Raw genomic sequence first — 144179 nt, forward strand, 5'->3', positions numbered from 1 at the left:
TGGAAGGGAAGTCCTACTGCTTGCAGAGCAAGCTGGGCAGAGATGGGGAACTGGGTGGCAGGGCTGCAAGGCGTCCCTGCCTGGGTCGCCTCTGCCGGACCCACATCTCTGGGCAGCCCTACACCCAGATCACACAATGCACCTGCTTTCACTCCCTTTGCTCCAATCCAACGTTATCCGGAAAATCTGCTTCTCTTGACCCGTGCAGCATGTGGGTGGAAGGTAAACGGAAGCGTTCTATGGAAAAACTATATTTAGTAACAGAAAGCAACAGTGCTGCTTCTGTGTTCAAAAATGTTGGCTCCAAATGGCAGAGGAATGATTGTTTCCACTTAAAGTGATTGATATGTCTACACACACTTGAGAGATAGAATTTCATTACCTATTCTTTCTGCGGGGACTGACTGACTACAGTTTCAAAGGAAATAGTGAGCACATTCGTGTAAAAGAGTACCATTTTCTTCCATGAAATGGAAGGGGAGGGGGGCTGTAGACCAAAACATTGTGGAAAAAATTATGTTAAATAAACAGAACAAAGATAGAGAAAGAGTGAAGAAACTACTATCACAGAAGAATGTTCAGTACATGCAGTAATTAGGTTTTTACCTTTCGGTTCAATGACAGTAAATACTTCTAGCAATTCACCTGCAGCAGTATTTATTTTTAAATTACCTGTAATGATTAAGCAGAGGGGAAAAATAAGGATTACAAAAGGCAACCTAACAAAAATCAATTTATTCCATAATAATACTTAAGAATTAATGCTTCCACTTTGTGCGGCATTTGAAGACTTGGAAACTCAAGTTATCCAGTATCTTACAGCTGATTTTTAGAAGTGAAAATTAAGAAACCCAATCTCTAATTTGGGGTCAAACATAAGGGAAAACAACTTAATGAGCTCTTAAAATGGTAATGTTCTTTTATAAAATAAGAAATCCTTCTGCAACCTAAAAATCTGTTTTCTCTCAAATATTTTTCTCTAATGCTGTTTGGTTACCTCCTAAAGCCATTATTTCCAGCAGAGTCACAGAAATCCTCAGCTGCGTAGGCGGTCCCAGTAAATTTAGCAGCCAAGCCACATTTTGACATGTTAAGAATAGGCGTCCATAAATCTTCTCCAGCTTCTCCTGAGAAGATTAAATCTTTCTTTTCAAGAATTTGCTAAATTTCAGGAAATGCTGTAATGTAACAAATGACTTGTAGACAAGGCTGAAGAAAGAGTAGAAGATAATGGAATCCCTTTGTTCAAGAGCTGAAGCAGAAGCTGAGGAAAACTTCTGGAAGTTCTACTTTAGCTACTAGGAAAGACAGAGGAGCTGGGGCAAAAATGAAATCAATGTGTTTGCAGTCACTCTTGGACATGTGAGCAGGGGCATGTTGTAACCCCTCTACTGTTAAAAGGTTTCTGTTTCAGGACCAGTCTCTTAAAAACAGAGATGCCCTATGATAAGCTTCCAATTAAAGAGACCTTTACAGAGTCCAAATTTCACTGTTCTTTCTCACACATAGACCGGCAGGAGGATACAGGACCATTTACTTTGTCCCCCAAGTCTACTTCAAGTGTATTTTCTGACCGTCCTCTAAATAGTAAGGGCTCCTTGTACTGAGTGATATAGGGAGAAGGCTTTAGCTGCTTCATATGTGTCTCAGTTTCAGCTGCCATAACAGATTAGGTAGATGGGTGGCTTCAAAACAACAAAAATTTGAGCCTGAAATCAGGGTACTGGCAGGAGAGGATTCTGATGAGAGTCCATTTCCAGGACGCTGACTTCTCATTGTATTTTCACATGATGGCATGAAGCTAGCATTCTCTCAGCAGTCTCTTGTTAAGTCTTCTTTATAAGGGCACTGATCCCACTCACAAGGGTTTCACCCTCGTGGCCTAATCACCTCCCAAAGGCCCCACCTTCCATAATAGCATAACTTTGGGGGTTAGGAGTTCAACACACAAATTTTGAGGGGACACAAACATTTAGTCAGTAACAGTATGTATGAGAAACCTAGACTGTCTAGCATAAGCAGATGAGGAATTTCCTTTACTGAAGGATAACCAGATGGATAAGAGAACTGATGACAGGCTTGAATGGGCTCTGGGGAGGTGAGATCTAAAATTGCTCCAAGGGAGCCAAATGGAGGGGCTTTCTCACCAGCACTTCCAACTGAGGTAACTCTGCCTCAACTATTTTCCATGCTTGTGTCACTTTCCTCTGATACTTCTAAATGCCAAGGAAATACAGTCTAATTGGCTTAATATGAATCATGGGCTCATCTAGTGGCTAAGGATGAAGTTGAGGAAGGCGCAGATGATCCCAGTAAGATGATTCTGGTTTCAAAAGTTAATTTTCATCTCTCTTATTAGCCTTTGATCCTCTCCCCTGTAACTTACTTTTCCTAAAATAGGTTGCCTTTATAACTCACAGAAACTTAACTTGTACTCTATTCAATTAGACAAGTAGAGAAGAAAAAGTCTGGGAAAAAGTGGGGGGATGTTCCAGCAGGTTCCTAGATTGACCCTATCTACCATGTGAAATTTTCTCTACTAGAGAGATCCATGCACATTAAAAACATATATCTAGACATAGTTCCGTAGCCACTGAAAGACTCCAAAACCACATGGTTATACTTCTCTTGCACCTTGAGTTCCTATGTTCTGACTACCTTAAAACGTAGTCTTGCTATTTGAGATCATTCTGTTGCCAAGATGTCTATTTAACTGCAATCTATTGGTACTACTCTTTGCTAAAAGTCCCCCAAAGTGTGGTTATGTTGTGACCCTCAGCATCTGCAGTTTCAAGATTAATTTTTCAGGATATCACTTTGGACAATAAATGCTTTTTCTCCTCTCCAGGAACCTCCAACCCCATATGCCAAGTCTGACTCATAAAAAAAGGACCTGTAACCTGAGGAATTAGGTTTTGAGAAAATAGATTTTCACCTAAGGAAAAATATATATCTCAGTTCTACTAGTCTCTGACCTCCTTATTTATCTGTACATCCCAAGAACACTGAATGTCCATTGAATAAATAACTGGATAACTGAGGTAGTAAATGGATAAACATTTACTCATATCTGGCTGTCAACTCAAGTTCATCCAGAAATATTTAGAGAAAAAAATTTAGGGATTATCTCATCAAACCCTGGCATTTATTATAAGCTTGGGCATAGAGGCCTGGGAAAGGAAAATAACTTTTCCAAGATCTAGGTCTAATTAATTGCTGGGCAGAATAGCGAGGTGAGATGCTCTGACTTTAAATCTAGGACTTTTGTCCCTATCACATATGGATAATTCAGGGTAAGTTATTAAAGCATAGGATCATCCAGGTATGTGTGTTTTTTAATAGACACACTTGTAGACTGAAAACCAGGTGGTGTTAGAAACTACAGAGACAGTCCTTGAGGTTGGGGTTTGGACTAGAGACTGCTAAACTACTGTCTTAGCCTTGTAGATGGTCAGAACAAGAAGATCCATTTGTACAGAAGGGAAAAGCTCTTTGCTACCCTCCATCCTGCCCATAAGCTTCACTGTTCCGGCCCCAGAGTGATAAGTAGTATTTCCTAGGAGTGCCATTATAATGACAACCTCTTATGAACGAGTTTGGCAATGGCATAGAACCCTAGAGTGACTTTCAGGGGAGGAAGACAACCTTCTTCTTGCAGCTTTTGCCTCCAAGTTTTACTCCACTTGGATGTGATATGCTGCCTGTTTCTAAGTTGTAAGAATGAATGCACGGAGACCAGAGATCCAGCCCAGCAGTGGCCTCTGAAGTGCGCTGGCTCGCCCTCACGGTGGGGCAAAGTCTCATAGTCTCTACCTACCCTGTCTCTCCTGGATTAAAATATCTTCTCTGGGCCCATCACATTTTAGCAGCTATAGACTTTTCAATTTAGGTTATATGTTGATGACTCACCACGATCTGTCTCAGGACTGGACCTCATTCTTATGCTACAGACTCATATATAATATATCTTAATAGACTTCTCTAACTGTGTGTCTCACAGACAACACAAGCTCAACCAGTATAAAATGGAATACTTTTTATATCCTGCTTCCAAGCCAGAAATCTGGGCTTCACCCTAGAATCCTCCTTCAACCTCATCAACCACATCCAGTTTGGTCTTAGTCACACTGATTCCAGCTCTAAAATATTTCTCCAGGTTGCCACCACCTCCCTACCTTGCCTTGATTGCCTGCCGTGTTTCCTGGTGCAATGTCTTCTTAGCTGGCCTCCTTGTGTCTCATCTTGCCTCTCTCCAGCCCATCTTCCACCTGCAGTAAAACCCTTCTAAGATGTATGTCTGATCTAGACACTCTCTGGCCTCTCTACTGCCCCACCATGTTGGCAGGGCAGTTCCTACCACATCGGCAGGGTAGTTTGGTTCTTCCATGCTTTTCCATCCTGGGCTGATGGATCTTGCATCTCCCCACTCTTCTCAGGGCCTTCCATAAGCAACCTTCTGGAACAATAATGTACCATTCCATCTGGAACAAACTACATGGCGTTCCACTCCTCAGGACGCACCTACTCCATGCTCTTTCAACTCTGTCTTTTTATATGCAGACTTCCCACGGCCTGGAATGACCACCTGAACTCTGCCTGCCTCTGTCCCCATATGGCTTAAGTATCACTTTCTTCTGAGGGTTGCTGGGGGGAGAGAGGGTAGGGATTGGGTGGCTGGGTTATGGACATTGGGGAAGGTATGTGCTATAGTGAGTGCTGTGAAATATGTAAGCCTGATGATTCACAGACCTGTACCCCTGGGGCAAATAATATATTATATATCAATAAAAATAATTAATTAAAAAAATAAAAGTATCACTTTCTCTGTTGTTTTTTTCCAATTCCTCTAGCAGTATTTCTTAGTCACAGTGCTAATTATGCTACACTGCCATTCTTGCTACTGGTATCATTTATTTCTTTTTTCCCAATGACTAGCACAATGCCTGGTGCATACTAGTATTCAAATAATTGTTTATGTAATAGTGGATGGCTTAGGTTAAACTTGTTACCATCCCAAACAATATGCATTTAGCTGCAAGGAATTTTTGAAATGATGCTCTAATCTAAAAGCTTGGAGTTGTCACTTGGAGAAAGCAAGAGGAAATATTTTGAGCCTGGAAGTAGTTTGGGCAGTATGCAAGTTCTTATAGGCCAGAGACTGTCAATGAAACCCATCCTCCTATCACTCTTCCCTAGAAATCCTATACCAGAGACCAAGATTAATGATAAACACTACCTCTTGTCAACCAAAACTAAGTACTTGCAGTGCTTCTGCTGCTTGGCTTTGAAGTTGATGGTACTGGGTCTCTACCCTGTAAGGCCATGCATTGTGCTGGGGCAGCAGCTGCACTCCTCAGCTTCATTCTATGCATGAGTTAACTGTAGGGTACATTATCTGAGATTAACTAGGATCATATATAGAACAAATGGAATGCCACCAAGGGGCTGGCAAACCTACGGAGGAGTCAGGCCATCAGCTCAACTTGAGTTCAGAATCCTCAAAAAGTGAACATATTTGGTTTAAAGGGTGGGATCCCATGGCAGGTTTTACCTATGAGGTGGTTTCTTCAGAGTTCAGTCCTGGCATGAGTAAGACAAAACGCTCTTCTGAAAGGAGGTTGGTTGAAAACCAGCTCTAGTTCCGGAACGTTTCTCTGCCCAGTGATTGACCTACTCTCTTCTTCCTTTCAAACTACCCAAAATGAGTTGAGTAATTTTTTTTTCACTTCGACTAAATTTTCATGAGCAATGTGGGATATAATTTTTATCAGTTACTTAATGGAGGGAAAAAAAAAAAAAAACTGTTCCCCTCCTCTGACCCTTTTTTGAATTAATCATGTTGTACTGGTCTGAGATCACAAAATCTACTAAGCACCAACAGGCAACATGAGCGTTAGCCGTCAGATTTGTGATGAGGAAGGGTTATTTTGAATCCTAAACCAACCTTTTTATCTTCACCAAACTCCAGGAGGGTTAGAAATCATATCTGTTTAACTGTTTTATTTATAGTAACCACAATGCTCTGGGCAAATGAAACGTTAAAAATTCATTTTGGAGATTATATCTTGTTTTCATTTTAGAGCATAAGAGCAAAAAAAAAAAAATCTTGTTTTAAAATGCCTAGCTTACTACTGGCTTAATAATATCCACTATTTTTACATCAGCTCCAAATTAAGAAAAATGAAGAGCCAGATTATAATTATGTACACTACACATGAAGTGTTGTGTAATGCCTCCAGAAAGCACAGCCCTGTGATCTTAACTGCCAATATGGAGAAAATGAAATGCCTATGAACCTCAAGTCAGAATAGTTGAGGAGTTGCTCGGATATTCTTTGTTCTTATATTCACCTTGGAACACTGGAGTCTGGTTAAAAAAAAAAAAAAAGACATATTCCTCAAAGAATTTTCATCAGGCCTACAATTTAGAAAATATTTTCAAGGCAATTTTCAGTACAACCTTTTGATACAAGAAACAATTCTAAACCCATTCTCGGCCCATGCAGTGAAAGTATGTCACCACCATTTGAGCCTGAACTGGAAGGATCATTTTAAATCTAATCCCTTCTTTGTCATTGAAACAGTTGTACAAAGCTCTCTTTCTCTTTCCTCATCTGCTAAATGAGATCATCTTCACCCACTTAAGACATCTTGATGAAGTGTTATGGCTTTTAAGGAAATTTAAATATAGGAAATATATTTTTAAGAATGCTCTGAGAGTGATTTTATGTTTTCTACCTAAAGATGTAAAAATGATATTTAATTTTAGATTTGCGTTTCCTTCAAAAAAGTATTCATTTCCCAAAATAGTATTTGCTGCTTCGAGTGGTGAGGTTATGGATGATTTAGTCCCTCTAGATTCTAAACTCTGTAATATTTTGTTGTCTTTAGAATTAAAATGGCTTTTAAAGGTGAAAAGCAGCAAAGAGTCTATGCAACACATGTATATTGACATCTTTTCTAAAGCAGGCTCTGAAATAAAGTTATAAGGAATAATGAGTGGGAGAGAGAACAGACCAGTAAAGAGATGATGAGTACAGAAGGAGGAAAGTATTAGAAGTATAGAGACAGAGGGATAGGCTGTTGGAGAGGAAGAAAAGACTAAACAGGATTATTGCAAATTTCAGATGACAGGCAATTCTTTTGTTTAACATGAGCTGCAGTTCTACCTTCAACAGCATTGTGATTAAAAGAGTTAATTTTTCTCATGAGGGAAAATCTTTTCCTCCCAGGAAGAGTTAACCTGACTTCCCAGATGGACCTCATTCCTAGGAATGAATCTCAAGGAACCGTTCTCAACAATGGTCGTTTCTTCCCCGAATAAACACAGCTGTTTCGTGTCTACAGCCTTTCGTTTCATGCTCATCTTTGTCTAACTCCCTTCCACGGCAGGCACTGCAGCACCAGAGCAGGAATATGACTTTCAGCTCTATCTGCCTTCCCATCTACCTTTCTGTTACTAAGCTTCAAAGAGAGGTCTAATTTCAGACCTACGGTGTGTTCAAACCTGTAGTTCCAGATAAGGATTCTCCCTCTTATATAATGCATTTTAAAATGAGAGCAAAAAGCCCACATCGGTGTTGGCTTTCCACTGTTCAGCGTTGAGTATTCTCGAAGCCTTAAAATTGAAGAAGGAGCACAGGGTTTGTGCGCTGTAGTAATTAGTGCTCGCGGCAGTAAGGCTGGTAGCAGTGTTGATGAAAAGAAACCGTAATTTCTGTTCAACTCCTGAGGGTCTCCTTTCTGAAAGGAAGACTTGCTATGTTTCTTTTTAAGGCTTGGATCAAATAGCTTAGGCAGACGCTGCGACAATACCATTTGCAGGAAAGGAACCTATGGTATGACTCACTCACCCACTAAAATGACGCCCTATACACCTACTTGTTCCCTGCCTTTACTTGCGGAGTCCTCTGAGTCAAAGCATTTGAAAATCAGTCTGCATGTCAAATCCCCATAAAAACCTACTTGCAGACGTCTCCCCTGTTCAACCTTGTCCATTTCACCTTCCTCACCATAGGCAGAGTTATTAACAATTTAGTGATTATTTATTAACAAGGTCTACCTGCCTACATGTAACAGAAAACTCATTTTTCTTCCCTCCAAGTTAACATAGGTAATGTGACTTGCTTCACTCTCCATCATCCCACTCCCTAAACTCTGAGAGAAGTTTCCCCAGCTCTCAGAATCTTAACAAATCCTCCAGTTCACCCCAACTTTTCTCCCGGAGGGCATCTGCCACGGAAGAGACAAACTTGCAGACCAAGGTCAGCAAACCCTCTTTTGCAGCTTTTACTCCCTCATCCAAAATCACCTGATTTCATTTGCCTTTGAGAGTGCTCGGAAAATTCTAGATCGAATGGAGGTAAATTACTTTGAAAGAATTAAATTGGGTGCTCATACTCCAAGCGAATACTGCAAATAATAAGTGTGCTGGCTGCCACGTAGTAGGTTTGCTGAATGGATACTTGATCAAATTGCAGAGCTAATGTCTGGGATTATCTGGTTCGTACATTATTTTATTCTGGAAAGTTTTATTGAACGTGGTGGCAGGCATAGATGCAATGTGCTGTGCACTATGACCTTGAATCCATCATCCTGCTTCCAAACTGAAGAGTAGTTTGGTCATTTTAGATAGATGGAAATTTATATTACAGACATACTTCATCTTGCAAAGTATGTCTGATTCTAAAAAAAAGGATAAAAATGTCCTTTTATTTTGTAATGCTAGACACATTTTTAAATCAGAGAGAAACCAACTCCTTAAAATTATCCAAGAAATAAGTTAACTCAAAATCCCATTTATATGAGGAGACTGAAGCCCAAACATATATTTTATCTAAGGTAAAGAGAGTAGTTGCAGAATAACCACCCCCACTCTTTTTTTTGACATGAGGTCAAAGGGTAGTTACAATACAATTACTCTTGCTCTCTCCTCTCAATATTAGACAATCTCTGTGAATCCTTTTTTCTTACTCATACTTTTCTAATTAATCAAACAACTCCTTATATTTGTCATATGTTATTTAGGAATGTTTTCATAATTTCAGGTTTTCATTGATTCCACTGGTCTAAAATGGGAATATACCTGCCTTTCCACAAATCCCTGGGAATTCTTTCCAAGAAAAAATTCTAGATTTTCAACCATTATCGTTAGGAGGCTTTTTCCTCATGCATTACTTGGTTCTAAACATATTTCACTGTGTCTTTCAGCAGAGGTGAAAACTAATAGGAAACCGTAATTTATTGAATGAAAACAGTTCATTTATTTGAGGACAATTAACTAACCCCTTTTTAGTATTCTATTTTTCCAGTTAATTTATCTCAATTACCTTGCTTCTTTATGAGATAACTTGTTGATACATTTTTGACCCTGAGCGAATGCTTATTAAATGGGATTAATATATTAGCATTATTTCTCTTTATCAAATATTTCCAAGATATTTTTTCCATGAATATTGACAAAGAATGAGAGAATAGGGCATTCACTGTCCGTTGTGTATCAGCAACCTACCAGTGATGTTTGCATACTTAACTCTCACGATATTGCTCTGAAAATGCTTCCAGAATCTTTAAATTATAAAGGTATTCTGAACATTTTTCAATACAATTTTTCAGTTTGCTATTCACAATTGCTCTAAAAAAAATTTTTTTTTTAAAACATGAGGACAGCGGGGTCCAGCAAGGTCCAATAGCTTGTCCAATGTCACATAGTTAATGAGAGGTAGGGACAAGATACAAATCCAAGTCTGAAAATAATAAAGCCCATTATATTTCCAACACAATGCTCTGACTCACAGGCAAATGAGCCAGATAGAGCCTCTCAGGGGATGAGATTTGGAGTCTGGAAAGGTTAAAAGACGTTTAGGAAAGGACCACTTTCAAGCCATGGAGAGCCAGGTGCCATTCCTGCGTTCTGGACTTGAGGTCTGGCTGGAGTATATGCTTTAAGCCCAACCCTCTATAGGGAATCATGCTTTCCCATCTGTGCATGAGAGCTTAGCACTCAGGAAAGGTTCCAGATTGACATCTGGCAATTTAAAGTTCCCCTAGAGTTATATAGGATGAGAATCTGGCTTATATTTTCTTTTCCCTACATAGCAGCTCATAATGATTCGTCTGTCACTGGCTGTTAAAGTGGTTGGCAGTCCTGGTGCATGCAGGAAGTCAGGGTGACAGAGCCAGGATGTCTCAGTGGTTAAGGATGTGAGTAGAGGGCCCGAGCGCAGTCTCTGCTTCCAGCTCTTGCTCTGGGCAGTCACTTAACTTCTCTCTGCCCAGTCCTCCCATCTGTAAAATGGAAAGAGAAATACTGATGAACTTCTCAGGGAGGCTATGAGGCAGAATCCATGCACAATTAACAAGTAGTATTTGGGATATAGAAAGGGTAATGGAAAAGTGGAAAAGCATTTCAGCGTAGGCTCATTTGGTAAAAGTGTGATTAAAATTTTTACTATTTGGCAATCCTGGTGCAGCAAACCTTCAATATAGCATTGGCTGTTATATGTAGCCAGCCTTTTAGGAACTACTGAAGCAATAACTGCCCTGCGAAAATTTTGTAGGGTAATAATGGAAATACGTCAAATGAAAAATGTGTATTAGGTGCTCCATTCCCCAACCTTTCAGCAGGCTTCTTGAGGTCATATTCTGTGTCTTCTTCATGGTTTGCATGTCCCATGTGTACTTTAGAGCCTTGTACCAAAGAAACCATCAGTTGAGAGTCAGTAATCATGATATGGTTCAAGGCCAAGAGAAGCTATAATGAAAGGTCCCTGGGACTTAACTTTAATTTTTAGGTGAACTGGCTAATGGCTTTGATTTTCCTTGTGTTACTTGGACATACTTCTCAAGTACCAAATTATTAAGAGCTTCCTTATTCTACTTTCCAATTTCTCTGGGCTCTCTAGAAATGCAATTTGTTGCACAGGTATATGGCTTGGGCATACATCTAGTACAGATTTACTTTGCCCTCAAACTCATGGGAAAGTGACCATACATACCCATTTAAACCTGGGTGGAGTCCTCCTTACAGCTTTGTTTCTCCCATCCATTTGAAGAATGAGATTCGCTTTTGGAAAGACGTGGTTTTTACGCACGTGACTCTTTTTTTTTTTTTTTTTCTTTTTAAAAAGAAAAAACAATAATGAGGGGAAAACATGTAAAGGCTTTTCAAGAAACCCTGTCATGGCCCAGAAACGTATTATGGAGTACTTTGCTCTGGAGTGGGGTGAGGGGCAAACCACCCGCATACGCACATAGACAGTCCCATCAGACCTTCAGAATCAGAATCCTCATTCTGACAAGAGCCCCAGGAAATCTGTATGCACATTAAGAGAAGAGGTGGCTTAACACCTAGGTTTTAGAATAATTAGAAAAGGCTAAGATTACAGTTAAAAGCCAAGTACATTTGCAGTTAGAAGTTGGTGTTGGGTTCCACCATTTCTCACATAGAAAAAATTGTCCATTCTCACTCTCCAAGAAATTGTGAGGAGCCAGAAACCTAATGAGGCACGAAGACTGAATCTCCCTCCTCCTGTGCAGTTATGAAGACCAGCCCCCCTTCCCCATCTCCTTGTTTCTGCGTTGATACTTGAAAGTTTCTCCATCCAAACCTGATGCTACTCTCCCTTCTTTTCTGGGTAAATAACAGGTCAGTGTGTCTCCTTAGCCTTCAGTACACTCTTCTGTCTCACTTGCACCAAACTGACAATTCTCTGAAGAGCTCAGACTAGTTTTCTTTATAAATAACCCTGAGTCCTTTAGACTTGTCATAAGAGGAGGGAGAAAGAAGCAATGAAACTCCCTAACTAGCTTACTTTGGCTCCTGGATGCCAAGGCAGATGTTACAAATGACACAACATCTCTGCTCAGGGCCTCAGTGTGGAAATTACTCAGCAGAGCAGACATGGGCCTTTCTGTTTTACTGCCAGTTATGAGCTTGTGAATAGCACACCACACTGCCCTGATTAGTGGATGTTTTCACTCCCTCCTCATAATCACAGGGACTGGAGCAGAATGATAAGAAGGGCTTCCATGATACAGTTGGTGGTGTAGGGCCGCCCTCTCTCCTCTCCTCTTTTGTTGTGCTTTTCTTAATGCAGACAACACTGAAGTATGATTTTTTGGTTTTGACCGACTCACCTGAGCCATAAGAAGCTACACATTTCCCTTATCACTGTCCTGACTGAGGCTTGAAAACACCCGTGGGAGAGCTTCAATGTTAGTGCACAGCTGTTGGGTTATACCATTCCCCGCTGCCTACCAGGAAATGTTGATTCTCCCATTGTACTGTAATGAATAATCACCTTAATTCTTATTAGAGGTTTATCTTCAGACCTTGCCTAACTTTTCTGAAAAGACAGAGGGAATTTGTCTGTTGATTAAGAGTCCAGTCAGTATTGCTAAAGGATTTCTTCTGGGGAGCTCATCCAAGACTTCAACTCTGTCCTTTTTTCTTTTGAGAATGCAGGCAAGGGCGGATGAGTGAGCAAGAGAGGATGTCTGGGCTGGCGCTCATAGTGCTCAGGTGTGTATGACTCATTTTCTTTGTATCCCAGTGGTACACAGTTCTGACTCTCACCTTCCTTTACTTACTGAAGGGCATAGAAGGAAAACAAGTGGCAAGTGGCTGCATTTAAGTTCTGATAAGAGGGCACAGATGCTGTTTGGTAATGGAAAATTTAGCCAGGCTGTGTATGTATTGAGCTACCTCTTCCACAGTCTCAGACTATTTCCTTTACGATAATGAGCATCTATGTGATCTTAAACATACCACAGATCACAAATGGGATCTTTTAATATGTAAATCTCTCTAAAAGCAAAAATAGTACTTGAGTTGTTTACAATGATAAAGACTTGCTTTAAACAGGAGAAGAAAATTGCTTTCATCTTGATTTGTTAACTGTGATCAATTGGTAGAAGTGTTTGGAGTCCTGTGTTGAGAAGAATATTGAAGCAACCTCAGGGCTCAATGGAAAAAAAAAAAAAAAAAAAAAACATGATAAATTACATAAAAGGGAATAGAAGCATTTGTACTACATGCTTTCTCTATACCATTCATACATATTCTAACTATAATTCATTGCTGTTTGAAAAGAAAAGAAAATCCTCTAATAGCTGAGAGAGGGCTAGTTCAGATCAACTCATAGGTGCTTTCTTATTTCAAAATGGAGGATTTACTGGATATACCAAAGCAGCTTACCTGGATAAATGTGACCAGCCTGTCCTAACTATACTATACAGTTCAAACAGATTAGGGAATACCTAGTATTTAGAATATTATGTACTATTCTTTTTGATTCTGTTCTCATATCTCTCTGGATTTGATGCTGCATAGCTTGGGTTATAACTCAGGCTAAAACCGCTTGACTATGGGCCAGTCCCTCAATTTCTCTGAGCTCTGGTTTCTTCCTCTGAAGGCTGATGGAAAAAACACACGAGAAAAAGATATGTCAATAATGTCACAGTAGGAGTCACCGGACATGAAGAGCTTCAAAGGACTTGTAAAATGGGAAAGGGGAAAATAAGAATAGAATTCACATGAGTATATATCGTAGATAACTGAATAAATGGCAGTTATATTTGAATCCTACTAGTCTCCTTATAAAATAGATATACTTCAATGTTAAAATATATGGGAAGGCAAACAATTAGTTGCAGAATGGATACAGAATATTTAAAAAGAATATGGGCATTTATGTGTGAGCTAAGTGCCTCTAATGATGGGAACAGACTCACATAAATATTACTCTTTAATATTTTAAGTAAATATGTGATTCTCTGGATCACACAGACTTGATATGGTATATCTTCTCTTTCAATGTGTAGTGACATAGCTTCTCCTCTAGTTCATAGTCAACAGAACATGTCTGTATGTACATGTACGTGACAGGATAAATTGGCAGTGACTGGGGTAAAGTGAAAGATCATCTGCAAAGCAGACAACTAGGAAGGCCAGGGCAATGGATGTGGTTAAGTTTATTCAAACAAACTAAGACAAAATGCAAATGATGAAAACTTCAAAATGGGTGTTTTTCAAATAGGTAATAGGTACTTTAAGATAACTGAAACCTAACTGTGGTTGGGAGAGGTTGGTAGAGTCATCTGGTCGAGCATAAGCACGGTAATTTTCCACACACTGTTCCTGCTGGTGGATCATCTCAGATGTCCTGGGCTTTGACCCCTGGGCAATGTCTCCTCCTGGTACATGACTTTTCTCACTTCCATAAAAGAGTTTGAAGGACAATCCTTTTCACCACTTACCAACTTGTGATCTAGGGCAAGTACCTTAAACTCTCTGTACCTCACATCCTTCATTCATAAAATGAAAATAATGATCATATATTATAGTACAGTCACATTCTGGTGAGGTTTGAGTGAAATACATGTAAAACTAAAAAAATCTGTGGCGCAAAAATGTTAGCTACTGTATTCATGTTAACACCACCATTAATTTCAACCTGAACACCTCCATTGATGAACATTTGACTCATCTTGTACAGATGGTAGAAAACCAGTGGTGGGGAACTTCCCTGTCCTATTGTACAATAGGGTAGAATTGTACAAGTAAGGATATTAGAAGTCACCATTTCTTCTAACAAGAAAAAACCTGGACAGACTGAAACATCAACTTTTCTTGGATCCATAGGAGAGGTCAAGACACAGGCCCAAAGATTGAAGAGGCAGATAGGCAAATACAGGTTGTCATGGAGCAGAGACTCATCACAGAAACTGTAGCAAGAACCAGGGGCTGAAGTAGGAAAATCTGGACTGTAATTGACAAATTGCTGGAAGCTTAGTGTGGATAATTCAGAGTTTAAAACTGCAGGGTGACCTGTCATTAATGTACCCCTACAGTTTTGTATTTTACCACTAGAACCTTGACTAGGTTCCCACAGTAAATATCAGAGAAAATTTCTCTCCTGCTCCCAGCAGAGTGGGGGGAAAAGGAACGATTTTACAATAGGCTAGAAGAGTCTGTTCTTTCTTAAAAAGCCTGCCCTTAGGGAAACTAGTTAACTGGCCCTAATTTTCATGGGTTTTACCAGAGTCTCATTGATCTGGGGGAGGAGAAACATTCAACTCCAGGTACCTCTATTCATCCTGCCCCACCTAAGTGGGGAGGGGGAAAAAAAAAAAAAACAACTAAAAAACCCTTGCAAAATTCATAGTCCAGAGGTATAGTTTCCCAAAAGGAACTGTGGGAAGAATTGCTGTCTCTTTAATGGTAGAACAGCAAAGTGGCCAAATGTCCTAGCTATTATATTCTTCCACACACTTAAAGTAAAAGAAAAAAAAAAAGCAAAAATTAGTAAATTTATTACATCTCAACCTATGAATACACTTCTGTTTAAACCCACAATTATATGGTCAATGAATCTTTGACAAAGAAGGAAAGAATATCCATGAGAAAAAGACAGTATCTTCAACAAACAGTGTTGAGAAAACTTGCAGCAACATGCAAAAGGATGAAACTGGACCACTTGCTCTCACCATACACAAAAATAAACTCAAAATGGATTATTAAAGACCCAAATGTGAGACCTGAAACCATAAAAATCCTAGAAGAGACGCACAGGCAATAATCTCTCTGACATTGGCTGAAGCAACATTTTCCTAGATATGTCTCCTGAGACAAGGCAAATAAAAGTAAAAATAAACTATTGGGACTAAATCAAAATAAAAGGCTTCTGCACAGTGAAATAAACAATCAATAAAACTAAAAGGCAACCTACTGAATGGGGTAAGATATTATACAACTCAACACCCCGAAAATGGATAACCTAATTAAACAATGGACAGAAGAAATGAACAGACATTTTTATCCAGAGAAGACATACAGATGTCTAATAGATACATGAAAAGGTGCTCAACATCACTCATCCTCAGAAGATATTACCTCAGACCTCTCAGAGTGGCTAAAATAAAAAAACACAAGCAACAACAAGTGTGGGTGAAGATGTGGAGAAAAAGGAATCCTTGTGCACTGTTGGTTGGAATGTAAATTGGTACACCCACTGTGGAAAACAGTATGGAGGTTCCTCAAAAAATTAAAAGTAGAACTACACTGTGGTCCAGGAATTTTACTACTGGGTATTTTCCCAAAAAATACAAAAACACTAACTGAAACAGATACATGCACTCTTGTGTTTGTTGCAGTATTATTTACAATAACCAAATTTTGGAAGCCCCCGTGTGTCCATCAACAGATGAATGGATAAAGAAAATGTAGAATAGGAATATTATTCAGCCAAAGGAAAGAATGAAATCTTGCCATTTGCAACAACATGGATAGAGCTAGAGGGCATTATGCTAAGCACAATAAGTCAGTTAGAGAAAGACAAATATCATATCATCACACTCATATGTGGAATTGAAGCAATAAAATAAATGAGCAAGGGAAAACAAGAGTGAGAGAGGCAAACCAAGAAACAGACTCTTAACTATAGAGAACAAACTGATGGTTACCAGAGGAGAGGTGTGTTGGGGGGGATGGAAGGAATAGGGGATGGGGATTAAAGAGTATACTTTTCATGATGAAAAAAAAAATAAAATGGAAATAAAAGAATGCACATCTGTTGAATATTTGTGTCATGAAATGAGAAATGTGAAAAATAACTTTACTGCATATAAAAATGCCATGGTTGCCTCAAAAAAAAGCATGGATATAGTTTTTGTTTGAGTTGCAAGCTGAACTAGCCACCTTTTTCACGGAATACTTTTTTTTTTTTTTACATTTCAAAGAATGTCTGACAGACACTATGGTTACCAGACTTATATATTTCGTACTCATTTTTCTAAAATGAACAAAGTGAGTTTGTTTCTTTAAGGAAAACAACCTACAGCATTTGTTACAGGCTATGGAGTCCATGCTTTTATGTAATAATTACAATTGTGGAAAGATTTTGTCTGCCCTCATGAACTTGGCAGGTTCCCAAAACACTGAGACTTTCCTGATGAGGCTAGTGGTGAAATTAACAAGTGTAATACTATTGTTCAATGTTGTATAATAAAAATGTATCAACATTTGGAAAGTCTGTGTAATGAAAAAATAAGATTTCACAAATAATAAATGCTATGCATGGGTATAAGGTGCACACAAAGTATAAGATAGATTAGATTAATGAAGTTTAAGGTAACAGAATACAAAAGGTTCATCAACGTGGTTTCAGATTCCCCATTATAACTAACCTAATAAACAGCCACTTGTTGTATTTCAGTGTAGCATCAAAGAGCAGTATCCACAAATATATGAAAGGTTATCTAAATACTCTTCTCGTGTCCAATTACATGTTTATTTGAGGCCAAATTTTCTTCATATGTTTTAACAAAAGCAACATATTGCATCAAATTGAATGAAGATGTGTTGTGAGAATTCAAAGGTCTTCTGTTAAGTTAGACACTGGAATGCACAGAAATGCAAATAAAGGTCAATCTTCTCAACCTTTTTGTTTTGGAAAATACTGATTTTCAAATTAATTCATTAATTGAACTCATTAATTGAATATATCTTATATTGAGTATGATTGTTATTTTATATGAGTAAGTAAATATCTTTAAATATTTCTCATTATTCATTTCTAATTCAGTAAATAGTGATAGATATAACTCACATGGACAGAAGTGCTTTGGTGCCCTCAATGATTTTTAAAAATAAAAAGGGCTTCTGGGAGAAAGAAATTTGGAAAGCATTAGCTATACTTTAGGTTAATACTTCTCAAAATATATTCTTCAGCAAAATTTTTCATAAACATCTCATTTTCTTTTTTTTTTTTTTTAGATTTTATTTATGTATTTGATAGAGATATAGCAAGAGAGGGAACACAAACAGGAGGAGTGGGAGAGAGAGAAGCAGGCTTCCCTAAGCAGGGAGCCCAGTGCAGGACTCAATCCCAGGACTCTGGGATCATGACCTAAGCTGAGGGCAGACGCTTAACAACTGAGCCACCCAGGCACCTCTCGATTTTTTTTTAAAAATTTAAATTATCCAACCCAGGATTCACTAGATCAGAATCACTAGATGGGGCCAGTAAATCTGAATATCAAATAATGTCTGCCGATGCATCTTATGTATAACAAAGTATGCTATCTTGTAGTATCAACAGGAGAATCTCCATACTTTTAAGACACAGCAATTGATTTAACAATAATCTCAGCTCACTGTAAGTACTCTTCTCTCAACCTCTCTACTTTGTAAACTCACTTCTTTCACATAGGTAAACGGTAAATTTTATTTTATCACAGCTGGTATGCAACAGTCTGCTCTCAAAAGCTGGATTTTAATCTTTTCTTCTTCACTCAGTGTATACCCTCACTGTGCCTACATATAATATCCCTGCATCTATGAATACTCCCAGAAGTGATGTAGCCTGGGACAAAAAAGGGGAAGACCTAGGAGGAACTGGTAACCAGGTCTTTAGGGTGATTATTTTCTTTGGAATATGCTGGCCAAATTATTGATACTGCTCTGGGTGGATGAATTTGGTTATGTAGAGTGAAAATAACTAGATTTTTCTTTTCTGTGAAAATATTTTTTATTGTGATGAAAATACAGAAAACAACATTTACTATTTTAACCATTTTCAAGCGTACAGTTGCATCAAAGTGATAGGTATGAAGACTTCCCTCCAAAGGGAAATGCACAGTTAAATCCTTTTTAGAAGTGAAGAATTCAATAAAATCTCTTATTTCCCATACTAAGTACTAAACTTAAAGCTCCAGACTTTCAATTGTCCAGAAGCATTATGGATTATATGTTTCAATATATTAGTCCATTATGTATTTTATTATTTTTGGCTAGGGAGGACCGTATTGTGTCCCTAGGCAAGTCCTAGAACTTTAGTTATAAATCCAGATTTAAAATGGATCTCAAAAGCAAACTAATTTATCTACCCATCTGACAGTTGGATCTAGCCATGAGAACTCACCAACCACAGAGGCAGCATATTTCCTCTTTAGACTTCCCAGTTCAATAAATAAATAAATAAATAAATAAATAAAGTTATAGTACACGAAAATCTTACCTCCATAACTTCAAAACATCAGCCTTAATTTCACCTCTGAAGATATAATGAAGAGAACTGCCATGTTTTCCCTCGGTCTTTCTCCAGGCTCAATATCACTAGCTCTGTCAGACGTTCATCATGGAATAGCATTTAATGCCTTTAGCATTCTCCTCACATCTCTGAAATAAACTTTAGTTTGTCTGAGTCTCTTTCCCAGGAGATTCTGTATCAAGAGGTATAAATGACTCTTAAGATCAGAGAGGTGAGCTTATAAGAAGATGTCTGACCAGCTAGATTACAGCCAAATAGCACTTTCTTCATTCAGAATACCATGATTATATGAAAGCAACCTGAGGCTTTGTGTGTTCTTTTATCAGACACAATACATGGCAAGCTCATATTAGTGTTATTATTATAAAAATCTATAAAAACAATATTCACATCTTTCCCAAGCTGTTCTTTCACAGCTGTTGCTAATTTTTTTTCTTTAAATCTAAGTTCAGGCACTTGCATTTCTATTAAATTTTGTTGGCTTTAGCTATTGTCCCAAGATGTTAGTATCTTTTTGGAATCTGATTCTACTGCACAATATATTTTCCATTTCTTATAGCATATATCATTTGCAAAATAGATAATTATGCATTTGATATTCTTATCCAAGCAACTGACAAAATCTGTCAGCAGGACAGGGCAACTGAAATGGAATTCTTTTATACTTCATTGAAATCGTCTTCCAAATTGATGGAGATTATGGCAATCTACATACCTAAGATTCAATCAGATTTTGTTTCTCCATTTTATCTGTAAAATATTATGGACACTTTTATCAAATGCCTTGATCAGGCTAGTTGATATTTCTGGGGTTTATTTGTCCCCAGCAATTTAATAGAAATTTAAAATATATCACCTTTCAGGAGCTGGGTAAGTATTTATGAAATAAGGTCAACTGGATGCTTTAAGTTTCTTGGAGGAAAATGGGATATATACCTATGATTATTAAGAATAACAAAATAATTTACTTGGGAGAATCTTAGTCCTTCTGTAACCATTCTCCTCTACTGGGTAAATGACTACCTAAGACAAGGAGACTAAGCTAATACAACTCTGAAACTCCCATTGTGATGAGCAGATTTTGAACTTGAGGGGTTTTTTTTGTTTTGGTTTTTGTGGGTTTTTTTTTTTTTTTTTGAGATAAAGAACATTTCTTTTTTGTAAAAAAAAGAAAAGACAATGAGGAGCAACTCTTCATTATTTTCTTATTCGTCCTTCACTTATCCTTTATGCACACTTAGATCAATTGTTGCTAGTACGTTTTCTTGGAAGGAGAAACAAACAAACAAACAAACAAACAGAAAAGACCTGATTTTCAGGCTCAAGTGACTCATCTAGTTATAAAGACTGGGAGAGCAGGCCTTATAGCCGAGAGCTTGACAGATCCTTTAACTACTGGAGTGTGCTCTGGATTTGAAGGCCGAAGTTCTTACGTTTTTCCTGGTCCACTTAACTGCATCATCTAAACTTGATAAAAATGACCTTACAATGGCAGTCATTTTCTTGAAAATATTAGGATGTGCTGGAAAGCTACTGAGAATAGAAGGAAGCGAGCACTTAATGGGCTGGACGATTACAAAGACTATGCATTGGTTGAGGGGGGAGTGCTCTGCTGTACAGAATCTGAATCAATTATAAACAAACTCCCTCCTTCCAGGTCTAGGAGCCCAGAAACCCCTTCACACCAGACTAAGGATGCCAGGAAAAATCAATAAGCTATTGAATTGAGTTCTCTGGGGGAGAACACAGTGTATTTTGTAATTTCAAAATAGCTCTTTTATTAGAGAGCTGAAGAGGGCATAGCAGACATTACATTTCTATGAAATATAAGCCAGGCAACATTCAGATCTGTTTTAAAATTAATAGAGCTTCAATCTTTTTTATTTTGTCAATAGACTGAGTTGTGATGCCTGCTAACTCTGTCTTCATTCTGATTTAGTAAGCATTTATTAAGAACAGTTTTATATTTCTCTAACTGCATCACCAAAGCCTCTCTCTTTCCCCTGGACATTAAATTAAGTATAAAATGAATTGCAGCAAAGCTAAATAAATAGATCCTTAATTTTCCCAAGCAACATACATATATATATAAAAATAAACGTTATGGTGTTGGGCTTTGGGACTAGAGAAAAGGTGGTTTGTGTGTAGGTTTAGTTATCAAAATCCACAGCATATAGGCTGACAGCTTTTGAAATACATAAACTGTTTCTCTCTCTCTCCTGTTTCCATAGCAACAGAGTGCACAAAGCCTTAGTTTTTGCACATAGAGAGAAAAAAAATTGGGAATGGAGTCTGGAATTGTCTGGAACAAAAGAAAAATGTAGCAAATGGAAAATTAAGCATCTCTAGTCCTTCAGAGCCTCATACTTGCTCATGGTCCCTTGATGTTATTATTCACAATATGCGTTGAAATGCAGTGTTGAGGTAGCTTTGAAGAGTTTGGTAGGGACCTGAGAGCTGAGAGCACCTCTGCCTCACTCCTGCAAGCCAGGAGCCTGCTCCGATAACTCATTGCCACCTGTGCCTTGGATGTTTCATTATGACACCCTCCTTCACGACATTCTCATGGGAGTTGTGTTGATCAGCTTTTGTCTCCTAACCAGATTTCAGGTGGAATGTTAAGATCTCTCCATTTTCTGTGTTCTCCCTCAGTTCATTAACTTGAAAAGGCCAGCAACAAGGCACTAAATTCAACTAATAATAGAAGGATGTGACATATCTTTTAAGGAAGAGCGTCACAAGCAAGGCATGGAGACCAACAGAGCAAACAAACCCTAAGGGGTACCTTACGTAGGTTGGAAGGTCTGCATCAGCCTTGAATGGGTACATCTCATTTATTGCCACAGATCTGTGTGCTTGTTCCATGGTTTCCTTCAAAGGGGTTCATTGCCATTTCTCTGAGTTTACCTTAGATTTTACCTCCCACAGAATGATGATCTTGGCTAGATGCATATATGTAAAATAAAACCAATACAATAAATATTTAATCAAACTTCCTTCCTTCAGGTATAAGAAAAAAGTCCAATAAGGAATACTAGTTTTCTTTAATAAAAAATGGAGCATTTTTTTTTACTTTATAATAAAAGAAATGAAACTTAAAGAACCTGTTATAAATGGAAATGAGCATTGCCCAATTCCTAATATTTCCTTTTGGCCTGGGGCCCTGAAAGTGTTGTACTTCACTCATATACCCTGTACCAACTAGCTGATAGTTACTTTAGTAATGACAAATATGTATCATAGTCTTCCATGCTACCCCACTTTAATGACCAAAAACATCTATTGGTACCTGTCCAGTCGCAGACAAGTTCTGAATGGTACAGCAAGGTCCTCAAGATGAGGTATTTGAATTGTTTTTACTTAATTACTCCTGGAGCAAGAAGTGAATTGCTAGTCCTTCCTGGAAAAAAAAAATGCATATAACACTGCAATCAGGAAATTTAATGGATGCTACCGTGGCTCTTGGCACTCTGTACAGCGTTCTCATAGGGATTTTTCTAAATGGAGAACATGTCCTAAATATATAATGACATGATGAACTGGATTAGCTCAGATGAAGTCATTACTGTCTATTTGTAAATAATAAACCTTTTAAAGAAGCATATGAATGAAAACATATTTAACCAATAGACAACAATGGCTCCTAAGGGGCTTTTTGGTTTGATTGGGAAAATAAATAAAACATGCTTTTTAAAATTGCCAAAACATATATTGACCTGCTAGACCACAAGGAAAGTTACTAGGTTCAGAAAACTTATATTTAAAAACAAACAAAGAAAAAAATAAACCTGAATACAAATCCTCTTTAAGCAGCAGCTCTTGGGAAAGGAGCTTTAGAAGTCTGCAAATTTTATAATCCTGAAAACATGTTATCTTTTGACTTGCTGAATGGATATTTTTGCTAGAGATGGGCATAATCTATAGCAGTCTGTCCTCAAACAGTCAATGTTCTTCTCTGGCACTTCTTGCTGTTTCTCTTGCCATAAGTTAACATGAGCCGACAAAGAACTCCTACCCTCCCCCCAACCTCTCACTTTTCAATTCTTGAAATAATGTTTTATCTCCGGTACTGAAAGAAAGACCAAAGGACCCCTCCTTGTGAGTTGATGTTGTCCCTACACCCAGCTACACACCTGGCCCTCCTTCTTTGAAGCATTTAGAAGAGGTGAGACTCAGAGTTCACAGGCTTGGTTTTTTTGGAGTCTCTCAGACTAAACGTGGTCCTGTGGCACTATCTATTAACCTGACGGTAGGCTGTCGTGAACTTGCTCCTGCGAGGATGAGGTTAAGTCTAAAATTCTAGTGACTTTCATTCCAGACCCCACCTTGTCATGTCATGGCTGACTCTGGGTACAGCCTTCTCATTTCTGGCTATATGAATATCATCTCTTCTTGTTAGCCATCCTACAATGTTTAAACACCTTCTCCGTTTCTTTAGCTCTCACATCATACCTTCTAAAATCTTGTCTGACTTTTCTTTGTATTCTTTAGTGATTTTAAAATTGCTCATCTGCACAGACCCATATTATTCTTTTATTGTCATGATGTGCTCACTCCATTCTTCTTTTCCCATTCTTTTTAACCTCTCTCACATCCTCAGGAAAGTGGCTAGAAATTACTTGTGCTGAAAATCCAGAAGGTAATACTGCACTGTGGGCTCATTTGCATGCAAGTCGGTGGAGAAATCTGAAAACTGTGTTATGTTTCTCTCTGATTTTCACCACTGGATATCTCATTCTCCTATAGACTTCCCTTGGTATTTTCTCTTTCTTTCTTTATTCCTATTTCAGTACGTTCTCGTAAAGCAGTCCTTGAGCCTCCTGAAAAATTTAGCTGCTCCTAAAAGTCCCTCACACTTACTTCTTACTAAGTCGTACTAAGATTCACTAATGTAGTTCTTGTGCTTCTGAATCTGCTTTTCATGGAATGTTTTCATGGAGGCTAATGTTTGTGTGTGTGTGTTTTTCCAGTGGTTTTTCAATGCTTTATGATGTGTGTAGACATAGATTTCTTTGGATTTATACTGATTGATGTTTGTTGGGCTCTCCTGAAATTCAGATTTATATATATAACCAAACGTGTGAAGTTTTCAGTTATTATCTATTCAAATATTTTTTAAGCACTGTACTCCTTCTCTAAGATTCTAATGACACAAATGTTGGGCCTTTTATATTGTCCCAGAGATCCTAAGTCTTGGCTTATATTTTTTAAATCTTTTTTTCTCTGTGTTGTTAAGACAGGAGAATACCTATTAATCATTCAAGCTCACTCAAGTTGAGATTTAAGTTTATTTTTAATTTGTTGTTGAGCTCATCCAGTGAGATTTTATTGTATTTTCAGTTCTATGACTTCCATTTGACTCTTCTATACATCTCCTACTTCTTTGAAAAAGAAAAGCTTTGTTTTTCTATTCATTTCAAGAATGTTTGTCATTGTTTATTGAAACATTTGTATAATAACTAATTCAAAGTGTTTGTCAGATAATTCTAACATCTGTGTCTTCTTGGCATTGACATTGTTTGTTTTTTTCCCATTAGAGTTAAGGTTTTCCTTGTTTCTACATATCTTGAATAATCATATTGGATAGTGTCCTGGACATTTTGAATATTATGAGACTCTGGCCCTGTTTAAATTTTATGGAAAACACTAATATTTTTGTTTTAGTGGGTAATATGGTTAGGTTCAGTCTCTAGGTTCCAACCATTTTCACTTCAGTGGGCCATGGTTCCCATGGCAGCTCAGTGTTCAAAGCCTTTGCAGTGTTATTCAGATTTGTCCTGCCTGTGTACCACTGTGGGTAGTGATCTATCTGTGGGTTCAGTTTTCAAACTCTTTGTTATACTGATTGGATCCATACTTGTACAACTTTAATGAACCCAGGTGTTCATCAACAACTTTATGGAATAGCTTTCTTGAGGTTCTCCTTCTCTGCCATCTCTCTGTGACTCTCCTGTTCCCTAGGGCTCCCCTTTCTGGTCCTCTAGGCAGAAACCTGACTGAACGGGGAGCCAAAAGACAGAAGACAGAGAGCACCAAAAAGCAATAAAAGTTCATCTCAATTTTCAGGATCACAACTCTTGTCAACTGGAGAGGGAGGTTCCTTCCTTTCTTTTGGTTTCTGTGGCCTTCCCTTACATTACAGACGAGGTGGAATGTGCTTATTTCTCCATCATTTTGTGGGCATGGGGAATCCCCAAACAGCAAGACCACAGAACTCTATAGAGTTCTGTATAAAGTTCCATATGGAGTTCTGTATAGCATATGAAGTTCAGAACTGTATAGAGTTACACTTTCCCCTCTCTGTGCATTTGAATCTCAGATGTATTATGTCTATCTACATCCTCACATTGAGTTCTAACCTCATATTTTCAATCACCTGATGAATATTTCTATCTGGGCACCTGTTTCCTTCACATACAACACATAGAATACAGATCTGGCATCTTCCCTAAAACAGCTCTTCCTAACTTCACTGTTTTGGTCTGGAGCATGATCAGTTGGCTTCTGTTCACAAAACTGTAAATTAGCTTTGATTTATATTCCCTCAATTTGCAAATATAACTAGTCTTCAGCTACTATCAATTCTTTTTTTGGCCTTTTTAAAAGTTTGCTTGTTTATTTCCATCCTCTCAATATTAGTCTAAGCCCTTAATATCTCAACTCAAGATAATAGTGATAGACATTATTACTAATATTACTACTACTTCTGTTGCTCACTACCACCACCACCACCACCACCACCACCACCACCACCACCACCATCATTCATTGGATTTCTATTACAAATCTTTTCAACAGACCCTGGGTATATGCCCTAATCACAGTCCTAAAAAGTAGGATTTGATGTTCTCAAGTCACAGACAGGTAAACTGTTATTTCATGCCTGACTAAGTGGAGAGTGAGAGCTAAAACTCAACCCAAGTTACACTCAATATGTACCCCCCCATATCATATTGCAAAAAACCCATTCAGAGACCTGGAGGAAGCTTCTTTCTTTGAACAAAGGTACTGTCTGCTTCTTAAAACAGTGTAGTATGCTCATGGCCTCCACCAGCCCAATGGGGTTCCTTTTCTAATTCACGAAAAGTTATATTTAGCTGGTAGTAGATTAAATTTAAGAAAGGAAAGGAAGAACTTCAGGGCAATAAAAGTAGTACAGTTATAGAGATAGGTTTGGAATTCTGGTCTCTCTGTCTCTTGTATGAACTCCCTAGACCCAGTTTCCCATAAAACTTACTGGAACATCAGCATAAGAATAATCTTCCTAAATTATGGCTTTAATTGTGTACTTTGCTGCTTAAAGACCTTCATGACTTCCCATGACCTATAAGATGAAGAGAGAATACTTGGCCTAAAACTTGATTTGATGTCATCAAAACTGTCTCACTTTTTTTCCTAGCCTGTCCAGGGTTATAATCCAAAAAGAAGAATCCAAATTTCCCAGATGTGGCATGATTTTGTTTGTTTGCTGCCTTTGATTTTATTATTTTCTGTATCAGAAAGTCTTCTCCCTCCATTCTTGTATACTCCAGCTGTCCCACTCATTCTTCAGCCTACTTTTACTACAATCATCCCATCATTGCCTCACCAGAAGTGATGCTCTCTGGTCATCTAGTAAATTTTGTGTATGTGCATTTCTTTTATGGTTACATCATTGCAATCACACTACAGTATCTACGACTATATGGTATTAGCTCATTCTTGGGAGATCCAAATTAAGGTTGCATCCATATTCATCATTGAATCACTATCATGCCCAGGAGAGTATCAGATATATAGAGATGTCAATAAATTTCTCTTGAACAGTATGCTTTATTAAAACTAAACTAGAATTTCAGAAAGTGGAGCAAAGGTAGTACAAGGGCCCTGAAAATGCCACCTTGTGAATTTTAAAGAACAGTAGTTGAACCGCATTTTTTCATAAGTTGTTGTAGACTTAATAAAACCCCAGAACTAGGCATTATTTTATGATGTTGTTTTTTTCAATTGTGAGAATGGGAATAGGTAGACAGGTTCCTAGAAGTGATACTGCTAAGGTCAAAAATATTAATATATATTTAAAGCATTTGACATTCTACTATATACTAAGGCTCTTCTGTTTCACAAAATTTGCTCTGAAGTACCGCTGCTTTGTGTTTACTGTTGAATTAAAAATGTAAAAGTGCAAGTGTTCTGACTCCATGTTCCATGATACTGATATGGTTTATTTAATTAGGAGTACCCGATTTTTTGCCATTTAAGATCATGCAAAGGTTATTATGATACTAATTCTGTAATAAACATTTTGATATATATACTATGTTTTTAAGATTTATTTATTTATTAGAAAGAAAGAGAGAATATGCACCCAAGTGCGGGGAGAGGCAGAGGGAGAGGGAGAGAGAGAGAGAGAATCCTCAAGCAGACTCCCTGCTGAGTGCGGATCCCAAGGTGGGGCTCAATCCCAGGACCTTGAGATCATGACCTGAGCTGAAATCAAGTCAGACACTTAACTGACTGAGCCACACAGGAGCCCATATATAAACTATTTTTTGAACCACACCTTTTTTAATTTCCTAAGGTAGTTTCCTAGAAGTGAAGTTACTAAGTCTAACAAACACTTTCTGAAAGCCCTTAACACATACTTCCAAAATGCTCTGTAGAAACTGAGTATCAATTTCTACTCTCCCTAGCAGGATATCATAGTGCCTGTTGCATTGCCCCTTCCCCATCACTAAGCATTGTACTGAAGAAAAAACCTTTCCAGTATAACAAGTTTATTAATCCTGTTATTCAGTTACATCTAAAAATGAGGATGAAGTCTCTTTCAAACACTCATTGCCCATGTTTTTCCTAAACTTTGATCCTCTGATATTAATAAATGGTAGACAAAACCCATTTTTTTTTTCTGACAGTAGATTTTGGTTCTCATAGACCAGTTAGAAGAGGCCCTTTAATAATATATTAATAACTAACATTAATAGAAGTGAGGGTTCCTGGAGGTGAGGGGGTGGGAGGGATGGAATGGCTGGGGGATGGACACTGGAGAGGGTCTGTGCTATGGTGAGTGCTGTGAATTGTGTAAGATTGATGAATCACAGACCTGTACCTCTGAAACAAATAATACATTCTATGTTAACAAAAAAAGAACAATAACTAATGTTAATCATATTGCACTTTGTAAGTTATGAAACACTTCAATGGATTATATAATTTGATTTTTCAACAATTCTAGGAACAGCCAAAGTAAGACAATTCTCATCTATAGGCAAGGGCACTCAAAAAAATTTGTTTGGGTTGTTAAGTTATAGAGCCACATCAGGGCATTTGTACCTACCTAAAAGTACACATCTTGGACATAGACTCAAATCCAGATCTTATGACCTTAGGCTAGCATCCTTCTTTTAGGCTATGGCAACACCTGTCCTCAACCCCAGGGGAGCAGCATGGGCATCACCTGGGAGCTTTTCAGAGCTGTAACCTCTCTGGCCCAGGAGCTGTCTATGCACACTGGTGTCTGGGAAATGGTGTGTCAGGCCATGCTGAGAGCACCTCTGCAGTCAACTGTGGAAAAACAGACGGTATTTGTATGTAAGAGCAACAAGGAGGAAGTAAAATTAAGTCTGAACATTTTTCAAACAATTTATAAAATAGTGATGGAACATTAAAGGAATAACATTTTTGTCTTAATTGTTTTAAAGAAGAAAATTTTAGAGTAAAAAGACTTCCATAGTGCCTACTAAGTAGATTTTTTTCTCCAGAAAAACATAGGCATTAATCAAGAGCTATGCCTACACTTTGAAATGTTGGTAAGTCTGTATGAAATATTTTTCTTCCCACGCATAGGAATTACTAGTGGATATTTCCTTCAAAATGCAAAGGTAACTTTGCTAGGCTCACACGGTAAGCTCCACCTGACCCTAAAGACATACACAGAACACCTGCAACCTGCTCTCTCCAGTTTCACCACCAGTAATACAGACTTTGGCTTAATGATTTACCAGTTATTAATAAAAGCAATCCTAGGGGGAGGACATATTGCATCTTATCAGTCAAGAAAGGAGGAGTTCTATTTGAGAACCTGCTATGAAGTGTTTGAGTGATGTTGAACAATTCAGCTAACATGTCAGGTTCCCTTTCCTTATGATAAATAGTAGTGGGTAGATGAAGTTATAATAAGGGCATTTCTGAACCCAATAGGCTGTTATTTTTTCTTCTAAAAAAAGTGAGCATCCAAGATGACTGGGACTGTGATGGAAGAGATGAAGTAGCCAGTGGGGAAAAGAAATAGAAATGCAAGGCATGGATGAAAAAGATAAATTTTGTTTGAGTTATAATTTTGCCTAGAACCAGACCTCAGTTATAGGCAATAGGTTATAATTTGTCATCACGCAGGGCACTAAACTTGATTGTGAAGCTTGTCACTATTACAGATGGTCATTTTCGGAGTCTTACTTTAATGTCCATTTGATGTTTCTCCAAATATAGAAATTAGTGGGTACTCGCATTTCATACAGAAATGTTGCATTTTGTTGTTGTTGTTGTTCTTGATAGACATTATTTGATTAAATGTGTTCTTTCTAGCACTCAGCCAGAGTGCTTCATATTCTTGCATTCTGTGCCTACGAATCTAACTAACATGTCTCAAGAGGCCTGAGCACAGGAATTTCTTGTCAGTAAAACAATGCCTCATGCGATTCTGGTAGATTTATAGCTGCACAGTCCCCTGGTCAAATTTGGCTTATTGCTCTGAATCCATTTTTGTAATAATGATGCTGGTAATGCCACAATATATTATTTTAATAGGATAACATATTGAACTCTAATTTCTAAGGAATAAATATGTTATTCAGCCTTGGCATCAACTAGTATATTAGGCCCAAAAGAAGTGGAAACTAAAAAGATGTCTCACTAGGATTATGTGGAAAAGTAGATAAGAGATGGTTGGATTATTACGTATTTGTAATATTTACATTGAATAACTGCTCACTTTTCATTTTTGATTTCCGTAGTATTAGAGTCATTGGCTTTAGAATTTATGTTCAGCAAACCGTAATGGATCAGAACAGGAGTGAGAATAACTATGGGATCTAACATGCTGGATAAACCTTCTCTGTGTTTAGAAAACTTCCTCTTTAGAGTAAACAGATGTGTAATATGTGCCAAGAACTATAGTCATGAGATGCACAAATGTTCTGACAACTCTCCTTGTAAACTTTGTCTAGTAAACCTTTCTAGGCAAAATTCATCCGAACAAAAACTATTGTCAAATACTCTGATAGGTCTTAGACTTTATCTCTTTTATGGGATGAGTCTGCAAAGCTAGAATGAAGAGGGGTTGTGTATGTGTGTGCAAGTTGGGTGTGTTATCATTTCTAATTATAATTTGAGTAAAATGCCATCAAGCAAATGGTACTCCCTGGCTAATCATCATATTTTTGAAAGGGCATTGCCTTTGAAAAGGTATTTGAACTTACTCTGTCTTTGATATGATTAAAATGTGTAGAATACAGCATGCCCTTCATATGATTTTACTCCATCTAAAGTTATATTCTACTTATTAAAATCCATGAGTGCAAACCTCTGTATTCACAATGTTTTTAAAATTTTAGAAATCAAAGAAAATTTAAAGAACAACAACTGTCTTACCAAATATTGCTCTCAATCTTTGTATAACTCAGACATGATCTTTTCTCCATTTGAGATGCCTTTAATAACAACAAAAACAAGTTAACACAAAATGAAATCTTACAAAAAGAGAAATTGGTATAGCCTCTATTTTCATGTTTCTTCAGATGAAAAAGTTGTAAATTTATTGATGGTTTTTTCTCTCTGTAGATATAGAAATTTTGCCAAGAATGAGGAAATATGTTACAGAGCTTGTGACGTATCTTTGTCTTCTTTTAATTGTTTAGAGAAACACCATTATATTCACCCAGAAAGGAAAATTAAATCAACTAAACTCAGTAAATACAAGGTTATCTCAGTAAATATAATTCAGTAAAAATTCAGTAAATATTCGGTTCAGTAAAATGCGTGGGTATCATTCCCCCATGTCCTTGGGGGTATTTTCAGGCCCCTACTTTAGAGTACCTTTCTTCTATCTCTGCTCTGTGTCCTTCCCTCCTTGCCCAGCCATTATTCTCAATTAGCAGTAGCTATGGGCAGTCATTATCTATCGAACCCATTTAGAAACTTGGCCACAGACTTCATCAACTCCAACCTTTCAAGGATACTGAATTGGCTGGCAAGAAGCACGGCCTTTGCATAAACAATCCAGGTTTGCTCCCGAGTATCACATTTTCAGTTCTAACCAATTTTCTTCTTTTCTCTGGGACTGAGCACCTGATTAGAGCTGTTCTTTTTGCTAATTCAGCTCTCTGGATAATAAATATTTTATCTTATCAATAAACATGAATTTCTGTGATCCAAAGATATTTAGATCCTTAATTAGATAGTACATCTAAATTGGTTAATCAGAGTGTTTTCTGGCAGTTTCTGAGTCAAAGTTACACTTCATCTCTGGTTAGCCTTTGTAAGATTCAAGCTGAACAACTTAAAATTCTTAGTTCAAGCTACTTACAATCTGTGTTAATCAAAATGCTGTAATTAAATTGGGCATGGACTTATTCTGTAACCTTACCCACTTTGCATTTAAGTTGTCTCTACATGAATGTTTGACACTAGTACAGTCTTTAAATATTAATGCATAGGGAAAAAAAAAAGAAGATGAAAGGAACAGTTGGAGCCAAGAGAAAGTAAAAGATAGCAAGGGGCAATTGTAATAAAAAAACATAAGAAAGTTCAGAGAATACGCAAAGAAAAAATAAACTTGTCAGAGCAGTTAGTTACCAGCATAAAGTCGCACAAATTATGCACAATTGAAAGCTCTAAGGAGTGAGTAGCCATAACAAGCTTTTGTGCAATGAAGATTAGAATCTCTGTGAAACAGTTCCCTGTGTGTTTTTTCCCCTCTGCTTTTGAATTTTACTTGGAAATGGTTGCAAAGCTACAACAGGTTAAAAACGAAACAAAGCAAAACAAATGGAAAAAAAAAAACCATATATTTTTCCCCCATTTGTGAACAGGAGAACAAAACACACCTGAAATTCTGGCTTTGTACCTCTAACATCAGACTCCCTGTGATTCTGGTATAAAACAGTATAGGACCAAACAACATCACAAAATAATGTGTATTTGTGCTCCACACACAATGGAAGACTTCTTTGCATAATCTGCGGAAGTTTCAAGTGGGTGGGTGGACTGCCAAATACTTTGGCTTTTCCTGTGACAGAGGAAGAAGGAGAGCGTATGAAACCAAATGCATAGCTGGAGTCTCTCCTTGCACCAGATAGAGAAGTCGTATTTGTTGAGACACTGCACTGTTGAGATTTGAGAAGAGAGTATGCCCTCAATTTCACTGCACTATGCTAGTGTTCATTCAGCTGATGAAGTCCTCAACTCAAAGGGCAACATCCACTTTGTTCTAAGTTCCTGCTGGAATGGAAAAGCTGACAAGGGAAAACTTACACAAAGGATATTGTGCTGTTAAAGTTTGTTCAAAGCCACACTTGTCAGATCTCTTTGAAATGAAATTGAAAAGGAAAAACCAATTTTCTTTGAGGACAAAGTTCATCTCATTTGGTGTGCTGCACCTGTCTAATTTTCTTCTCCGAGAAAGAAATCTTGACTACGAAAATTTGAAAAAATAGTTTATACCAGTACAGGTATGTATCATAAGGTTTAATTCAGACGAGTGTTACATTCTGAGAAAATAAATATAAGTGAATTACTGCCTGTTTGAAGCTGTGATAAATACCTAGGTTGGCTGAAATTATTAGACACGTTATTCTGTCTCCAAAATGTCTCTGAAGGGCAACAGTCTGAACTATCTGGAAATGAGAGCTCTCTAATGTTTTCCTTTGTTAGTGATGTGTAGATGCACGGTATGATGCAAAGTACATTATCAAACTGAAAACCAAGACAGATCCCTCAAAGGTGTTCAGGTAAATATCTCACATGCTTCCAAATTTGGGGGGGAGAAAAAAGCAACATCTATTTTTAGGGTAGCATGTTTATGAATATTAAAATTCACAATTGATCTTTTAAATGCCGCCAAATAAGTCTGTACCAACAGCAAACAAGAAGACTTTTCCCGTTTGAAGTTAATAATTTCCTATACCTAGAAATGTTATGTGTTTGTAGATCGACACAAAATAAAATACAGAATAAAGTGACTCTGTCATTTAAACTGGAAAGAAATATAGCTATGACCTCAGAGAAGGACTTAGGTTCAAGATAGAAAAATGTTATTTTAGTCAAGGGAGGGTGGGGCAGGAGGGAAGAAAAACACACCTATAGAGAGTAATCCTTTCCCATCTCGTCTCCTATTGGTCTTTGTCTCTTCTTTTTCTGTCAGCTTTGCTTATTCAATATGACCAATGTGATAGGCTACATGTTTAAAAAATAAATCCCATATATTGAAAATAAATGTATGATTAAAAATGAAGGAGAATTTGAAAGTGGGAAGGAAAGGAAAATTATGTCTTATCTGTTAGATCATGGGAAACAGATGATGTTGGCTATTGCCAAATCCTACTCAGAAATTTGTATTCCCTAGCTTCCTTCTTTGTGAATGTTTTCCATTTGGAGCTACATTGCCGATGCCTTTTTATTTGCTCTGTGTCCAAATGTGGATCCAGCTGGATTCCTGTGATTTTGTTTTTATTCTGTTTGTATCTCTCTAGAAGACTGTTACACATATCCACACCCTTTATGTAAAATTTAATACCTTTTAAATACGGTGTTCAACATGACCTTGAAAAACAAAGACCCGCCAGTGAAACTTTTGGACAGGAGCTACCTTCCTTTCCTAATCAAAACTCAAACAAACAATGTCCTGATAATCAAAGGAGAATCTTCTTAGAGTAGAAATTATTCAATTAAATGAAAAGCAAGCTTACTGATTTTAGTTCCTCTTTTGTTTAATTCTTATTTCCTATGTGCACCGTCTGTTATAGAGTAAATGTGTTTCAGTTTAGTGAAAACATCTTCAGAAATTTACCATTCCTCTTATGGCTTAAAAGTTGCATGTTATTTGTATTCAGTATTTGTCAGAAGCATAATTTATCATGTGCTTGTGTATGAATTAATCCTGCGTGGTATTGCCTTCAAAATCCACGAGTCAAAAGGGAGCGTCTTCTGGAGAACTGCATCTTTACTTCACACAAGATGGACTTCCCTCAGTGCCTACTCATACGCTCAATAAATATTTGCTGAATGAATGAAGGTGTGTGGATTTCTCTCTTGCCCTTGAACCTCACTCCTTTGGTTTTCCCTCTCTGATGCCCAGGGCACTAAAGTCATGTCATAGGAAAGAGTGTTATTTCCTCCACAGTTCACCTACTAATTAGATACTTCTCTTCCTGGCCCATCTTCCCCCAGGGATTGTGTAATGAACCACATGCTCTTCCTAGACTCTAATCCTTCCCCTATTCTGGGATACTGTCAATAGTCTAGGTGCTTGCTTCACTAATGAGTTTTTTCTTTGTAGTTTTTACATCTTTTTAGTGGGCATTAAAGGATTTCCAGCAGAAAGTGAACCAGTAGAAGCCGCACTGTATTTCATGTTTTCTATGATGGAGCCGGTCACCACTATGTCTGCATCCTATCCTCTTCCTCCTGTGAAAGCTTATGACATGGAATCAAAGCATAGGCCCACATTTATTGCATACAGCATCAAAACATTGGTACAAAGGCCATTCTCCTGCCAAAACTCCTGTATGCAACCACTCCTTCAACAGATATTCCTAGCCCCTACTGGGGGTTTAATACAGTTCTATGAGAACCACAAAGAGGAATAAACAAAATAGCCCCTACCTTTAAAAGCAAACAGGATTTTGTGTTTTCTAGAGGACTTCCACATTAATTATCTCATCTGATTTCCTACAACAGCCAGGAGAGGGAAGGAGGATAATTATTACTATACACATTTTCCAAATGAGAAACCGTAGCCTGGAAATTGAAGTCACCCTACTGGTTATGCCAGGACCTCAATAAAACACCTAGGGGTTTGATTATACCATTTAATAACTCTCTCTTTCTACATCATAGAGAACCAAGCATTTTCAGTGGTGAATTGCCTCTCAGGCTGCACAAGAATATTTATTCCAAATTTTCCTTCCTTTTAGAATGTAAGGCAGGCCAATAATTAAAAGTACTTTGGACCTAAATGGAACCATTCAGTTCCCAAGGCTTGCAGTTTCTAAACTGGCCATGCTTCAAAGCACAATGTATTACTTGAGGATCAGCAATAACAATTCTCAAGGCTGTGGAGTTCGGAAGACAGCTCTGGAGTTCAGAAGACAGCTGTGGAGTTCGGAAGACAGCTCTGATACACATTCCCTCCTTTGCTTTCCCACTTCCATTGTCCCAGCCCAGGTCATTAGCTGCTTGCTTCAATAACCTTTTACGTCGATGGTCTGTCTTTCAGTCTCCCCTCCCACACACCTATCCATTTGCATTCTGTTGCCAGGTAAATCTTCCTAGAGTACAATTATGTTCCAGTAATCAAGCTTCTCAGAGACATAGATGGCTACTATGTTTATGGCTTCTATGACTGAATTAAGTCCCCCCTCTGAGCTGACCACAACTTCCCTTTCCATCCTGCACTTAACCGACAAGGAAAATACATCACTTACTTCTCCTGTACATACTCCTCCTTTTCCTACTATAGTGGGGTCTTTCTTGCCATTCCTTCTGCCTGGAATATTTACTTTCTTCCAGACCCTTCACTAACTCTTTCAACATAAATAACACTGAAGTCTTATTATAAGCCTTCCCCTGTGGCTCCAACTAGGGATAAATACAGTTCACTTTACGCACACAAAATTTCTCTGTAGTCTCTTCCCAGGAACTTATGAAACAACACAGGTGTTATGGGCAGACAGGCAGATGGACCTGGGTTTAATCCTGACCCGGTCCAATTTGGGCAAATTATTTAATTTCGCAAAGCATCCATTTCCTTATCTGGAAAACCATTGCTTGTTTGTGTGTGTGTGTGTGTGTGTCTGTGTGTGTATGAATATTAGTGATTACCTATACAGATGCTTTGGGTCAATCCTCAGAATATAGTAAGAGTCAGTAAATGGCAACATTTATGTTTAGATTCAGTTTTGCATTATAGTTCTGTCTGTACATATTATGTAAATGCCCATATGTTGTCTACTTTCTGAGAAGACTGAGACTATAATTTTATTTTTGTTTTTTTTTTTCATCTTTATAAACACATAGGTCTTGATACACACACACAAATTTTCTTCATGGTGACATTATCACCACTGTGCACCTACTTAATCATGACAGAATTATGGACAACATCCACATTTGCCAATCATGTGTCCTGAGTAACCCTAGCAATGCCATGAATATACTGTTTTTTTCAGTTTCAGAATAAGAAAACAGTAGGCTCAGTTTATGAGTCTTCTAATTATAACTTCTTAGTTAAAATTTGGTCATGTAAGAAATTTAAGAGAGCTTAAATGTAATTAATATAGCCCAGGAAGTCAACCACTTAGTGTTGCAGCCTATAAAAAAAATGGATCAGGGTTAGAAAGTTATGTGCTATATTTCTTCAGGGTATCACTAGGTCGGTTTTTATGTCATCTAGGCTATGCCAACCACGGAGAGCATGAAGTGGTAAACCACAAAGGTTGTAAAGTTGACTGCACCCAAAGTAAATTGGAACAAGTTCCATCACAAATGTGCCCTTTGTTGGACTGGAAAGAAATGGAATGTCATGTAGACTTATGGAGGAGATTAGGTGATGTAATTGTAACCCTTTTTGTGAAAGAACTAAGAGAATACCAGTAATAATAATAATAATAATAATAGTAATAAATGGTGCCATTAAAAGAATATTGTTATTATTGCTTTCTTCTTAGCTTTAGAGTTGATATATCTAACAGAAAAAAAGTTAGTGGTCTATCAGAATAAAATGCTTAATAAATAATAGTGCAGTATATGGCACTATTTTTTAAGTGACAATAAGTGTTTTATAATGTGGTAAAGATAAAAAGTTCCAATATTTAGTGGGCACTCTGCCTTCAGAATTTTTTTTTTACAAGCACGTAAATAAGAAGTAACTAAACTTTCCTATCTGAGGATGAGATTTCACAGGTAAAAACTTCTTAAATATTTACAATCTCTCATTTCATGTTTTATTCTCAAATGAAACATTCTCAAAAATATTCTCATGTTTTTCATTTTCAAATACTTATGGATCAATCTACCTGCAGTGTGAGTAGAATGGAGGTATAAATCTAGAGGCAGAAATGCTCATTAGGAAGCTATTGTGGCAATTCAAATGAGAAGTATCGGTGGTCAAATTTGTGCAAGGGGCAGTGAATAGGATGTAAGTACAGAGTATCCTGGCCATTTGATTTTACCTCAAGCCTCAAGGAGTCTCAAATTTAGGCTGCTATTTTATGTTAGCCTTCCAAATTTGTGCAGAGAATCAGTGCCTCATGAAAAACTGTATAACTAAACTGGAATTATTTTAGTACTCTTGTTCTAATCCTAGAGAAATAGGTGAGTGATAGAATATATCAAAGAGTGAGGGGCCTCAAATTGTCTGCATTTCCTGGGACACTAACACTTACATATGCCTACAATTAAAGCTACAGAGACAAAGAGAGACTAAAGATTTATTCAAGTAGGAAAATCAAGGGGAGTTGATACCTCATGGACATGGGACAGAGAGGGAAAAAGCATAGTCTAAAAATTCACCAAGTTGCTGGCTTGGGCAACCAGGTGGATGATGGTACCATTTATTGAGATGAAGAACAGAGGAGGAAGCAATGATTTTGGAGTTAATAAAGATTCCTTTTTTTTAAGATTTTATTTTATTTTATTTGACAGAGAGAGATCACAGGTAGGTAGAGAGGCTGGCAGAGAGAGAGAGAGGGAAGCAGGCTCCCTGCTGAGCAGAGAGCCTGATGTGGGACTCGATCCCAGGACTCTGAGATCATGACCTGAGCCGAAGGCAGCGGCTTAACCCACTGAGCCACCCAGGCGCCCCGGAGTTGATAAAGATTTTAAATTAACTTTTGGACATGTTAAGTTTGAAGTAGAGCAGGAAAATGCACATGTCCTGAAAGCAGTTATGCTTTTTAGTCTGAAATTCAAGAAGGAGTTTTTACTGGATTAGGAGTCATCAGCATATAATGGTAAATGGGATTTCCCAGAGGGGTATTACATAACTCACCAAGAGGACAGAACCCTCAGTAAAATAAACATTTGATTTTCAGGTAGAAAAATGGATGTCTCTAAAAGGAACAACCAGGGATGTGGGGAATACCATGCCAGTAAAGTCAAAAAAAGTCTTTCAAAAAGGAGGCCAGCAACAGTGTTAAATGTTGAGATTTCAAGTAAATTAAGTTCTATGAAGTTTCCATTTGTTTTACTTAAAGAAAAAAAAAGTATGGATGGCTTTAGCTTAAAAAACTTTAGTGGTGTGATGGGTCTGCAGGCCAGCTTTCTGTATAATGCAAAGCATCTCATTAAATTTAATTTTCCATAATTAAGAAGTTTGACCTTACAGGGGAGGATAAAGGACCGAATGTTTTACAAGCTTTACAATTTCTTCTGTTTCCAGTATATTTTATGTTCTTTTATTTGTTGTTTTCACTGATATAGGAGTGGCTGGCTTGCACTGGCAAATAATGTTTCTTTTCTTTTTTTACACAAATGGCTGACACATTAACTTGGCATGGTTATGGTTCTGGGATTTTATACAAGGTGACCAGGAGAAAAAAAAGTTTTTACACTAACTCCTGTCTTTACCAATTAGGATTAAGAAAATCAAAACCCTTGTATTTCCCTTCTTTTTGCTATACTATACTCAGCAAATCTAGTCATTGGAATTAGCCTTCACACACCTATGGGCAATGAAGAGATTCTTTAAGAGATTTCGACATTAAGGGTCATAGATATTTTATTACCTTCAGAAAATAAACAAATAGAAAAAAATGTCAGCAATGAAAATTGTAATGGTTTTAATTAGAATTTTTCAGTTTTTCAAAATATGTTAGAAGAGATTTTGGAAAATACTAGTGTACCATCTTTCACCTTTATAGAAACTTTAATGAGTCTGGATATTGAATTATAAGCGATATGCTGTTTGAAGGGAAAAAATGTTTTCTTCTTCAGAGGATAAAGTGGGTTCTTTCTTATCAATATGAAACACTGTATAAAATTAAATTTTCAATTCTCAGGGTCTATAAGCGACAATTAGAATTACATGAAGTACTTTAGAAACTGCTTACTTTTTTACAACATGAATAAAATATTATTCTGGAGACCAAATGTTTGGCCACTGACCTCATTATAGTAATACCATATAAAGAAAAACTACTTTTGGATGTCAGCTATCACAATAAAAATATTTAGTTTCTGTATAGGACTTTAAAACTTAGGAAGAACTTAGAGACTTGATATCTTGTGTAAGCCTCAGGATGATCTTATGAATTAGTCAAGGCAAATAAAATTGCTGTCAACTAATAGAAAAGGAGGCTGAAGTTACATGTTATTGTGCAGCTTGTCCAATTGCACTGGTTTTAGTAAGCAATGAGGTTGGACTGGGATTCAGGTCTCCAAATTCCTAAACCAGTATTTTCCACTAGACATCAATAGTACACATTAAACACTCTGTTAGGACCAGTGAAAGAAAAACTTTCTTCTTGAGGTGTTTATGACTGGGTTGGAAAGATCAGACACTTAGACATGCCACATATGCTTCATTCTACAAACATCTGACTTAACTGGTGTCATGGTTTGTAATGCTTCTTCCCTCCCCCCCACCTTAGGTTTTATTTATTTGTTTATTTTTTTGAGAGAGAGAAAATAAGAGAGAGAGCATGAGAGGGGCAGAGGGGCAGAGGGGCAGAGGGAGAAGCAGACTCCCTGCAGAGCAGGGAGCCCGATACGGGGACTTGATCCGGGGACTCCAGGATCATGACCTAAGCTAAAGGCAGTCACTTAATCAACTGAACCACCCAAGGACCCCAGTAACATCTCTTCTTTAGATAAGCCATAAGTAATGGCTCCTATGATGGTTCATTTTATGTTTCAATTTAATTGAGTTGGGATACCCAGATAGCTGGTAAAACATGATTTTGGGATAAGTCTATGACAATATCTCTGGGGGAGATTAACATTTAGATTGGGTAGTGAAGACTAAGTAAAGCAGATGGCTTTCACCAGTGTGGGTAGGCACCACCGAATCCACTAAGGGCTTGAATAGAACAAAAATGTGGAGAAGGGTGAATGTGCTCTTTCTGCTTGAGTTGAGAAACCCATCTCCCCCTCCACACACACCTTAGACATCAATTTCTCTGGTTCTCAGTCCTTCAGACTGAGGGTGAATTCTACTGACAATTTTCCTGGGTCTCCAGCTTGCAGACAGCAGATCGTGGGCTATCTCAGCATCCATGATCACGTGAGCCAATTCCTATAATAAATCTCCTCTTGCAGCTATCTATCTGTCTACCTATCATCATAATCTATCCATTTTATTGGTTCTGTTTCTCTAGAGAACTCTAATATAGTTCCCACTTCTAAATACTTCTTGTCTTTCACTTCCAAACATTTCTTCAAAACAAAACAAAACAAAAGGAAGGATTCAGGCATCATGAATCAGATTATCTGAATCTCACTGTATCTGAAAACATATATCCTCTGCAAGAAGAAATCAAAATATGGATTTATGATATCAAATGGGGAACTGAATCAGGGTGAGTGTGTGTGCGTGCACGTGTGTGTGTTCCCAAAACCAGAATATTTGAAAATGTGAAAATGTGATTTTTCAATGTATTTGAAAATGTGAAAAATAAACCTCATTCAATTGACTGTTATTGTTGTTGTTTATCTACTAATCTATGATGAGCATGGTGCTTCTTTATCCAATCTAGAAACATCTTGTCATATTATAAAATTTGTATTTATTGACAGCTTAATCCAAATAGTATTCAGAATGACGTGACCATAGGATCATGTCTTAAGCTTATTCATGCTAACCATGTTTTAATAAGGCTTATCTCTTAATTAAATAGTAGATTATTGACTTGTGAGGAAGGTGAGATATGAGAAAAGTACAAGGGGGAAATAAAACATGACTCAGCTAGAGATGCAGAGAAGGTAACTGTAACAGAGTGCAGAGAACAAACAAAGTACAGAGACTGGTCACTAAGTGAGAGAATGCCTCATGGAGAAAGTAGGATAAAATTTGTATCAACACATGAATAGGGTTTACTTAAACAAAGGTGAAGAGGGAAAGCATTCCAGTTATACAGAAGTGGATGAATAAATCTTGACACAATGGAATACATATCCTATGTGGGAGGTCAGCTGTAGAACCCTGTGTAGAGGAAAACCCAACAATAATAAACATTTTGAGGGGCGCCTGGGTGGCTCAGTGGGTTAAGCCGCTGCCTTCGGCTCAGGTCATGATCTCAGGGTCCTGGGATCGAGCTCCGCATCGGGCTCTCTGCTCAGCGGGGAGCCTGCTTCCTCCTCTCTCTCTCTGCCTGCCTCTCTGCCTACTTGTAATCTCTCTCTGTCAAATAAATAAATAAAATCTTAAAAAAAAATGTATAAAATAAAAAAAAATAAAAAAATAAACATTTTGATAAAAATTATTTGAGCATTTGTAATTATTTGTAGCATGACAGAGCTTTAGAAACATCTTTATAGACCCTCACAAAACCATGTGAATAGGGATTACTATCCCTTTTTTTTATAGGTATGTGTTTTTCCTAGGAAGTAAGCAAGAACCTGAGAGGTTCAATAAACTAATCAGTACCCTGTTCTAAGTGGGATGAGGATTTGCATACAAGTCCAGGTGAACTCATAGTCTAGTTCAGGTCTTCCTGCTCTATAATGTTGCCTCCCCCATGACACAAAAAGAGTGCCCTGAGCTACCCCAGAATTTCAGCAACTCTAGCCCCACAATTCAGAACCAGTAATATATTAACACAAAAGCAGAATATAGCTCAGGATTAATTCCCTTTTTCTTTTGCTAAATGGGGCTTCAGTGTAAAGAGAAAGACTAGGAATGTAGATTACTTACACATTGGACCAATGTAAGTGTAATTCCAAGTGTACTTGGGCCATCAGAAAACAAATTAGGATCAGAGTTAATAATACCACAATTCTATCAAGGTATAAACCCTTTTGGTTTACCCGGAATTACCTCACTCCCACACTGCAGAGGGCCCTTGATATGGTCGCCCAGTGAAATGCCAAGAGACCAGTCACCCTGAACCTCATCAACCTTCAGCATTCCCAATCTGCTACACACACTAGATGTCTACATTAGTCGTTTTTCAGGTTTTTCTGTTTCCAGACTTCATAAAAGAAGAATTTGCAAATAAGTTTTTATCATCATTAACAATACTATCGCTAAAGGGCATATGTGAAGTTTTATGATGGTTTAGCACATTAATATTTTACAATCAGGCTTTAACATGCTTTTATCTTTTTTACACAAGATTAATATCCTGCCTGAATTAGTTTTATTACATGCATTTTCAATTTTCACTAAGCTGATTTTCCTGCACTAGAATTTAAGATTTTTTTTCTTACAACTTTTTTCTTTCTCATTTGTAGGATTTAATATGTTTTATCCATCTTAATTTTTTTTTCCCACAGTATTGCAAGGATTTTCCTGTTGTCCTGCCATTTGCAATGTGGTTCTACTAGCTAATCACACCATTTGGTGTTAAATCTTTCATTCTATACAACATTTATGGTTTTGTTCTCTCTGAAGCCTGTACAATTACTGTCATGTCTGCAAGTATAGGCAAGAATATGGATTTAGTAAATAACTGACTAATTTGACTTTCAAACAGGTTAATTCAGTATCCCATTTTTACTTTAGGGCAGATCAGACCTTTTGGTGGAAGAGTACCAAAATTGATACACTGCATCATAGTTGGAACTATCTTAAAATACTAAAAAATATTTTTTAAAGATTTGTTTTATTTTATTTGTTTATTTGATACAGAGAGGGGGGAAGAGAAAGAGAGAGCAAGCACACAAGCAACGGGAGGAGCAGAGGGAGAAGGAAAAGCAGGCTCCAGGGAGCCTAATGTTCGGCTTGATCCCAGTATGCTGGGATCATGACCTGAGCTGAAGGCAGATGCTTAACAGACAGGCCACCCAAGTACGCCACTAAGCAACAATTTTAGAATTTAAAAAATCATTAAAATTTGAAATTAGTGCTTCTCATTCTTTTTTTTTTTTTTTTTTTTTTAAAGATTTTATTTATTTATTTGACAGAAATCACAAGTAGATGGAGAGGCAGGCAGAGAGAGAGAGAGGGAAGCAGGCTCCCTGCTGAGCAGAGAGCCCGATGCGGGCCTCGATCCCAGGACCCTGAGATCATGACCTGAGCCGAAGGCAGCGGCTTAACCCACTGAGCCACCCAGGCACCCCAGTGCTTCTCATTCTAAAGTCCTATTTGGGCGATCTGACATCTCCCTCTTATCCATTTCAGTGAATAAGAGTGTAGACATAGCTTCTCAGTCTGTTCTACACTCTGCACATCAGAATGTGGAAATCATGTCTAGGGGTCCCAAATGGGACCAAAAATCTACTCTTGGTTGAATCCTCACTTAGTCTGGACAGAAACTAAGGATAATAGACAAGATAAGAAGATTCAGCAAGAGTCAAATAACAGTGGCAGAAAAAGACACCTATAATAACATGATTATAGCAATATGGATACAAAGTTGATCTTGAAAAAAATCAACCAGTACGTTCATGCCTATCTTGTTTTCAGTAGTTGCTATGCTCTTCCCTTAAACCGACCTCTGAAGCAATGCATCACAAAATATACCCTTCCCCTAAAACCTTCCGACTCCTCTCCTAGTATTACTGGGTCACCTGCTCTGTGGCTGGAGAGACAATATAATTAATATTCATGGTTAAAGTTTAATGCTTGATTATCACATCACACCCCCCAAAGGGAAATTACTGCATAAAGAGAATTCTCAATATCTTGATTCAAAGAATTAAGTCTTCATCATTTTTTGTTGTCCAGTAAAGTAACTTTGACAAAGAATAAGAGTCATTTCAGATGACAAATTATGCACATGTAGACAAAGGGGTGAGTGAGGGTATAGGTCAGTTCCATACACAGTGTTTCCTATCATCATCTCTGTTTGTTCTTTTTTTTCCCCCTAGCAATTAATTTACTAATTGGCCTTAGGTTAAACTTAGTTAATCCCCCCCCCCACCTTTTTTTTCTGGAGCTGTTCAAGCAGAACAGCAAGAGAACTAGGATTCCAGCCAGCAAAATCCTCACTCCTCAAATCCACTCTTCCCACTGGCTAATCCTAAAGCAAAACAGGAAACTGGTCCATACAGTCTAGGTTGAGAAGAATCTGTATACTATAGGAATCACTTTCATTATACTCCCCCCATCCAAGGAGAAAGGATGACAACCAGAAGCAGAATAATTTAATTGGCTGGAAAATCTGGGCTAACAATGTTCTCCATGAAATGAAGCAAAAAATTATACTAAAACAATATCATAGAATAATTGTAGTTTAAAAATCTACTTTCAGATAAGATATCAGTATTTTGCATGAACAACATGCCATAGGTTGGATTTGTGAAGACACACTTAAAAGAGAAAATTTACTTGTGGAAAGCCAAATACTTCTGGAGATGGAGTTGATAAGAATCAAGCCCTAAGATTTTCTCTCAGATAGAGGAAGCAGGATCATCTATCTGAGTTATACAAAACAGAAACCTTTGTTCTTTTCATGAAGCAGGAAAGGGAAGTCCCCTATGGCAGTGGGTGTGTGTGTTAGCGGTTTCTTGCACGCTAGAGAAATGAATGCCATTTTCATGAGGGATAGAATAACTGCTTTCTGAACCCCATTAGGATAGCTGGATGTTTCTTGATGCATACTAACTACTTTGCTCACAAACAAGATGGTGGATGAGAGGCATAATTAATATGATGTGGATGGAGTGGAAACACTGTGGGGAGTTTTGAATTGTGGCAATGCAGATAAGGTAACTCCTAAGTGCCAATTCAATTACTATTAGAATTCATCTGCCACTCTCCACTCCACTTCATATTTAATTATTTCAATAAAGAAGTGTGAGTGATTTTTATCATTTCCATCCAATTCCCCAATGCACTTATTTCTTCCCTGGACACATTCATTCTACCGTATTCTTGGCTGCCTTAGTGTATAGATTTGGAAAACAAACTCAAAAGACCAGAAAGCTGAGGATAGGTGGTATCAGATGTCTTTTCCCTATAGATTTAAAAAAAAAAATGTTTTACCAATTGTGGTTACTTCTTTCAAAATGTAACTTTAACTGGGTAAAGCAGTCTGGGTTTTTATTTCCCAGCTTTGTCTAGAGTTCTGTGCATTTGCATTTTAGAAAGCCAGCCTTTGCTTAGCAAAGGTTTCTCCAAGCTTCTGTTTTGAACATGGTGTATTAATTTTAGGCACCTCCATTTTATATTTTGCGTGAAAAAGAAAAAATAAGAAATCAAACATTCAAAGGCATCTTACCTCTTAAAGTCTACCCAGATGACCTGCTTATTCTCAGATTCCCCATGATATGAGCAGGTGCAGAAATGCTCAATCTCATGTTCACAAACCCATCCATGACAAACAAGGAGTTAGTCCCTGTCGCTAAAGAGCTCCCCATCTGAGGGCATTGGGACCTGGAGGTCAAGGTGAAGGTATGTATGGTCCTATTCCATATTTTTTAACTACCTGTAATCCTCATGGAGTTTTTAGTTTTCAAAATGGCCTCCTCTCTGAATTCTTGGTCTATGAAATCAGCAACTAAACTGTTTTAACTTTGCAACCTGTTCCACAGAACATTAGGAAAATAGAGCCTCTTCTAACTCCTAGACTCGAAAGCCAGCAATAACACGACCAGTTTTCATGAGCACTGACCCCCTGTTAAACGTCAAATGAGGAATCAGGTTCAAAGTCTTGAGAGAAAGGATCCAAAAGTGCCTCATCACCTAAAGCTGAAACTGCCACTGACATTGTACAAATCAGGGTGATTATTCTGGATACCCTTTGAGTTGCTAGAGTAGTTGGTGGGAGGAAAATGAATTTGCTTTCCAGGGTCCAGGGTCAGACTACCTAGGCCCAAATCTTGGCTCCTCCACTTACTGAGGGTGTAAATGTGCATTAAATGAGCTAAGGGTTAAGACTCTAAAATACACCAAAGCAAACAGAACAGTAACTGCATTAAGTAAGTGCTAACTAAGCATTGACTACCATTATTGCTTACAAGATTTGCCTTTTGGTGACTTGTTTTTCCTTCCTGAGCAGCTCTCTGTGCTCAATTAATTCTATGAAATCCACTGAAGGTAGGGTAGGTGAGCACAGAATGGATATATCTTGCATGTAACTTTCTACCTGCTGTAGTTTATCCTGCCTAGTCTTCATTCATTGCTCTGATTAGAAACAAAAACATGAAAGAAACAGGAATGTCTTCAAGATTTCTATATAAGAGGTGCTTCGGAACCAAATCCAGTTGGAGGAGAGGAGGTAGAGGAATCATATTGACACTTTATATACAAATATGTTTTTACTTGGTATGTTAATTTGGGGTCACTGAGGGGACACAGATGGAAACTACAGGGAGCTAAAATTCTTCCAGTTCAATCAGCCTCTGGTGTTGCCAAGAGTAGGAATGAAGATGAATACAAAGAGATGTGGAAAGAGACATACAACAGCGCTTCAGTATTGCTATTTCTTCTGAGAAATAATGAAATATGACAAACTGTCCTAAAATCTCAGAAATGTTTGAGTCCTCTTCTATTTTTTTCCTGGACTCCTACAAACCCTCTTTTGCCTCTCCTCTCCCTAAAGAGGCCTTGTAAGGAATGAAAACCCACAGTGGATCTAGCCCTGTCTTGGTCATACTTAACTTTCCCAGGTGAGATGGGATTCCACAAAAAGTCCTGCTGGCAACCAGAATTTCTGTCTTACTGGTTAGGGCTGTTTACCCAGTCCTGGTATGAACATGCAACAGTTAAAACGAGTCTTTGACTTAGCACCTTTTAAGATGACAAAAAGAGGGTTGTTTGAGTGGCTTCGTTGGTTACACCTCTGACTCTTGATCTCAACTCAGGTCTTAATCTCGGGGTCATGAGTTCAAGCTCTGCATGGGGCTCCACAAAAAAAGATGACAAAAAGAATCTCCCCAAAATCACTTAATTATTAATCTTAAAAAAAAAAAGTGTGGAGACTCCAACAGACATACCTAAAGAAAACCAAATCTGAAAGATACATCGTGTATTCTTAACTGAAAGTCCAAATTCTTCAGAGGAAGGAAATGATAACTTTTAAATGATATGACTAAGAAAATAATGGTCCAAACCAAGTCATCTTTTCTATAACATACACACTTTTGTCTTCCTACATGATGAGCTGGCCTGATCTACATTTGTTTCTTTGTGGCTAAGGTCATCAATGCAAGGTCTGAATCTTTGCTAAGGCATTTATGAAAGTAAATTACGTTTAAAAGTTATCATTTCTTTCCTCTGAAGAATTTAGAATTTCAGTTAAGAATACACTATGTATCTTTCAGATTTGGTTTTCTTTAGGTATGCCTGTTGGAGTCTCCACACTTTTTTTTTTTTTTTAAGATTAATAATTAAGTGATTTCGGGGAGATTCTTTTTGTCATCTTTTTTTGTGGAGCCCCATGCAGAGCTTGAACTCATGACCCCGAGATTAAGACCTGAGTTGAGATCAAGAGTCAGAGGTGTAACCAACGAAGCCACTCAAACAACAACCCTCTTTTTGTCATCTTAAAATGTGCTAAGTCGAAGACTCTTTTGACTGTTGCTTGTTCATACCAGGATTGGGTAAACAGCCCTAACCAGTAAAATAGTTTTAAGACCTGAATAATTAACAGTTGATTTCTATGAACACTTTTCTTCCATTCCTTAAACTCAGAAAGACTGTGTTTCATGTGATGCTCTAAGACTGAATGCACATTTTCCATATATTCATCCTATCTTTCTTCACAACAAAACTATGTATGTCTTAAGGACAGGGACTCTATTGACTTTTTACCATCATTTCTTTCATAGTCTCTGACATATAGGGCTTACTAAGAATGTGGTCAATGAATGAATGAATAAAAACAATTGCAGATTTCCAATTTTCAATATGCTTTTCCTCATAGCCTGCTGCAGATGAATCAGAAGAGCCTTCTCCAGTTTGTATCCCAGACTTCTTTCTCAAGATGCCTTTTGAACTAATTTGGCCTAAGATTCCCCAGCTACTATTGGTTTCTCTCTATTAAAAGGCACCTGACAATATTCCAAAGAAGAAAACACTACATCCTCATTCTGGAAGGAAGAAACTTGATCAAAATCAGAAGATCTGCTTCTTCCCAGAGAGGCTATACAATGCTGGCACAGTGATCAAACAGGGAAAATTTCCTAAAATACTTTCCGGTAACGAGCCACTAAAACTGTCTCAAATGACTGATAAAGGAATGAAAGTTTTAAAATCCTCACCCATGCATCAATCCTGCATTTTAGAGTGTCCCATTTTATTGTACTGATTAATCATATGCTCAGAGGAAGTTGGCAAAAGCTATCAAAAGCCAACCAGTATAACTGGAATGCCAACTTCACAAAATAATCAGGGTCTGGTGGGATGTGTCATAAAATATGCCAAGATGGGTCATTCTAATGCACTCTTGAAAGAATTATACATATTCATCCTCCTCGTTTAGCACCTGAATGACAACAAGCAGGTGAAAGCATCAGAACCAATGTATCAAGCCAGACAGTTGCCATTATGAACAAAACATAAAGAGAGAGTGACGGTGCTGAAAAATGGTAAGAGTCTTCTACTCAGACCTTGCAGCACTGCTCTCTTTTGATAGGGAAATGAAGCTTGCTGGGAGAGAGAGAGAGCTATCTCTTATTGTCATTGCGGCTTACAGTTTATGGGAAATTTACATGAAATATACATTTCTTAATAGAATTCACCATAACTTTTTAGTTTGTTTGTTTTACTGACATTGTGAGGGTAGAAAAACTGCCAGTAAGAACTAAATGCTTTCCTTAAATATCTAAGATCATCTCTGGGCAATGGAGGGCTCTATTAATCACTAATGAACTCCTAAATGCCACCTTCAGCTGAAATAATGATAGGTAAAATTATACCATGACACACTGACTGATGAAAAACAGCCCCCTTACCAAGTTTCCTAGTGTGTTATTGGATTGCAAGGCACTGTTTTAAAGGAATAAAATAAATAGCTTACAGGCCCTAGTGAAATCACTTGTATTTCACTGTGTATGTACTTATACATACAGGTTGTGTTGTATGTGTGTGTTTTAGCACAATTTTACAAAGACTTATCTATAATCCTTCAAGCCACTGTCACTAACGTCTACCTCCGCTCTCGCCATGTCTCAATGAAGAGAGCCCTCTTTTCTGTAATTAAAGCAACACCACATATAACTATAACTATGTAAAATCACAGATAAGCTAAGCAAAAAATAATTACTCAAACTCTGGAAAGCATAATATTTTCACAGGCCTCCAAGTGTTCTTTTAATTGCTCTACATAGCTTTTGGGATTGGACTGATTGAGAGAGATTCCAGCTCACCATTATGACTTCTGTACTACAAAATGTACAGTGAAAGAGTGGGGGTTGCCCCTTTGAGCTGAGTTTGAAAATGTTGCTCCCACACCTTAACAGAGTTCTAGTGTCTAAACGTTAGGGAGAATGCTCTAGACTAGCTGTGCATGACCAGACCTCCTGCCCCTGGCCAGTTTTGATTTAAGAAGACTTCACTCAGACTGCTGAAGGTACTGCACCTCATGTATTTGACTTCTAGGATTCTGGTATCTCTTCTTGGCTCTTTTAGGAATGCTACTTGGCCATGGACCCCCAACATCTCTCTACCTAAGACCTGGACTTGGAATTCAACTATGTCCCTTCAGACTCTTCTGTTTTGACCTAGCTAAGGTCCAGCATGGATGTCAGACACCAGACTTAAGGAGAAAACACTAACACTACACTGATAATCAAAGCAAAGAAACAAACAGCAGGCTCATTTGGAAAGCCTGTCTGACATGATCACTGCACTACAATGGAGAAAGTTCTCAAAGGAAGAAATCTGTGTGCTACAGAGACTAGAAAAAGCTCTTTGGATATATTTAACTTCAGTCATTTATCTATTAATTAATTATCTATGTGTTTATTTATTTATCTTTTGCTTTCAGGATTTATTGTCTAACTACTTTGTACCTAAAGCTAATCATTTTCTTCCCCTCTTACTATTAATTTGAAGGTATTTAGAGAAGCTGCAGTACAAGACTCTGAAGTTAGAACCATTGCCTATAAACCATCTGGGCTACTTGGTTACTCCCTGCATTTCTCAGTAGCACCCCCCTCTTTTTTCTGCCTGCTTTTCTAGTTATTATGGCTCCTTTGAAATAACATCTAATTTTGAAAATACAGGTATCATAAAACTACATTGCCAGCTGTCTAAGTTGAGACATCTTACCTCCTTGGAAAGGAAAATAACTCATGCAAAACTCCCTTCCTTGGTCCACTGCAAAGCTGTAGAGGATTATAAGACAGGATTTTCCTCTAAACCCTTCACAAGAGGTATAGGGACAAGCACTACATGAATGAGGAAAGCTTTATCATGGCACTTACTAACTCTATCAGTCTCCTATTGAGGTTCAAACCAACTTAGTAACTCATTCTTTCTTCTGGGCAGTCCATAATTGTGTAGCAGGTGCATAACCACAGGTGGCCTTCAACCATTTCTTCCTGTATTCAACTAGAAGTCTCATTATTGTGGGGGCAGCTGAGAGCAGTAGAGGGCAGCAGATAAGAGAACAAGTCAAGTGAAGGCTTGGTTTGTGGATCTGCAGCTCGTTCCTATCTTCATCTTTTGCTGCCCTACTGCCAACAAATATCCCCCCCCCCCCATGTCTTTCCTTTTTCATCTTCTTGCTTACAACTCTGGCCTTAAAGGCTATTCCACAGTACTTGCCTATTGACAAGCTATCATTCATTCGTTCATTTCATACATATCTGTTGAGTATCTGCTATTTATCAGGTATTATTTTAGATATTTCAGAGGAACAATAAACAAAGTCCTAGTTCTTACAAAACATATGCTAGCGGTGGAAGATAGAAAAATAAACAAAGATTTACTGTCTCTTCTATTACATTATATCCATATATTGCATTCTTAATTATTGTTATTGCAATTTTCAATTCTGTAACTTTTATTTGATGCCTTTTCATAGATTTCCCATCTTGTTATCCATATTCTTGTACATACTTGTCATGGTTATTTAAAAGTCTGTGCTTAGTAACTGCAAAATCCGTATCTCCTGTGGGTCTCTTCCTAATGCCACTTATATTCTTACAATTTTGTCATTTGGCAATGTCTCTTGGTATGTATGGTAACTTTTCACCAAATGATAATAAGTGTGTGAGAAAAACTGTAGAAGTATTTTGAGAACCTAAAGGATTTTGTTCCCTTCTATCAAGGATTTTTTTTTGTTGTCCCTTTATTTTTATTTTCCACATGATTTTAGGCTAGGAATAAAATAGATTAACCCAATCTGTGACTGAGCTGATTCAAGCTAGGTTTCAGTTTTATGAAGACTGATACATTTTCTGATTTGCCCTTTTGTCATGAGATGTTCTGTGGCTCCCTCACTCTTGTTCTCAGAAGAGGTACCTTTAGGAATCCCTATGACAGGCTCAGGGCATCCCCCCCCCCCTTTTTTTTTTAAGATATTATTTATTTATTTGACAGACAGAGATCACAAGCAGGCAGAGAGAGAGGAGGAGGAAGCAGACTCCCCACCAAGCAGAGAGCCCGATGTGGGGCTCGATCCCAGAACCCTCCGATCATGACCCAAGCTGAAGGTGGAGGCTTTAACCCACTGAGCCACCCAGGCACCCCTCAGGGCATCCCATTTTGACAGCCCCTAACTCCAGTTTTTGTTTCCCACTCTTCAGGAGACTGAATAAAGGTCTGCTTAGCTTTTCATGACTCAGCCACCACTTACGAATAAGTAAATGCTCGGAAGGGAAAAGCAGAACTGAGTATTAGGCTCACTTCTCTGTTAGTCCCTTCTTTCCAGTATTTCTCCAAAATCTTGGCTTCCCTAGTCCTTGCTGACTCTGTATTTTTTCCAGTGCATTCAAATGGATTTTCATTTTTCACTTTGTTTTATGTAGGCTTTCTAATTCTTATAGGAGGAAAAGCTAATCTTTACAAATTAATCCACCAGACCTAGAAATATGTCTCCTATAATAAGAAGTTTTAATACAGCCAATGTTCATTTTATCATCGGAAGAGACTGGTAATTTTACCCTAACTCTGGCCAAAGACTATAACTCTTTCCACAATCACTCATCTTGCAAATAAAGGCCATTATACTAAGGAACAACTAGTGAGATGATGTGCATGGATCATCTGTCTTCACCACTGAAATAAAAAGCAGAATACCTGCATTAGTGAACAGGCATTGGTAATAACTTTATATAAAGACAACAGTTCATTTTAGCTTTTGGGTCCCTACAAGTATTTCCAGGCTACCAAAATGTAACATTTTGTTTTTAATACATCGAGTGATTTTATGGTTTTTGAAAAATGACTACAGATAAGCAATTTAGTCACTAGAGGGATTTCAAATACTGAAATATGCTTTGCTTTGCTTTACGTGACAGTAATGTACAAAAAAGACTCGGGATAGGTTAGTTAGTAGACCTTCTGTAGTGTTCTAGTATCTATGTAACTTAGCTGGGTTCATCTTGAGATTGAAGTTCACTTATCATCTCTGGCATAAATGTGAATTTTCATTTTAAATCATGCACACACATTCTTTTTTCTGTTTCTGTTTCTAAATTTCAAATAACCATTATATTTAGTGATCTTTTTTAATTTGTTTAAGCTGCAGGGGATCCTGGTTGAACTATCAGCTAGGACTTTATTTCCAGCACAATCCATTAAAGTACAAAATTACTATTTCAATATTTAGATACTCTCTTTTGGGTCATTCACTTTTCAGGGATTAGTAATAATGATCAGAACTCTTTTCAGTAGCAGGACCCAGGAATTTCATTTGCCTGACTGCAATAGATATTGTTGAGAGTTCTCATAGGCCTGACAACTAACTCCCAAACCACTCTCCCCAACAAAAGAACTAGGTAAGAGGCAAGTGATACAGGGTACCACGACATTAAATAATTTGATTAGCTGACTAATTTTTCTGGCTAAAATAAAGTGTAATCTGGAGGGGAAAACTTACAGGATTACTATGTGTTTATTTTTCACAACACTTAGAATATGGAATTAAACTACTTCCTATATTCAAGATCAGGTCCAACAGAAGTATGGATATAGTACAGAGTGATGGATCAAGCCATACTTCCTTCCAGTCTCTGTAAGTATTAACATACTACAGTGGTCAGTAAGGCACCGTGCTAAGTCTGGGGTCACAGCAGGGGGGAAATGAGAACCTCACCGTCTACTGGTAAGACGAGACCAAATGAATTGAAAAGTAATTAAAAATTCAAGAAGTCAGTATAATCACAGACAATCTTTCAAAATGCAGGGCATGGAAGAGTTCCAGGGGAAAAAAAACAAAAAAAAACAAAAAAAAAAACTTCAGAAACTAGGAGAGGTGGTTAGAAGAAATAGAATGGAAAAGGTCAGGAAATGCTTCACTAACAAAAGGGAGACTTGAAACAATGCAAAAGGCAGAGGGCCTGATGGTATTTTTTAAAAGTAGTTTTCAAATACTGCTTTCCATCATTGATTTAAAAAAAAAAAAAAAGGAGGCTTAGTAGGCATAGAAAAGTTGGATGAGTAGAGGATGGGCACCTAGACTTTTCATCCTCCACTTCAATCATTGGATTTTTCTGTTTGTATTGTCTTTTAAATTTTATAAGATTGTGAGGGGATGGGGAAAGGGATTTCAATGTTTTTATGCTCTTCCTCTCACTGTCTCACATTTACTCTCTATACATATACTTACACGTAAAATCAGCATCTGAACTTTAGAACCCTAAAGCTCTGCCTTTCATGCCACTTCTCCTTCCACCTCTTCCTTGAGTCCCTTTGAGTAACACTCACTGCTCTTTCTCCGAACCACCATCTGTCATCTGCCTACCCATCTATCATCTGTCTAGAAGAGTGAGCATGCCTTGAAATACACATATCTGTAATTTATATTAGATTTACTATATATGAGAAACCACTAGCCTGTTCTTTCTTCTCCATGGATGAAGAAACCAAAGCTCACAGAGAGGAGTCAAAACACCTTTCCAAGGTTAGTTAGTTAACTAAAAGCCGAATCTGAACTTCCATTTTCTCCCTGTGGTTGCTATGAGTAACATCCACTATGATGAGCCACGCTCATATCCTACTCTTACAAGAGAAGACAGTGACAACTCTACTCTGGTTTCAGGCCCCAGATTTCAGGAGCTCTTCATTCATTCAGTGCCCACTGAATTATGATTTACTAATCTTTTCTAGAAGCTTCCTGAAGGAAGTATGGATGTTCATCAGAGACTCATTGTATGAATAGATAGGCGATAAATAGATAGGTGATTTCAAAGTAACTGGATTAATACCTCTTTTAATTTTAATTCAAACATCCATCTCAGTGGAATAGTGGGTTTTCTAGTGCTTAAAATATTGAAGCTTAATGAGAATAATAGATATTCTGACTAGGATTTATAAATATTTTACTGAACCAAATATCCAATACAATTTACATACAAAATAAATAAATCTACTGCAAATTTTAAAATGAAAACATAAATGTATAATATATGTTAAAGTATGTTATCTTTCTGATATAATTTTTTAGCAGATAAAATAATTAACATATTCCCAAAATAACAAGATAAGTGCTATCTAAAATGAAGGGAATTTAGTCATTAGAATGAAAAATAAAATAATATTCTCTGATCTTTTTCTAAAGTGTGATATTAAAAATGAAGTGAGTCAAATGTCATCATTCCATTAAAAGTATTTTTGTGCAGATTTTTCTAGATGCTGATAAACCTCTTTCTTTATACTAGTTAGGTGGAATAGTGAGGTGAGTTATCCCTGTGGTACAGAGGTAAGCACAGCTTTTCTGTTAAGGGCCAGATAGTACATATTTTTGGCTTTGCAGGCTTTACTTAATTCTGCTATTATTATGTTTAAAAGGCAATATGTAATGAATACATACATAAGCAGTATGTAAGTGGATAGGTGTGGCTATGTTCCAATAGAACTTTATTTACAATATAGCCTATTGGCAAGATTTGTTGTATTGACCATATTTTCCCAACCAGTGCTCTAGTTCCAAATATTTTCTTTCAACTCCATCTTCAAATAATCCCCTCTCTTGCTTTATTATTTGAATGATATATTTATTGAAAAGAAACATTTTAAAGCTCACAATGGACTATACATTTTATTTTAAAAATCCAAATTTCTTCATTTTCTTTAGTTTTCTCTTAGTGGATGGAATTTCTATTGCAGAATTACCTGTATCAATTTGAATACCAGTTTTGGAAGCCTTCACATTCAAGAAAGAATTATTCTTCCAACATAAGCTTTTAGTAATGAAACTATACAGTGATGGGTCTATCTAAACTTGTAATCTGTGCAAATATGTGTTCTTTTGCATAATTTGAATGAGTCATGGATCTCTATTTTAAGATGTAAATAACTAAGTTGTCAGATTTTTGTTTAAATACCCAAATACGGGAATATGTGGTAGGACTAGCTAGCTGGATACAGAACACCTATGATCCTGTTTCAAGCTGTGGAATTGCTGGGAAGCAGATGCCTGGACAGGGAGCACATTTCCTAGGTCCCTGAAGCCTACTGGGGCTGTGTAACGAGTTCTCACTGCTTGAATCTGTTCCAGGTAAAAACATTTATGAAGTAGGTATGCTTTCTCCACAATCTTTCTTTAACCAGCAGGCTTGATATCAAAGCCTGGATTGACCTTAGGAGGCAGTTTTACTGTCAAATGGGTTTTCTCTGAGTAAGAAATAAACTTTTATTGGATTCTGTCACCAAGACTCAGTCTCTATTTGTTAGTATTACCTAAACTAATAAAACACCAAACAACTACTAAAAGAGGGTGACATATATGGGATATATTCCTAGTATATTATAATTGAAAAAAACATTATATTTGAAATATGAAAATTCTGAAAATGTTAGTCACTAAACCTTTCAATGAATGTTATTCTATAATAAAATATAATGAAATGTGTCAATGCTTAAGAATGCAAAATGGTTTAGATATTATAGTTGACTACATATCTAGAATAACTTAATATCACTACTTCAGAATAGATAATTCCTCTGTATTGACAGAATTAAGAGTGTTTTAAACTCTAGTAGGCTTCTAATCCTAAAATGGAGCTAGCCAGTTAACCATGACCAATTAATTTCTGTAACTGCCTTTCCTTGGGCTTAGTTTGAATATTTAACCCATACACATAAACACAAATAGAGAAACTTGGCATCTGTATTCTGAGTGTCTAGAATGACGTGTACATCCTGATTTTCACCATGTCAGTATTTTAACAACAACAACAACAAAATGTTCTGGTTATAATATAGAAATGTCTGAGGAGATAGGTCAGCAAAAGAACAGAAATATATATTTCTCTGAATTACATGTTTTATCCCATGACTCTCTGTGATGCCAATTGGTGCTGTGAGGTACCTTAGTAATCCCAGAAATTTTTTTTGACTAAGTGTAATAAGTAGCTGATTTTACCACCCTCTCCTTTCTTGTAAGCAAGGTGATGAGTCATGCATCTCAGAGTCATATGATTGGACTGACCAGTGAATAAATTTCTAGGAGTCATTTTGCAAGATAAGATATATAGATATTACATGCCTATATATCTATATCTGATATAAAGGAACAGGTAGAAGTTGCTTTTGATTTAGGTCGTGGGAAGCATTAGAAGATAAGTAAGCCCAGATGGACTCAGGGACAACAGAAAGATTAAATACTAAGGTCTGACCTAATTGAGACTTTTAAAGACTATGAATGGAAATACTCCCTTCTTCTCTTAAACTCTTTGTGTTTGTTAGTATCACTAATGACATTGTAAAGCCACCATTCCAATACTCCAATATTCCAATAAGACCACATTCTCCTCCTACTAGTATTCTTCATAATTACTACTACTTCAAGAATTCTTTAATTTTTTAACCTAAGTGGTTAAAAACAAGGGTCTTTTACACAATTATGAGGTCTTGCTATCCTGAGCATTAAGGAATATTTTTAGCTCTAGAATGGATACTATTTTGACCATGTATAAAATGAACAGTCATTGAAGATTTTGTAGAACAGGGTTGTGCTTAAAGAGTATTTTAGGAAGATTATCAGAGGACAAATTTGAGTAGGAAAGAATGGAGCTAGGAAAAGTGGTTAAAATGGCATTAGGTTAATAAAAGTAGTGTCAATAAAAACAAAAATAAAATAATGAAAGTAAGACTCATTTCAAAAGAAAAGAAAGGAAATTGCAAATCAAAGCCGTAAGTATGACTTATAACATGTTAGAATGTCTGAAGTGTTGGTGACCATGTAAAAAAAAAGGAAATCTTGTGTGCTTAGGTGGAAATGTAAGTTGATACAGCCACCAGGGAAAACAGCATGGAGTTTCCTTAAAAATTAAAAATAGAAATATCATATGATCCAGCAATTCCACTTCTGGGTATTTACCTAGAGAAAATTAAATTATTAATCTTGAAAAGATGTATGTACACTTGTGGTCACTGCAGCATTATTTATAATAGCCAAGACATGGAAAATATCTAGGTGTCCATTGATGGAAGAGTAGATAAAGAGATGTGGGGCATGTGTGTATGTGTATGTGTATGTGTGTGTATAAATATTATTTAGCCATTAAAAAAGGGAAATCCAGCCATCTGGGATACCATAGACAGATATTGAGGGCATTATGCTAAGTAAAATAAGTCAGGCAGAGAAAGACAAATACTGTTGATCTCACTGACATGGAGAACCTTCAACAAACAAACAAAAATCCCAGACTCATAAAGATTAGATTGGTGATTTCTAGAAGTGGAGGGTGGGCAACGTACAAAATGGGTAGAAGGACAAAAGGTCAAAACCTCTAGGTATAAGATAAGTACATCCTAGAGATATCATGTATAGCATGATGACTATACTGTAGTCAATACTGTATTAACAATACTGTATTATATATTCAAAAATTGCTGATAGAGTAAATAAAAAATTCTCATCATAAGAAAAAGAAATGTATAACTGTTTGGTGATGAATGTTAACTAAACTTGCAGTGATCATTTCGCAGTACATACATATATCAAATCACTATGTTGCACACCTAAAACAAATAGTGTTTTGTGTCAATTATATCTCAATTTAAAAAACAAAGAATAAGATTTGGTTTTAAACATAAAGAGTTGGTTGCGAGCATGGGGTATTCAGCAGGCAACTGAGAAGGCAGGATGAGAGCTTGTCGAGGACATCAGGTCTGAACATCCAAATGCAGAAGGTAACCTGATAAATGCATCTGACCAAAACGGCATTGATGTCTCTTCAGTTTGAATAAACTTTAGACAAATCTCTTGCCTCTAAAGATCCTGACCTCCCTTTCCTTAGGGCTTTTTATTTAAGAAACTTGCAATTGTAAATTCTTTCTCTGCCCCTTTGAGATGTAAATCTTCTCCCAGACTCTTGCCAGTTTCATAACCCAGGAATGTCTTTCTCAAGGACCTGGAAGCCATCCCATCCCTTTGAAATGTAATCATCAAGAAAGAGTGCTTTTATCTCTCAGTCTCTTGATGGGGGGTGTTGAAAAGCCTACCTTCAATAAGCACCAATTACCAAACTCAGATGGGCTAATCACATTGATCAACCTCCCCACTAATACTCTCTTTCCCAAGTACTTTTCCACTAGGCTCAGCCCAGTGCTTAAAATGATCTTTACTTTTGTTTCTGCAGGGTTGAGTTCAATATTTCTCCTCTATCCCAATGGTTTTGAATAAAGTCTTTCTTATCTGTTTGATTTATCTAATGCAATTTTCCTTTGATATATGCATTGGATTCATGGAGGTATTTGAAACACCCAAGAAAGGCAGTGAGAAAGAGATAAGGGACAATTATGTAGATTGGGAAACTCAACTTTTTAATTAGAGGACTAGAAAAAGAAATGTAGAAGTTGAAAGAAAACCAGAATACATAATATGGAATTTAAAGGCCAAGAGAATTTCAAGAAAGGAGATGTCAACAGAAGCAATTCTGCATTAAGATATGAAAAAGTGATTCTTAAATAAAATAAACAAAAAGATAATTGGCCAAAACAAGTGGGAGATAAGTGCTGATATTTTTTCTAACATCTTTACTGTACGCATAATGTGTGCCATGCAATTCTCAAAGCTTGGGTTTCAAAGGTGAGTAAGACAAACAAGGTTCCTGATATCATGCAACCTACACTGAGCTGGGGAAGGCAAAAAAGAAAAGAAAAGAACAATACAAATAAACAAAAGAAGTCCCAGAAATTACAGATGCTATCAAGGAATTTGAAGAGAATGTTCCAATGGAAAGTGACCAGATAGATATTTTTGATCAGATTGGCATCTCTGAGAAAGGGATAATTTGGCTGCAAACTGGCTGGCTAGAAAGAGCCAGATAAACTGTGGCAAAGATCCTATTGCAGGAACATGCTGGTTGAGTTCAGAGATGCAGAGCCTGGCTATAGCACAGTGAACAAGAATTGTATGAGATGAGATTGGCAGAGACCAGAAAGCTGTAGGCCAGTGTAAGGTGTTTGCATTTTATTTTCAGTGTGACATGGAGCCATTGGATAGGTTTAAGCACAAGAGTGACATAGTCAGGTTTAAGTCTTTAAAAGATAACACTGATAGCTCAATGGAGAATGAATTCTAGAGCTGCATGATGGGAAACAGAGAGACCTTTTGGGACCCTGCACTGTTGTGGTGTGGAATAGGGTTCATGAAGAAAACCACTTCAATAAAAAGAGAGGCTGGTGTCAGATTTATGTTGGGAGGAAGAAGACGCACGATGTGGGAGCAGGGGCAGCCGAATTGTTTTTGCTTACATGCTTCTAATAGGAGATTTGGACAGCAGAAATGAGAAGTATTACAAAAATCTTCATGTAGGGCAAGACAGATTTTTCAGAGGAGAGGAATGGATATAAAGGAGAAAGTGAGCTCACTGCAGAAGGAAAGGGTTTAACATTTGAAACAGAAAAGAGCAAGAATAAAGAAAGCCGTTCCATGAATACAGGTGGTACTTGGAATATTGTAAACCTTTACACAGTTTCATCAATGAACAAGCAAGTTCTTCCTTTCTTTCCTTTCTTCTCTGGAAGAACATGCACAATTGTTAAATAACAATGGAACAGAAAGCCTAGCAAATGTTAATTTGTACCACTGGAGCCTCATTCATTCTGGAACTTGCAGATCAACGGCAATGGCTACTTACTGCATCAGCTGCCATCAGACTTTGTCTGGTTCTCAGGAGAAGTGAACAGGAATGTCACAATGCAAGAAGTTGAAAACAAACTTACTTATGACTACTAGTAGTACTACCAGATCTTTCTCCTAAGTCCCCTTCTGAATAGGCATAGTTAAGAAAAAAGGCCAAAGAAGACTATATTACAGCCTGGTGACCAATGGGTCTCTGAAGGCACATCTATGAAATTCACACTGGTGTGTAATTTGAAGCACATGACCCAGATGCTCACTAAGGTGTCCTTCCAGTTCCTCAACAACTGTGCTTATGAGTAAAGATCATAAAAATGATGGTCCTCGGGAATTCTTTTCTTACTAAAAAAAAAAAAAAAAGCCAAAACAGAACAAAACAAAACAAAAAAACACTTCCCAAATTGCTTTGCAGCTACCGAAGCAATGATTATAGGCCACCCAGGTAGAAACATTTTTTTTTTTCTTTTTGCCTCGGAACCCCAAAAAGACAAGACAAGTTGAGCCAGGGTAGTATATGTTTTTCCCTAAAGGATGTTCCTTCAAGCAGAAACTGATCTCTCGGGGCTCTTTCTGGCTGCCATAATGGATACTTTCTGGGAAGTCAGATTCACAAGTAAAATCTTTTGGTTGCACAATGTGAATATATTGTCACCCATTGCTGAATTTTGTCATCATGATGATTTTTTGTTTGTTTGTTTCATAATCACTGAGTTCTGCCTAATTTCCAGTGCTAAGAATTATCATCATGTGATAGAGATGTTTATAGGAGCTTGGAGGTTGGACTGGGATACTACCAACAGCACTTACAGTTCTGAGATTATATGAAGTCCATACTTTCTGTGGGAAGCGGGACTGTGAGTCTGTCATCCTGGCTCCTGAGTTAAACCCACAAAGCCCGACCCCTTGGAAGATAGAGTAAGTAGGGGGCAAACGTCTACAAATATTCCAAGCACAGTCTGCTGTGTGTTTCTTGAAGCTCCCAAGACTTCTAGGTGATTATTTTTTTCCATTATAAGCATATGAAGGTGAATTTTTATGGTCTAGGGACTGGTGTGAGCTTCATTCATGGTCTGTTCCACCATACTCTCTTTAAGAGTTGAAAGTGTATATGTCATCTCTAATTGGAACTCTCAGGCAGAAATGATGCCATCAGGGAACTTAAAATATGTGGTCGTATGAATCACCCTGCAGACCAACCATATTGCTATAAAGCAAATAATTTACATTTAAATAACTTATCTGCATTCACCTAATTTAAAAGTAATCTTTATTCTTTCTCAACTAATCCCCAAACTTATGGACTAGTTTGATCATATTTGTGCAATAAAATTGAAATTTTCAGATATGGTAGGTAATCAATTTTAGTCACCTCATCTGCGTTTCCAATCTCATTACAGATTGCAATTTTCAGTGCAGATTACATGATGACCCATCAGTGGCTTTGTTGTTTCTGAATTACCGATTCCTTGCCTACTGCCAGATAAGAACAAAGCCTATGCATCAGCCTGACAGCTTGCAAACAGAAAATGGGCTTGTAGGATTGGATTTAAATCCCAGGTGTAGGGGATAATTACCACATCACTCATGCAGTAACTGAAAAATGGTATTTCAACAAGAAAAATTACATTCCTTTTATAGTGCCAACAGAAATCATTATTTGAGGCTTCACACTGATTCACTGTATCATTACATGTGCACTGTACTCATTAAATGTAATGTTTGTTGCAACATAAAAAAGTTATTGTTTTAGGTACTTTGGTAGAGCAGGTAGCTTAAATTTAAGGTTTGTGAAACCTTGATGGTATAGAGGTCGTTTGGACTCTAATATATACCGTGCAAGAGAAATGACAACCCAGACGCAGAGCTTTCCAACCGGCTCCTATTACAGAAGGCGTGGATGGATAGCACAAAGAAAATGGAGTATAAATCTTTTGTTTCAAAACCCCAGCCATTTAACCCTACGGTCTGTCCACAGGAAGAGGGCGAATAATGATTCAGATCTCCTCGGCAGAGCGGTGCCGCAGAGTGCATATTTTACCATTAGCTTGGAAATCATCGAAGCCCAACATACACAGTCTAAAGGACGGAAGGACAGAGACCATATTCATTTGAAAAATCATTAAAGAAAACAGTGGCAGACACACTGGAAAGGCATTCCTCACCCCTGGTGTCTGGTCCATCACCCACAAGCTTGCAGTTGTTTCCCAGTGACTGTGCGAGCAGCACCCCAGTGAAAGCAAGAGCTCAGAGTCTCCGTAGGTGCAGAAGGCTACGTGCCGACTGCTGAGAGCAACAGCCCACGCTGTAAGAATCGGAGCTCTAGTTATGTTTATGACCAAGTGGCTTTCTCATTAGGAAGATCAGAACAGTGCAATAAAGGACCGTGCCCTCAGCTTTGCTGTACTCTTGCATGGACTCCAACGGGAGACACTGACTACTGGTAGACAGATGATGATAGATGATAGACAGACAGATAGATGATACGTGGTAGGATTTTATTTGTCAACTCATGACTTCTTTGCCCTGAATTCCTAATTTGATGTAATGAACATAACTCTCTTTCCATATGTGGAGAATGAGATCTTTTGTGGAAAGGCTTAAAGCCCAAGTGTGAAGACCTGAAATAAGTCTATCTAATTCTCTCCTCCCCTCACTTTCCATCTTGACAATCTCTCCAGGATGGCTGAGACCTTTCCAGTGCTGATGCAGGCTGAGTGTGTGGAAGGTATGCAAAGTTCTCCAATTTCTTCCTAAGCTTAGGAAGGTACATAGAGCAGCAGACTTATTTTTTAAGAGCTAGTTCCCATCTTCTTAAATCTTAAGAGAACATTCACCCAACAAACTTCAAAGTGGTGTTCACAGGTAAGCTCAAAGGGCTTATATTCTAGTTGGAAAGGAGAGACACGAGGGGCGCCTAGGGGCTCAGTCGGTAAAACATCTGGCTCAGGTCATGATCTCGGGGTTGTGAGATGGAGCCCCGTGATGGGCTTTTCACACTCAGCGGGGGTGTCTGCTTGAGATTCTCCCCCTCCCACCCCTTCCCTGACTCACACACTCTCTAAACAAGCAAACAAAAGAAACAAATAAATAAATAAAATTTTTTAAAAAAGAGAGAGGAGAGAGAGGGAAGGAAAAAAAAAATATATATATATATACAGTAACAAAAGTTCCTAGTATTAGGAGCCGAATGAGTGCTGGGGGTATAGAGCTACAAAAGAGGCAGTAACTCTGGCTGAAGGAGACTGCATGCAAAAGGAGGGGGATTAAGGGAAGGAAGCCCTTAAGCACACCAGTGAAAGGGCTGAGGGAGCTTCAACGGTAAAATTTTTAGTGGTAAGACTGTGAGAGAAGGTGACACCCTCCTCAATGTACTGTTTTCAAAGACAGAGACTGGCGACGGTGCTGGTACTTAACCAGACACCATTCACTATTAATCTGAACTTTAATCATAATAGAAATAAACATTTATGTGCACTTTTTTATGGAAGGGACAGTGCTTAGCACGTGAGACGACTTCTCTCATTTAATCCTCATGCCAGGCTGATGAGGTTATTACCACCCCATTTCAAACAGATGGGAAGTCAAGTCAGGGAGAGGATAAGTTATCTACCAAGTGATGGATCCAGGATTTAACCCAGTCTCTTTTTTCTATAGAACCTATTCTCTTAATCACCACACCAGCTATAATGGCATCTTCACAGTCACTAAGAAACTTAAAATTAAAAAAAAAAAAAAAGTGTTTTGTTTTTTGTTCCCTTGTACAAAGCTAACACTACCTAGCTTCAGTCATTTACCAACTAAAATCCATCATGGCTACTAAGCAAATATGAGTCATGTTGATAACCATTTCAGAACAATGACTTGGGATCCTATTAACAGTCCTCACAGCACACATCTCAGGTGTGGGTCAAATCTCACATTGTCTTTGAAGAGCATACTCAGCTCCAGCTATGCCACTATTTAAATTCTGTGTTGTTGGTGGCATTTCGTTCTATTTCTTGAAATGCAAAGCATAACCTATTCCACCTACTCAGAAACTCAGCAAACTTAAAGAGATAAGTCCCTTTGAAAGATGCCTTAGAGGAATTATTTCCCCCCAGGCTTATCAGGGAGAACAATGCGGGTTTGGTTCTGGATCAGGTGGTCATATTAGAAAATGCATTAAAATGCAGGCTGACAAATAAGAGCAAATGCAAAATTACCATTCTGTTCTGCTCCTGACAGCACTGTGGAGAATGGGATTTCTCTGTATTCGAGCCACTGGGGCCTTCCCTGGCGTGGTGTAATTGGAGGTCAACATGTGGTTGAACTAGAGATCGTAAGCTGGGTGCAGAAATTAAAACTGACCAGACACGGATGTCATTTCCCACCTGTATAGTCCTTGTAGTTCACGGGGCAGATTTTCCACATGAAATCCCCTACCCCTTCCCAGCACTCGGTCTCAGGTCACACTTGCTCTGCAACTCTTAATGTAGTCAGAATCAGAGCAACCACGTTCATCTAAGAATCCCTGTGCAGGGAGGCTGATCAAAAGCCTCCCCTATGTGAATAAATTGGCTGCACCCAGAGTAAGAAAATCTGCTGTGTGTTCTTAAAAGGAATGCGATCAGAGCGTGTATGATTTACAAACTAGCCGGTATTTTCATTGCAACATGAAAATAAATGGATTTGGTCCTCACTGCGGCTCAGCTCTTTCTCCTGGGGCTGCAAGGGCTGCCTGTTTGGCCCGTGGTGTGCCCTTGTGAGGGCAGTGAGAAAGCAGCTGCTTACATTACCTGGGAGAACTCTCTTTAAAAGCCTCTCTTGCTCTAAAGAGCTTTGCTGCTTAATTTTGTTTTTTTCTGAACATGTTAGACGTTGCCTGTTGGTGCTGCCTCCTGCTGCCTCATTGTTCACTGCTGGGTTGTGCAACATCTCCATGCTTGGGAAAGGTGCTGTACAAATTGCACAGAGGATGTCTCATTGTGTGGGAGTCTGAGCCAGGCCAGGAAGATCTCGCAGCATTAGCGACTGGCGTGCCTCCAGCCGGGGAGGTAGGAGTGGGAGGTGGGGAGGTGGTACACTCCTCATGCTGTGCGCAAGTCAGTGAAATGACTCGTCTGGAATCACACAGGAAGGAAAAGGCATGCACAGAAGAAAGGAAAGGCATGCACGGAGTTAAGGGGGATTCAGAAATCGTTTGTGTGCCTTCCACATTGTGCCCCGGTATCTCTTCTTCCTTTGTGAAAATAGCAAAATAAAATGTCTTTGTGATGTTCATGAAGGGCAGGAGGTTTTCCTTCCCCACTTGTGATCCCACGGTAAATCCATGCTTCCATGATGTATTTTAACTTCTCCTCATGAACACAGTTGGGGGAAAAGGGACTATGAAGTCTGTCCCCTCTGGGCAAGATCAAACGTAGCAATGGAGAGGGAGAGGTTAACTGCCTGTTCTGTGTTTGCATGTGGCAAGTGTTGCCATGTACCTTTTTAAGAATCTCTTCAGCTTTGAATTGCTCAGCAGTGTCAATGCGAGTAAGTTGCTAGATCTTTGAAAGTCAAACAAAAATCCGTTGCAGTTTTTGAAATTCTGGGGCAGCCAATACAGCCATATCAGACGTATTCATTGCTTAATCCAAGACCAGAAATTTAAATTTTTGTAGTTCTTTAAGTCAGATACTTCATAAGACTGTCTCTGGGGATGATGTATGGCCAGTGACCTTATTTCTGAGCTTTTTCTAACTGTTCTTAAATGCAAAGGCTCAGTAGAATCGCTGTAGGGCTGCTCTTCCACTCAATTAATGTTTATTCATCAGCTACCAGCAATAAAACTTTATGCTGGATGCTTAGGGGGAAGATGAACAGTACATGATTCTGCTTTCAATCATTTTACAATCCTGTAGAAGTTATCAGCCTCCCAAACTGGCTAGAGTATCAAAAAGATCTGAATTACACACCCCGGAAGACCGAGGTCATTTTAGCGGAAGTGACTACAGAAAGATTTCTATAGAACATGCCTTTGAGTCAAGTCGTACTGGAAGGGTAGAATTTTGAAGAGCAGAGATAAGGAAAAGAATTATTGGTGGGTGGAAAAGAAAACTGGAGCTGGCTGGAATGTAGGCTAAATGTTCAGAGGGAGTGGAAGAGGGATAGCCTCAATGCCAAGTTGTATTTCATTTGATAGGGGAAAGTCATAAAGAATAACTGGCTATTGCTCTGGAGGGTGCTATAAGCAAGTAATATTTTAGGAAGACACACCTGGAACTAGAGGTAGGGGGACCAACTCAGGAGCATTTGATATTCCAGGTAAAAATAATAAGTGCTCAAATGAGAGTAGGAGCATTTTAGAAGAAAGACACACAGATGGGAGAAGCATAGGATGTTTTCTGGACGCTGGTGCCAGATATTACAAACAGCCAACAGAACTCTGAGCCACACCCAATGGAAAGCAGAAGGAGGATGATCAAAAAAAAAAAAAAAGCAAGACAGAGGAAGAACAGAAAGAGGATTCAAATCAGCACTGAGTTTATCAAGGCACCAAAAAGAGGGATTTTTTTTTTTTCAAATAGGAGCTCACAATCAATAATATTAAATTCTATAAGGTCAATGATAAGAATGATACACAGATAAATATATTATGCAAAAACACGTGACCATAAGCATACATTGGAAGAGACCTGTGCAGTGCAGGGCCATGAAAGATAAATTTCATCAGTAAATCTACTTCTGGATGTAATAAAGCTGCCTCATCTAACATGCTCTCCTTCCTTCTCTTGCCCCCCAGATCTAGCTCCTTACATTTCATGCACTATAGGCAGAATTAACCCCCCATCTCTTCTTCTGTAGTTCTTCTCGTTCCTTGAAGAATCTCCTCTAAGTACTTTCTCATTGCAGTACCATCAATGGTTTAAAAGCCATTTGCTTATAGATCTTCATTTTGATTTAGTTATAAAGATACAGAACCAGGCAATTGATGAAACATACCTACAAACGGGAGTTCAATAAGTGTTTTCTTTTAAATGACTGACTAATTAATTAATAAAAGGTGATAAGATAAATCATAGTAAAATAAGAAAACAAAGCTGATAGGCTAAATCTAAGCATAGCCACAGAATGGAAGGAAATTATAAGAGGATGAGACAAATCCTCAAGAAACAGAGAAAAGATGCTGTGAAGGTGAAAGTGAGTAAGCTCCCAAAAGATGCTTTCAGTCTTTTCAGTAAAGTAAGGACATAAGTCATCAGCTGAAATAAGGTGATATAACTGAGATTTGATGTGCAGGAGTCCAGCCAGTTGGACAAAATACTAATAGAAGTATTTGATGAAATCAAAAAGGTATAAACCACAGGATAAAAAAAGAATAAACAATAAATGAAACATCTATTGTTGAAAACTCACAACCTGAATTACAGTGTATGTTGTACTGATTCAAAATCTGTAACTTTTTTAACATAATTTAATTTTTAACATAATTCTGTCCTTTGTACAAATCTAGTTTGTTAATCCAGGCATTACTATTAGAGAATATCATGTTTCAGTGGAGAGTTCAATCTCCTGAGCCATTACCAATAGAACCAGAGCTCTCCATCAAATTTCTTGACAGCATTCCGTGAGCCAAACAAAATGTATATACAGACTCAATCCTGCCTGCAGGCAACCAGCATGTAACCTTTACTTCAGATCCATTCAACATCTATATAAGCTGTGAAGAAGGATGCTGTTTCCTCCCCATTGCCTCTAATGAACTTCACTGCAAATCCACAGGTGAAGCCAGGGGAAGCTGGGGAGCTGCACTATTGTGAGTTTATTAAATATGTTAACTTGTTTATGTCAGAGTGATATATTTATTATTCTAAAACTAACATGATTAGCCCTCAATAAGGGTGACATGTGTCAATAGAGGGAATGCCAAATTAAGAATTGATGGGTTAAAAGAAAAACAATTAAGAATGCAGTCAATTGATCTGATTTGCACAGGGCTTCTCACCAGTGAAGATGGAAAGCAAGGGGCGAAACGATAAGGCAAACTCCTATACCAGCACTCCTTACCTGTCTGATTGCAGATCTGATTACAAATCCCCTGACTGATAGACACCACCATTCTGCTAGAGGAATGCATCATGCCTTAGCCTGTAGGGAAGAGAGATTTGATTTCATTGTTACACTTATTAGAGAACTAACTTCATTTAACAGCATTATCAACAGAAACTAAGCGCTAAGTGTGTATAGACAACTCCATCAGGCCTTGTAAAACAGTCATAGACTAATAGCTTCAAACAAATCCTTCAAAACAAAGGTGTAATCCAGGATTCAAACCAGATATGGAGTTTCATTTTACTAATAAATCTGGTGCTTCCAGCTTGTTCTCCAGAGTCACAAGTAGATGCTAAAGAAGGGAAGGAGAGATTTCCCATAGGATGGACCATGAAATGCTTCCTTTCCATATCGTATTAAATCTCACATCCAAGTAGTACAGACTTCTCTCATCTCTTCATTAAGGAGGGAAAACAATTGAACTGCCCACTGTGAGATGGGGACTCTTGCCGAACTTCAGACTAACTATGCTAAAACACACACAATGAAGATATTCCTACATTCTCAAGGGAAACTGGGGCTGTGTCTAAGTGACCTTTTCCTCAACATGTTTCTCCTAGTGTTTAACCTGAACCTCCTATTGTTTCAGTTTAATCCCATTTATCCTGGCTCAGTCCCCAGTGGCCACACTGACTGAAGGTAATGCCGCCTCTGGGAACAAACTTGCAGTCCTGGATAGGCAGGTTTATCAAGGCTGCAAGTGAAGGAGAGGAGATAAAAGAAAACGCCTCGGGAGGCCACAAATGGTTCAAAATCCAATAGAAGTGACGTTACACATTCAGTATTTATGAGAAATGAGCTAAATAAATAAAAACTCTAAATGTTTCAGTGCGGGTGAATAGAGGATTGAGGAAATAGAAGTTAGGCTGTGTACTATATATCAGAACACTTTATAATGATTCCTTGAAAATTTTCTAGAATTGATAGTTTTTAAGTTCATGGGAAGGAGGTGTAAGATGTAAGGGTCATATAGATTTACTGATAATTATTAGGGCACGATGAATTTATTACCTTATTGTCTATAGTTGCTAGATCAGTGGACGAGAGAACCTGTAGTTCTGGATTATTACCAGGTCTCTGAGCTCACTACTTGGCTAATTGCAGGATGGGGAAGATGAAAGGGAAGAAGTTAAGGAGGAAAAGGATAAGTTAAATTTGAGATATTGTGAACTACCCATGCAGAGATATTGGGTTGACAACTGGACATGAAAATGTAGAGATCAGTAGACAAGTTTGAGCTGGAGAAATGCACTTGGCAAAAGGTGGATGGGGAAGCAGGAGAACAAAGTAAATAGGAGATAGGAGAAAAATTTGGATCATGCGGTGTCCTAGGAGTCAAGAAATAAGTTCCAAGAAGGTTATGTTCTGGCAAATGTGTTGAGCGGTGCTGAAAGAGTTGAGTAAGATGAAGAATGAAAAGTTTCCATTAGGTTTGGAGATGTGTTATGATCTAGTGAGATGCTCTGGGAAAATACCTTCAAACTTTTCTGATTTGCAATTTCAGTTTCTTAAGAGTTACCTGCAATGACTACAGATGTAGTTTTATCAAAATTTATACCTGGCTATTTTTGTTGCAGAATATCCCCCATTTGCCTGAGGAAAATTCATGCCTTAATTATTTGGAGGCATCTCCAAGATTGCTGATACTATCTATGAATTAGTACTGGCCATTCCTTGCCAGGAGTGGGAATGGAAATCCATCATGCCCGCTGTCAATGAAACATGACAGCGGTGCACAATGCTGAAGACCTGATTGCTGTGATAATGTGTTTATGACTAGAGTCAGATAGACCCCTCTGTTGTATTCAGTTGGGAATACATCATGATAAAGCCCCTTGGACACTAAAGTGTCTAAAATGTAGTGAGGCAGTCCTATCAGATCACACAGTTACTCCTATCCCCAAGGCACACCTATCTTTAGGGTGGCTGGATTTAGCATGAACTCTGGTATCTTCCATTGCTCCAGCTGGCAAATATTTTTCCTTTATACATCACTACCTGGGTTCCTCCTTCCATTTTGGGAAGCTCCACCTTGGGGGCTTCTCACTGACCTTCCAGCTAGTTGGCTTCTTTCGCTGCCCTGCCGGTGCATGAGACATAGGTGAATATGGCAGAAGCCCAATGGAGGACAGGAATCATGTTCCCCAGGAAACAATTTGATTCTTTGCAAATCAGTGGATACAAAGAGGGAGGGCGGAGCCTATGCAATTCCATCCAAGGAAGAGCTTGATCCCTAACCTAAGTAAGACACATTCTTCTGTACATTAACACCACTTCCATGAAGTTTGAAATTGAACCTCAGAGATGTTAAATAATTTTTCCAAAGGCACACAGCACATGAGTGGACAAGGTATAACTTGAATCTAGACCTAACTGACTTTAAGGCTTTTTTTTCTTTTTTTAAAATAATGTCTTAATGAGGGACAATTGTCATTGTCATACAATATATCACACACTTAATGCGTAAATTTTGAGAAGTTTGAATATATTATATGCCCCTGGAAGTATCACCACAGTCAAGAAAATGAAGATATATGCCACAACAAACATTTCTTCATGCTTTTTTTTATAAATTTCCCCCTTTCCTTTCTCTAACACGCTATCCTCATCTATTTTCTGTCACTGTGGATTAATTTACATCTTCTAGAATTTTATATAACTGAATATTTATAGTACATACTCTTTTTCTCTAAATTTCTTCACTCAGCATAATTAGTTTGCTATTTATTAATATTGTTTTGTGCACTAATATTTCATTCCTATTTATTGCTGAATAGTGTCCTATCTTAGAGATATGTCAAATTTTATTTACTGGTTCACCAATTCTTGGATATTTGGGTTGTTTACAGTTTGGGATTATTACAAATAAAGCTGCTCTGGACATTCACATGCAATGTGAAATCTTTGTGGGACATATGCTTTCATTTCTCTTGGGCAATACTGTGTATACATGTTTACTATTTTAAGAAACTGCAAAATTTTTCAGAGTTGTTCTACTATTTCCTAATTACTCTAGGCATATGAGAATTCCAATTCCTCCATATCTTCACCAATATTTGATATGATAAGTATTTTAACAACCTAGCTAGTCTTGTTGAGGTATCTCATTATGGTCTTAAATTCTGTTTCCCTAGTGATTAATGATGTTGAGCATCTTTTTTGTGTGTTTATTTGATATCAGTGTATCTTCTTTGAAGGAGTGTCAGTTCTTGTGTCCATTTCTTCTTTTAATTTAGTTGTCTGTCATTAAATATTAAGAGTTCTTTGTGTATTCTGAATACAAGCTCTCTTTATCAAATATATGATGGGCAAATATCTTCCACCAGTCTATGTCTTATTTTTTCATTTACTTACAAGTGTCTTTCAAAGACTTTCATTTTTTCCAACAATGTTTTTCAAAGAGTAGAAGTGATTAAGTTTGATAAGTCCAATTTATCAATGTTTTATTTATCTCAGGGATCATGCTTTTTGTGTCTAGCCAATGAAATCCGTTTAACTTAAGGTCACAAAGATTTTCTTCTATGAGTTCTAGAGGCTTTATAGTTTCAGCTTTCACGTTTAGGAGTATGATACATTTGGGGTCATTTTTGTTTATAGTTTAAGGTACTTGATATTCAAGTTCAAGGCTTGATTATTTATTTATTTATTTATTTATTTATTTGCTTATGGGTATCTTTTTGTTCAGCACAATTTGTTAGAAAGATTATCCCTACTCCACTGAATTTGGCTTTGGTGTTTTCCATATATGTATGGGTCTGTACTGGCCCTTCTATTTGTTCCTTTGCTCTATTTATCGATATTTAAGCCAGTTCTTCAGTCTTGATGACTAGCTTTTGCTACGTCTTGAATTCAGCTCTTGTTAACCTTCTGAAATTTTTTTTTTTAATTCTTCAAAGTTTGGGCTACTCAAGACCTTCTACATTCTCACAGGACTTTTAGAATCAATTTATCAATTTCCTTAAAAATCTGGTGGGATTTTGACTGTGATAGTGTTGAATCTATAGATCAATTTAAGGAGAATTCACATCTTAACAGTATTGAGAATTCCAGCCCATAGAGGTGGTTGTCTTCCATTCAGGTTCACTTTAACTTTACCATGTAATGTTTTATAGCTTTTAAAGATTTTCCATATCTTTTATCAAATTTATCCCTATGCTTTCTCTTATTTTGAGATATTATTATATCTAAAATATGTGAGATATTTTGGATATTTTATATTTTAGTTACCTACTGTTTGTTGTTAGTGTATAGAAATATAATTGTGTATCCTTGATCTCATATCCTGAAACTTTGTTCAGCTCACATATTATTTCTAGTATCTTTTTAGATATTCTGTACATTTTCTATGCAAATGATAATGTTGTCTGTGAATAGAATTCTACTGATCCTTTTCAACTGGATGCCTGCTATGTCTTTTTCTTGCTTTATTACACTGGCTAAAGTTTGTATTCCTGGCCCTTCATTTATTCATTTAACAAATATTGTTTTGATTGCCTATTATATACCAGCCATGATTTGAAGTAAGATGAATGCAGTATGAATAAAACAGGAAGGGCATGTATTATCATGGAGCTAACAGCAATTGTGCAATTGCTTAAGAAAATAGATGTATTTGAACCTAATTGCTACTATCATTGAGGAATAGCTAATGAAAATAGGAATATTTAACCTTAAAAAAACAGACAAAAGGGCAAATAGTTATGCCTTCAAATATGCAAGGGACTATTTTGTAGAAAAGGATTAATTTTTTTCTGTATAATTCCAGAGGACTTAACTAGGATTATTGTTAATGATGGTAAGTTGAGAAGGAGAGAAATTTAAGAATTTGCTGCCATAAAAAAAACCATTTGATATTGAAACAAGCTGCCTTCTGAGAATCTTTCTGTGAGAAGTTTATCAAGAGGCTGGATAATCTTTTATTAGCTGTGGCATAGACAAGCATTGTTCTCAGGTAGAAGACACAGCTAAAGGATTACCAGAGTAATTTCTAATTTGAATAATCTGAAATTCTACAGATATAAAGATGATTGGATGTGGTCTTTGTTTGTATTATGTTTACAATCCCATTGAAAAGAAAATCAGGTTTATAATATAGACAAACACCTCAATTCAAATTGTGATTCAAGACACCAAATGAAGATACTTACAAAGTAGAGTACAATTAATGGCTATATAAATGGTACAAATTATATACTCAACAAGAATTGTCCAGACATTTGTTGTCAAACCAAATTTATAAATGGCAATTGTAATCCCATTGTTTTTTTTCACACATTCCAGTTTCTTTCCCAACTTCCTATTTGACTTCTCCTGAGTATCTTTTCCTCTTCTTTATATAGTTCCTACTTCCTAATTTCTCCCTCAGTATTGATCTTAAATCCCAAGAGCATCCTTCATGAAGATCCCCTCAAAATCCCAGTCCTCTGTGGCCATTCTCTTTTTCTTACTGATTGTTTACACAAGAATTAGATCATCAGGAGAGAAAATAAATCTTATATCAATAAGTAGGTCTGATCCTTACAATAGCATTCACAACATGCACTCAATAAATGGGAGCTAATATTAACAACGAAAATAATGCCATGAAGAACAGGAAAGGAAGCTAAGGTGGTAACTTCAGGTGGTATAGTCAGAAAATATTTCTTAGAAGAGTTAAGGTTTTACCTCTTACCTTTCTCCTGACTCACTTATACATTTCCTCATTTTGTAAATATATTGATGTCTTGTAAGTCACACCTTTCCAGAGACTGGGATACAAAAAAGGATAAGACAGACATAGCTACCCCACTCTGGAGCTTACACTCTTGTCATTGAGATAAGAAAAAAAAAAAAGCAAATATGCACCAATAAATAAATGAATTAAAAATTACAAAGGGACTGAACTAGTGATTAATTTTATGTAGAATGATTACGAGCAGCCCTTCTGAAGTATTGATATGAAAACAATGTTGGGAGCAAGGAAGTGGAGGTATGTTTTAGGAAGAGGAAAGGAGCTTCTGCAAAATTTATTATGTGAGGATTACCTTACTTTATTCCAGGAATGAGTAGAAGGTCATGTGGCTGGAGCAAAGGGGAGGGCAGAATGAGATGAGCTTAGCAAGGTAGATCCAGATTATGCAAGGTTTTGAGGGCTAACAGAGAAGGGGTTCAGATTTTAAGTATAAGGGAAGACATCAAAAGATTTTAAATAAGAGTGTGACATAATATGCTAGTTTATATTTTTTCAGAACATTGGTTGCTCTGTGGAAAATGGATGGACAAGAGTATGGAGTTAGAAGGCAGTTGGCAGTAACTCAGAGAAGAAATACTTGCCTGAATAAGGTTAAAGTAGCAGAATTGAAGAGAACTCAACAATCTTCCATTCTGCAACCTCATGTGGCCCCTTTAGCAGACCTTTGAGCTTTAAGAATATTGGGATTCTACTCTTCAAAGCCTCAGATCAAAGCTGGAAGGAGTACTTCCTTTTTTTTTCCCCTAGGAAACTCATCGTTCTCTGTTTGGATGTGATTTTATTTATGGTGGCTTGGAAGAGGGCTGCTGATAAATGAAGTTTATGAATGTTCTAGGTCTCCATCGACCACACACAGGTGACACCTCAGGTGCTCCTCCACAACACAGCTGTCTGCTGCTCTGTCAGCTGTGGCTCCTGCTCCTTACAATGTCAAGAAGCTCTAACTGTTATAGAATCTAGTCTGGCATGTTTTGTTTTGTTTTATCCACATATAATGTATTATTAGCCAAAAGGGTACAGGTCTGTGAATGGCCAAGTTTACACTTCACAGCACTCATCATATCACATACCCTCCCCAATGTCCATAACACAACCACTCTCTCCCTCCCCCCTCCCCCCAGCAACCCTCAGTTTGTTTTGTGAGATTAAGAGTCTCTTATGGTTTGTTTCCCTCCTCATCCCATCTTGTTTCATTTATTCCTTTCCTACCCCCCCAACCCCCCCCCACATTGCCTCTCAATTTCCTCATATTAGGGAGCTCATATGATAATTGTGCATGTTTGCTTTATTAAGAAAAATAGTTGAGACACTTTGTTATTAAAGGTAAGTGATCTGGGCAGGAGAGTGACTCCTCATGTATGGATTGATGGTAGGCTAGATCCCTAGATACCACATGGGTAAAAAAATGAATTCCACAGCTTCTGGAACATTGCCCCCTCCTCCAACATAATGTTGGGATTTGAGCGGAGTCACTTCTAAAAGGGCAGGAAGGCCACACACTTTGGGATAGGCTGCTCCTACAACTGGGAAATATGCTGGCCCACTGACAGAGGATTCATTCATATCCAAGCCCCTCCTCCCACTGGCTTCAGGTCCAACCTCAGTCCCATCAGTTACCTTGGAATCATAATCCGCAGGACTGAGTCTATGTTTACTCTCACCCACTGCCACCTATGCTGGTTGCAAAGTAAATAAGTAGAACATAGTCTAAGCCACTTGTGTCTGGGTTTTAGCTTACAAAATTATTCAGAATACCAGGAGGCAGAGAAACTGCCTCATGCCTCCCGTGGTAAGTGCTGCCAAGCCAGAAAACTTGTATTAAACTTAACAAATTGTGTGCAGGTATTTGTTTGTTTAAAAAGTAGGCTCCACAACCAATGTGGAGATTGAACCCATGACCCTGAAATCAAGAGTCACACCCTCTACTCACTGAGCCCACCAGGCACCCACGTGCAGATGTTTGAAAAATCATGTGGCAAAGGTTTGTTCACCTATATCTCCTATCACCTCCTGGTCCCTCAAACAACAAAAGAGATAATCTTTCTGCTAGGCTTTTACCACAACAATGACGACAGACACACAGAATTGATGGAATAGGATGCCTTGCCCTCTTCTCTTTTTCTCTCACATGATGGGCACATTTCTGCTTAGTCAGCTGCTTCAAAACTGGGCCTCCAGGCAGTCTATAACAGCTCATATCCAAAAGAAGGGGAGTTGGGATACCTGGCTGGCTCTGTCAGTTAAGGGGCTGCTTTTGGCTCAGGTCATGATCCCAGGGTCCTGGGATCAAGTTCCTCACAGGGCTCAGCAAAGAGCCTGCTTCTCTCTCTGCCTCTGCCTGCTATTCATCCTCCTTGTGTGTGCTCACTGTCTATCTCTCTCTCTCCCTGTGACAAACAAATAAATAAAATCTCAAAAGAAGGGGAGCAAAAAATGGACTTTCAAAAATGTTTTCAATTCAAAACCCATACTTTAGTGGACATGACAACATGTGAGGAGGAGGCTGCCTGGGTCTTTCGGGAAAGGTGTCTTCATTCTTAAAGTCATGAGAAAGGGTAGACCCATGTCTGTCTCTGGACATCCTGCTTGAACAGGCTGCTTGGAATGGCTGTAGCCACCTCAGGACTGAGAAGAAAGTGGGCCTGAGCTGATTAGAAAGGGCGACAGACAGAGTTCTGAGCATCTTTGATCCTATCTGGGAGCTACTAGACTCCTTTTCTCTCAGACTCCTTTTACCAGAGATAAGCTTCTTATGGTTGAAGCCAATTGTTACCTCAGTTTTAGGTTGTCCACTAGGTTTAGTGGCCAGAGAAGATTCCTTTGGTATTTCAGAAGGGCTCTAGACTCCTCAAAGTCTACTCAAAGAGTAACCTCAACATTTTAAAATGTAGCGGGACCAAGGCAGTGGGGGGATGCTTCTAGTGACCCTCATGTGTCCAGAGAGCAGGACTCCTCACTTCTCAGCTGATTTGCAGGAGCCCTTGACCTTCTCAGGGAAGATCAAGGGCAACTGCTCTGATGGTTCCCTTAAGTCCCTTCTGACCTTGGAGTATGTTCTCTTACAGACTCTCTCTATTTCTTGGTGTTTTATGTTTTCTGCTTGCACAAATTCCACTTGTTAATGGGGAAAAGATGCAAAAATACTAAATCTTAGCATTCACAGAATGTTTAGCATTTCTGTGGCATATATACTGTATGTGTATATGATTCATATTTACCCTTTCGAATATTTGATCATCATTCTGTATCTGTAGTTTTAAATCCCATTATTTGAACTCATGACTCTATTATGAGCATCTCTACCTATTACTAAATGCATTCTGAAAGCTCAGAAAAATACCCTTGGGTCTGGGCAATGCCTCCAAGGTATTCCAGCACACAGTGAAAGTACTTGAGATGAGTCAGATAATTTCCCTCTTAATTTTTTAAATTAAATTTAAATTATTTCTCATACTACTTCTAGATTTAATCTCAACAAACTGATGAATGATTCTGAATGCTGAATTGCCACCTTCTTTCTACTTAGGAAGGGAACACGCTCTAGCCAATGGGGAGACAGTCTGTCAGTCTTGATCACAGGACTCTACAGAGCTCTGCACAGTGCAGTGTTTGGAAGCATGGCCACAGGCTTTCTGGCTCCCCCCACCCACTGCTTGAGAGATGAGCTTAAGCAGGCCATCTAGCCTCTCTCATTCTCCTTTTTCCTCATTTGTAAAATGAAAATGAAAATAGAAGCAATTCCATAACGTTGTGGTTGGAATGCAAGAGCCTCATTCTGAATGGAGAGCCCTCAAATGTTAGCTACGTTTATTATTGTTATTAAAGTTTTAAGGGTTTTCCCATGAGTTTATACTTACCTCCTGTAATCTAACTACCCTTTAAAAAAGCAGGAATTAACGATTCTGCAGGACTGTTTTTCGTCTCAGCCCCACTCAGGTGACCCTCTTCTAGAATATCTTCATGCCTCAGACTCTCACCACATGTAAGGCCTCACCATTCCCAGAGTACAACAGACCTTTCCATCCATGATTTCATAATCCATGTCCACACGTGATATCTTCTGCTAAAATGCCTACCCCCTCACTTCTTCACCCACCCGCCAAATGCTTGCTCTTCCTTTAATATCTCCTCCTCTGGAGAGCCCTTGCCTAAATCTCCAAAGAGGTGTTGTTCCATTCTTTTGCGCCCCCACAACACCATTTTTAAACCAATATCCCCAACACAGCACTTACTAGGGTGTGTTCATAACTGATCTGTTTGCATGATTCTTTCCCTGTGGTGTATGCTTTTGGACGGTCCAGGAACACGTCTTTATTATCTTCAAAGAGCACAACAAATGTTAGCTGTGCAGAGAAAAAAAAAAAATGTATAAGCCATACATTTCCCCAGGGGGCAAAAAAATACATGAACTTTTAGGAGTCTGAAGGGCAGATCAGTTCCCCTGCTTTGCACCCTCCATGTGTTCAGGATAAGAAAAGCCCCCAACGGAGTCAGAAGGAAGGGTTCCATTCAACACACACCTAATTACAGTCCTCACTTGATTCCCTCTTATAAATGACAACCATCAGATGCCAAGTTGTGGCAGAATGACATCTGGCTCTTTGGCAGACACCCCCGGCAACAGCGTTAATGACTTCGGAGATGGCTCTGGATGTGTAATGCTGTTAAGTTTGTTGTCTGGATTACATTATCCTCTTCGACATCTTTTTACATTGTCCTCTAAGTCACTTCTGATTCTGAATCTGTGAGACCTGGGCACATTTATCCAAATTTCCCCAATGCCCTTCATGGCCTTGACACACCAGTCCTTTCATACATTTTCATCAGCTCCTGTGCATTTTTCAGAGAGAACTGTGGATGTACTTCACAGCTAGTTTGTGTTCTCATAGGCAACTCAAAGAGGAAGGTTTTTTGTCATCTGGGAAAAAGTTCTTTAGTCCTCCACCAAATTACATTTTCTAAGATGACCACATTTGGGGCTCCTTTTGAAATCATGCTATATAAAGAAAAAATGCCTCAGTGACTACATATGCTTTGAATTTGAAACCAATATGCAACGCTTCATTAGCTCCCAGGATGAACTATAAAAAGGCAGGGGTTGCAACCATAACAGTCTGGCCTCTGACTGAGAAAAATATATACATTTTAATTTTTTCCTAGGCATTAAAAACAAAGCCTTTATCTGAAATTTCATCCAGTTTTCAGAAATGATGCATTTAATTTCAGTACTGAGCTCTCCCTCCCCCACTCTTTTTTCCCTTCTCCCCTCCACCGTGTAGAAACAGGAGGCCAAACTGGGAAAACAGAATACCATGAATCCCCAAAGCTTTCTCTTCTGTACCAGTTGGTTATTGGGATTTTGGAAGAGACCAAATTAATCAAATAGGATATAAATGAAATTGTATAAACTATTAGGAGAAATGTTGGACTCCAAATGGTAAATCATTATAGCAAGTAATGACAATAAAAAATTGTTGTAACATAAATCAGCCCCTGAAATCAACAGGCTTAATGTTAACTTTATTCGATGGGTATTTTGTGGGTTTCTTGTTGTTGTTTTTTGCTTACAAAATAACTGCAATACTCGCAATTGAAGAAAAGAATCATATTATCCAGTGTTTTGACTTATAGGGGAAACATTTATGTGTAGAACCAATGCATTTATCATGCTTAATTGGAAATTAATGAAACAATATTTATATCGCGTATGTTTTTACTTTTTTTTAATTTAGGCAAGCCATCTTAAAATGTATTACACCCATTTTAAATGCTGATGGAAATCATAGATATAGGATTATAAAATGTCAAATGCAAAATTAAAAGGAAAAGGGTAATTTTTAAAACTCTATGCAGTAGCTCTCAATTATATCATAGTACCCTATAGTTCTTCAAAATTCTGGGATGATTTGTAAGAAATAGGAATGCCCAGGATTCACGTCCTGTGAGTTTCAAATGTCATATGTTTCATTTGTTTTCACAGAAGAGATGAAACAATAGACATCAGAACATAATGTTCTGGAAATGGTAAAATGGTTTTTATTTATTAACTATAAGGAATAAATAATGGGATCTTTCCAAAAGTTGCCAGTCTCTGGCCAAAGTTTCCTGTGCATTGGTTAACAAAGCTTCAATTCCCTTAAATATATTGATGCCTCCAGAAAGGTGTGAACAGATGCTTTATCTCTACATCGTGTGCATAAATGTACGTTCTGAGATGTAAATTGATCAAACTGTAGAAACAAATCATTTAAGATTTGTGCAGTGATTAATAACAGAAGCCAGTAATCAAATCTCCCTGCCACCAGCACATCTGTTACAGAGAGTTTCTAGTTTGCCCTATTATGCAAATGTGCAATAAAACAAATACATTACTTAATTTAGCAGCTGGTTCAAAAACATTATTTTAGGTGATTTCTCTATGTTTTGTGTACTTTTGCCATTGATCGTGGTTAATGTGGACTAATTCAGTTGTTTATGAGATGAGGGCTTCCACATAAAAAATAGCCCTCAGGAAAGCCAGCCTTTGGGAAAGTCATTTTGACCCTTGTCTCTAAGAACAAAATGCTGCGGCAAACACATAAGTCATGGTTCTCGGACCCCCACTCAAACAGCAAGGGGTCCACAAAGGGTTTAAAAGGGAAGCTCCCTTTATTTCCATGTTCTTGAGGATGGAAAATTCTGACCAGGGCTAAAACTTGCTGGACTGGGACTTTAACTTATAAATAAATAAATAAAATAAAGTAATAAAAATATTAAAAAAAAAAGAACCGAAATTGCTTTTTATATTAAAAAATCTGCACACAAAAAGTAAATTCTAATAGGAGCATTGGACTGACTGTTCTGGTGTTTTCCTAGCAAAAGGTAGGGTCTCATGGAATCAATCAGAATCAGTTAAGTAACTGGTTTATTAAAAAGTAGGAAACTTGTTTCCTATGAGTTTGAAAGGTACATGAAAACCCACAAGCAGGTGGGTCGGGCTCTTACTCAGTGCTCAGTGGTACCTTTGTGTAGGCAGGAACCAAGCTCGCATTTGCTAGACAATGAAGGGAGGAGATGAGAAAAGGGAGCTGTGGCATCAAGGGCAATCTCTCACGGAGTCCAGGAGCTGGAGAACAGACAGGTAAAAAGCAGCTCTGATTGGTTAGCAATGGAGCTAAGGAAAACAGTGACGAGAGAATAAGAAGTAATATGTTACTGTACAGTTTTAAATTGTTTGGAGACTGCCACCATATTTGGGACAGCAGATAGATGAAAAGTAAGATATATGCACACTTCATACTTAGGGTCTCTCAGTTAGTAATTATGGAGGTTCTCAAATTCCTTCCATTAGGGGCCCATGGGACAGTTTCAGGAAGATGATTTAGTTCATTATTTATGAATTTATCTTCATTTCAATGGCCAAAGACTATAGCTTAAAGGTGAGAGATGATAGACATGCTTACATGCTTACTGATCCCTATAATAATTGAAATAATCAATGCTTATTGAGCACTTGTATTAATATGCTCTGTGAAACATCCTTATAGACAGTATCTCTTTTGATCTTCACATTTTACCAGTGAGGGTAGTGGGACTCTAAGTGACCTTCCCAAAGTCATGAGACATTGGGACTGGAATAAATGACTGATTCCAAAGCCCATGGTCACAATTGTGTTATCTTGTTTCCTAAACCAAGATTAAATTTCTGTAGGGGACACAAGGAAAGAAACTGTGGACTGTGTCCTTAGCACCACAGAGGTAAGAGGGACAAATTCTAGTTTTCTAAGTAAGTATTTTGTTGCATGTTCTGCAAAGTAAGTGGGACCATATGAACTGAGAATTCAAATATTAACATTAAAGAAGAAAAGACAGACTTAGAACACTTGACTGAGGGCAGGCCTTTTGGAAATATGAATTACCCAGCAAACAGACTGTATTATTCAAGGCCCTCCAGAGAAACAGAACCAATACGATGCCTAATATATGGAAAGAGACTTCTTAGAAAGGAATGGGCTCACATGGTTATGGAGGCTGGCCCGTGGGAATCTGTGGTGTGGGCTGGCAGCCTGGAGACGTAGGAGGTGCAGGTACAGAAGAAGTGCAAAGACAGTCTACTCTGTCTTTGGACAGAAAGCTGGTCTTCTCATTCTATTCAGATCCTCAATGCTCAGATGAGGCGCAATCACTTTGTGGAGGGCAATCTGTTCTGCTCACAGCTCACCAATTAAATGTTAATTTCATCCAAAAATGCCCTGTAGGTTGACACGTAAATTAACCATTATACAGACTAAGTTTATACGGAGGACACCAGCAAAATAAGGTACATCAGAAGAAATGAAAAATTTTTAAATAACTCAATGTATGATATTTCAGGGGGAAAAAACCCATCATGGAGAAAACTATCATTCTGACTATTGTATCCTTTTTTTATAGTTTAGCATTTTTTTGTATTTTGATTAGATGTAGGGTGGAGAGGGACCAAAAAATCTCTATAATCACCACAATATTTTAGTGCATGGGACCTCAAAGGGCCTGCCTCCTGGCCGTCACTAGAAATTTCAAACCATCATTACCTGAATTTTTTTCTGTCCAATCCTTTAGAAGTTATAATGAAAGTGAATTGAATTCATTTGGCAACTATTAGGCCTGCCAACAATATTCTTACTTTCTACAGAGAATGAGAGGGCAATGTAGCATAATGGGCAAGAGCAAGCCACTGAAGTCAGAAAGGCTCATTTCTTAACTGGTTTTAATACTTTCTATCAGTATGATTTTTGGCAAGTTACATAACTTCCTAAGCCGCCATTTCCATAGCTATGAATTAAAGATAATTGAGCCTATTTTCTAGTGTTAAACTGAGGATTAAAGGAGTGAAAGCATTTGAAACTTAGGGCACAGAGTCTGACATATGATAACTCAATAAACATTATTCTTGTGATAGCCATAGGAAGAAGAAAAGGAGTCAGAGCAAAAGGCATAGCTGTTGGACCAAATCCATCCATGAAGACTTTTTTACATGTTACACAATGAGAATTTTGGGTGAGGAGACCACTGAGTTAATAATAGGATCCTTGGAGAACCATCATAGACTCTATGTGCTCTGTTTTTGAGCATCATTTTTTGAGCATCATTTTGAGCATCATTTCATTAAAATACACTCAAACTCCGCATTAAAGAGAAATTCAGAAGCTAAACAGTTTTGAAAGTTTTTCTTCTCTAATCTTGCTTTTTAAATTTTTTTTAATATGAACTCAATTAGTCAACATATAGTACATTAGTTTCAGATGCAGTGTTCAACAATTCAACAGTTACATATAACACCCAGTGTTAATCACATCCTGTGCTCTCCTTACTCCCCATCACCCAGTTACTACATCCTCCCATCTACCTCCCCTTCTGCAACCAGCTGGTTCTAAAGTAATTTGCTATTTATTGACTTGGAATTTTAGGAATTTCTTCCAAGTAAGAAACTCTAAAATTTTTCTAATGAGCTTTATGGAATTAAAATTTAGTTTAATGAAGTTGTGTTTTGTGTTGTAGAGATTTTAGTAAACATTTTAGAATTTGCATGTTTTGTTTGTTTATCCATGGGTTGCAAATATTCTTTTTTTTTTAAGGTTTTTTATTTATTTATTTGACAGACAAAGATCACAAGTAGGCAGAGAGGCAGGCAGAGAGAGAGGAGGAAGCAGGCTCCCTGCTGAGCAGAGAGCCCGATGCCAGGCTCGATCCCAGGCTCGATCCCAGGACTCTGGGATCATGACCTGAGCCGAAGGCAGAGGCCTTAGCCCACTGAGCCACCCAGGCACCCCAAGGGTTGCAAATATTCTTAAAAGTGCTATTGCATTGTGCTATTGCAGTTGAAAAGTTTGTTATTAGATTGTCCTTTGAGATCTACTTATTAACTTCTCAGATTTGCTCTCTTACTTTGGTATTCTGTACTTGGTCTGCAGTATGTCTAGGTGTAGAATGAATATATTATATATATAGTCCTATATATTGTGTGTGTGTGTGTGTGTGCAGAGAGAGAGAGAAAGAGTTGTACTTCTAAAGATTCTGGTCATGAATCAATTCAGTTAGCTGTTTTCAAATATTTCTTTTTTGTCTGTTTATTTTTGCTTTTCAGAATTCTACTAATGTAGAATGTTGGACCTTATTTTACCTGTTTCTTAAGCTCCTATGCATGTTTTCTGTATTTTTATTTCTCTTGCTTCTTTCTGGCAATTTCCTCAGATTCACTTTACAGATTACAAATATCTCCTCATATATGTTCAATCTACTATTTAACCCTATCTTAATAATTTTTAACTTAAATTACAAAATTCTTTATGTCTACATGTTCTATTCTTATTAATTTTGAGTTTGCCTATTTAATGGTAACTTATATTCTTGGATTTCTTTTTTCATGTCTTTAATTACTTCAGGCCTCTTCAATTCTTATTCTCTTTGTAATTGTTAATTTGTAATCTCAAATTTAAGCTCCTTAATATTCTTGGTTTTGTAACTATGGACTTCTCTCACAGTGGATTACAATTTGTCTTTATAAATTCATCCCTCCTCCCTCCCAACCCTTGAGAATTCCTTGAAGCCTGAGTTATAGGAGAATCCCTATAAAGAAGTTTTTGATTTATTTCTGCTAGTCCCAGGGATTCTACCATAGGGGTTGTTATCTGGGTTCTCAGATGCGAGATTGCCCAGACCCCACAGATACTGCGTACTTGAACCTTAAATTTACATAGGGCCCATCCTCACTGTTTCAAACCACAGGAAAGACTTTTCCTCACTCAGACATTGGTGAAGACTGTAAGTTTTGTTCTTGTCTTAAGATGGTAGATAGTTTTTTTCCTAGTTCATCCTTTCAGTTCTTAGGCTTTTACAGTTATCTTAGTGTCAACACCAATTAATATGGATCCAAAGCCTCATATTCTTTCTGTGGTAAAAAATTAAAACAAGTCTATTATGTTATATAGACAATAATCCACTTTGGTCATCCTGTTACTGTACCTTCTCTGTTCTTTATTTTGGCATCTGAAGGCTTCCTTTTCTTTTAGTATAATCTAATAACATTCAAATATTTTTATCTATCAAAATTAACAATATCTTATTGCTGGAGAGTGTTTATTTGTTTTAGTCAGTATTATGGGCTAAATTGTGCTTCCTCTCCCTGCTACCAAATTCATATATTGGAGTCCTAATTCCCAATATGAAGGTATTTGGAGATGGGGCCTTTGAGAGTTAATTAGGTCATAAGGATGGAACCTCCATAATGGACTAAGTGCTCTTACAAGAAAAGACGGTAGAAAGCTTGCTCTGTCTTTCCTTGCCATGTGAGAACACAGTGAGAAAGCAGCTGTCTACAACCAGAAAGAAAGTTCTCACAGAACCAGAACATGCTGACACCCTCATTTGGACTGCCAGGCTCTAAAATTGTGAGAAAATTAATTTCCTTTATTTACCCTGACCAGCCTGTGATACATTGTTATGGTGGCCTGAGCAGTCTAAGATAATCAGTCATCTTTCTGAAATACTGAGTCTCTGATCACTTATTTGTTCAATTAATGTTGTTTTAAGGAAAAAAAAAATCTTGCTGCTTTTACTTTAAATCAACTGGGCTTCTGCTGACTCTTCCTGGACTCAGATAAACCACAATATCCAAGCAAGTAATAGACAAAAGAAACAAACACACAAAAAATCCCTACTAATTTATGTGGAACAAGTAGTTCAATTCATGTTAATTCCAAATGGACCACAATGTAAAGAATCAAATTCAAAAAGAATAGCCAAGAATAGAATGATTTTACTTTATTAAGGAGGAAAAAGAAAAAGGAAAACAAACAAAATGCTTCTGCATGAATTCAGAAGGCAATCTACAGAAGCCTAATAAAATAAAAACTTCCATCAATATTGCAAGTGAAATATCTTGAGGGAGTACACATAATTAATAAAAAGATGGGGCTATAATTATTGTGGTAGATATAAATTATTACCAAGGGACCTCCAGCTAATTTGAAGGACCTTTGGCTTTTATGTGGCTGTAGTTAGAAATAAGAAATTTACTAAAGGAAAACATGTAGTATCTATTGCAATCTTAAAACAAAGAAATCTGCTGAATGACAGCAGTATAACCCTGAAGCATCCTGATGAACTGTAAATAATCCAGGCTCTTCTGTGTGTGCAGGGGGGGAAAAAACAACTTAGCTGATAATTCATAGATGATTGTATTCTTGCCATGTGACCAAAGGGCTTTAAAAGGACCTGTTCCTTGTGCTTCAGAGGCTGGTATTAATAAAATTACTTGGTAATATGACAGTTGTAAATTGCGACCTCTTGTCATTGGCTGGGTCATAGATGTCCCTCTCCTTTCCTTTTTAAACATTGATGGGTTCAACAGAGTAAACATTGACATCATAAATGAGCAAGGAGTCAGAGCACTTTAGGTTCTAGTCACTTCCATAATGGGAAGTAAGCAGAGCAATTTAATAGGGGATGTGAGAGGGGAAGGAAGAGAACTAGGATCTTCGTCAGACAGATGATGGAATGAATACTCTATTTAAGTGTGCCAGACATACTCATGAAAAAGAAGTTGTGGGTCACCAGAAACTACAGGAATGGCATTATTGGGTTGCTCCCATAATTAAGGGAAAAGGCATATGTCAGGAGCATCTCAGACTAAACGTGTTCCTCTACCATACACTACAATTATCACCCTTATGTTCTTATTCCAATAGGCATTTCACACTGATGATGTGGAATACCCTCTCTTGTTAGTATCGTGAGTTAGAGTGAAGGGTAGGGCAGATGGGAGATCAGTTAAACCTCCCACTCTTGCAAAGACTGTGTCCATTCCTCTGTCGTGGCAAAACTAGAAAGAGAGATTTCCAAAGGGCAGCATCATAACTGGCTGATTCTGAAAAAATCCATCACTTTCAGGGCAATACATACCAGACGAATTTCTGCCAGTCCTTTCTCAAACTAGGAAGTTAGTAATCAAGGGAGAAAAAGGATTAACTTGTAACATCATTAACACTATCACTATACATACATGTTTATGCCCAGTGAAAACACTGACATGTTCTTTCTTCGCTTCTTCTAAAATCTTGTTCCTCATAACATCTCCAGATATTTATATAGAAGACATGTTTAGATGTCACCCAAGATCCCCTCTTAGCACTTTTTCTTGCTAACAGTGCCTTAAGTACGCTTGGGGAAGAGTGTGCCCATCCCTAGGCATGAAACATGATTGACTAAAGCCAATCATGACAATCATTTCTGTTGCTTTAAAAACCCCTAGGAGTAACCATGTAACAAGTTCTAGCCAAGTGTATGGGTATATTTCTGGGGAATTAATTGGAATGCTTTCCAGATAAAAGAAAACAGACAGCGGTGTCACACTTACTGTGCCCTGCAGATCCTCTATGAATATAGTGTGGCAGTTGGGCTGCTGGGGTCATTTGTGCTCAGGAGAGAAAAGTGAGCAAAGTTGAGAAGACATGGACCCCAATACCACCTAGCTTCTGACCAACACCAGCATCAGCTAACCTCTAGTCTTTAGATTTCCCTACATTAGGGGAAACTGTATGTTTAAACAACCATTAGTAAAATTTTGTCACTTGTGGCCAAATCCATGTTTAACTTATATAAAATATATAGTACTATAATTTAACAAGTCCATTACCTAGTTATCATCAACAAGCATGCAGTATTTTACTTTCACAATAACCTCAAGGTGATGGTGGTCAATCACTCCAAACCCCAGGTTAACATATGGAGAAGCTGACAGTACGAGTTGTTGACTTAGCTTGAGTTGCCCAGTGGGTTTGTGGCAGAGCCAAACTTGAAGCTGCACTCGATGTCATTCTTTCTTTGCTCATTTATTCATTCATTCATTTATCTAACAGACTTTGACAATCTATTTTAGGCAGAAATACTTGTGCACCAGGAATATAAATATTAATGATTAGACATTTTGTGCTCCCAAGGACCTCACAGTCTAGTGAGTTCATAATCTTTGAACTCTCAGTTCAGTGGCATTTTAATTATATCAGTCTACTTTCTTACTGATAGCCATTGTCATGTGAGCTATGTATTTTTTTTTTCTCCAAAAGCAGGTGATTTCAAGGGCATTTACCTAATCAAAAGATATATCTTTCATCTGTTACTAGGATGTGAATGGAAATTTCCAGCATCATTTCAAAACCAGAATTTTCTAAACAGTTCACCCTTCCTTCTACAAAGGCAATTCTGCTAATGTTTCTCTTTAATGATTCTTCTGGATGATGGTTGCATTGAGATAGTGTGAGGCGGTCACATGTCTAGAGCTGGGAAACCAAATGTATAGTGACACATCACGGGGTACAATTCAAAAGAAGGACTGAACATGTAGGTGGAGAGATGTAGGCCAAGAAAATGATGCAAAATATAGAAAGATGTTGTGCTCAAATGCTAACTTAAGTAGAAGTCAAAATATTCTAAAAATTCAGAAGCCCTGGAGAATGATAAGGATATGCTAATGAAAGTACCTGTCATATGATGAAGAGACTCAGAAAATAAGTCGTGCCAACAGCCAAAGGACTGATAATGGCAAAAAGGTATTCTCAATCAGTTGTCCAAGCAATTGACTAAAAATAGTTTCTTGAAAACTACTATGTGCTTAGAAATGTCCCAAGTGCTTTACAGGAAAGAGCAAGACATAAAAGAATCATAAAACATCACCTTTTTAGTCAGTTAAGTTAGAGTCCAGTTGGGGAAAAGAGAAGAGACTAACACATACAGAAAAAAAAGTAAATAATATTAGAATGGTATGGAATGCAATGCAAGAGATAAGATGTACAAGGGTGTTTCAGGACTGGAAAGGTGTGATGCATGGTAGAAATAATCTAGGACTGCAATCAGAGACCTTGACTCCAGTTGCAGAACTATACTTTATATAAACAAATAGTCCCACAAACCTCTGTTTCTCAGGGAAGAGCTAATTTGAGAAAACAAATAAGAAAATATGGAAGACCTCTTGAACTCTTAAATATTAGATACACATTTATGCTATCATTTTCATGAGTGTGAGAATGTTTTCTAGGAGGAAAAAAAAAGAATAAAAAAACCAGGAAAGATCTACATAGTACTGGAAATGAGTGGTGTTTCCTAAGAGGGAGAAAACAGGTGCAAAGATGGAGGACCCAGGCAGAACTCTTGAGCTCTACTTGTAACTCTGCCAATCAGACCTTTACTGAACCTTTTTTCCTCATTCACAAAATAGGAAAAACAAAACAAAACAAAACAAAAACAAAAAACAAACAAACAACAACAAAAAAACAGCACCTCCAGTGGCTCCCACCAGACACGAGGATGAAATAAAATCACAGATACCAAATTATTCCACCAAAGATTGTTCTCTTGGCTACAAGGATGCTGGACTGGCTGGAGGCTAAATGAGGTACAGGATGATCAAAATCAGGGGATTTGTTACAGGCAAAGAAATTCCAATTCTGTATGCCATCAAGTGATACCAATATGGGAGTGTGAGTTTTCCACCACTGCCAGTGCCATTGTGCCACCAACCAATGGAACGCAACTCGACAGTAATCACCAAGGTAAGACAGACAGTTTATGTCTTCAATTATGCAAACTACACATAGGATGCATTAGAAGAGACATAAACACAAACCGTGAACTTTCCCTGCTACCCAGTCTCAACTGTGCAATGTGATCTACCACCCCAGGTGCAGGCGAAAAAGAAATGCATTGTTGACAGAGAACAAAAAATTTATTACTATATAAGCAACCAAAAGACTCTCCACTTTTCATTATCATTGTGCACCAGCAACTCTAAACAATGTCAGGGATGAAATACTCCACTGCAAAGAAATCTTGTTGGCCTCATTTCTAAAGAGTCGCAGAGGTTACAGCTGAGTCCTATTCCTATATATACATGAACATCAGATTAACATGTTTTATTACTTATTAGTTAATAGATACTATATTCTCCATGAAAGGCACTTTAGAGAACTCCCAATTGTACAGGAGCCCCTGACACATGTGGACTCAGCTAAACAAGTTTGGTTCAGAAGAAGTTCATCACAGTTTGGCATCCTCCAAGTGCAGGTCCAAATGCTGCAGCTCTACGAATGCCAGAGTTTAAACAGTAAATAAAAAAATGATCACACACGATTGTAACATAAAGAAAGAGAACAGAAGTTTCTTATTTCTACCATCTCAGTGATGACTTTAAGTTGGCATGTGTGTTTAAAATTTGCCAGAGTGAATCAGAACATGAACTCCACATTGCTGGTAAGTGCAAATTTTAGATGATACATGAAATAATTTACCAAACTTGAAGAACTTCTTTCAAGTTGGAATTTATTCTTTTCAAGTTGTTAATTATTTCAAAAAAAAAAAAAGGATGAATCAAGAAACCTGTGATTATCACTGGTTATTATATGATCATTACTGAAAATATTTTTATCATAGAAAAGGGAAAGATCTTAAAACTGGTCCACTCTGAGAGCTACATAGTCCAGGTATGCCAGAGGGAGAGAGACTCAAAAGACCTGTTTTTCCCAAGGAAGTTTTGGCTTTGTGTGTGCTATCGATAGTGCTATTGAACACTCAGCAGATTTTAATTCATGGTCAATTCTACAATAGGACGTGCCCTAAGAGTGAAAACATTCTCTGATACATTGTGCCATATCTTCCTCAGCCCCTTAAAACAAAATCTATGCTATTGGTAAACTCTTCATTACTGCTATTTACATGATGAGCAGAAAACACAGTGCAGTTTTGAGAGATAATACAGAACTTATTCATTTTGTTTGGAGGTATGAATTGTGAGGTTTTGCCCAGAAACCTGGGTCTAGCTATGCTTTCTGAGGCCTGATTCTAGCTGTCTTCACATACTTTTGTGGAAAAGAACCATCTGGAATATACCCAGCTGGACAAACATAGAAATGCAGGACTCCTGAAGTCCATTCCCAAAGATTCCAATTTTGAAGATTTGGGATAGAGCCTGGAATCTGTGATTTCATTGAGCACACTACTGATTCCAATCAGGTTACTCCTAGACTAAACTTTCATAAATATTGAGAAACTGAAGTTCTCAGAAAAGTAGAACACTTTTGGTAATGCTTTCCTATTGACTGCTACACTTTTAATTCTGAAAACTGCCATTCTGCACCAAGAATAAACCAACACATGAATAAGGAAAGAAGGAAACAAATACTACCCATACATACTCTCTCCCCCAAAATAAGAAGACAAAAAACGAACAGAGCAGGTAAAAAGAGTTGTTGATGGAGCTAATTCACAGGAAAGCACCTGTAATAGTGAAATGGTCTGAAAATAAAGCACCCTGCCAGATTCGAAGTGAAGAAAATAAATTTTAATTGTTATTTACTATCATCTGAATGCTGGAGGCCCTCCAAAACTCATCTGCTGAAATCCCACCCCACAAAGTGATGGTATTGGGAGATGATGCCATTGGGAGTGATTAGGTCATGAGGGTGGAGTCCTGATGGATAGGATTAGAGCTTTTATTAAAAAGACCCCACAGAGTTCCCTAGCTCCTCTCACAATAGTAGGGGCACAGGAAGAAAGTGCCTTCTATGCATGAGGAGGCAGAAGCTCACTAGACACCAGATCTACCTGTGCTTTGATTTAGACTTCCTAGTCTCTAAAACCATGAGAAATAAATTTCTGTGGTTTAGAAGCCACTCAGTATCTGATATTTTGGTGTAGCTGGCTGAAGGTGATAAGACAGTTTAATAAATTTAATGAAATTCTGGCACTGGATCCCACTTCTGAGAGTTTTTAAAAAGGCAAACATTATGTAATTTAAGAAGCTATAAATAAATAAGAAATATAATTTTTTCCTTAAAATCTTCTCACATTTTACTTTTAGTAATAATGACTCTTATATTCAGTTAATTTTTTAAATGCAGCTTAATTCAGAAATACTTATTGGACACCCACTAGGTTCTGAGCCTAGAAATATAACCGGTATTGCTCTCCAGGGGCTTTGAGTCTAGTTACAGAGACAGGTGCATAAAGGGATTGACGCTCACTCAGCACCACGCTCTACAGACACTGAGCAGCCCAGAGGATCACACCTCTGGTGTGATTATGCTGGTGGAGGGAGGCCGCTCTGTGGTTTAGTGTCACAAGATGAGGCCACGTGTGGCATTTGTACCTACATGCTGGTAAGGTATCCTGGCACATGCTTCCCAAAGAGCGACATCCCTCAAATAAAATAACATCACCACCTGGACTGGGTCCCTTGAAGGAAGTATTCACACGCCAGATTGAATAGAGAAGAGCATATGCCAGAAGAAGGATGAGTGGGGAGAGGAAGTTCACTTCCTTGATGTAAGTCCCAATGAGCTGCTGTAGCTGCTTCTCAATATTCCCTGCCTGGGACTAGGCGAAATGTAACTGCCAGTCTCAACCATTGGGCAGATTTGTGGGCAGCTTCTATCACAGATCCTTTTCCTTCTTGTCACTTCTCATTTTTGCCACAACAGCCAGATGATGCTGTGACTGCCACCGGCCTCTCCCTAGCTCTAGTCAGGCACCAGGGAAGCCGGGAGACCATCTTGTTCTCATATTAAATATAAGCCCCAAGGGTGATGTACACAGCACTCCGTGTTCTTTCGAGTTGTTTCAAATGAAAAAATAATGTCTGTGTGTGTTGACTGGTGGTTTTAAGACATTTCATTTCTGAAAACAGAGAGATAATAACAAGTGACAAAAAGGTTCCCAAAAAAGCAAGTGTTTCCCTTTTCCCTTCATTTCATGAGCTAAGGCCCGTTCTCCCACTGAGGGAGCCCTTCCCTGCTCATCTGTCATGGGTCCTCAGGGGAATTTTCTTCATGGTGATTTCTTCCAGCCCAACAGGTCTCTTCCTGGCTCAGTGTGTTTTTCTGGGGCCTGATGGTTTCCTCACGTCCAGGTTTGTCCCCTTCCCACCAGGTCCTCCCAACTCCAGAAAATCCGATTTGCTGGGAACATCTGGGCTTCCAGAGAGAGCGGGCCCAGGGAAAGGAAGTGCAGGGCAGTCTCAGGGAACCATCCTCTATATAGCCACTGAGACTGGATCACCCTGTGTGACCACACTCTCAGTCTCTCAGAAAGAACAGGCACACCGGATCCCACAGCGGCAGGCCCTACCAAATAACCAAAGATGTTAGTATTTCAATACTACATTAAAGAACCTGGAACTTCCAGAGCCCGGTTTCCAAAGTGATTCTGAGATTGATATTTTACTTTTGCAAACTATTTAAAGACTAAGCATTTAAGTTTGAAAGATACAAGCATCCCCAGAGGGCATAGTGACCAAATGCCCCTTCCCCTGTGTCCCGGAGGCAGCCTGCTGTCCCCCTCCTCATCAACTGAGGTTGGTAGGAAAGAGCCAGAAATTGCCCATAATCACGCTATGCCTTTCTACTGTACATCCAATATGTGCTGTCATTATTTCAGTTTTTGAAGCTCTCATGGCAGCATTGCCAGTGAAGATAATGGGGCCTATTATTTTCAATGAGCTCCATCAGGAGGTTTCAATGGGCCTGCTATCACTGGAACAAAGACACATTGGGAAGCAACACTGCTTTCTTGTCATCAAAATGGCTGTGAGTTTGTGTGAAGCTAAAGAGCACCCCTTTTCCTTTTCAGCCCTGTTGGATTTGAAAGGGCCAAGAAAGGCAGTTTAGAAAGAAACAAGCCTGGCTCCTTGCCGAGTACCCTTTACCCTGGCCAGATGTATACATGAGCTGCTTTCGTTTTATGGAATCAATAAGTTCAGCAAAGTGAAACCTGCGTTTCCATCGATTCCCTATTTATAGCCAGAAATATGTTCCCATGGAAAATATTGTCTGTTAGAATCGGAAACAAAACAAAACAAAAGCAAAAAATACCTGCCAGCAACGAAGGAGTTGAGGGGGTGGTTAAGTTTAGGGCAAATTAAGACATTCTACAGCATTGGCTCAGCCTTGAAATCTCTTTTCTGCCCTGTTCCAGACTCTTCTCTTCTTTCCTAGACTTGAGAAATTTTCCTTTGTCTTTACATCCATAGCAACTTGAGCTCAATCCCCAAACTCCTTTTGTCTTGGTATTTTCCAAGCCTTAATAGTTACCTTTTAATAGAGACCATAATCACAACACTACCAGTCTAACCCTTCCTAAATCATGGTCAATTTTAGGATCAGTAATATGCATTATTTGAGGTTTACAAATAGGAGAGTCCAAAAAATGAGATCACTCATAATAATGGTTCTATCACAGTGTGTTAAATAAAAAATTAAGGTCACGAAGACATTTCAGCTTTTGCATGCTTATTAGTGCATGCTTCTAAGTACATTACGCATTTACTCACTTAATCCTCATAACCACCTATGAGAAGGAGTGCTGTTGCTACCCTCATCCATAGAGGAGGCCTAGAGAGAAGAAATAACTTGCTGAAAGTTACGCAGCTAACAAGTTCCAGCACAGAAAATGAATCCTTGCAATTTCATTCTAGGGTTCATGAAATAGGGGAAACCTCTACATCTGTTTGAGCTGTTTTAGAGTTGTTTGAAATGCTGGTCGGTTTTTCTCTTCCATGCTCATATTCCTTACCTGCTCCCAACCTGTCCCTCCTTTCCCCTAAATACTTCCATGCAAGCAGTTAGTAGGTTCCTGTTCCATGTCCTCCAGTTTGCCAGAGTAGAAAGCAGAAATAGCCTGCCAATCTGTCCCTAGTGTTCTTGGATGCTTAAATTCTGTCAGATCCATTATTTTAGATGCCTTTGTGTCAAAAGCATAAAAATGGAGGCAATGAATTTGAGAGGATAAGGGTAAAAAATAAGGATTCCTGGAAATGTTGTAAATCTGCAGGATTCATATAGGAATGAGTGATGTCTCAGCCAAGTTACTCCCAGCACAGACATTTTTGCTGTGTTCCAAAGCTCTGTGGACACCATGTCATAATTTGCAAACATCCAGCCTTCACTCCAGTGGGGTCCATCCAAATCTTGAAGCCAAGGCTTCAGCTGGGTTGCCTTCCCGTTTGCTGCAAGAGGACACTGGCCTTCATGGGCATCTCCCACAGTATCCAGTGAAGTCCCCCAGTGGCTGTGGCAGCCTTCTGGGCAGCAGACCCGGCTTGGCCCTCTCCAGTTTATCACCTCAATTTATCCTGCAATGTTCCAGAACACCTGTAATCCCAAGAGAAGGAAGGGTGATGTAGAAAAGGGAACGGAACTGAACTGAACAGAACCAGTTCAAGTTGCTCCAAGCTGGGACAGAGGTTGAATGCAGCCTTGTTCCACTACCTTCCTCTTCTGCCATGTTTGAAAGAAGGACAAGTAGAATTTGGCTATTCGCAGGAAGGTGCTACCCAGCTACTCTCATTACTTCAGCTGTCATCACCTTCAAGGTGAATTGATCCATAATAGTACTGTCAATGAAGAATGACTGGAAGTGTTTGGCATGACCACAGTAGGGTGGTGAAAGATCAACATCTTGTACTGGATGGCTTGAATAGATGGTGTTTTATTGATCCCTGTGCCAAATATGCACAGTTTATGTTTATTATCTCATGGCAAAAAACAATGTCTGAAACAGTCTAGGAAAGACTACTTCCATGATGCATAAATATGCCCATAATTACTTTCCACCATTAATTTGGCACTAGCTTTATCCCCATTATACTCTAGTCTCTCCTGTACCCAGTATTTCTCATTGGTTTCTAAGAGATCAATAGTTGCTGCATTTTTAAGGATTATTTTTAGGATAAAACACATTACAGTCCCCATCTCCCTATCACATGCAATAGTCATTCTTCTAGATCCATTTTTTGAGAAAATATGTAAGTACATAGAGATACCCAAGTACTATATGGCTGAAAGCACTGATTTGTCCATGTGGCCTGTACTATAATTATAATTATAATTGTAATTTGTCTATTAATTTGTTAAGATTACTGGACTCTAAATTTTTTAAAGATTATATTTATTTGTTAGAGAGAGAAGAGCAAGCATAAGCAAAGGGAACAGCAGGCAGAGGAGAAGCAGGCTCCCCACTGAGCAAGAAGCCTGATGTGAGATTGATCCCAGGGCCCTGGGATGATGACCTGAATTGAAGGCAGACACGTAACCCACCAAGCCACCCAAGTGTCCCTAGACTCTATATTTTTAAAGAAAATATCATGTCTTATTAATATTTTATAAGCACAAGTTAAACACAGCATCTCAAATATAGTAGGTACTTAGTAAATGCTTCTTGGTGAATGATCATATATTCTCATGCAGCTAAGAAGCATTTTGACCTTCTCCATGTAGGTAGTAAATAAGTCAGTTTGGTTGTACTGGGAGAAATCATACTTATCTAGTTAGCAAACATTTACATTATGCTTATTATACAGTGCTTTTTATAAGCCTGGTGGAATTTGAATTATCCTACAAATATGACTAATCTTCATAATGCCCCCTTGAGATACTATTATTATTATTTTCATTGTTTTCCCTATTATACAGAGGAGGAAAATAAGACACTGTGAGGATGATCTGTCCAGGGCAACATTAGGAGTTTACCAAGAAAAATATTAATTGTGTGTATGGTTTTTTTTTATGTGAATTATCATTATGCCATTTTATATTTATCTAAATAATTTGGTTTAATGAGAAATTATAGGTGAATTTGTTGATCTATGAATCAAATGAAGTTTAAAAGTATTTTTAAAGATAGATTCTCCATTGCCTCAAAATTCCTCGACTATGAAATAGCTTGTTGGGGAGGGGAGCTACATTCCAGAACTAGGTGTCTTACACTTCAGATTTAAGAAAAACGTTTTGAATCACACTTTATTCTTTGTAAGTCTATACCAACAGCTTACCAAACAAAAGATACAGTTTTCTATAAATCACTTTCTTATTTAGAAACATAAACCACTTCATAATATAATCTTCCAGGGATTTTTACCAGACAGTGCCCAAATAATTCAGCCTGTCAAAATATCAACTTATGAGGACAAGTGGAAACTTTACATATCAAACACTAAAAAGTAGCATAACAGTTAAAGGAATAAAAAGGGAAGGAAGAGCATGATGGCAGAGGAGTAGGAGACCTAGATATTGTCGGGTCTCAGGAGTTCAGCTAGAGAGTTATCAAACCATTCTGAACACCTACAAACTCAGCATGAGATCAAATAGAAGATGAGCAGCAATTCTAGGAACAGAAAAGCGACTACTTTCTGAAAGGTAGGACATGCAGAGAAGTGAATCTGAAGGGATACACAGGAAGAGAGACCACAGCGGGGAGGGGCTAGCTCCTGGTAAGCGGTAGAACAATGGAGCACAAAGCTGGAACTATTAGAAATCCGCTCCAATGAGGGATGTCTCTCCAGGAGCTAAGCAGATGGTGGAGCCCTCATAGGGACAGTGTGGTCTCATGACCTTCTGGGATACAAAAAGACCAGGACTGTCTGAGTGTGGCAGAACTCCCAGGCATTGGAGCAGGGAAGCCAGCTGCAGAGACGGAGCCAAGGAGGGGGCTCTCAACTTGGGGTTACCTTAAACTGTGATCCAAGACACAGCTGGGCTACTGCTCTTCGAGCAGGGACCACACAAGTGGGAGATCCAGGGAGATTCACCTTCTTCCTCTGAGAGGACTGGCATGGGGCAAGCTGCAGGAATCTGCTAGGTTTGGAGACTCCAAACTGGGCCGTGAGCCAGAGATAGAAATGCTCAGTCACAGGCCTGGTGAGCATGGAGTGTGGCTGGCGACAAGAGAGAGAGAGGTGTGTCTGACTACTTTTCTCTGAGGGATCACTGAGGAGTGGCGCCCCAAGCTCTCAGCTCCTACAGGGCCAGAGATTGCAAGGCTGCCATTTTCATTCCTGTCCTCCAAAGCTATATGGAAAATGTTCAGGGAACAAAAGCTCCCGAGAGCAAAACCGGGCAGATTATTTAGCCTGGCCCCTGTCAAAGGCAGTGCAATTCTACCTCTGGCAAAGACATTTGAGAATCACTGCAACAGGCCCCTCCACCAGAAGAACAGCAAGAACAGCCAAGACCAAGTTCACCAATCAATGAGAACTGTACAACTCCAGAGCTAGAGGAATGAACAACATAGAATTCATGGCTCTTTCCCCATGATTCTTTAGTCTTTTGAAGTTAAAATTTTTTAAAATTTTTTCTTATTCTATTTCCTACTTTAACCTTTTTAACTATTTTATCTTATCAATACCTTTTGAAAAAAAATTTTAAATTTTCATTGTTATAATCATATTCTAACCCTTCATTGTATTAAAACTTATTTTTTGTATAGATATAGGTTTTTCTTTCTTTAAAATTTTGGGATAGTTTCTTCTAAAAGATCAAAATATACCCTAAATCTAGTACATGGCTTTGTTCTAGTCTCTAGCCTGATCACATCCTTCCCCCTGCCTTTTTTTTAAGTTTTCAACCAACTTCTTATCTGATCAATTTATTTTTTAGAATCTTTTAAAATTTTCATCTTTACAGTCATAGTCCATCCTTCATCATGTTTATACTTGATTTTGTATATATATGTTTTTCTTTCTTTAAAATTTTGGGAGGCAGTTTCTTTTAACACACCAAATATACCCCAAATTGAGTGTGTGGCTCTGTTCTATTCACTAACAGAATGAAGAAGAAGAAAAAAAAAAAAAAAATATATATATATATATATATATATATTTGTTGTTGTTGTTTTCCTCCTTTCTTCTTCCTCCAGTTTTGGGTCTATTCTGATTTAGTTAGTGTATATTTTCCTGGTGTCATTGCTACACTTTTGGTATTTTGTCCTCACTCATCTATTCTCATCTGGATAAAATGACAAGGTAGAAAAACCCATGTCAAAAAAAGAATAAGAGGCAGTACCAATGGCTAGGGACCTGATCAATACAGACATTAGTAAGATGTCAGAACTAGAGTTCAGGATGACAATTATTAAGGTGCTAGCTGGGCTTGAAAAAAGCATGAATGATATTAGAGAATCCCTTTCTGGAGAAATAAACTAAAACCAAACCAAGTTGAAATCAAAAAAGCTATTAATGAGTTGCTATCAAAAATGGAGGCTCTTACTGCTAGGATAAATGAGGCAGAAGAAGAGAATTAGTAATATAGAAGACCAAATGATAGAGAATAAAGAAGCTAAGAAAAAGAGAGATAAACAACTACTGGACTAAGAGGAGAGAGGTTGAGAGATAAGTGATACTATAAGGTGAAACAATATTAGAATAATTGGGATCCCAGAAGAAGAAGAAAGAGAGAGGCAGGCAGAAGGTATATTGGAAAAAAAAATATAGCAGATAATTTCCCTAATTTGGCGAAGGTAACAAGCATCAAAATCCAGAAGGCACAGAGAACTCCCCTCAAAATCAATAAAGATAGATCAGCACCTCAAATACTAAAACTTACAAGTCTCAGTGACAAAGAGAAAATCCTGAAAGCAGCTCAGGACAAGAGGTCTGCAACATACAATTGTAGAAATATTAGAATGGCAGCAGACTTATCCACAGAAACCTGGCAGGCCAGAAAGGACTTGTATGACATATTCAGAGCCCTAAACAAGAAAAATATGCAGCCAAGAACACTATATCCAGCTAGGCTGTCAGTGAAAATAGGAGAGATAAAAAGCTTCCCGGATAAACAAAAATTAAAAGAATTTGCAAACACTGAACGAGCCCTACAAGAAATATTGAAAGGGGTCCTCTAAGCAAAGAGAGACCCTAAAAGTAACAGACCAGAAAGGAACAGAGACAATAAACAGTAAAACAGTCACCTTACAGGCAATACAATGGGACTAGATTCATATCATTCAATAGTTACCCTGAATGTAAATGGGCAAAATGTCCCAGTCAAAAGACACAGGGTATCAGAATGGATTAAAAATAAAACAAGACCCATCAATATGTTGTCTGCAAGAAACTCATTTTAGACCCAAAGACACCTCCAGATTTAAAGTGAGGGGGTGGAAAACAATTTACCATGCTAATGGACATCAAAAGAAAGCTGGGGTGGCAATCCTTATAGTAGATCAATTAGATTTTAAGCCAAAGAGTATAACAACAGATGGCAAAGGACACTATATAATAATCAAAGGGTCTGTCCAACAAAAAAATCTGACAATTTTAAATATCTATGCCCCTAACATGGAAGCAGCCAACTATATAAACCAATTAAGAACAAAATCAAAGAAACACATAAAAAATAATACAATAATAATAGAGGACTTTAACACCCCTCTCAGTGGAATGGGCAGATTATCTAAGCAAAAGATCAAGAAGGAAATAAAGGCCTTAAATGACACATTGGACCAGGTGGACATCACAGATAAATTTAGGACATTCCATCTCAAAGCAACAGAACAGTCTTCTCTAGTGCACGTAGAACATTCTCCATAATAGATTACATCCCAGGTCACAAATCAGGTCTCAGCTGGTACCAAAAGATTGGGATCATTCCCTGCATATTTTCAGACCACAATGCTCACAAACTAGAACTCAATCACAAGAGGAATGCTGGAAAGAATTCAAATACGTGAGGCTAAAGAACATCCTATTAAAGAATGAATGGGTCAACCAGGCAATTAAAGAAGAATTTTAAAAATTTTTGGAAACAAATGAAAATAAAAATACAACTCTTCAGAATCTTTGGGACACAGCAAAGGCAGTCCTGAGAGGAAAGTATATAGCAATACAAGTCTTTCTCAAGAAGCAAGAAAGATCTCAAGTATACAACCTAACCCTACACCTAAAGGAGCTATAGAAAGAACAGCAAAGAAAGCCTAAACCCAAGAGGAGGAGAGAAATAATAAAGATCAGAGCAGAAATCAATGAAATAGAAACCAAAATAACAATAGAGCAAATCAACAAAACTGGGTCTTTGAAAAAATTTATAAGGTTGATAAACCCCTGGCCAGACTTATCTAAAAGAAAAGAGAAATGACCCAAATACATAAAATCATGAAAGAAAGAGGAGAGATCACAACCAACACCAAAGTAATACAAACAATTATAAGAACATATTAGGAAAAACTATACGCCAGCAAATTGGACAATCTGGAAGAAATGGATGCACTCCTAGAGACATATAAACTACCAAAACTAAACCAGGAAGAAATAGGAAACCTGAACAGATGCATAACCAGTAAGGAGATTGAAAGTAGTCACCAAAAATCTCCCAACAAACAAGAACCCTGGGCCACACGGCTTCCCAGGGGAATTCTACCAAACATTTAAAGAAGCATTAATACCTATTCTCCTGAAACTGTTCCAAAAAATACAAATGGAAGGAAAACTTCCGAACTCATTTTATAAGGCCAGCATTACTTTGATCCCAAAACCAGACAAAGACCCCATCAAAAAAGAGAATTACAGACCAATATCCTTGATGAACACAGATGCAAAAATTCTCACCAAAATATTCACCAAGAGGATCCAACAGTACATTAAAAGGATTATTCACCACAACCAAGTGGGATCTATTCTGGGGCTGCAAGTTTGGTTCAATATCCACAAATCAATCAATGTGATACAATACATTAATAAAAGAAAGAACAAGAACCATATGATACTCTCAATAGATGCTGAAAAAGCATTTCACAAAGTATAGCACCCTTTCTTGATCAAAACTCTTCAAAGTGTAGGGATATCATCAAAGCCATCTATGAAAAACCCACAGCAAATATCATTCTCAATGGAGAAAAACTGAGAGCTTTTTTGCTAAGGTCAGGAACATGGCAGGGATGTCCATTATCACCACTGCTAGTCAACACAGTACTAGAAGTCCTAGCCTCAGCAATCAGACAACAAAAAGAAATTAAAGGCATCCAAATCGGCAAAAAAGAAATCAAACTCTCACTCTTTGCAGATGATATGATATGTTATGTGGAAAATCCAGAAGACTCCACCCCAAAACTGCTAAAATTCATACAGGAATTCAGTTAAGTGTCAGGATATAAAATCAATGCACAGAAATCAGTTGCATTTCTTTACACCAACGCAAGACAGAAGAAAGAGAAATTAAGGAGTTGATCCCATTTACAATTGCACCCCAAACCATAAGATACCTAGGAATAAACCTAACCAAAGAGGCAAAGAATCTGTACTCAGAAAACTATAAAGTATTCTTGAAAGAAATTGAGGAAGACAAAGAGAAATGGAAAAATATTCCATGCTCATGGATGGGAAGAACAAATATTGTGAAAGTGTCTATGCTACCTAAAGCAATCTACATGTTTAATACAATCCCTATCAATATACCATCAATTTAAAAAAAAATAGAACAAATAATCCTAAAATTTATATGGAGCCACAAAAGACCCCAAATAGCCAGAGGAATGCTGAAAAAGAAAGCCAAAGTTGGTGGCATCACAAGTCTAGACTTCAAGCTCTATTACAAAGCTATCATCATCAAAACAGTTTGAACATCATCAAACATCAAAACATCATCATCAAACCTATCATCATCAAAACATCATGTTACTGGCACAAAAACAGACACATAGATCAATGAAACAGAATAGAGAGCCCATAAATGGACCCTAAACTCTATGGTCAACTAATCTTTGACAAAGCAGGAAAGAATGTCCAATGGAAAAAAGACAGTCTCTTCAACAATGGTATTGGGAAAATTGGACAGCCACATGAAGAAAAATGAAACTGGACCATTTCCTTACACCACACACAAAAACAGACTCAAAATTGATTAAAGACCTCAGTGTGAGAGAGGAATCCATCAAAATCCTTGAGGAGAACACAGGCAGTAACCTCTTCGACCTTAGCCACAATCACTTCCTCCTAGAAACATCTCCAAAGGCAAGGGAAGCAAGGGCAAAAATGAACTATTGGGACTTCATCAAGATCAAAAGCTTTTGCACAGCAAAGGAAACAGTTAACAAAACCAAAAGACAACTGACAGAATGGGAGAAGATATACGCAAAGGACATATTAGATAAAGGGCCATTACCCAAAAATCTATAAAGAACTTATCAAACTCAACACCCAAAGAACAAATAATCCAATCAAGAAATAGGCAGAAGACACGAACAGACATTTCTACAAAGAAGCCATCCAAATGGCCAACAGACACATGAAAAAGGGCTCCACATCACTCAGCATCAGGGAAATACAAATCAAAACGACAATGAGATAGCACCTCATTACCAGTCAGAATGGCTAAAATTAACAAGTCAGGAAACCACAGATATTATTGGTGAGGATGCAGATGAAGGGGACCCCCCCTACACTGTTGGTGGGAATGCAAGCTGGTACAGTCACTCTGGAAAACAGCATGGAGATTCCTCTAAAAGTTGAAAATAGGGGCACCCGGGTGGCTCAGTGGGTTAAAGCCTCTGCCTTTGGCTCGGGTCATGATCTCAGGGTCCTGTGATCAAGTCCCGCATCAGGCTCTCTGCTCAGCAGGGAGCAGCTTCCCTCTCTCTCCCTCTGCCTGCTTCTTTGTCTACTTGTGATCTCTGTCAAATAAATAAATAAAACCTTTAATAAAAAAGTTGAAAATAGAGCTACCCTATGACCCAGGAATCACACTACTGGGTATTTACCCTAAAGATAGAAATGTAGGGATCTGATGGGGTATGTGCACCTTAATGTTTATAGCAGCAATGTCCATAAGAGCCAAACTGTGGAAAGAACATAGATGGCCATCAACAGATGAATGGATAAAGAAATTGTGATATATATATATATATATAGATAGATAGATATAGATATAGATATAGATAGATATATATACCATATGTATGTATACGTATATATGTACACACACACACACACACACACAATGGAATACTATGTACCATTAAAAAACCCTGAACTCTTGCCATTGGCAAGGATGTGGATAGAAGTAGTAGGTATTGTGCTAAGCAAGATAAGTCAGTCAGAGAAAGACAATTATCATATGTTCTCTATGATATGAATAATTTGAGAGGCAGAGTCGGGGGTTCTGGGGGAAGAGGAGGGAAAAATAAAATAATATGGGATCAGGGAGGGAGATAAACCATAAAAGACTCTTAATCTCATGAAACAATCGAAGGGTTGCTGCGGGGTGAGCAGTTAGGGATAGGGTGGCTGGGTTATGGACATTCAGGAGGGTATGTGCTATGGTGAGTGCTGTGAACTGTGTAAGACTGATGATTCACAGACCTGTACCCCTGGGGCAAATAATACATTATATGTTAATAAAATTTTTAAAAAGGCATTAATACAGATTCATTGAATGAATGACTAAAATTATTTTCATACCAAAGAAATTCCAAACTCTCTAAGATGTATCAAGGAGGGTTCTTATTATTTATTCTAAAATATGTGCCTATATAAAATATTCCTAAGTGAATTAAGATGAATGCATTATAACTGTATTTAATGAGAATTTTCATGGTTAGCTCCTTTATTTTTTTTAATGTAGACCTAATTATTGGTTACAATATCAAAGGAGGTTATATATTAAGATATATCAACAAAAAAAAAAAAAGAAAAGAAAAACAGTCCAGAGGTATTAGTTGACTACAGTTTCAAAAGATGCTAAGATTATGATAATACTTTTGAAAAGATAATGCTATTTTATGATAAATTAACAAACATACAGTGTCTGGCTTATGGTGGGGTGTTGAGTCTACATTTGAATATGTGTTTCAATTCAAGCATCTCATTTTAAGATAGGAAAATGACAAACTTCGATTACTCACAAAAAGTATGCTAGGGAAGACAAGGCATCTCTAAGTCAAAACAAAGGGCTGGAAGATGTTTGGTTTGACAAATGAAGCTCTAGAAAGCTCACAACAGTTGTCCTAGAATATCCAAAAGAGACTCAGTGGTGAGGGGTAAATATTTTCACTGCAGAGCCCTGCTTTTCTATCCCTAAAATATACCTTCATCTCTCTTATTTCCACTGCCTCTGACCTAAAATGCCTCAAAAATTTTCTAATGAGTGTCCCTGCATCTCATCTCATATTTCTCCCACACAAACTCTTCACAACATATCAGAATTATCCTTCCAAAACACAAATCCTACTGTGACATCTCCGAGCTTAAAAACTTCCCAGTGGGTCTGCAGTAGACACAGACTAACCAGGAACCCAATGGCCTTACTGGGTCTCTGACTATAGCTCCCATTCTCCTCTCGTCTCCTATCCCAGCCTCCCAATATCACCCTTTCATTAAATTATGCTCTGGTTTCTGAAGACTACTCACTCTAAGGAAATTGGTACCTCTAAACCTTTTCCTTTACTCACACTGTTCTTTCTCTCAGTCTGAAACTCTCCACCCCCATCCCATCCCCAACTAGTGAATGTTTATCCATCCTTGAGAACTAGCTCAAGTATGTCAGCTCTTCTACAAATCCTACCTCACTCCCCAGAGTCAGGATTCAGAGCCTGCTCCTCAGCACATCACTAGCACTCCATACATAATTGCCAAGTTATTGTTAGATATTCATGTGCCAGTCTTTCCATTTTGCCAAACTTTCAACTTCTCAACTTGGGGTCTTTCTGACCTATGACAAGCTCTGGGTCAAGATAAAGACTCTGTTTTTTGTCAAGTATATGAGTGAGGATAATACATTGAAGGGCAACACTTTAGAGCAGATACTGGATCATATAATAATAACATCAGTGATGACAGTGATTATAATAGCCATCATTTCTAAGCACCAATGAGGTGCCAAGCAATGTCTTAGGAGCTATGCGCACACCATCTTGATCTACATAATCCTTGATCTTTGTAAGTAGGTTACTTACAAATAAAGTATCTGAGAGGCAGGGAGATAAAGTGACTTGCCCAAGGTCAAACAACAACTAAAAGGTGGAATTAGGATTTAAAAATAATTGTCTCTGACTAAAATCCATGCCCCAAGCCATATATCAACCTGCCTCCTTTAAAACTCCAAAAATCAGAGGTATTCAGTTGATTCCGGGGCTTTCTCTAGAGGTTTGTTTCCAATCACTGAAATATTTTTCAAAAATATTTTGAAATGATACCTTCACTCTTTAGAAGATTAGACTCTGCACTAATCTAAAACTCCAAAAATCAGAAGTATTCAGTTGATTCCGGGGCTTTCTCTAGAGGTTTGTTTCCAATCACTGAAATATTTCTCAAAAATATTTTGAAATGATACCTTCACTCTTTAGAAGATTAGACTCTGCACAGATAGGATACCAAGGTAGGGGTGGCTTAGAAGGGTATGAGGCAGCTTCCCCTCCTTGAATAATCCCTATCAGCACTCTCCAAGGTACCCTAAATATCTGTGCTATCTAAATAAAATTAGGCACTTGGAAATGGACAGTTTCCAGACTAGTTTCATTTACTCTCTCACAAGATTGATGCTCCAAGTCCCTTCTGTAGAGAAATCTGGGACCTTCTGTTAACTGCACAGGACACCTTCAGATCTAGCATTTAGTGAAAAAACAGATTCTATAGAAGAGAACAGAGACATAGAATACTACCGTTTAGGTCCTCTGCTTAATGGTAATTATGTACATTCTATATCACTCCCCTCCCATCCTTTACAGAGAACATTCTTTCTGAATGTGCCGTGGATTTGTTTAAGTTATTAGGACTACAGGCTAATGTTTTTGTTCTCAGCTATTTGAAAGCCCAAGAAACATTCTGAAATTGTTTACTGAAAAATTGCTTACCATTTGCTTATCTCCCTACCATGGGATATATGCAAGGAGAAGTTTAATGCACTTATCTTCCCCCTCTGATTGCATCTTGCCATCTGTGGTGCATTCAAGAGGACCAGAGAGGACTGCATCTGTAATGACTGTACTTTAATATTCTGGATGCTATTGTAGATACCAATAGATTTGGGAAGGAACCAAAGCCTAGGGAAATATATGGGTAAATGCAGCTCAGTTACCTTCCTTTAGATGACTTGCCTGAAGTGGAACATCCTAAAGTTTGCAGGTTTGTACGTGACATCTTTGAAAATAGCTCTAGACATGCGGTTGGCTCTGTTCAAAAAAATGGAACGTCAAAGGTGACTCAGCCTAGCTGAAGCAAGAAAAGTTTAATTCAGAACATAATTTGCTTTCCTTTATTTGCACACTGCAGTTCTGGGGAATAAAAGCCATTATGGAATCAAAGGACAATTTGCTTTTTTGTTGTTGTTGTTGTTCTGCACTGAATTTTTAAAGGCTTTTTTTAAAAGAACATAAACAGATGAATGATACTAGATTCAGTGCAGCTTAAAACTAAGTACCTTGAGCTCTTTCCCATGATAAACAGAAACCAATCTTGGCTCTCTGCCCCCAAGCACAGTTCTGTGTGTACTCAGTGAGACAGCTCTCTTTCTTGTCTGGAGGAAGGAAGTCTGGGCAGCATGGACAGTGATTCTCAGAGAGATGGGGATTTTAAAAGATATTCAATTATGAATGTTTCAATCTTCTCCCTCTTCCCTCCTTCGAAAGCAAAGTCTCTAGCTGCTTTTAGGTCTCTCTGTCTCTCCAAACTTCACAGGACATTTTGAGCCTGTAAGAGAAATCTCTGGGCCTTTCTACGCAGCTTGTGGGAGATGGGGAGGGAATATCATCAAGGTGGGAAGATCAGGAGAAACAACATTCACACTCAAAGAAAGTAAAAGAGAATATCTAATAAAGTAAGGAAGATAGTGAAGATTCCAAGAACCAAATAATATGTGTTTTTCTAAGAGTTTTTATAGGATGAGGCTATAAGGTATAGATGCAGAGGTTTGGGGGACAATGACAGAGTTTCAGGATATTGATATGAATTATGCATTGAATCCCTTGGACCTTCTTCACCTTCTTCAAGAAATATCAGTAAAAAGGTAGGACTGCTTCTAATTACTTTTTGATTGCTGAGCTCTTTCTCTGAATGTGACAATATACAGAGAAGAGACAATGTCAGGACCCAGCTTATAATAGGAATTAAAGAAGAAACTAAGGCTTGATCGGGAGGTAGTAACTGAGTTCTGTCTCTACAGTCCTTCTTGAATTGGAGATGCAGCATGTGACCTTAAGGTACATGAAGCCTTGGTCACAGAAAACCCCAAGGAGAGTGTTGACCTAGACCATGGTGGGACCTTTGGAAAAATCTCTATGCCAAACATTTAGCTCTATGATATAGGTCAGGACTTTACTGCTGGCCATAAATAATAGGATTCATGACTACCACTAAGAGATCACCAGCCATAGTTAAGGACAAAGGGCAGGAAGGAACAATTAATGATGTGTCAGGGATCTACCCAAGGTTCAATTCTGGAGTAATGCCAAAAACAGTGTAAGGCACAGTTGCAACCACCCAGGAAGTTTATAATCAGGCTAGAAAATCATGATTACCCATAGGGCACAACTGGGGATTAAGAAGAACTGGAAGAGTCAGGAAAGGCACATTCAGTGGCAATTCAGTAGAGGTTTCTTACCAACTTCCAATTTAGATAAAGCATGTCCCAACACAGAGGATATAATCCCTTGGGGTCACCTATCCCCATGGGTTGGGGTGGCAGTCCTATCAGACAGGGAGACAGACTCCTGACCCATGGTCAGGTCTTACATTTTCATTCTATGCTAGGCACTGCAAATTATGTAGTTAATTCAAAAGATGGGTAACGTTCATATAGGAGAAATTGAGGAAGGCAATGGATCACAAGCAGGGAAAATGGAACTAGCATAGTAGAAAGAGATGCTTCATCCAGCTGTATTTATGAAGATTCGTAAGCACCTTCTCAGCTTCTGACAAGAGAGACCATAAAAAATAATGACTATTTTCCATAGGATAATTCTTTCTCAAGTGTCCAGAACCCACTTGTGATTCTTTCACTCCTGCATTATTCTACTGTAAAGGGCTTTTCTAGCACTCTACCTTGCTGCCTGGGGTAGACTTGTGACACAGTTCTTCTGGCCAATGAAATATCACCAGAAGTCCTGAGTTTGCTTCCCAAAATCAAAAGGCATAACTTAGTGAAACTTAATCCTTGCCCTTCCTCTGTCCAGGAATGATGACATAAGGTGAAAAATCCCATTCTTCAACCCTGATACAGGAAATAATAAAGGTTAATGAATGCATAATAAGGATGAAGTAGCTGAGGATAGAAAGAGCTTTAGTTCCTAATGGGACCATTGAACTGTCATGGCAATCCTGAATTTCCCACTGTCCAACTTCCTGTTTCATGAGACAAAATCCTATTTAAGCCATGGTAATAGAATTCTCTGTTATTTACTACCAAATGAATTCATAACTACATCAAATACATGCTTCAATTCGATATGAATGCCATTTATTCCTTTCCTTGTGTCAGTGACATCTTCTCATAGTGGCAAATAGAGCTCTTCAGGTTCCTACATCTTTTTCTGAAATCCATAATGCTTTCCTGAATTTGGAGCAAAACATCCATTTTCCACAGGTGGTACATTAATATTCAAAATCTCATATTGATTGCCAAATGCTTCAAAGTTATGTACCATTGTCTACGAAATTATGAAACCCTATTTAGCACCCAAATTAGTATTAGATCCTTTTAAAGTCAAGCATATATGCTAAGTAGTAAAATAATTACCATGTATTTTGTTTTTCTACATTAATATGGTAATATAGCATGGTCTACCACACTGCAACTTATGATTAAATCTATATGATTTTAGAACAGCTGGTTGACAAGAAACAACTCACACTACTTCTTTGGGTTGATTCTAAAAGTTCTTTTCCATTTATAGCTGGTCAAATCAGTTTACATTCTAGCATTCTGACCATATCAAATATACTGGAAAAAGCCAAAGTTACTTTTTAAATCTGGATTCCTTACTTATTTCAGATGTTTTCGAAACATATGTGATGCATATTATATATACTGTGAGATATTGTAATATCTGTTTGTGATTTTTTTCTACACCCAAGAGATCTGTCTCAGTTAGGATGCCTTCAACTTCCAGAACAAAATGTCTAAACTGCAGTGTCTTGAACTATGATGCAAATATGTATATTGTTTACTTACAAGGATGCTATATGCAGGTAATTGCAGAGTTGTTTTGGCAGCTTAATGATGTGACAAGAGATACTGGTTCTTTCCACTGCTCTAATCCTTCATTCTCCATGTGTTTATTTTTACCCCCATATTTGCTACTTCATGGTCACAAAATGGCTACCATAGCTCTAGGCATGTCATTTTCATCCAACAGCACCCAAGTAGAAAAAGAGGGAGAAGAAGGCTAAGGAAGATATTCTCCTTACACAACTATCTCTTTCATTAGGGAGCAAATGGACTTCCAGATGCTTTCACCAAACTTCTTTTTAAGGAAATCATCCTAGGGCAATCTCTGCAAGGGGTAATAGAAGAAAATATGTGCCATTATTGGCCCAGACTAATCATGGCACACCTCTTTGGATTAATCACAGTGCTATATGAATCCTATTAACAGAGGAAACATGTCTGAGGCCAAGCAGCCACTTACAAAGCTACAGAAAAAACAAAAGACCCCTTATCCCCTTATCATTGGAATGTTATTCATTATCCTTCACCGTATTCTTATATCCTCACTGGAAGTTAGCTATCAAGAATAATACCTTATACAAGTCTATAATCATTTTATTAAGTGATAGCAATAGCCTTTACCTTAACCATGGAAACTCTATAGAACTTTAGATAGTTATGGAAATGTAAAATCATATAGCAGTGTATTTTTGTTCATTCATTTATTCAATAAAATTTTAGTTAATAGGTCCCATGTGCCAAGTTCTGTTCTATGTACTTAATACTTATCAGGGGGGAAGAAAAACACAAACACAAGAGATAAAGAGCCCTGCCCTTGAGACTCTAGTGAAGGGAACACAATGAATAATAAACATTAACTAGTATTAAGCCCCTTTCTATGGGAGGATTTTCTTCCTACATTTTTTACTTCAGGCTTGGCCATATTACCCATTTTAACTAATGAAATGTCAGTGGGAATAATAGGTGCTATTCCAAGCAGAAGTTTTTGTTGTCTCTATTTTCTACCAGGAAAAAGGCAATTCAGAATGGAATATTCAGAATGAAAACAACATTAGAGCACAGCATCAGTCAATATGGAAATAAAATGTTATTGTAAGTAACAAAGGTGTTTTATTACTATGGTCTGATAGTAATATGATAGACTAAGCTGACCAGTACTGGAACTCATATAGTGTATAAACACTGAAAATACTAGAGTATAGGGGCTCGTAGTAAAGTAGGAGTGTGTTCAGATAGCAGTATTAAATAGAATAATCAGGTAAACCCACTGAAATGAGATTTACATTTGCATTTGGAATAAGGTGAGAGAATTTTGCCAAAAGGATATCTGGGAAAAGAGAATTCCAGATAAAAAGACCAAATAGACAAAAGGTCCTCACATGTGTAGAGTAGCCGGAACCATCAAAGAGTTGTCCATGACTGGCTGTGACTTGTAAAAGGGGGAGTGTGGTAGGAGAAGAATTCAGAAGAGGGAATGTGCCAGAGTAGGATTTTGGAGTTCAAGAGCGGGATTTAGATTGTTACTCTGAGCTAATTAGAGAGCCATTACAGAGTTTCTAATAGAGGAATGAAGAATGTTAACTTAAATCTTTAAAATTTCACTTAGCTACTGTATTAAGAATAGATTATTGAGGAACAAAGGTAGACATGGATACCAGATAAGAGGCTAGTGTAGGAATCCAGTCTGGATAAGATGGTTATGTGAACCATAGAGGTAGCCTAGGAGATCACAAGATATGGTAAGATTCTAGACAAACTATGCAGGTGGAGAAAACAAGATGTGCTGATGGATTTGGGTATGGGGTAGAGAGAAGAGAAGATCTGTACTCCTCTGAACAAAAGAGGTATGCTCCCTTAAAAACAGTAACTCCATGCTCTCCAGAGGACAGAAATGTTCAGCACCATCATTCCTGCTGACAACTTGGGGTACTCACCAGTTGTGCCCACCAGGCCTGGGAGACACACCATGCGACAAGATCACCAGTCAGCAGTGTACACAATGGCTTCCAAAATATGAGAAGATATTAGAAATTGGCTATTCCTATATAGAAAATAATCTGAACTTGCTTACTACAAAGTTTTATCATTTATTGTATTATTAGCCAGACATTGTAAGGCATAGATCGATAACTATTTGTTTTACTATTTTGTAATTGTTTACAATATACTTTTTTAGCTACTAAACTAAAAAACACTAAATTCGTGTTTAATAATTTTTTAAAAAAAGAGTATATTCTCCATTCCTCAAGAAAGTTGATGATAAATATACAACCTACATAAACTCATGATATTTATCATCTTCCATGGGGGTATTAATGATACTATAGGTCAATGAAAATGAAATGCTACAAACAGCTTATCATCTGGTGCAGTACCAGCTGTGCCAGCCATGCCCCCGGGACACAATGGTGAACATGTTCCCATAAAAGTCTACCCACAGCAAATTCAATGGCACAGTTAAGGCTGGAAATGGGAATCTTGTCATCAATGGAAGGCCCATCTCCATCTTCCAGGAGTGAGATCCTAGGTCCTGCCAACATCAAATGGGGTGATACTGGTGCTGATTTAAAAAAGAAAAGGAAAAAGAAAAACAGAGGGCAAAATTTCAATGAAGAAGCATGAGTGTGTACTTCAAGTTTATTTTTTTTATACAGAGGATTGTCTCTCAAAATGATTTTATATGTGCACTTGCCAGATGTAAGTTCACAGATCACTAAATGAAGAATGACTTTTCATTTAGATCAATATTCATCATTTTAAATTACGTTTGCTTATCTTCCATTTTACATTTTCTTATGGTCCAACAGCTGAAGAGCTTCATGAATGATTAAGTGACACTGGTGCCCTGTGAGTGTCATCAGATTTTTCAAATAGAAAATCCATTAATTCAGTAATGGTTTGATTACTTTACTTAGCTAGTCTGAAGTAAAATTTTTAAAATTTCATTACTTTGGAGGTGAAATTTCTAACATTATTTCAAATTCCAGTTGGTTAAATGCAATAATAAAGTTAAAATTATTTGTTTTGCAGTGAAAATTTGAGTGCAAATTTGGGCGAATATAGTATCTAAATCATAATGAAAAGAATAACATTCTTACTAATTAAGATCCCCTTAAGAAGTAGAAATATATTGGAACTGATTATGAAATACACAACTCAAAATTGAGTCCCAAATTTGGGGTGATATTCTAAAAATAAAAATGAAAAGTTGTCAAAATTTACAAATAATTTATGCACACACAGAAAAACTAAGCTACAAAGCTGATATCTAATTAAAAACAAAACAAACAACTACAAATAGCTGCTGTCAGCAAAGTGGTAGAACCTGTAGTTGATCCTTTCAAATGCAACTAAGTATTCTAAATGGCACTGAAATTTTTCTGATTGTGTCTTCTAATTGTTGGTTGATTTCCATTTAAAAGCACTGGAAGTCTTTAATTGAAGTATTCAGTAATGAGAAAACCTAAACAAAACAAAGCAAACTAAAGATTTTAATGTATTGCAGCTAATTATTAAAAATAAAGCCTGAAAACAGAAAGACTCTGTAAATAAAAGAAATAGCAGGACAAAATGAGTGATAACAGGTCAAAATGAGCTACACAATTTCATTTTGAAATTTTACAACCTCACTTTGCAAAATTCCAATTGTCTCTAGAACGATTCATTTCATAGAACTATCATTTATTATTTTTTTTCTAAAGATGGATGGATGGATTGATTGATTTGACAGAAAGAAAAAGCCACACAAGCAGGGGGAGGGGCAGGGAGAGGGAGAAGAAGCAGGCTCCCCACTGAGCAAGGAGCCCTATACAGGGCTTGGTGCAGGGCTTGATCTCAGGACCCTGGGGTCATGACCTAAACGAAGGCAGATGCTTAACAGGCATCCCTCACAGAACTTTTAATTGTATATACATATACTGAATGCCAGTAGGAAAAAATTACAAAGTCCTGTGGTTCTGCAGTAATTAAATTCGGTGTAATATTCAAAAGAAAAATATGTAGAGAAAATTGTTTGACAAATTTTTATCATAAAAATATTTATCAAAGAAAGGTCCCCTTGATGGAAGCAAAAAGAAATAATATGAACCATATGTGTACTTTAATGAAAGAAATTAGAATTGAGATCTCTTCCATTTAACAGAATTTTCTCTGAGCTTCCTGAATTCCTTGACACTTGTGGATATAGTGTTTTTCGCACTTGAAAATATTATAGTGTACAGAGAAGAATCTACTGATAGTATCAGTAAGTCAAAATTAGTATTTTGTATTTTTTTTAAAGATTTTATTTATTTATTTGACAGAGATCACAAGTAGGCAGAGAGGCAGGCGGGGGGGGGGGGGAGCAGGCTCCCCGCTGAGCAGAGAACCAGGAACCCTGGGATCATGACCTGAGCCGAAGGCAGAGGCTTAACCCACTGAGCCACCCAGGCGCCCCAGTATTTTGTATTTTTAAGTGTAAATTTTATTTAGAAAATTATTTTCAAAAGTAGTTTTGAATAAACTTCTCTGGATCCTCAATAGTCTAATTTTTCATTGAGAAATACCCATTTCAAAAATTATATAATTTCAATTATTTTTCATTTCTATTTCCTCTTCTAAATGTATCCCAATTTGGATGATAAATTATATAGCCACTCTAGACAAGGATAATATCCAGGATTTAGCCAAAACAGATAGACAAATGAATTTGCCATTACTTGGGAGGGGGAAGGTGGTGTTTGGAGCAATTTGCCACAAATAACTTTGTGATACTACTTTGTTCTCCTTTCACCTAAAAGTGAAATCTATTTTCCTGTCTCTTTGCAACTTGCTTCAACCAAGACTGTGTCTGAAAGGATGATACGACTTTTGAGGTTAGATCTATACAGGCCTTTCAGCTTTCCCTTCTACCCTCTTAAGAACACTGCCCTGAATAAGGAAACACATCTGACCAATAAGAGGATGAGAGGTAACAAGCAGGGGAACCAAAACACCCCAGCTAATAGTCACAACCAACTGCCACACGTTTATGAGGCCATCCTGGACCCTCCAACCTTCCAGGGAACGCAGCTGAGTGAGTGAATCAGGAAGAACCATCCACAGAACCATGAAAGATAATATTGTTTTACGCCACCAAATTTTGGGGTGATTGGTTACAGAGCAATAGATAACTGTTAGAATACTTAAACAAAGAGATGCAGGACTAAGTCTTGGCTCCCCTAATATTTAGCTAATGTCTATACTACATTAATAAATATTAATATTACATGCATATTCTATTATTTTGCCTATATTTTTAGAAAAATACATTTGTAGTTAAAAATACCTCTGGAAGTGATTCTCTAGTATTTCAAAAATATTAGGCCAGTTGATGATTTACAGTGACAGTGTAACCCTATGTTTTCATCTTTTACTTCACCAATTCTATTTGTTTGCAAATGGGAACATGAAAGATTTATTGTTAGAATTACTACACACAAACACACACACCCCATATGTATATATCGCAAATTTCACTATGACTAAAGTCATAGTGTGTGTGTGTCTTTACTGATGGCCTACAAGTTCCATATTCGGCAGCCATGGATGACAAGGACAAACAAGGCTTTATCCCATAATGAAATTTGTGATCTAATGGGGGATAGAGACAATTAAATGAGCAATTACAATGTGAAGAGAAGTAAGACTTGCTATGAGACAAGTTTGCTATACTGCAACCTTAACCTCAGAGTTGGGAGAAAACCAAGGAGAGAAATTTCTGAACAAAGTAATTCCTCAAATGAGACTTGGAAAATGCTAACCGATCTGCCAAAGTTATAAGACATGAAATCCTGAAGGTCAGAGAAGGCAAGACATCACTATATATTCTAAGACTTATAAGAAGCCATGTGCAAAGTGTGTGGAAGAAGGGGAGAAGTGGGCACAGAAACACTGAGGAAGACATGCAGGAGATCAAAATGCAGGATTCTAAATATTAACCATGGTACCAAGTAAGACTTTATTTTAAGATTAAGAGTAACTATCTCAGTATTGTGGTAGGGGCAAAAGCTAGGATACAGACAGTTCTTAACTTAAAATAAATTGACCTACGATTTTTTGACTTCACAATCATGCTAAGGTGATATGAGTTCAGTAGAAACCATACTTGAATTTTTTGGATCTTTTTCTAGACTAGTCATATGCAGTATAGTACTCCCTTGTGATGCTCAATGGGTAGCAAGCCTCAGCTTCCAATCAGCCCTGCTATCACAAGGGTAAAAAACTCATACCATATACTTATGATTCTGTGCCCATACAATCATTCTGTTTCTCACAGTACAACAGTCAAAAAATTGCATAAAATATCCAACACTATCTTATAAAATAGTTTTTGTCCTAGATGACTTGGCCCAGCTACAGGTTAAGGTAAGTGTTCTGAGCATATTTGAGGGAGGCTAGGCTAAGCTATGATGTTCAGTAGATTATGTGTAGTAAATGCATTTATGACTTAGGATGCTCTCAACTTACAGTGGGTTTATTGGGACATAACTCAATCAGGAGTTGAGGAAGATCTGTATAGTGAATTGAAGAATGAGTGGGAAGAGAATAACCACAAAGATGGTTAACACTTTCCAAATCTGTATCTATGAAAGAAAGATGATAAGGAAGTTAGTGGCCAGGAGAATAATGTTTTCAAAGAGGTTGTTCTAAAGTTAGACAACACTTGAGCATGGTTAGTACTGATAGGAAGCAAGCTCAAAATCATGGTAGAGCTGAAGGTACAGGAGAAGGAATCCTCCCCAGTTCATCGAGGGAGAATGGTGAAGGTGAGAGCAAAAGAGATCAAAGCCCAAGTGCAGATATTAGTACTAGACAGTTAATTCACGCACTGAAACAAGAGGGAGAGAAAGGACGAGAAGTGCAGGTGCAAAGAAAATGATTTGGTTGCATGAAGTTGAGAACATTGCTAGTAGGCTTCTATTTTCTCCTTGAAGTAGGAGGCTAAGACATATGCTGAGGGGTAAGAAGCAAACTGGCAGGAACAGAGGTTTAAGGAGGAAGAAGAAGGTTGGAAATAGCTGTTAGAAAGAAATGAGAATGAGAACTAATTAGGAAATCAATGGCAGCCCAGTTGAAGTTGGATGTCATGAATTTAGAATAGCATCAGTCTGCTAGGTTTATTTCCCTCCATGTTCAGCATTAGGGTTATAAACTCAAGGAAGATAAGTAGCTAAATTCAGTCAGAATTACCTTTTCCAGGCAGACGTTTTAGAAGGACAACAGAGCAATGTGACACATGTGCTTCAATATAAGGCAGGTTGGGATAAATGCTACATGAATGATACAAACAATGATGTCTGTGAGTCTAGGTAGAAGAGGCAAGTCAGTATTAGATACATCTGTCAGAGTACAGTAAGCATTTTCTAAGAAAAATGGGAAACGTCAGGACATTCAAGGTAAGGAAAACTCAGGTGATTGCTTGGACATAAAGAGCATGGTGCTCTTAGAGACAGGGAAAAGCATTAAAGAAGTAGTGGGTCCTTAGTAAGAAGTGATGTGAACTATATTAGAAAGGCAGGCACACCTAAGCCTACGAAGTGTGTGTGTGTGTGTGTGTGTGTGTGCGCGCGCGCGCGTGCAATTGCATGCACAGACATGTAAGTTTGGAGCCATTACAAATTTTTTTTTTAAGATATTATTTATTTCAATCTCAAGTAGGTGGAGAGGCAGGCAGAGAGAGAGAGGAGGAAGCAGGCTCCCCACTGAGCAGAGAGCCCGATGCGGGGCTTGATCCAGGACCCTGAGATCATGACCTGAGCCGAAGGCAGAGGTTTAACCCACTGAGCCATCCAGGTGTCCCTGGAGCCATTACAAATTTTGAGCAAAGCAGTGATACATTTTGGGCAGGGGTGATGAATGAAGCATTCACACACACATACACACATACTCACACGGTCAACTCATATGCTTTAGCCAACATCACTATTGAAGTAGACACTAATGGGGCACCTGGGTGGCTCAGTCATTAAGCGGCTGCCTTCTGCTCAGGTCATGATCCCAGGGTTCTGGGATCCAGCCCCCCATATCAGGCTGCCTGCTTGGTGAAGAGCCAGCTTCTCCCTCTCCCTCTACCTGCTGCTCTGCCTACTTGTTCTTGCTCTCTGTCAAATAAGTAAATAAAATCTTTTTTTTTTTTTTAAAGTGCACACTAATGCTTTAATTTTGTTAACAATAAATGGATACCTTAGCAGTATGAGCAAAACCATGATAGTCATATACAACTTTTAATATTCTATATCAAGCAATGGTATTTTTGAAAACTCAGTATAGTGTTCTGTTTCTAAAAGTTTTATTTCTTTCATTTTTTTTAAGATTTTTATTTTATTTATCTGACAGAGATCACAAGTAGGCAGAAAGGCAGGCAGAGAGAGAGGAAGGGAAGCAGGCTCCCTGCCGAGAGAGAACCTGATGCAGAGAGAGCCCAATGGGGAGAGAGCCCGATGCAGGATCATGAACTGGAGTGGAAGGCAGAGGCTTTAACCCACTGAGCCTCCCAGGCACCCCTAGGGGTGCCTGGGTGGCTCAGTCATTTAAGCATCCAACTCTTTTTTTTTTTTTTTAAGATTTTTTTTTATTTATTTGACAGAGATCACAAGTAGGCAGAAAGGGCAGGCAGAGAGAGAGGAAGGGGTGTTTCTTTCATTTCTTCAGCCAATGTTCGTTAAGGTCCAGGTGGCCCTCCTGGGGGTAAAATTGCAACATGAACAAAAACAGAAAAGAAAAAGCCCTGTTCTCAGTGAGCTCACCTGTTAGAGGAAAGACAGACAATAAAAAATAAATAGATAAAAATACATGGTATGCCCTGATGTGGTAATTTCTTCTGAAAAAGAATAAATCTTCAAGGGAAATGGGTATTGCCAGGGCTTGGGAGATGTTTTACAAGTTTCAATCCAGTGGTCAGCAAAGGCCTCATTACGGAGTTGACATTTGAAAAAGAGCTGAAGGATATAATAAAAAAAAGCTATGGGGCAATCCGAGGTGATTGTAAGGACTTTGGCTTTTACACTGAGTGAAAGGGCAGGTCATTAGTGGTTTTTGAACAGAAGAGAAAATATGACCTGATTTAAGTTTTGGAAGGATCATTTTAGCAGCAGTACAGAGAGTAGAGTGCGTGGGTGAGAGTAAAAATAGTGAAATAATAATGAGACCGTTAGTCATTTGAAAGAGCAATGGTGCTGCTTTACACTGTGGGTAGCAATGTTGCTGTGATGATCTGTTGATATATGAACATATCCTGAAGGTAAGGTCAATAAGCTTTGATGAGAGATGGAGATAAGGTATATATCAAAGAGTGAAGTCAAAAGTGACTCCAAAATTTTTGGCCTGAGCCAAAGGATAGATTGACCATTTCCTAAGATAGAAAAGATTACAGATTGGAGATGAAGACCGGGAGTTTAGTTTTGGACCTAAAAAGTCTAAGATGCTTAATAGACCTCCAAATGGAGACCCTTAGTAAGCAGCTAGCAATATAAATCAGGAGGTAAGGCACAAGTCCCTTGTAGAGATATAAAGCTTGGGGATATTTGTCTTCTAAATAAGTATAGGTAGAGCATAGGATTGGGCTCCAGAGCCCGGCAAAATTTATGGGAGATAGAGGAAAATGATGATGAAGTAGGAAGAAATTCACTTTAAAAAAAAAAAAAAAAAAAAAAAGATTTTATTTCTTTATTTGAGAGAGAGACAGAGAGAAAGGGAATACAAGCAGGTAGAGTGGGAGAGGGAGAAGTAGGCTTCCAGCCCGACAAGGAGCCTAATGCAGGGCTGATTTCAGGACCCTGGGATCATGACCTGAGCCCAAGGCAGAGGCTCACAGAATGAATAAGCCACCCAGGTGCCCTAGAAATTCACTTTAAATACAAAGATGCAGATAGGTTAAAAGTACAAGAATAGTAAAAAATATAATATGCTAAATATTAATCAAAATAAAGCTGGGTTAGCTATTTTAATATCAGACAAAGTAGAATTCAGAGCACTGAATATTGCCAGGGATTAAGGAGGTTATTTTATAATGATAAAGGGGTCAAGATGTAAAAATCCTAAACATTTATGCATCTAATAATAAGCTTTAAAATATAAGCAGAAACTCAAGCAACAGTGAAGAGAAACAGAGAAAGCAGCAATTACAGTTGGGCATTTCAACATTCCAGTCTCAATAATATGTAGGAGAATTAGGCCAGAAGTCTGTAAGCATACCAAAGACACAAACAATGTTATGAACAAAGTTGACCTAGTTGATATCTGTAAAACTTTCTACCTGCTATTTTTCTTAAGCACATTTAAGCATTTTCTAAGACAAACCATACACTGAAAGTCCAAAAAGCATCTCTCAATAACTTTAAAGTGATCAAATTTTACAAAATATGTTCTCTGACAACATCCCAATTAATTTGGAAATAAATTAGAAAAAGATCTCTGAAAATTCACAATTTACTTAATTACTCTAATACCAAAACAAGACAGTTGTTATAATAAAACAGATCTATATACCAGTATTATTCATGAACAGAGAGGTACAAATTATTAATAAAATTGTATTAATAAAATTATTAATAAAATTGAATCTAAAAATATCTCAAAATAAGAAGACATTTGACTATATTGAGCCATGTGGTCTTAGGCAAGTCTACTCAACCACAGAGGCAGCCACAAAGGCAGCCACATATAAATGAATGTACTATATATGGGCTATGTTTGAATAAAACTTTATTTATGGACACCAAATTCAAATTTTACATAATTCTTATATTTTACAAATGTTATTATTCTTTGAATGTTTTCCCAACCACCTGAAAATATAAAAACCTTTCTTATCTCATGGCCATATAGAAACAGATGGTAGGCCAGATCTGGCCAACGGGACATAGTTTGTTGACCTCTGGTGTATAGCAACTGGAACAGTCAGTCATACTCTATTTGTGGGAACTTAAGATCGATCTATCTATCTATCTATATATATATATATCTTTTTTTTTTTTCTTTTAATGAGAGCGAGCATTGGTTGGGGAGTGGCAGAAGAAGAGGGAGAGAGAGAATCTTAAAGCAGGCTCCATGCAGAGCCCACAGCAGGGCTCTTGATTCCACCACCTTGAGGTCATGACTTGAGTTGAAATCAAGAGTCAGATGCTTAACTGACTGAGCCCCCAGGTGCCCCAGCACAACAACTTTAAAAGCAGTCTGGCAGTTTCTTAAAAATTTAACATATACCTACTATATGGTCCAGCCACTTCACTTTTAGGTATTTTTAACCAAGAGAAAAGGAAGCATACAACTTTATAAAGATTTATATGTGAATATTCATAACAGTGTTATTTATAGTAGCCCCAAACTGGAAACAACTTACATCCCCATCAATGAGTGAATCTATAAACAAATTGTATATCCATGCAATGGAATCTCAGCCATAATAAGGAATAAACTGTCAATACACACAACAACATAGAGTAAATCTTAAAATAATTATGCTGAGTGAAAGACACCAGTTTAAAAAGGGTAGTACAGTTCCACTAATATTAAACTCTATGTAATGCAAGCTTATCTATAGTGACAGAAAGCATAACAGTGGTTTCCTGGGTATAGTTGGGCATATGAGAGAGGGTTGGATTCCAAAGAATCACTGGAAAACTTCTGGGAGAAATATAAATGTTCACTATGTTGATTGTGGTGATGGTTTTAGAGGTATATACACATGTGAAACTCATTACATTGCATAGATGAAGTTATATCTGATGTCAACAATACCTCAATAACATTGTAAGAGATCAAACCTGTCCTCAGAAAAAATTTTATAAATTTGACATTCTACCCCAAATTTAAATTAATGATTGCTTCTCTGGGGGCAATAGCTTTTTAGATCTTGTGTCTAACTATAGAACAGTGGGCTTTAATTCCTTGAATATGTCAGGAGGATTTAGCAAGCAGATGGGAAATGTATCTGGAGAGTCAAGCATATAGTAGGCAATCACAGTGATTTCTAGATTGAGGAAGGACTGTGTTGTAAGACAAATATGCATACCATTTAATCATTTACATTTTTGTACGTAAAACCAGTCATTTAGGGAAATAGGAGACTAGGGTAGGCTGTCTTCCTTTCCAATTTGAAGATCAATTTTGATTTTCCCAAATCTTAAGATTTCAAATAAGAAAATGTACATTACTGTGAATTATGCCAGCTGGTATGCTGAGAGGGAGGAGCCCAAATTGTACTACCAACAAATCTAAGTACCAAGTGGGAATTTAGAGATGATCTATCCCAACTCCTTCACTTTGTGGATAAGAAAACTGAGGTACAGAAAGGTAAAGTGACATTGTAATACATTTTAATCAGTTTCTGTTACCCAATCAGATAGCCAAGGTACGATGGGCAAGCAGTAGCAGATAAGCTTATTTGGTTACATTAACAAGAAAAATGTGTGATCATATCAAAGATATTAATGATCAGTGAAGAACTGTCCTCACTGGTTTTCCTCCCTATATATGTATTTAAGTTGTTAATATATGCACATCCAAAATGTGCACAGAGTGAAACTTAGTAAAATAGATTGGTGTATATTTCCTGAAATAATCCCTTTAATAGTTTGCTATACACCTGAATTTTTAAAAAACGTTAGGCACATATAAATTAACACATTGGCCTTAAACATCAATAACAATGGTTTCAGGATGAGGTATGACCTCATCCTGAAAGAAAAGATTGTCTTGAGAAGATAATGCAGTGTTTTCTATTATACACAGGATACTATTTAAATTCAGCACTGATTAAAGGCTGAAATAAGTTTAATGTCACTGCTTTCATTTATATGGGTGAACCCCAAATGGAAACTCTGAAGCCCAGATTGATTTACAAAGCCCTATTATTCTCATGTAGTTTTTGCTTGTAAAACTCCTAACCCGGCACGGTATTATTTCACAAACAAAAGCTCTGCAAGGTTATCTTTTTTGTCTGGTTTGTCTGGTAGCTCCCTTGTCTCCTAGGCCTGCATTACACATTCTGAATAGGGCCCCATGAATTTAATTAAGGGTCACACATATGATATAAAGAGTAGGGGATGAGGAATTAATTTCTCAGTTTTTCTTCCCTGGGCTGCAGATCGGTTTGCAAGTTACTATTCACTTCAGCAACACAGAGCTCAGAGGGAAAGACTGAACTACTACATCTGCTCTGCATTATAAAGCAGAGAGAGAGAGGGAGAGAAAGATTCGATTTCATTTGAACACAAAATGAACATCCAGAATCTGTACACTCTGTTTGGGAATAGTTCCGTGTGTTAGGTTAGGTCTCTTTTTTAATGCTCTTTTCCTCTTCCTCCCCAGTTCCACTCAGGTCATCACTAAAGCTCAGACATGGTACCCTTCTGGGCCTCATTTATGCAAATTGTGGACCGTTCAAAAGGAAGAACATAAAAGTGATACGGAATGGCCAGGAAACTGCACTGGGTGGGGGGTGATTATTAATGCCATGAAGGAGTCTGGGGCACAGGTTTAAACCACGTCTACATTGAGCCACTATCAAAAATATTTTGACACCAAAATGTGGTTTCACTGTGAGGTAACTATGACATTCAGAGAGAAGACAAAGATTAAAATGCTTTTAAAGACAAGAAAGCATTAAAATGGTGGAGCTTATCTACTAATCGAGGAATTATTGGCATCAATATTGGGGAGATTTGGTAACATTTAAATAGACATTAATTACTTCATCATACAGAAGAGGAGACATCTGCAGGATTTGTCATACTTGCCATCTTGTTCCAATCCTTGGTCAATTAGTTAAGCCTCCAGGAAATCAAAGAAAACTAGCCTGGCTTCTTCTGCATGACTGGATTCACTGGTTGAGGGCTGGTTGATGTGTTTGCAACATCTTAATAACAAATCAATGGTACCCCCTTAATTTGTAAAGTTCCACATTAACATTTGGATCTATAAGCTATATAATATTGGTTGGAAATGTTTAGGCTTTATTTAGGAATGGTCTGGCCATTTCTGCCCTCTTCCCAAAACTGACAAGGGGCTGAAGTTTGATTTAGTTACCCGCTTCCTGGAGTGTTCTCACTTCCTCCCATTCTGTCCCAGATGAAGTACCACAAGAATCCAAGCAGCTTCCCCCGCCCCCAACCCCCCAACACACACACTCTCATCAACTTTTCCACTGTTGTCTTTCTTATCTACCTGCTCAAGATAACAGACTTAGAATATACCTCAGTTTCCTTTCTCTTTAAGAAAAAAATGACAGGAATATTTGCAAATAGAAAGAAACTATAACGGTTACCAGAAGGGAGGGGAGGAACGAACAAAAAGAAGGAATAAAAAGAAAACATAAGCGAAGCACAATTCTGAGGACTTACTTGAAGAAAAACAGTATAGAGAATTGGATTGAAGGATACAAAGGAGATAGAAATCTTTGGGGAGACCACTGGCATATGATTGGGTCATTCCAATGTCCTGAAAAAACTCCAAAAACTCAAAGCAGCAAAATAAGACACAACAATTCACTGTTGGTGAATTTAATTCTTCTTAATTAAAAATATGAAGACTTTTTAAAAATCCAATGAAGAGATAAAATGATTAAATGGGAAGAACATAAGAAGTTGTTGAGAAGATCAAATTGAGGAAATGTCCCAGAATGAAATGTATGAGAGAATGAGTCAGAAAGAATAAACATTCATGAATGATAGATACAGGAAATTTAATACCACTCTATTAGGAATTATAGAAAATAAAAAGAGAAGAAAAAGGAAGGGAGGTAAAAAAGCAATAAAAGCACATATATACTACATAATTTCCCTAAGCCAAAGAAAAGTAATAGCCTTCTGATGGAACAAAACCACCAAGTGTCAAGCAGAAGACATTTTAAAGATCCACATTTATACAGCTCCTGATGAACTTTAAGAATTCAGAGATCCAGAGGAAATGCTAAATCTTTGGAGAGCGAAGGGTAGGTTCCCTGTGAAGGAAAGAGAATTAAACCGCTGTTAGACTTCTCATTAGCAATCTGGGATGCTAGAAAACAATAGAACAAAGTCTTCAAAGTATTAAGGGAAAAATTAATTGAAACTTATTTAGGGATTTAGGTTTCCTTTTTTTTTTTTTTTTTTTTTTTTGTAATCAGAACAGGGAATGAAAGGCAAACTTTTACTTTCTGTTTTGCTGTTAGACTGCCAGCCTCCTGGCTGGTTTTGTATGGTCTGTGAGTTAAGAATGGTTTCAACATTTTAAAATAATTTTAAAAAATCATTTTCATGACACATGAAGACTATATGAAACTCAAATTTCCGTGCAGATGCATACAGTTGAATTGGAACATGGCCTCACCTCCTTATTTACGTCTCTTCTGTGGTGACTTTTCTTTTTTTTTTTTAGATTTTATTTATTTATTTGACAGAGAGAGATCACAAGTAGGCAGAGAGGCAGGCAGAGAGAGAGAGAAGAGGAAGCAGGCTCCCCGCTGAGCAGAGAGCCCAATGCGGGACTCGATCCCAGGACCCTGAGATCACGGCCCGAGCTGAAGGCAGCAGCTTAACCCACTGAGCCACCCAGGCGCCCTGTGGTGACTTTTCTATTGCAACAGCAGACTTGTGGCAGACTGTAGGGTCTCTCAGACTGAAAACACGTATTGTCTGGTCCTTTACAGTGCAAATGCCTATTTTAGAGTCTTTGCTTTTCAACTGCATTGAGGTTAATCTTTCTTCTTCCTACCCCCCCTCCAAAAATGTATATAACCCCATGTTGCATTTCCTCAGAGCTGCCTAAATCTCGCTAGGTAACATGAGTTGCAATGAATACATTAGCAGGAATCAAATAAACAACCTAAAAGGTAATAGAACTCCAGCTCAAATGAATTCCACAACTAAAATGAAGTCAAAATAAAGACACGTGCGGACTCCTCACTTACCCAGCCTCTCGAGGCAGCATTCCAAAGCAGCAAAAGAGTGTTAGGAGAGGTTGATGTGATACAAAAGAAACAAGAGCAGCAGAGTAGGGTCTGGATGAAATAAAGAGAACAGAAGGGAAATTCGAAAGGACTCCACTGGACCTTCACACATGAAACATTCCCATCTGAGCAGAGATTGAATGACAGAATTATATTTTCTTCTCTATCCATTGCCACACAGCAAAGATTTAGAGTGAATAACATTTATACAACAACAAACTGAAAATATGGCTTTGATTCTGTTTAAGCTATTAGACCTAACCTGCTGACAAAGAAAACCTAAGAATTATTTATATTCATAGTTCAGATTATACATTTGATATAAGTTAATAATGAAATAATAATCATATAGTTAAAAAAAATCAAGCAGAAAAAGTAGGGTTATAATGCCCAAATCTTCATATTTCTGGGAGGTTATAACTGTGAAATTGGTCTAGAAATAAGATATAATAATAGCTACCAGAAATACTAATTATGGTTAACTCTGGAAAATGTGAGAAAAACTTACTCTAATTTTAATTTTAAACATTTTTTTGTTTCACTGTATGCAGGGTATACCCAGAATGACAAATACCCAGTCTTGTCTTCCATTCTCCCAAAGATGCTCAATGTTTTGATGGATAACAAGGGTAGCAACAAACATATCTACTCACATTAGCATGGATCAAGTAAATAAGTTAAAAGGTAATATAATTGAAGCTAAAATGAACCAGTCTGTGCATCCCTGGTAGGCTGAAGCTAGGAACGGAATTTTACCTCCTCTGCTGGCCCAGTGAGAGAAAGAAATCCCTGGTCTGTATAGTGTTTACAGATCTCCAGTGACATCCTGCAGGTAGGAACAGATTTCTTTGATTCAAGGTTGTTCTGGAGGCAAACAATTACAAAAAATGATCAACAAGCAGCATCATATTCTTGGGCCAAATGATGATCATTTCTGGGTTAAGCCTACAGGTCAAATGTGGGTCTGACATCTCAGGTGGGGAAGTAGATAAATGGATGACCATTCATTCTGGAGGTGGAATTGAACTTGGGTCCCTACTAGGAGTCTAATGCAGATTTTGGCTACTAATTATGGCCCCTGAACCCCAGTTGATTTCAAATATTCTCTCTGGCCATAAAATAGCCCACCTCCTCAAAACGGCCACAGAAGGACTCCAGGTCTCTGGAAGCAAAGCTCTTTCCTGAAGGTTGCACATCAGGCTAGAGTCAAACTGGTTCCCACTGAGCCCAGGGAAATGGCTCACTCAGCATGAAAAAAGTACAACCCAGCAGGCTTCCTGCCTTCAAGTGTTTTTCTCTGACTAAAGCAACACGAAATGGAAAGAGAATAGCAACCAAAAACAAATAGTTCAACCAAATGTCTTTTGCAGATAAATTACCTGGAGAGCCAGGCTGACTTTCATGGCTACTCTCCTCTCTACTCGGTTAGTTCCTGTCTTCGCCCAAATCTGGGCGATAGGGATCTATCCTGCAGGATTCATGCTTTGTTTATTGTCCATGCTTCTGAACAATTTCATGAGAAAGTCTGAGTCCTTGAGGGGATTTTCCCCTGCTTGTTTTTATGGACTTTGGCCTTGCAGTATTTTAAAAGTCATTTTTATTTCCAATTATCACTGCCACTGACTTACTGAAGTCTACTTCCTCCTGCTTTTTCCCACTTCCTCTCCTTCCCTTGAGCAGTTTTTTGTGCTTGAGGAATAAAGTTCTGACTTTCTCTCTCTCTCTCTCACCTCTTCACTCCAGTTAGGTTCCCCCTGCTGGTCCCAACTGCTAATCGGACCATTTCTTCTGCACTAAATTACAGAATTATCCTGAGGCAACAAAACTTCAACATGAATGTTTCTTTGCAGTTCAAAAGTGTTTTAGGCACTAGGTGAATGCCTAGTGAGAGTTCATCCCAAAATGTACACAGCAGTATCCTTTGGGGTTTAATTTAAGCTATGAACGAGAAAGAATAAAGAAGCATTACTTCACCACGTTTTCCCCACTTTTGCTTAGTGTTTATCAGTGCTTCAAGGTCATCCTCCGACACTGGTGACTTTAGACTCATTCTAGGGCTTTCTCTATTAACAAATGGCCCTTATGACTCCCATCCTTCGCTTTGCAGGATCCCTCTTTAACCTTCTGTGAGTGGAAAAACAACGATGTAGCCTTGCTCCTTCTTTCGGCAGTCTCTGAGATTTGCTCCTGAATCTCTGCTGAATTCTGTTTGAATAATTCATCCAACTCAATTTTTACTGAGTGACTAATGTGCTAATTAAAAGAGGAGTCATTTTAAGGTTGGATTGGGTGCTCATTACTAAACATCACTATAAAATATTCATATTATATTTGGGGGTTTGGCGGGGGGGATGTGGAAAGGACAGACATGTGTAGGCATGTTAATACCTTTTCAAACCCATGATCAAAATCACCATCTTTCTGATTCTGGGAGTGTTGATGTTATAAATCCTGGGCTCTGCCATTTCTTGCTGGGTAAAAATGCATTTAGGTAATGGATGACACAATTTAAAACAAAAGAATCCAAAAACTGCATCTCCGCCTAAATCGCTCAAGTGTCTCAAGAGCAGTTGGATCCAGTAAACAAGGCTATCTTGATTCCAGGAAGGTCTCTTCATTTTTCAAGCCATGACTTGAATATATCAACACGTTTCAGCATTTTATTGTATCGTATTATTCATACATATCTAGATACACCCAATCGTTGAAATAATGTCATTTTTGTCTGACAGCGAAATGAGATTTTAGTGACAATTGTTTAAGATACTATGTGACATTCTGCAGGCGAATGGTCTTTTGACCAGACAACTTTCCCTAAAAGTCATGGTCTAAAGGCTCTAAAAAGTATATTTGAAATCTTTGGTAAGTGACATTCCAATACACTGATTTCTCAGATAGTCTTGATTAGAATTCCTATCTAAAAGTATAGTAAAACCTTGATAAATGGAAATGCTTGAATAGGGTGTTCTGACTAATTTAATTCTGTAACGAAACAGACACCTCTCTCTATTTCAGTTCTTATTATTGAAAATCATTCTCAAATATGTGGTTCCTCTTTCCTTAATGCCATAGGAATCAGAAATGCATTTTTCTTTGACAATTGAAAAATTTGGAATCATGACTATGAACACTAATTTTATACATATATATATACACGTGTGTGTGTATTTAAAACAAGTTATGGATTATATAAAGTCTCCACGAATTTATTAATCTGACTTTTCACTCTCTTTTCCTTAGAGTATATTTCCTATAAATAAATGAGTTGCATTATTTGATCAAGATTTACTGTGTACTATTCTTAGAAATTAGTAATAGATTCATTCTCTCCTAATAAGCCAGTCCTTGGAAGCAGGGCATTACTGAAAGAGGCACACAGGATGACTTGAACACTCTAGCTGTTTGGCGTTAAATGAGACACAATCTAAGTGCTTAAAAATTATAGGAGTAAAATTAATAAAGTGCAGGTAGAGCCTTCACACACTAGACATAAAACCATTAAAGAGCCATTTTCTCATGATTTTAGCTGAGAGTTCCAGCTAGAATGCTATTTCATAGCACCTCAGTGTATCACAGGAAATATTAGAACAACTAGGACTTTGTGCAAGAGTTTTTTTTTTTTTCCAAGATTAATATTAATCTAGAAACTGCTCTCTCCCTGCAAAACCCAGAAGACTCTAGAACTCCTCCCACCACAATGGAGGTTAGAGAGATACCCATAGCTAGTGTTACACTAAAGTAGAAAATAATGGTCAAATCAAGATGTACAGATACAAAGGAAGGATTTTACAAGGAAAGTAAGCCTCCTTAGAAAGAAAAAGGAAAAAATAATAATTCTGAACATGGTATATACTTGGGGGAAATTCCAAACAGAGAGACTGAGAATTTTAATGTGAGTGTTATTTAAAAGTCCTACCCATTCTAGGAAAGCAAAAACTCTAAAAAGTGGAATGGCAAAAAAGTAGAAGATTAGAAGATACAGAGCAAGAAAATCTAGCACTGCAAAACCATGATAGTGAGAATAGAGTAAAGCCTTGGGTGAGGACAGTTATTGCCTTTAATTGCAACCATCTGAATGGATTCCACCTATTCCCTCCTAATGATGCTTTGGAAAGTCATGCGGTGGGAGTGGGAGAACTAAGGCTCAGGTTCTACTCTAGATCCAGACCCTTTCTAATTAAAAGATCTTTCAGCAAATTATTGGCCCCAGTTTCCCACCAAAATGAAGTTACTTTGTTTTTATATTGTTTCAGGATGAAATAAGGCACATACAATGCAATCACATAAGAAATGTTCAAAGCCTATTACCTATGAGACTACTGCTGTGCTACAACTTGGTGTAAACAAAGCACCAAGAAAGCATGGAGGTGAACACAGCTCTCTGCCTGAAAAAGACAGGAAGACTTTATATAGGAGATAACCTTTGAGCTGGGTTTTGAAGAATGAGTAGGAGCCTACCAGATTGAAAAAAATAATAATCCAAGACATGATTTCAAGAAGTGGGAGAGATATGGGTATACACCTCATGGGGGGAAAAACATTTTTTTTTTAAAGAAAAGAAGTTTAGAAAACAAGGTGCAATGGTATCATTTTGGAGACTTGCACATTAGGGTGCATATTTTACAAAGGCACTTCACAAAAATTATTTCACCAGATTTTCACAGCAGTTTTGATGAAGTATGTTAGCAGTTTTTACAAATGGCAGAGCTATGATCCAGAGAAAAATTTTCCCAAGGACAAGATATTTAATAGATAATAACCTGATACACTCTTTCATGTAGCAGGCTATGCTTACAGTCGAAGTTGGGCCCTTGTTTGTCTGAGTTGCACATTGAGGCCATATACCACAGACAGCCCTCGTGGGTAACAACTCTGTACAGGTTAAAGGTCAGCTCAAGGCTGGGACCTTGATATGAAGAGTTCAAGGCTAAGTGACACTGAAATAAAAACCAAATCAGCGGGATGTTAGGCAAACAGGAACCCTAGGTATTAACTTCAAATAAAGGCTGGTATCCAGGACTTGGCTTTTGTGGGCTGGCACGCATATGGTATATGGAATGGTCATGCTCATTTAGAGTGCCAAAGAGAAGACTAAAAGCACTTAACAGGAGTCTAATGATTGGAATACATAAATAAACCTCCCAGTGAACGACTTAATAGATTCTGAAGTTTAAGAATCATATAGGCCACTTAGAAATAAAAAGAACCTTAACTATCATCCAATTCAACTCCCACATTTTACAAATGAGGAAGCTCATTTGCCAAGAAGTCAAATAATAGAAAACCTGCAATAAAACCCCAGGCCTCCTGTTTCCTAATCCAATGCTCTGTTGTATCTCAGTAGGAATCACGGATTACAGTATTTTTTGTTGCCTAGATTCTGCCAAGGTGCTCTACATGCAAATACATGCCTCTCCCTTTCCCACCCCTACCCTCGTATTTCTAAGAAATACAGAAAAGTGAGAAGCAATATGGAGATGAAGGGACTCAGGTAGAAAGAAAGAACAAGAGACTTGGTTAAAAATTATTTAGGATTGCTCATGGTTTAGAACTAGGTCTTCCATATCTTGGTGCATGCTACCCACTTCTACCCTACACATTCCTTCCTCAAATGCCCACAAGTTTAGCAAATGAATTTCTCTACCTTGGCTTTGCTGGGTGCCCTGATTGAGGACATTGTTAAATAATGCTCTGTTTCAGCCTAACAGATAAAACTATTGTGAATCTCTTCTCTAATTAAGGATTAAAGAATTTATTGCATACAGTAAGGCATTTATAAGATGTGGAATTGTCTCAATTTTCTTTCTGGCAGTGCTCCTTCTATTGATATTTTAAGGAGACTGGAACAGATTTAAAATATATTTGAAGAATGAGGTGTGCAAATATGAAATGTAAACATGAATGTCTTTTAACACCTTATATTAAAGTCAATGAAGGAAAAATTGCTATTTGGAATAAAAAGAGAAATGTATCAATTAAACATAGGAAAGATACCAGTAGCATAAGGAGAATGTAATAAAGCTAGTAAAGGGGGTGCAAAGAAAACAAGGGCATTTTACAAATATTGCAGTGAGGAAAGACGTACCAGAGAGAAAATAGGTCCACTAATAAATGAGGAGCATGAAATTAATGATGAGTCTAAAATGGTAGAGATAATGAACTCATTTGTAAAATCGGTCCTTAACAAGAAAAATGAAGTTAGGAAGTTTGAACAATTAAGAAGTAATGAAAACCTTGCAAAAATAGCTGTTGACAAAGAAACAGGAAAGAAAAGGCCAATTCTATTTCTGGCTGGATCGAAAGAATTATCTCATGGCAATGAAGGAAGAAGATTTTTATTATGTCAGTGAGAATGTACCTTAAATCCTGATCTAACTTTGTGGCCATCTTGTTCATCTCCATTCTCATAATCAAGACTGAGAGTCAAGAGTCTAGAGCTTATAGAGGTACCACCTGTCAGGTTTGTGCACAAGCAGAAGAAACTAGATATACTGTGGTTATAAAGACGATAAATGAGAGGTTGTCTTTGTGTTATTTCCACCCTCCAAGCAGTATTGTTGGACAGGGTGCACTATGAGTAGCTTAATATATGAATGAATATATATATATATACACATATATATATATTTCTTCTTGAATTAAACAAGCATAAATTGATGAAATGTTGATCTACAACCTTAAACAGCACAACAGAAATTAAGATAGGATGATATGATATATTACCTTTTCTGCCTCATGAACACATGCCTTCCACTTGTTGATGAGTAGGTAACGTAGAAGTTACATGACTATGAAAAATACAAAAATACTTTATATCCCTGAATTTTCAAAGTGTCACTTCCTCATAATGTATAGAGTTGCCTAATCAACATGTTGTATACCTGAAACTAATGTAACATTGTATGTCAAGTCTATTTCAATTAAAAAAAAAATTAAAGCTTCATTGCCTCTTCTTGATCTAGCCATGATTGATTAGGTTCTAGTGATGTTTTTAAAAAGATTCTGTTACTTAATGCATCTCTTTACCAAACTTTAATACTGAAGGGGTTCAGAACAAGTCTCCCTAAAATGTGCCACTTTGGTACGTGGGTTATTTTGAACTGAAGACAATCAAGGCCCAAAAGACTTAGAAAGAGCTTTTCCTCCCCATTATCTGCCTACGAGAACTGAGATAGAGAGCCTGATCGAGGGAGACAACTACCACTGAAGATAAATACAGAGAGTATGGGCTAGGTGTGGTAAGCTGGGGAAAGCTCAGCAGGGCCCGTTTGTTCAAATTCTTCGCTGTATCTCATAGTCTGTGCATGGCATGACAAACATTCATTTACCAAACATTTGTTCTTCCTATCTTCCTGTGAATTGTTTTCCTTCCTTTTGAAGCCCCAGAACCCTACCATCTTTTTCTTAGCTCAGCATGGCATATAAACCTCAAGTCTTTGAACCTCTCATGTCTATGTGAGGCTCCTGTATGTGAGAAGTTAAATTTGTTTTTCTCCTGTTAGTCTGTCTTATGTCAATTTAAATTAATAGGGCAGCCAAAGAATCTAGAAGGGTAAAGTCAAATGTTTTCCTCCCCTGTAATACCACACAGGAGGCTGGAGGTTCACAGGAAAAGAATAACACAGGAAATGCAGGGTCTGATGGACCCAGAGGCCAACATATAGAATGCTGCAGACCATCTCAGGGGCCTTTCCCTTCTTCCCACCAGAAATTTCAGGTGAGTTTTTTCAGTGGAAACATTTATCAGATGGCATCATCTAGGTCAGCAGAAACAGAATGAGTATTGTACAGAAATTAAATTCATTGGCAGATGTTAACCAGTCAATTCAATATGTATGTACTGACTGTGTATTTACATGCTAGGAAAGACCCAGAAATGGGTGGATGACATTTGAGCTAAGATGTGATTGATAAGAAGTCAGCCTTTCTGAGCATGAAGGAAAGAATCTTGCAGGGACAAAAAACAAGTAGCAACAGCAAAGTCCTTAAGGCAAGAGAGAACTTGGTAAGTCTTTTTAAGGACAATGTGATTGGCGCATTGTAAGAGAGACAGGATGCCCCTATCAAGGAGCAGGGTCCCTATTGAGCAAAAATGTATAAACCATGACTGAAAATGCAGTTGATGTGTCAAGTATAGAGAAAGCTATTGGAGTATTTTAAAGTAAATCATAATTACGTTATTTACAGTTTGGGAAAATTAACCTCATTTTCTTAAAGATTTTATTTATTTATTTGACAGATCACAAGTAGGCAGAGAGGAAGGCAGGGGGTGGGGAGGTAGGCAGGGGGAGCGGAAAGCAGGCTCCCTGCTGAGCTGAGAGCCAAATGCGGGGGTTTTATCCCAGAACCCTGAGACCATGACCCCCAGCTGAAGGCAGAGAATAACCCATTGAGCCACCCAGGCACCCTTAACCTCTTTTTAATAAATAAAGATAGCTACCTTCTAATTTGAGGGTAAAAGATGAATTAAATATCTTAGATTACAATAGGAAAACAGTAGCGCCTGGTTGGTTCAGTGGGCTGAGCAGTCAACTCTTGGTTTTGGCTCAGGTCTGATCTCAGGGTTGTGAGATAGAGCCCCCTGCCAGTTCAGTGCTCAGCGAGGAGTCTGTCTGTCTTTCTCCCTCTCTTCCTCCCCCTTTGCTTCCTCCCCCAGCACACTCTCTCTCTCTAAAAAATTAATAAAATCTTTAAAAAAAAAAAAGGGGGGGAGATCAGAAAACATACCAAATAGGTAACAATGTCAAATGCAAAATTAGGAATTACTGCATGCAAAAGAGACCCTGTTTCGAGCAGGTGGTAGTGTCCAAGAGGCCCTTAGAAGCCACAGAAAGGGTTCTGGGTTTAGAACTAAAACCACCTGCTCAGCTAAAACTTCAGGCACTTTGCTGGAATGGCGAGATGAAGGACTAGATGGGTTTCAAGAGAAAAGAGGAGAGTTCACAGTACTAAATACAATATTAATCCTCCCCCTGGAAAGAACTGATTAAATTCTTTCTGTTTTTGCCATTTCCAACCACCAGAATTCTTCATCTGTAAAGCAGCCTAGCAAAAAAAAAAAAAAAAAAAAGGTGAGTGAGGCCATTCCAAATAATTCTCGGGCAGGGTACTTCTCACCTATTATCTCAGAAGAGCTCATATTCCGAGAAAGTAAAAGATGTCTTGGAGCACCAAAGTGACAAAAGAACTTTGACTTCCACTGAGGATAGATTTAGGACCAGACTCACCAGTTGCAAGGCCACCTCTCCAAGACAGGACTACAGGGCATCCCACAGAGTCACGAGGACCAGGATACAGTAATACAGAAAAGGTACTAACATACTGAGATCAAACTGGCTGAGAACAGTGCTTGTAGACAAAAATATACGTGAAGTAGATAAAAAGAGAATCAGAAAGAGGGGAGGGCCAGGCTATTAAAAGTAACAGAACTAGAGAAACACTAAAGGTGAGAGGCAAGACCAAAATGGAAGGAAGAAGGCGAGAATAGAAAAAGAAAGAAGTGTGTGCCTCATCTCAAGGACATGTGTCTTCCAGTTCTGTTGCTCTTGAGTTCCGCTTTTGAAGAAACACCTTCCAAGTATGATGGCTGTTTCTGCAGACCAAGTTAAAAGGCTGCTGCCACGTGGATTCAGAAGGGGCTGACCTTCTGAAACCACAACACACTGAAAAGGAAAGGAGTATTTAGTGCTCACGTAGATTTTGCTCTTTTAAGAAACAGTAATCAGTCTGTGTATGTAATTTGGAGAGTAATGTAAATTTGGATAGGGCTTGTTTATAATTGGGTACTAATGTAGGAGTATTATGCTAATGAAAGAGTCAAGAGGGAAGCAGAGGCTGCTCTTTAATGGATAGTTTGTAATAGTAGTTATTGTAAGACAGCAACTTTGCTTAACAATTAGGCCATTGGTTGGTTTGGGAAGGCCTGTTACATTTTTCTATGGCATCTTTTTAATCATGGTGTGCAGTGGTGAATTGGCCCAGGTTTTAGTTGGGGGATGGATTCATGGAATAGCTATTTCTTTCTATGGGTAGGATGTCTCAGGAAACAGGTGCCCTAGGTGATGCCAAATGTCACTACACAGCACAGTAACAGTAAAGGGTAATTGCCTCTGTAAATGAGAGGCAGTGGGGAGACGGTAACCCTGGGGGCTACATTACTAAGGCAGCTTCTATGCACGTGGGGGTCACCGTTTCTTGCTCTATGCTTTGCCCTTGGCCAGGAGTTTGGAGCCTTGATCTTGAAGAAAATTGAATGAGACAAAAGTTGGAATTCAGTAAAGGTAGGCAGCCCAGTGTAATAGAAAAAAGCACAGAATTAGAGTTATAAATACTGTGTTAGAATTCCAGCTCTGCTACTGACTAGCTGCTACCTGATGTGAATAATTGAAACTCTCTGAGCTTCACAATAAGAATAATATATATCTCCTAGTATTATAAAATTAAATAAATTAGTATGTAAAGTATTCCATTTCAGTGCCTAGCTCATAGAATTGGGTTATTATTTTTTATTATCACATTTCAGAAGAACATTTTAGATGTTTTCATTTAAAAATCTCAACAAATAGATATAAATCAAAGGAAGAGGAATTTGAACAGTAAAAAAAAAAAAAAAGCAAGTTGTCAATGGCTGTAGATAGCATGATAGAATGTATATGGAAATCTAAAAACACAAAAACACTCCTGCACATTAGTAAGGGATTAGAGAAAGCTAATAGAGAATGGTAAATCCCAAATTTAGGACAATGTTTGCTTCTGCAGGAGGATGAAAGGAAGGGCAGGAGGGAATGCTGGAAACAGCACTATCCAGGATGGTGGATCACTGATTTTTGCTTCTTCAGCTGAGTTACTGTATCTCTTCATAGGTCTGGCAAGTTTTACATTAATTTACTTGATGGTTCACTTCCATTTCTTCTATGTTAGAGGAAATAAAGTCACACAAAACACGTAGGAAAACTATCACCGAACATTAATAGTTTACTAAGATAATAATTTATGGATATTTTTGTGTACATGATCTCAAAGGACCCACAAACATCAACACATTTCAGCAAAGTAGTGTGGTAGAGAAAATGCAGCCTTAAGTTAGATATGGGCTCAAAATTTGGCTTTGGCGAGTCAAGCCGCCGTGATCTTAGTCAATATCCTTGACCTCAGCGATTTAGTTTCTTAATCCATAAAATTAGAATAACAATGCTTACTTCACTGAGGTATAGTGATGATTAAATATAACAGCACACAAACCTAGGATAAAGAAGGCTGTCACAAATATAAGTTCACTTACTCCTTACCCTACAGAAACCCACAGGGACACTGTGAAACTCTCCAGTGTGAATTGTGAATTTGAACTTCAGGTTGTTTAGATACAACTCAATGAAGCAATTTCAGTATTTTTGAAAATCACCAGAACAGAGATCCCCTGCTACCTATCCAAAAATCTGGAGGGGGGAGTTGGCTGGAGACTGGAGAATGGGTAGGAAGACTACTACTAACCTTTAGGAAGACTTAAATTGCCTATTTGCTTACGTGACTTCTATGTCCTCTTACCAACACAGTCAGGAATAGAGATGTATGGAATCTAATTAAATGTAGCAGATAAAATTGTGTCATATCAAAAGTCACATCAGCTCTCATTCTGGAACACAGGATTCATTTTCTTTTCTCTGAGAAACCTTCCTACTTCAACAGACTGCTAGCTCCAGAGACTCTAACAAAATAGAGACCTATGCTTCCTTCTCCAGAAGCCCAGTTCATCTTTGTCATGTCTTCCTCTGTCTCTTCCCTCTTTCCCTTCCTCTTCCCCACCTCCTTCACAGCTTGTAAGAGTCCACTTGCATTTAATTCTGCATGAAGAAACACGTTGGATAAGGAATCACTTGAACTAGAAATACTACAACAATTATTAGACAATCTCTATGCTAATCAAAGTATAACCTATGAAAAAAGCAAAAGAAAAGTAAAGATGAAACCATGAGTCATAAACCAGTTCATTAAAATAGGTGACCTTTAACTATGCTTCATTGGCATTTTCTCCTCACAAAATATGACCACTTATATAAGACACCATGAAATTACATACCTGTTAGTTTTGCTCTTTGCCAATGGAGCTGCTCACACTGGAAATTAGAATAATGTTTTATATTCAGGTGCATACTTTTTAAAGGAATATGAAAGTATCTTTGAATTTGGGGTTTGATGTATGACAATAGAAAAAGAGAATTTACACACACGTGCATACAGACACACATACCTTTTACTCCAAACTTATTTCATGAAGAGTTAAAGAAAAGTGATACACTGACTTGTCCCTTTGATTTTTATACCAAACAGTAAAGTAAATAATCTGTGTCCTGATAGGATTTGTAGCAACACTGAGAAAGTCTCTTTAATGATCTGCTAATATTTGATATATTTTTTGATGATCTTTTTGCCCTAGCGTCTTCTACAAACATTTATTATTATTATTATTATTATTATTATTATTACTGAAGTGTAGGTGACACACAATGCTACATTAGCTTTAGGTGTATAACACAGTGATTCAACAAGTCTATACATTATGCTATTCTCACCACAAGTGTAGCTCCTATCTGTCACCATACAAGACTATCACAATACCATCAACTATATTTCCTATGCTGTGGCTTTTGTTCCTGTGCCTCCTTCATTCCATAACTGGAAGCCTGTACCTCTCATGCCCCTTCACCCATTTTGTCCACTCCCTTACTCTGTTCCCTCTGGCAATCATCAGTTTGTTCTCTGCACAAATCTACTATCATTTTTTTTTAAAGATTTTGTTTATTTATTTGAAAGACAAAGATCACAAATAGGCAGAGAGCCAGGCAGAGGGAGAGGAAGGGAAGCAGGCTCCCTGCTGAGCAGAGAGCCCGATGTGGGGCTCAATCCCAGGACCCCGAAGACAGAGGCTTTAACCCACTGAGCCACCCAGATGCCCTCTACCACGATTTTTAAAAAGCAAAAGTTTTAAGATCAAAATACTTAATATTATAGCAGTATTGATAAGATTATAGAGAAACAGGCATTCTTGAATGCTGATGGTAGGTGCAATCACTTTAGAAAGCAATTAGACAACACCAAATTTTAATTGCATATACCCTTTGATATAATATATACATTTTTAGAAATGTAGTCTTTAAATGTACTCACTCATCCAAAGGGTATGAGTGAAGCAATATTTCAGTAACAAAAGAATGGATACAACCTGTGTATCAGTTAATAGGGTACTGGTTAAAAACATTAGCACAGCTGTAACATGGAATACATTTCTGACATTAAAAAGAATGAAATACACTTCAAGTGTATTATGTTGAATGATCACCAAGATACATGTTTAAGTGAGAGATTAAGAAACAATTTATATAGAATATGCACACACATATACACAAGCCATTGTCATATATAGAATATTTCTTAAAAAATAGAAATAGTTTTTGACTCAAGGAAGACTGATTATAACACAAAGGGGAAAGTATTATAATTCTTCATTGTATAGACTTTTATATTATTTAATTTTTTTTCCAGTTAAAAATACTACTGTTGGTACTGGGAAAGGAAATTTACAGTATCGATTTTATTTGCCTGCCTAAGTTTGAAACAAAAGAAGAAGAGGGGCGGATGGGTGGCTCAGTAGGTTAAGCCTCTGCTTTCAGCTCAGGTCATGATCTCAGGGTCCTGGGATCAAGCCACACATCAGGATCTCTGCTCAGCGGGGAGCCTGCTTCCTCCACTCTCTCTCTCTCTCTGCCTGCCTCTCTGCCTACTTGTGATCTCTGTTTGTAAGCAAATAAATAAAGAAGAAGAAGAAGAAGAAGAAGGAGAAGGAGAAGGAGAAGGAGAAGGAGAAGAAGGGTGCCTGGGTGGCTCAGTGGGTTAAAGCCTCTGCCTTCCCACATCGGGCTCTCTGCTTGGCAGGGAGCCTGCTCCCCTTCCTCTCTCAGCTTGCCTCAATGCCTACTTGTGGTCTCTATCTGTCAAATAAATAAATAAATACTTTAAAAGAAGAAGAAGAAGAAGAAGAAGAAGAAGAAGAAGAAGAAGAAGAAGAAGAAGAAGAAGAAGAAGAAGGAGAAGGAGAAGAAGAAGAAGAGGAGGAGGGAGAAGAAGAAGAAGAAAAAGACAACAAAAGAAAATTTAGCTTTAGGATTATGAACAAACTGTCTTGAGATCATTCTACTCCTGCAATAGACAAACTAAACTATTCAGTTATAGACTACAAAAAACAATCACAGGTCTACCTTGCAGGAGCCTAAGAATAGAGAAGGTTTGTACTCTATGAATAGGATATTTGAAATAGAAAGTTCCCAGTAGGGACCAAGCCAGATGTGGTTAGTTCTTTATCCTATGTGCTTATCAGAGAAGTCATCTTCTTACCTTCACCCAAATGAACTCCTATTAATTGCTGATGGAAATGCAACATGGTACAGCCCCTTTGGAAGACATTTTGGCAGTTTCATACAAAATAAAACATACACTTACTATACAATCCAGCAGTCATTCTCCTCCATATTTACCCAGATAATTCGAAAACTTGTGTTCATGCACACACAAAAAAACCTGTGCATTGTTGTTCATGGCAACTTTATTTATGATTGTTCAAACTAGGAAATAACCAAGATGTTCATTAATAGATGAGTGGCTAAAAAAACTGGTATATCCAGACAATGGAATGTTATTCAGCACTAAAAAGAAATGAGCTATCAAACCATGAAAAGACATGGAAGAAACTTAAGCACATATTACTAAGGGAAAAAAGCCAATCTCAAAGGTAACATACTATAGGATTCCAACTGTGTGACATTCTGGAAAAGTCAAAACTAAAAAGAAAGTAAAAAGATTAGTGGTTGCCAGGTTTTAGGAGGGAATGAGGGATGAACAGGCAGAGCAACAGAGGATTTTTAGGGAAGGGAAACTATTCTGCACATTATTATAAAAGTAAATATGTATCATTATATATTCATCAAAACCTACAGACTGAGTCCTTACTGTAAACTACAGACTTCAGGGAATAATTTCATGTCAGTGTAAGTTCATCAACTGTTATAATGTTACCACTCTGGTGGAGGATGTTGATGGTGGGGAGGCTGTGCATATGTGAGGGTAGAGATATCTGGGAATTCTCTGCACTTTTTATTCAATTTGGTTGTGAACCTAAAACTACTCTAAAAAAGAAAGTTTATTAACAAGCAATGTTTCCCCCATTATTACCTATCTAACCACAGATACCATTTCACAGATAAAATTAGAACAGTAATTTTTTGCCCATTGATATTTATGACTATTTTATTTTTTAAAATCTAGTACAAATTTCTCAATAACCATTGAATCACTGGCCTAAAAACAACCATTTATGGGGGGACCTGAAGGGTTCAGTTGGTTAAGTATCTAACTTTGGCTCAGGTCATGACCTCAGTGTCCTGGAATGGAGCCCCAGATTGGGTTCTGCACTCAACAGAGAGTCGTCTTCTCTCCTTCCCTCTCCCTTTGCCTCTCTCCTCTGCTCATGTGCTCTCACTCTCTCTCAAATAAATAACTAAAATCTTTAAAAAAAGAATCATTTATGGTAATTCGGTAAAGCAAGTAAGGACAAAGTTAAGAGAATGTGGCAAGAGGACAATATAGTTATGCAGTACCAATATACTTTCATGTCATTGCTTCAACCTCAATACTGCCTGGTAATTGATTGAAATCCTTCAGCGTTGAAATCATTCTAGATTATTCATTTCTTGCTTCTTTTGATTCAATATTAAGGCTTCCTAAATGCCATCAACTTTCCAGTAATAGGAAATATTTACTGTCATGAAAGCAAAAATTATTCACCTTCCTTTGGGTTAAATTTTTAACAAAATGAACATTTAAAAAAAAATCTCCACAATGTAACTACAGAAATCCAATTATGTTGGGCTTTGTTTTGGTGAATATAGTGTGGGAGAAGTATTATCATTTAGGTCTTTGCATGATACAGGTATAATCTAACACTAAAAAATAAACATTGGTGTTTATTGTGATTATTGTTTACTTCAAGGTTTTCTGACCTTGAAATAGCAGAGAATACTATTGACTTGGAAACATTACCGCTTACAATTCACCACTCTGAGAACTAGAAGGATTTACAAGGTTAGGATGACAGGCATGTCATGTATTTGCATCATGTTTGAAATATTAGTAGCATATCACACTAAATGGTCGGCATATTCATTTTGCAATATTCATCTCCATTCTTCTGTCAAGCATGGAAGTACAAGCAATATGATTTTCAGATATAGGTGGTAAAAGAGCTTTCCTTTCTAACCCCTCTGCTCAGTGACCATGAAGCCATGCCTCCTGAATCCACGCCTCTAAAACTTCCAGTGATTCAGTGTTATGTCTCAACATACTTTTTGCTTCTCCATTTATTGAAACCAGTGGTCACGTTCAAGGATGAACACAAGCATAGGTCCAATCTTTGGTCTCCTATGTGATTAACATTTGAAGGGTTCATACTTGAGCTTGTTTATTATTTCTTAAATTTCTTTACAACTAAACATTAGTTAAGAATATATTATATTTTTATAAACTAGCACCTAAATTCTTTAGGTTAGCTAATTTGGGTAATATGACTTAAGAGGGATCCAAAAAAACAAGGTATGGGTCAAGTAAATTCTTGATTTGGGGGAAAGGGAACATTCTGGAACATAAAATACAGTTCTGCAGTATCAATAACAGCAATCAAAAAAGAAGATGATGTGTTTTCCTTGTCCTAGATTAAGGAAAACAAAGAAATGGTATTACTCTTCATCAGTGCTATGTGCAAAGTTGGCAGTCATCTGCATGGTGTCATGCAGGTAACAGCATGGTCTGTTACCTTCATGGTGTCATGCAGGTAACAGCATGATCTGTTACCTTCAGACCCAAGACTGCTAAAAAGTGGACTAAGAATTTCGTTCAGCACCAGTCAAACTGACATGTCAAAATTAAGCACAACTAGCAGAAGCTCAGAGGCATTGACAAGAGTGTGTAGAAGATTCAAGAGCCAGATCTTCATGCCCAACATTAGTTATAGGAGCAACAAGAAAACAAAGCCCATGCTTCCCCATGGCTTCTGGAAGTTCCTAGCCCACAGCATCAAGGAGGTTGAAGTTCTGCTGTTGAGCAACAAATCATATTGTGCAGAGTTTGCTCCCAATTTCTCCTCTAAGAATCATAAAGCCATTGTGAGCAGTATAGCTGACCACCAGAGTCACCAGTCCCAATGACAGTCTATACAACAAAGAAAATTAGTAGACAGTTTATGTGCCCACCATATTTGTATTAATGAAACCGTAAAACTACCATTTGACATTTGAAGGAAAGAAAGAAAGAAAGAAGAAATGGTACTAAAAATGGGTGAAGAAATCATGAAAAAAATTTTTCTTCTTTTACAATTTTGCAATTCTTTTCCAAGGACCACTCAATCAATGTCATTGCAAGAAGTCTTCAGGTTATTGTTTTTCTTTTGTTTTCATTTTTTAAACTTTAAAGTCAATTAATTGACTTTAGTTTCAGATGTAGAGTTGTGATTCATCAGTTGCATATAATACTCAGTGCTCATCACATCAAGCGCCCTCCTTAATGCCCTTCACCCAGATACTCCAACCTCCCACCCACCTCCACTCCAATAACTCTTTGTTTCCTATAGTTTAGAGTCTCTAATGGTTTGTCTCCTCTCTGATTTCACCTGATTTTATTTTACTCTCCTTTCCACTATGATCCTCTGTCATATTTCTTAAATTCAACACATAAGTGAAATCATATGATAATTGTCTTTCTTTGATTTACTTATTTTGCTTAGGATAATACCTCTAGTACCATCCATGTCATTGCAAGTGGTAAGATTTCGGTTTTTTTTTTTTTGCTGGCT

The 144179-nt window shown here is 37.8% G+C and overlaps 1 long non-coding RNA gene across 1 annotated transcript; it reads right to left on the reverse strand.

Moving 5' to 3' along the window:
• Positions 1-35168: 35168 nt before the first annotated feature.
• LOC116591219 lies at positions 35169-78711 on the reverse strand. Its single transcript, XR_004285880.1, has 3 exons — positions 78643-78711; positions 68635-68715; positions 35169-35418 (listed from the first exon to the last, which is right to left on the reverse strand). It is a non-coding gene; the product is annotated as an uncharacterized LOC116591219 (long non-coding RNA).
• Between the last annotated feature and the right edge of the window lie 65468 nt (positions 78712-144179).

The sequence above is a fragment of the Mustela erminea genome, chromosome 5, assembly GCF_009829155.1.
Source record: "Mustela erminea isolate mMusErm1 chromosome 5, mMusErm1.Pri, whole genome shotgun sequence".
In the NCBI taxonomy this organism is placed as follows: domain Eukaryota; kingdom Metazoa; phylum Chordata; class Mammalia; order Carnivora; family Mustelidae; genus Mustela; species Mustela erminea.